This window comes from Furipterus horrens, unplaced genomic scaffold, assembly GCF_987537825.1.
Source record: "Furipterus horrens unplaced genomic scaffold, mFurHor1.1.pri manual_scaffold_10, whole genome shotgun sequence".
Classification (NCBI taxonomy): Eukaryota; Metazoa; Chordata; class Mammalia; order Chiroptera; family Furipteridae; genus Furipterus; species Furipterus horrens.
In genome coordinates this window covers 63,179,652-63,319,290 of record NW_028327180.1, presented here as the reverse complement: position 1 = coordinate 63,319,290, position 139,639 = coordinate 63,179,652, and the positions used below count along the sequence as shown (strand labels likewise).

At 52.3% G+C, this 139,639-nt stretch overlaps 6 protein-coding genes and 1 pseudogene across 10 annotated transcripts; 3 read left to right on the top strand and 4 right to left on the bottom strand.

Moving 5' to 3' along the window:
• Positions 1-16,336: 16,336 nt before the first annotated feature.
• On the bottom strand, positions 16,337-25,321 carry TSPAN17 (tetraspanin 17). Its single transcript, XM_090287933.1, is given in 8 exon segments — positions 16,337-16,949; positions 16,952-17,087; positions 17,633-17,680; positions 18,423-18,548; positions 20,187-20,357; positions 21,221-21,367; positions 21,457-21,507; positions 24,872-25,321. Coding segments are annotated over 8 exon segments (888 nt in total). The 5' UTR covers positions 24,959-25,321; the 3' UTR covers positions 16,337-16,827.
• Positions 25,322-26,528: 1,207 nt separating this feature from the next.
• On the bottom strand, positions 26,529-29,869 carry EIF4E1B (eukaryotic translation initiation factor 4E family member 1B). Its single transcript, XM_090289183.1, has 7 exons — positions 29,789-29,869; positions 29,481-29,677; positions 29,056-29,151; positions 28,309-28,372; positions 27,489-27,602; positions 27,200-27,339; positions 26,529-26,863 (listed from the first exon to the last, which is right to left on the bottom strand). Exons 1-7 carry the CDS (start codon positions 29,819-29,821, stop codon positions 26,749-26,751), a joined length of 759 nt encoding a protein of 252 aa, XP_090145309.1. The 5' UTR covers positions 29,822-29,869; the 3' UTR covers positions 26,529-26,748.
• A 10,961-nt stretch (positions 29,870-40,830) lies between these two features.
• SNCB (synuclein beta) lies at positions 40,831-49,544 on the top strand. The gene is made up of 6 exons (XM_090287932.1): positions 40,831-41,124; positions 41,704-41,833; positions 44,314-44,355; positions 44,571-44,689; positions 48,498-48,587; positions 48,929-49,544. Exons 2-6 carry the CDS (start codon positions 41,713-41,715, stop codon positions 48,959-48,961), a joined length of 405 nt encoding a protein of 134 aa, XP_090144058.1. The 5' UTR covers positions 40,831-41,124; positions 41,704-41,712; the 3' UTR covers positions 48,962-49,544.
• A 17,464-nt stretch (positions 49,545-67,008) lies between these two features.
• GPRIN1 (G protein regulated inducer of neurite outgrowth 1) lies at positions 67,009-70,117 on the top strand. The gene has a single exon (XM_090287930.1). It carries the CDS (start codon positions 67,126-67,128, stop codon positions 69,835-69,837), a length of 2,712 nt encoding a protein of 903 aa, XP_090144056.1. The 5' UTR covers positions 67,009-67,125; the 3' UTR covers positions 69,838-70,117.
• Positions 70,118-70,722: 605 nt separating this feature from the next.
• On the bottom strand, positions 70,723-104,990 carry CDHR2 (cadherin related family member 2). Its single transcript, XM_090287931.1, has 32 exons — positions 104,923-104,990; positions 98,176-98,242; positions 97,840-97,911; positions 93,454-93,593; positions 93,255-93,308; positions 91,533-91,622; positions 89,724-89,813; positions 89,121-89,246; positions 88,895-89,041; positions 88,733-88,808; positions 88,520-88,635; positions 88,166-88,399; positions 86,987-87,142; positions 86,744-86,905; positions 86,429-86,490; positions 85,959-86,202; positions 83,665-83,904; positions 79,651-79,720; positions 78,872-79,477; positions 78,002-78,073; positions 77,568-77,617; positions 76,072-76,223; positions 75,814-75,922; positions 75,635-75,723; positions 75,109-75,177; positions 74,926-75,003; positions 74,772-74,832; positions 74,565-74,689; positions 73,915-74,028; positions 73,752-73,832; positions 73,537-73,594; positions 70,723-71,033 (listed from the first exon to the last, which is right to left on the bottom strand). The coding sequence occupies exons 2-32, from the start codon at positions 98,225-98,227 to the stop codon at positions 70,896-70,898; spliced, it is 3,933 nt and encodes a 1,310-aa protein (XP_090144057.1). The 5' UTR covers positions 98,228-98,242; positions 104,923-104,990; the 3' UTR covers positions 70,723-70,895.
• A 12,057-nt stretch (positions 104,991-117,047) lies between these two features.
• On the bottom strand, positions 117,048-117,403 carry LOC150000476 (prefoldin subunit 1 pseudogene; annotated as a pseudogene).
• Positions 117,404-118,699: 1,296 nt separating this feature from the next.
• Positions 118,700-134,321, top strand: RNF44 (ring finger protein 44). 5 transcript variants are annotated; one of them, XM_090287925.1, is made up of 12 exons: positions 118,700-118,765; positions 119,498-119,678; positions 129,025-129,176; positions 129,384-129,564; positions 129,949-130,116; positions 130,435-130,608; positions 130,706-130,867; positions 130,939-131,063; positions 131,283-131,370; positions 131,459-131,580; positions 131,723-131,822; positions 132,035-134,321. In XM_090287925.1, the coding sequence occupies exons 3-12, from the start codon at positions 129,070-129,072 to the stop codon at positions 132,095-132,097; spliced, it is 1,290 nt and encodes a 429-aa protein (XP_090144051.1). In that variant the 5' UTR covers positions 118,700-118,765; positions 119,498-119,678; positions 129,025-129,069; the 3' UTR covers positions 132,098-134,321. The 5 variants fall into 5 exon arrangements, with proteins under 5 accessions (XP_090144051.1, XP_090144052.1, XP_090144054.1 ...); XM_090287926.1 differs by lacking the exon at positions 119,498-119,678 and having other exon boundaries at positions 118,709-118,765; XM_090287924.1 differs by lacking the exons at positions 118,700-118,765; positions 119,498-119,678 and adding an exon at positions 122,815-124,176.
• Positions 134,322-139,639: the final 5,318 nt, after the last annotated feature.

The window sequence follows — 139,639 nt, the reverse complement described above, 5'->3', positions numbered from 1 at the left end:
TAAAGTACTAATGGAATTAGTCAAGTATCTTTTGGTTTCAAGTGACCGAAGTGCCACTGTGACTATCTTAATCACAAGAGGAAATATGCTAACTCACAACTGAAAGTCAAGCGGTGGCTGAGCTGGCTACTGGGAGTCTCTGAGAAGGTTCACTCTGTGTATCAATTTGACTGGACTTGGGGGGCCCAGATATTTGGTCAAACGTTGTTCTGAATATGTTTGTGAGGGTATTTGTGGATGAGGTTTACATTTGAATCAGATAGCTGAGTGGGACAGATTGCTCTCCCTGGTGTGGTTGGGCCTCACCCAACCAGTTGCTGGCCTGAATAGAACAGAAAGGCAAGACAGAATCCCACCTACCTGGTTGCCTTTGAATGGGAACACTAGATACCAATTCCTCCCAGGTCTCCCACTGGCCAGCTTTCAGCTCTCCTGGCTCTACAGCTTGCCAGCACCCTGCAGAACTTGGGACTTCTCAGCCTCCATACTCACAGGAGCCAATTCATTATAATCACTCAATCCATCTCTCACTCTTTGTCATTACCCCCCTCCCCTCCCCGTCCCTTCTATTGGTTCTGTTTCTCTGGAGAACCCTGACTAATACAATCCCCTGGAGCCTTTGAGGGAAGGAGACTCCAAGTGCACATCAAGAAGTGGCTGAAGCTGCCTGACATGGCCAGGGTCTGATGGAGATGAAGCCTACCCAGCAGAGAGCAGAGCTGGGGGTGCAAGAAAGCCCACTTCTCTCCTGGATAAGCTTGTGCCACCAGCTTCTGAAGTTGCCTCAAAAAGCAATTCCCCCTACTAGGATGGCTGGAATCAAAAATCAGATGATAACAAGTGTTGGCAAGAAATGCAGAGAATTCAGAATCCTCACACACTGTTAGCAGAAACATAAAGTGGTGTGGCCGCTTTGGAAAAGTCTGGACGTTCCTCATACACGGAGTTCTCATGTGAAGCAGATGTTCCACTCTTAAGGAAATGAAAACATATATCCACACTGAAGTGTGTACGTGAATGTTTATAGAATTATTCATAATAGTCAAAAAAGTGGAAACAACCCAAGTGTCCATCACCTGATGAATGATAACCAAAATGTGGTCTATCCATGCACTGGCATGCATATTACTCAGCCATAACAGGAATAAAGTAGTGACAGGCTGCAGCATGGACGAACCTTAAAAACATGCTGCTGAATGAGTTAAGTCAGACACAAAGGCCACACGGTGTATGATCCATTCATGTGAAATGTCCAGAACAAGAGGTCTCCAGAAACAGCAGATTGGTGGTTGCCTAGGGTTGGGGGAATGTGAGAATGATGGCTAAAGGGTCTCTTTTGGATGTGATGAAAATGTTCTAAATTGACTGTGATGATGGGTGTATCTGTGAATACACTAAAAACCACTAAATTGTACACTTTAAATGGGTGAAGTGTATGGTGTAGAAATTTTATCTCAATAAAGCTGTTTTGGTTTTTTTTTAAAAAGCAACCCTCTCTTGTAATCTTTGCAATTTGGCTTCCCAGAGAGTTCTAGAACCTGAGTCTTTCTCCCAAGATGAACAGCCTGGTCCCCACTGAGCCACGGCCCCCATTTTCCTAGCTGCCCTCTCATATCCCTGAGGGGAGGGGGGCCAAATGCTGTCCCATTGGCAGGGCCTGGGCAGAGGGCCTCAGCCCACACCTGTGGGCTGAACTAAGTCTCCTGTGCTCGGCTGGACCCACAGGTCTCCATGCTGCCATCAGGGAGCTGGGCTCCTTGGAGTATCCTCCATGGCCAGGGCTCCACCCCCTGCCCTGGATTGCCACGGTCCACCAATTAAGCTTTGCCTCACCATCTCCTGGGTACTGCTGAGCTATCCTGCGAGCCACACAGGAGTCCCTGATTCCCACCCTCCAGCCCTTGCCTGTGGCTTCCCCATCATATCGAGGGCCATGCCTGTTGACATTTTGCCTGACTCACCAAATCCTACCTCCACCTGTGTGGTCACACCTGGAGCTCTTGGGGTCCTTCTAGCATGCCAGGTCTCCCCTTCCACTCTGGTGCCCTGTCCAGCCAGCTCTTTGCAGCTCCCCTCTCTTCTATCCTCTTGGGTAGGAACCCAAGAGTGAACCTTCATGTGCTTTCCTTTGCAGTCACCCAGGAGACAGGCAGTGGTGAGGGTTCCAGGGGCCACTAGCTGTAGCCCCACCATGGCGACACTTTGGGCAGCAATTGGGTAGTGACTTCCAGCTGAAAATGCATTCTACTCCCCACCAGTAAGTTCACTGCTCACCTGCCCTCGAGAAACTGGCCCAGGTGCCCAGGACAAGGACAAAGGTCCCTGTAGCATGGCTCGTAATTGTGAATAGCTGGAAGATGCCCAAGTGTTCATCAGGGGACACTGGGTGGCCAAACCACGGGCTTCTCCTGGAAGGAAGAACCGCATAGCAATTCCCAGAAGGAAGGAGACCCACACGGGTCTGTGCACACAAAGCTCAAAAACACTGAGAGCAAAAAAACAAGGAACTGGATGATACCATTTAAGAAAGCTGTGTATACTTGTGAAATCAAGAAGAAAAATATTTTAATAGCAGATACCTCTGGGGAAGGGGAAGAAGAGGTGGGGCTGGGGCTGGTGGTCACAGGGGGCATCACCTGAAATGTTCTCAGTTTTTCAAAAGGAGAACAGATCCCTGTATGACATATGTGATTTATCATAACTGAAGGAAGACAAAGAATTCCAAGGGCTGGGTCACATGCCCCCTGTGCCTACCTTGCTTCCGGCTCCCCGCCTACCCCCACTCCCACCGCCCTCTTCCCCCACCATGTCCCCCACCCCCCAGGTCTTCATTCAGTCCCATCTCTGGCTGATCCCAGAGCTAGAGCTAGCTGTTACATCTTCCATTTAAAACTCCTCATCTGCGCCTCACTGGGGAGTTTCTATTCCCTTTCAGATGTAACTGTCTGTCACCAATAATAGTCTTTTTTCGATTTCATTTCCTTCAGCTCCTGCCAACTGCTCTGAGTGCCTCCTTCCCAGCCCTGCTGCACCTCAGCCCCAAGTCAGGGGGAAAAAAATACATTTTTGCCTTTACTATGATGTATGTGATCCCATAAAATAGTGAAACAGATATGAGAGGTTGAGAGAAGGTAGATAAATGGCTCCTATTATTCTACCAATCAAATGAAATACCTCTCCACGTCCTCATTTGAATGATAATAAAACTCAGAGAGGCTGCTGGTTTGCCGCCGCTACTGTTGTAATCGCTGGCAGCAGCTTCAGCCCCGAGCCACAGGCCAAGGTAACCTTGCAGTGTCCTCCGCAGCTGGCAGGGGCCTGCAGCCCTCATCTCCTCGCCTTTCCCCCGTCCCTGCTCTTAACTCCCACCCCCGTCCTCAGTTCCCTACCTGCCAGCCTATGTGCCTGTCTACGCAGCCCCAGCTCCCTCTAAGGCCCCCGGAGGCAGAGCCAGGGCCCCTCTACCCAAACTCCCTCCCTCTCCACCCCAGCCTGTCACCCCTCCTCACCCTCTCTGACCAAGACCTCCTCTAAAAGCCCCACCCCCTGTCTGGGCTGCCCACCCTTCCCAGGCATTCCCATGGCACCGGCCACATGCCTTGGGGACAGGGCTATAGCCTGTGTCTTGTTCTGTCTGCAGGGCACGCCTGTCTGCACTGCTCGACCCAGGGCTCGGAAAGCAGGAGCCATGAGGGATGCACTTGGCAGCAGCCTCAGAGCCCACGCTTGGGCGCGAGCTGTGTTCACTCCACCTGCATTGACCAAACACGCCCGGAGCTGCATCAGCGAAAGAGCCGGTGGGAAGCCCTTCCTAACGGCAGCCGCTCTTAGGCACAGGGTGCAAGTGAGGCCACTCCCTCTGGGCCCCACAATACCAAAGCCGCCTGTGCTCACAGTTCGGGTTCCTGTGGCTTTGCTGGGGGCCTCCTGTGAGTCCTTGCCTGACAGCCAGGGGGACACCTGTGGCTTTTCCCTTCCCCGCATTCCCCCTATTTTTCAGGGCCCAGCAGTGGAGGACTCACCCCTCCCCTAGCACAGGCCCTGCTGACTAACTATCAATCACAGACCTCAAATGGGCTTTCGGATGCAGGCCTGAAGCCAGGCAGACCCGTCTGCAGTTTGACTCCAGCAGAATTTCCTGTCCTGTTGCCCAGCACTACAGGCTTCCCTTTGCTTTCTCCCTACCTGCAACCCCTGTGCTGCCCCAATTTCTGGCCTTTCCTTGTTCTGGGCCAGGGACAGGCGAAGGTCTGGACAAGCCCCCAGTTGGCCCCCAAGGCAGGGGCACTTGCTCTGTCATCATGCCCAGCTGTGACATCTTGTTGTCTGTCCCTCTCCAGTTGGATCCTACTCCATCTTTCCAGCACCAGGGAGAGCACCTGCCCAGAGTGGGCCATCCATGGCAGCGAATGCAGTAGGGCTCAGGGTGCCCACATCACAGACCAGTGAGGTGAGTCCCAGACAGCGAGTGACAACAGGACCCACATCTGGGTCTTCACTCCCTGAGCCTGGGACCCATCCCTCTGTGCCAGCTGCTCCTGAATATCAGGCTTTCCCTCTCCTGGTTTCCTCAAGCCAAGGCAAGTCCCCAGGATGCCTTTCTGAGAGAAAAGCCTAGGCTAAGGCATCCAATGGGTCATGTGGGGCAGTAGTGAGCATGGTATGCAGCTCCCAGAATGCACTGGAAGGCAGCTCTCTGGACTAACAGCAGGCAGAACACCCAGGCCAGCAAATGGCCAGGAGCACTTTGCATCCCTGGGCCCCTCCCTCTGCTTGGGCTCCAAGCCCTGGGACAAGAGAGGGGCCTAGGACCTGCCTACAGCCAGGGTAGGGCCATGGGTGACAGTTCCTGCTGGGCTGCATGTAATGCAGAAGAACAGTAACTGCACATCATGCAGCTGGGGAACCCGAGGCACATGGAGAGACGGTGACAGCGCCAAGTTCCTTCCTACACCAGTGTGGGGCCAGTCCTGCCTTGGGACCCTCAGGTCTCCACCAGGGAAGCAGCAGCATACTGCATTGGAAGCCAGGAGCCATGCAACCCTGTGCAGGCCACTGCAGCCCTGAGCCCCCACCTACTTATATAAAATGTGGCTGCTTTGCATGGCAATGGTAAGGATTAAACAAATATGAAATTTATTTGCTCATGTGAAAATACTTGGAGTGGAAATGAAAACATATGTCCACATAAAGATTTGTACATGACAGTTCGTGGCAGCTTTGTTCACATCACCAAACACTGGACACCATCCAAAGGCTCCATCCCCAGGTGAATGAGGACAGGCTCGGCGCCCACATGATGAGACACAGCTCAGCAGTGAGGGGGACAAACCAGGATGCAACCAGCGATTTGGGGGAACCTCAAAAGCATTATGCTAGGGGGCAGAGCCAGTCACATAGTCACTTCCCACTCTTGATGGTGGTGGGCTCTGAGTCCGCGGTGGTGGACACTGAGTCCGCGGTGACAGACACTGAATCAGTGGACGCTGGACCACTGTCCCTTGGGGGACAGGGGATGGCTTCCTGTGAGCCTCTGGCCACAGCATTTTCATCAAGCAATTGATACCTAACTTTATTGCATGTGTGTTTGTTTAAAGACATGCTATTGAATACATGTTATTGATTCATTAACATTGAACTCACAGCCAACAGCACTGTAAGCCACATTGGAAGGAAGGAAGTTCATCTGACACATGTGTTTTCTCCGTAAGGCACAGACAGCATGGCCTTCTCACACTAGACAGCACTTCAACACCATGCTTCGGGGCCAATTGAAACAGCACAACCACCCACAAAAAAACACACAAAAATGTGGAAAACATGGCATTAAATAGAATGCCGAAGAGACAGGAGTCCGGTGTAAGACCTGACCCAAGAAGATGGAGTGCCGCCTTGCGACCTCCGCTGGCAGCCTGTGCATCGGGCCCGTGACATTTTTTTTTTTTTTCATTCCTAGGTACTTTATTTTTCTTGTTGCTATGGTAAATGGGGTTTTTCTTTTAGTTCCTATCTCTGAGATTTCATCAGGGCCCATGACATTTTCACTGCTCTGCACATGTCCTCGAATGACCACCAAAGCACCCGAAACGTTGATTTGTGGGCTACAATAAATTTTAGTGAGTAAGCAAGTTCACAAATGTGGAATCTGTGAATACTGAAGAATGATTGTATATGAAACTAGAGAAAAAAAATCTAACTCATGGTGACAGGAAGCACCTCAGTGGTTGTGGAGAGTGGAGAGCAGAGACTGATGAGGAAGGACCACAAGGCACCTTCTGGGTGATAGAAAGTTTCTCTTTCTTTCTCTCTCTCTTTTTAAAGATTTAATTTATTTATTTTTAGGGAGGGGGGAAGGGTGGAAGAAAAGAGGGAGAGAAACATTAACGTGAGAAACATCCATCGGTTGGCTCTCTTGCGAGCACCGACTGGAAATGAACCTGCGGCCTTTGGCTTTGCGGAATGATTTCCAACCCACTGAGCCATGCCGGTCAGAGCAAAATGTTCTCATCTGGATTGTAGTGCGGTTATACAGGGGGACAAATTTGTAAGACTTATTTGTAACACTTAAAATGGGTACATTTTACTATTTGTAAATTATACCTCGATGAACTTGATGTGACAGAAATTACTTGGCATAGCGTCTGACCAATCCTCGGCATTCCTTGGGACCTTGGTGCAGCTCCCGTGGGGGGTTCATCACGGGACAGAGGAAGAGGCAAGAATGCCGACTTGGGCTCTATCTGGAAGCCGTTTGCTTCCCACTCCCGGCCCCATGAGACATCATGATGACTCAGATCTTCAGCTTCTCCCACCCAGACACACGCTCACTCCCCCTGCATCCATTAGAACTCTCTTGGTTGTAGCTAATAGAAACCTAATTTGAATAAGATTAGACAAAAAGGGGGGAATATTTTTGTTTGCATCACTGGAAAGAACGGGGGAGCTCTGCAGCTGACATGGCTAGATCTAGGGCTCAACTGTGGTCACCCAGCTGATGCTGGTCACCTTCTCCTGATCCTATGTCTCCGTGTCACCTATACTCTGGGACCCTGGGCAGGAATGTGGTCACCAGCAGCCCCAGAACTCCAAGGAGTGGGAGCTTTACTGTCTCAGCAAAGACTCGGAAGTAGCTGTCTTTGCCCAGTTCCCCATGGCCAATCAGGCCTGGGTCCATTCCCACTCCCCTTGATGAACATGGACTAAGGGTCGGGGAGATTTGTCCCCAAAAGTAAATCCAGGTGCCATTTCCAGAAGTTGGGGAAGAGATGGGGACCAGGGAGAGACAGTAGGTACCCAACACCCAGTTTGCCTTGAGCCAGAACTACTTTTCCTGGAGGTGTCAGACGCATGTAAGAACGTGAACCTAGCAGGGAATAACTAGATGGGAAGAGGAAATTAAACTCAATATTCTACAACTCTGTGGAAACCAGCAGGATATTACGACTCTAGGCATCCCAAGAGAAAGAGCAGAAAGATATCCCCTGGGCACACGTCTCTTATCCCTGCAGCTCCCACTGGTCCAAAGACACTGCCTGGCTCTGCTGCCCCCATGCAGAACCCAGGTGCCATCTACACTTCTTACCACCAAGATGCCACCAACCTAAACATCTTTCCCCTGTTTTTAGAGCAACACCAATTATTTTTAAAACTAAAGCTTTTTCCTGGCATCCCTACAGTTCTGGTCCTAGGGAGATATTGTGCTTCTATCTTTTTAACAGGACCGCAATCACAGAACCTCTTGAGTGCAAATGAATTTCCTCAGACTTTTGCTATTAGAGGATCAGCTCTGTCCTCACCCCCTTCAAGAACTTACAGACACACTGAATTGTTCTTCAATTTAATGAACATTTATTAAGTATCTGCTTAATTGGAAACAAGATAAAAGAAATGGTTCCTGCCCCTGTCTCTTCCTCCCTAAGCTTTATACTTCTCATTTATTATCTTGTGTTATTGCATTGGCTAGGGCTCAGATATAATGCTGAATGGCAGCACTGTTCATCAGCATCCTGGTCCTATTCCTGCTACTTAGGTTTCAACACTGAGTATAACATTTGTTCTATATGTCTTTACCAGGTTAAAGAAATTCCCCTTTATTTCTCATTGCTAAAAAATTGTGATTTTTTAAAATCATAAATTCATGTTGAAATTTATCAAATGCTCTTTCTAGGTCATATTTTACTGGGATTTGTGATCCAAAAGCTATACTACATTGAGCTACAGTAGAGGGGAGGCGGGAGCCTAGAGGAGGGCCAAGGAGGACCAGAGACAGGTAGGGAATGAAGGAACACTTAGTAGGTTCTTCAAGGTTGTAAATAAACTGACCAGTATGTATCAATAAGGGGGATGGTATTATGCATTGGAGGAACAATCCAAGCAAGGATATCGGGGTATGAACATGCCCTCAAAGATGGGGATGAGTCTGGTGTGGTCCTTTCATGTGAGACTCCCCCCTGGTTTGCAAACACCTGCCCACTGTGGGTTCAGGACACATCTTAGCCTGTAAGAATGGTCACTTGGGCATTTGACACTGAAGTCAGCATGTGGGGCAAAAATCAAGAATAGCTAAGATTACCCTTGGAAATTGCTTAAATTGCCCATAAATACACATGTAGGTTTTACATTTAAAACCCCGTAAGTATTCTGGCGTGCTCCTTGCTTACCAGGCTGACTCCAACCACTTCCATATTAAGCTTTCTCCTATAACACGCATTAATAGATTGTTAGTTGCTGGGAAGATTACCTGAGTTGTATCTCAAATCAGCCACAAGTTAGACAGTGCAAAATATCATTGTGTCATGCACGCAGCAGGGACTGAACACATTCTCCCAACACTGTGTCTCCTCTAAGTCAGGCTGAGGCTGACCCAGCCCCCTGGAAACACTCCCCTCCCAAACCTGCAGGCACAGTGACCAGGCAGTGACAAGGGTCTTCCCCAGCCTGGCTTCTCTGGGGTCCTCCCATCTAGCTGACCCAGGCAGGACCTTAGTCCCTGTCTGTAATATGGCCAACACCACCTCTGGAAAGGTGTCCTGTCCACCATGACCTCGCTGACCTGACAAAGTGGGCGTCTGGCCTAAACCATGACACTCCTGGCTTTATTGCCACTGAATTCTCAGCTTCTCTCCTCCTTATGGACCACCATCGAGCCACACAGGCCCCTTTTTTCCCCTCAAATGCCACAAGCTCATTCCCACCTCAGGGCCTTTGCACTGCCTGTTCCCTCTGCCTGAAATGCTTCCCCTTCTCACTGTTAAGGTCTCAGTTCATGTGCTGCCTCTGCAGAGAGGCCTCCTGAGGCCCTTTCCTAAAGCACCCCCTCCATTCAGGCACCCCTATCACATAACCCTGTTTATTTTGTTCTGAACAGTTATTCATCTATTACTATCTTATGTATTTGCTTTCCTAGCTACAGTCTATCTCCCTGCACCCATGGAAGAAGAGCTTCACTGTCTTGGTCACCTTGCAGCTACCTGGTGCCTGGCACATAGTGAAATTTGAATAGTTACTGACTGGCTATATGATGGAATCCTTGTTCTGACTGGCCCCATGACTGCTCAATCCAGCTTTGGAGTATCTCCCTCCCTCCCCCACTATGACAAATCAGGGACACTGCCTGCCTTATTTACATTGGGGCCCCAAAGCTCATAGCCTTCCTGGGATGCCATCCTTAAAAACCTCCTAGACTGGCCCTGCTGCTGCCTCAGTGAGCAGCTGAATTTCAGAGCCCCTCTGCCCACCTGCGTGCTTGTCCTGCCCCAGGGTCCAGGTTGGGGACCGATGACAGCCTGAGGGTGTGAAATGAGGTGGGCAGAGGCAGCTTCAGATTCCCCTTCTAGGTGAAATGCCATCTCCTGCCTACCTCTCTGCTCTGTGTGGGCCTTGGGGTGAGCATCCCTTGGCGGCAGCACCTCCCACCACATTCATCCCCATTAGCTGCTGTCCACACTGGGCCAGAGGGAGATCAATTACCAGTGCTGGCCACTGAACCGTGCTAATGAGGATGTACACTTGCCTGGCTGGTGGCAGGGATGGGTGGGAGGGACATGAGAGAGAGGGATGGAGAGGAGTGATGAGGGCTACCTCTCTAAAGGCTTTCGGGGCAGGCCCCCTCTGAGAACACTGAAAGGTGCCCCCTGGAGCGGGAAGAAATCCCCAAGAACCTAGATTTAGCTGAAGCTATGCTTGGAAGCAGAGAAAACAGCCTGGCTGGGGACCAGGGCCTCAGGGAGCAAGGGTAACACTGGAGAAGAGGAACACCCCCAGGCCTGGACACCCCCCCACCCCCCACCCCACCTCCCACAGGCCAAAATGCCCTCCCTGGTCTCTCTTACACCCCAAGAGCCTGCTTTCTTCACCTGCAATGCTCCTAGACCACCTCCACTCTCACCCAGACAGAAAACACCCCACCGCTGCCGCACCTGGCCCCAGGGGACCTCACTGTATGATTCTGATCATACCAAGTGGTGCTGATCTGCATGAAAAGATGTCTGACCGGTCCCGTAAGAGCAATGCAGAGGAAGCCACGTGGAGAAGTACCCTTTTCTGCTAGATTGGCAAAGATGGAAAGGGGGGCAAGGCAGTGCAAGCTCTGACTGCTGGGAGCTGGAGGGGCAGGTGCCTCTTACTAAGTGGACCTGACCTCTGGGAGGGGCAATTTGGTAATAGCTATGCACAGTTAAAATGCACATGTCCTTTAACCCAGCCATCCACTTCCAAGCATTTATTGTCCGAAGATAAAAGTACAAGGTTGTTGGCTGCCTGCAAAAATCCTGCACGTCCACCAGGAGCAGCTATGAAAGTGGGTCAGGCTGCATCACATAGTGTGGTGCTCCTGGCCCCCTCGCCTGCCACGTGAGAGAAGCAGAGCACCTACCTCCCAGCTGTTTGGGGGAGTAGATCAGTTAACATAAATAACATGCTTAGAGGAGCACCCTGTGCACAGTAAGTACAAGTTCTTATTATTATCCATTTGCTGTTGTTGAAAGGGATTGGGTGGATCTATACATACTGATATGTAATGATCGCCCAGAAGTGCTGGTCAGTGAAAAATGCAGACTGGAGAGCAGGAGAGGCTGGGCAGTGTGTGGGCTGAGCTTTGGCTTGCTTTGTCTCTTGAGGCAAGCTGCTTCTGAATGCACAGGCGGCCTCTGGGAGGGGAGGACAGGACGGGACTATCTGCGGGGAGGGGAGAAGGCAGGGTGAGAGGGGGATTTGCACATTTCTGCCATGTAGTTTAACGTTTGTAACTGCGTGCCTGCACCACCTATTCAAACAAATAAATCACTTGTAGAGACTAAGGACTCACCTGTTAGCGTCTCCCACCATACCATGAACCCCTGAGGACAGGAACCCTGTTGGAGCGCCTGCTAAACTCCCAGTGTCCAACACGGCCTGTCACACAGACAGGGCAAATATTGGCTGATGGGCAAGCCAGATGGGATCCCATGAGGCCCCTCTACTGGGACCCCCTCTCTCTAGGTACAATTCCCAGGAGACTCTCACCAGTTGGGGTTGGGCACACTGGGGCAGCCTGGGGAGGGCCTGGCCTTGGCAGGAGGCAGGCCTGGAGTGCTAGTCACCAGACATGACTGTCCTCGCAAGCAGGACCCAGGTGTCCAGGTGCGTCCAGGCCTCCAGGCGCCTCAGGCAGACTTCTTCAGTCAAGGGCTGGATGCTCGGGCCACGGCAGAGGCCCCTCTGTATACAGGGTGCTGACATCCCCAACTGCCTACGGGGCTACACAGGGGACCAGTAGGCATTACCATGGCAACAGCCTTGGCAATGCCAAGGGGCTAATTGGGCGGATTTCACACCTCTGATGGGCTGAGTTCCAAGCCTCTGATGGGCATGGGCATCGGACCAATGGCTGGGCTGAGGAGCACAATGAGGCCCATAGGCCCAGGAAGGGACCTGCTGGGGCCACATCTGCCATCAGCCCCAGCTTGAGGCCACCCTCCCCTGTAGCCCACATCCTTCTGCCCATCAGAGCAACGACTCTTCCAGTCAGAACCCCAGAAGAGGGCTTGGCTTTGCCTTTAACCAGAGTCTTGGGTGCCAAGATCCCCAAAGCGTGAATGGCTTGACTGTCCATCACCCATCAGATGAGGGACAGAGAGGTAGACACACCTTGTTCCAGCAGGGAAGCACCTCCACGGTCTCCTCAAATGAGCGGCTTTAATGCGCAGACATGACTAGGGGGGCGGAAAAGCAAGCCTCAGCAAGATGGGGACAGTAACCTGCCACTTAGAACACACAGAGGCAATACTGAATGCTTTCTGTGGATACATAACATGCATGCAAAAGTTGGAGAACAAAGAAGTTTCCTGAAGCTGGGGGAGGGGAGTGCAGGGGAGAGGAGCAGAATGGGGCCCTAAGGGGACCTGAGTATCTTTTATTTTTAATGTAGGTTGGGTTCCTATTTTACCTATGCTATCAAGATAATTTTCAATAAAAACAAAAAGTCTTTGCTCCATTTTTTTTCCTCAACGAGGCCCCCCTCTGAGCACCCCATTTGATACAGAGGCCTGATCTACCCCCACACTGCCAGGGCCTACACTCCCTCACACTCACACCCTTTCCCAAGTGAGTGACCCAGGACAAGATACACTGCATGTCACCTCCCTTCCTAGGCTGGGGGTCCCCAACTGCAGATCCTGAGGCAAATCCAGCCCACTGCCTGTTTTTTGGTAGCTCAAGGGCTAAGAATGGTTTAGTATTTTTAATGGCTGAAAATCAAAGGGGGAATAATATTTGGTGACATGTGAATATTACATGGAATTCTAATTTCAGTGTCCAGAGAATCTACTGGAAGACTTCCCTGCCCATCTGTCCTGTGGAGAGTGGCTTTCTGCTACAAGAGCAGAGCGGAGTGGCCTGAAAGCCTGCAATATTGACTCTTTGTCTTTTGCAGACAAAGGTTGCTGACCCAAGTCTGGACTGGGAGCACCAGTAGGTGGGTCCCACTTCATTCTCCTATGTATCTCAAGTGCCTACAACAGTGTCTGGCACACAGTAGGTGCTAAGTAAGTCTGGCTGAAGGAGTGGATGAAAGTGTATGCGGTGGTGCATGTCGTTTCAGCCTCCAAGAGAAAGTGACACCCACCTCCAGCTCAGTCTGGCAGACACCACTACCTGTGGGGGCTGGAAGGTGGGCTCAGGTCGCAGAAGCACTGGGAAAGGGAGGGAGGTGGAGAGCAGAGCTGTTTGTCCCTGGAGTAGACAAAGCAGAGGGTGGCAAAGCCTGGGCTTGGCAACAGGGTGGGCGGCAGGTCTCTGAAATGGTGGCATGGCCTTAACTCAGACTCAGGGGTTCCCCTCTGGGACCACCACACTCAGCCCCTCCTTGTCCTGGGGTCCCGCAAAGCCACGACGGTTGCACTTTGGTGCCCTCTGGTGGTCACCGGGAGTGGCTCCCGGCAAGGCATGTGCCCCGTTAGCCTGGCTGGCTATCCACTGAGAGGGGACCCCGTCCTGACCTCCTTAGACCATCTGACCAGATCCAAAGGTTTGCCTGTACGCGAGCTCTCTCTCTGTACCTTCTGGTTCCCTCTCTGGCCCTCTCTCTGAGGCAGCACAATGTCCCACGAAGCTGGAAGTACCTTCTGTGGTCAGACTAGGCAGGCCCAGGGTTCCTGGGGCGCTCCCAGGCTGCCAGACAATGACCACCTCTGTTACCTCCAGTGTGCAGCCCTCCCTGACGGAGGGTGGGGAAGTCACCCTGGTCCCCACGGCCCAGGGACCTGCCTCAAAGGATGGGCAGGGGGCAGCCTTACACACTTCCTTGTGTTTCCAACATACCTGGAAAGGTCGCCATCTGAGTAAGGGCCCCTTAGTACAAGGAAAAGAACTGCTTTAAGTTCTAGCTTGGGGACAGGAAATTTGTCTCTAAGCAACGTGACACACCACCTAGCAGTGATCAGGTGCTTGTCACCATGTACACATGGCATCACTAGCAGCTGCCCTCGGCTGCCTCTGCCAAGAGGCTCTGGGCTTGGGAAGGCAAGGGCAAGTGCAAGTTGCTTCAGTGACCTCAGCCTCCAGCCAGAAGCTACCTGTGTACAAGTGTGTGTGGGAGGGTGGCTATCCTATGGCAGAACTGAGCTTTGGAGAACTCTGGGTCACCAACCAGGGTCACGGCCAGTTCTACCAGTCATTCTTAACCCATTACACCAATCCTATTTCCAAACACCACCTGGCTCCACTGCCTCCCTCTGTGCCCTCTGCCCCTCAGCCACCTCCACTTCTCCAGCACCCAGGCTTCCTCCTGCCGAGCCCACTCCGCCTTCATGGCATCTAGAGCAGCTGGTACCAAAACCTGGAACAGTTCTCCTGGAGCTTCCCAGAGATGGCACCCTCTCCTTCAGCCATGCCCATTAAAGGGGTCCCTTCTCCCAGACATCCCAACTTTCACTGTCTAGCCTATCACTCTTACTTTTTCATGCACATATTAACACAAATGCTTACTTGCCTACCTAGCTCTGTGTCCCCCCCAACAGGAATGCAGCATGAGGGCCGGGACTCCACCCTGGTCTCCCCTACATCCCCAGCACTTATGCAGATGCTCAGCTCATGCTTGCAGGTAACACCTTACTGCCTGTTGCTGGTGGGCACTGAGGTGCGCATGTTCCGCCCTGATGTGTCAGACAGGCAGGACAGGCTGGGGCAATGCTCCAAACACGGGGTCAGCACTGGGTGCCTCTTTCAGCTGTGTGCTGGGCAACTCCCTCCCCTCTCTGAGCTGAAGTTTCACGAGGGACAGAGCCCCCACCTCACACAGGGATTATGAGGTTTGGAAATGGGGAATGAAAGCAAAAGCATTTGAAAGTAGAAAACACAAGACAAATGCACAAGACTGTGAACTCAATTTATAGTAGCACCTATAAGCCACTTGCAACTGGCACCTATCAGGGCCCCCAGGACATGGCGCTGGGTGCGTGCTCCCCCCTGCCCCCCACTCACCTGGCAGCAGTTCCAGCATCCTGAATGGCAGGGCAGCCAGGGCCTTTGGGGGTGACTGTCCCAGAAGGATCTACAGTGGCACAGGGGCCAAAGCTGGCCCCACACCTTTTGTTTGGCTTGCAGGTTTTTAAGTTTTTTTCATTAGTTGCCAACAACTTAAAATCTAAATATTTTACATAAAAACCTAGATTTCTGGCTTCTCCAGATGACTAACATTAGACCTACATTCTTACTTTAAAGCAATGAGCTTCAACTTAATGACAGCCACCCATTCCAGATGGGTATCTGTGCTTTGCTGCCATCCCCACCACACCCTACTGTCTCTTGGGTCAGTTGCCATTATCAACTTCTTGGTGCAAATATTTCTTGTCACAAAGCAATGTCTCTCTGTGTCCCGTCTTCAGTGACAATGGGAAAGCCACAGTCACACTAGAAAAGCCTCACTACTCAAAGGCCCCCTTCATTCATCCATAACATGACCTACCAGGCCATCAGGACATCTGAGTTTGGGATCTGGGGACTAGCCACACAGGCAGCCCAGGAGGGCTATGGCAGTCACTCCACACACACGCCTTCACGCAGCGGATAAAAGGCAGAGCTGAGAAGAGCATCCAAACTTCCCCACGTCTGAGCCACTTTGCTCCTTTTGAAGTTTTCAAGTTTGCTGAACCCCGAAGCACCAGTAAGCAGGGTGGACACACAAGGCCGTTGACTGTCCCTGGTGAGGTTGCCAGAGAAATGCCAGATTCAGGGAACACTGTGCCAGCACACCCTCTGGTGGCAACGAGGAAGCTCTGCAAGTCACTGGGAAGATCCTGAACTTGATTCCAAGTAGTGAGCCCAGGAGTCAGTCATTGATGACCCCCTACCCTAGATGGGCTCCCCACCCCAATGGGTGCCCAGCTCTGGGATTCCAGCTACTTCTTTCCCCAGACCTTCCTGATCTCCACCCCACTCCCCAGCCACCTTCTTGGGCCCAGTGGTACCCATTTCAGTCCCCAGCAGGGTCAGCTCCGTCCCTGGCCTCTTCAGAGTAGGGTCCAGCCTCCATTCTTCACATCCCCGTGGTTCCCTCCAGTCTTGATCACAGCAGCCTCCTGGTGTTGGCAGGGAATAGCCCTACAGAGGTGGGGCAGACCAGCTCCCTGCCTACAGGGCCAGGTAGGGCAGAATGGAGCAGGCAGAGCCTCCAAACGTGAGGAGTGAGCGTGTGCCCAAGGAGAGGCTGCTGAAGCCACACCTGGACTTTTATGTGAAATATACCAAGTTTTAAAGTTTGGCTTAAATGTAGACATGACCCAGGCTGAAGAAAACAGGGAAGGGTGGGTGAGGCCAGGGTCCCCACAATGGACAGAACCAGATGTGGGTGTAAGCCAGCGGTTTTCAAGGTTTTGTTTATTTGAGTGGTTTGTAGCCATCATCATGTTTGATCCTGAGAGGCAAGCAAGGGAGAGAAAATTCTTGGACTTGTTTTAGAGTCTGAGACATTGAGGCTGAAGTGGGCTCCTGGAAAGGTCAAGGTCATGGCGAGTAGAGAACTCTGAAACTGCATGAGGCTGTGCCTCAGACACCAGCAGGCCCCAACACCTGCCCCATACCACCACGCAGAGGTGGGTCCCCCAGCCTGCGCTCTTCCTAGTCCCCTGGAGAGCCTGCCACACAACCCCAGCAGAGACAGTGACTCCTTGTGCACACCCTCCGTGCACACAGGTCCAGGACAGACAGCCCAGGCACAGCTGTACAGCTTTCTCTGTGGGCCCCGTGTGGGGCTAGATCCGAGCAGAAACGCCTCCTGCAGCCTTGCCCATCACGGCATGGCGGCGGGTCCCTGGGAAGGCCAGGCGAGCAGCCATGGCCAGCTTGGCAGCCTCACCAGTTGGCCTTCACTGCCTTGATGTCACTTACGAGGTTCTGGGCCAAGCAGATGCCAAAGATCTGTAAGAGGGAGAGTACCATCGGTGGGGGCAGCCCAGGGCAAGGGCGTGGGGCAGCATGCGGAGTCCCCAGACTACCTGGAGGAGGGCGATACCCACGAAGACCCCGGCCACGACGACCAGGTTGTCCTGCAGCCATTTCTCAAACTGCCCCACGCAGCCTTTCGTGTGGATAGAGCCCTGCTGCTCCAGCTCCTGGGGGCACACAGGAGTGAGGCTCAGCCCCGCCGCACCCCGGCGTGCCCGCTGCCTGCAGGCCTCTGTGTGGCTGGCTGCTTCCCACAGCAGGTCTCTGCACAGATGCCTGCTCCTCCGAGGGGCCTCTTCTCGCTGCCCAGCCCCCATCCCATCACCTCCTCTACTTTGTTTTCTTCCCAGGTCTGAGCTGAAAGCGTCCCATTACTGTTCACATTTATTTATCAATGAGCTTCCTGTCTCCTTCCACTGGAGGGGGAGCTCCTTGAGAGCCAAGCTTTATCTGTCTCAGGAGCATGCAACCTGCGTCTAGGGCAACGCTGGGCACCCAGTGAGTGCTCAGTAAAGAGTTGGAGTGAGCATACACAGCTGTGCCCATGCCCACTGGCCCACCACCTCATGTCTGAAAGTACCAAGGCCTGGGTGCCGGGATGGTTCTCGGGACCCAGCACCACCTCCCCTACAGATCCCTGAGGCCTTTCAGAAGAGCTTATGGGGGCCCCTTCCTCTCCCAGTGCCCCCCACCCTAACCCCACCCCTCTTACCAGTTTGAGCCGCACATCGTAGCCACACTGGGTGTTGAGAACATCTTCCTAAGGAGAAACAGGTCCATGAGCCATGCGTGAGCGGGCACCCCGGGGCCCATGGCTCCCAGCACTTCTCGGGGAAGCAGACGGGATGATTCCCCGCGCCCACCGCTCCTGAGTAAGGCTCACTGAGGCCGTGTGCCTCTGCCTGATGCCAGGGCACATGGCTGCACACTGGCTTAAGTGCTCCTGCTTAGGAACCCTGCCTGCTCCTGGCCCTGTGGCTGCAGGCATGCTGCTGTGAGTAGCTTCTGCTCTGAAAGAAGCCATACAGGGATTGGGGCCCCCATACCCTGCCATGCCAGCATGGTGGCCCAGGGGTATGGTGGTTGGTCGTGGCCTGGGGTCCCCTGCCACATACACCCATGACTGAGGGAGTACCCCAACCTTCAAGCTGGCCAGGAGCAGACACTACCTGGGCTGTATTTAGCTGGGAACACAGGGTGCCCAGATCCCAGTGGGCAGGCCCTGTGCCCGGGGTCTGCCACTTCCATCCTGCTACAATCAAAGAGACAGGATTTGCTGAAGGGACGCAACTCCTGCCCCAGCAGGCCTCAGCACTGCCCTGGACATGAACTCCCAGGCTGGTAGGGGAGCCTCATATAAAATGACTCCTCCCGATAGCCACAGACCTGGGGGCGGTGGGGGTTACGGCAAGTGCTGAGTGAGCCCTGTGGACTTTTTCCCAGACAGGGTCTGCACTCAGCAATGTCATCCGCCCCACACACACATACCGGGCCCCACTCACCGCGGGATCCCTGACGCAGCAGGAGAAGGGCACCCCACAGCGCTCCCGACTCGGGTTCAAGTCAGTGCAGTTGAAATAGATATTAAGGTTCCAGTCGTTGGGCCCTCGGGCTCCACAGCAAGACCACTGGAGGGGGTGGTGAGGGAGGGGGGAGTCCCAGGTAAGCCAGGCCCACCCTGTTTGGTGACAGGCTGAGGCTGTAGGGACAGGATCAGAGTGGGAAGGGGTGTAGAGGCAGCCAGGAGGGTGGGTACCTCTCTGCTGCCCCCCACCAGGCAGGCCAGGCTCCTGCCCAGGCTGGTAGCAGCAGGGGGTAGTGGAAAGGGGCTCCTGAGCTTGTCCCCCTAACCCAAGAGAGGCTGAAAAAGGAAGGGATGGGGCAAGGATGTTGGCCCAAGAACTGTTGACTTCCTGCAGGACACCCTGAGGGGTGGGTATCAGGCCAAGCCCCGTGGGGAGAGGATCCATAACTACGTCCATGTCACATCTCCCATGCTCACCCAGAGACCTTAAGAAGATCTCTCTTCCTTTCTGCAGGAGCAGGAGGGCAGTTCTGCCCCCCTCATAACCCTCCCACCGCACTTCATAAATGCTGTCATTAGCCCCTGTCCCCGTCTTCCCTACACAGAACATCACGGGCTACCCCGCTAGGTGGGTCAATGGCAAGGGTGAGGCTGTGATGAAGCAAGGAGCTCATGACCTGGTAGTGGAGGCAGGAGCGTACGGCCTTAACTCACTGAAGCAGCACCAGCTCTGGAAAGCCAGTCCCTGAGGGACCCAGCTCAGCAGCAGACAGCAGGCCCTATGGGCCAAGGCCAGGGAGGGAGGGAGGTACAGCCATGTGGCTCTGTGTGCACAGCCTGGCCTCTGCCTGACTGCTCTCCTCTGCCTGGCTGGCACCTGCTGCTCCTACTGGGGAACTCACCCTCTCTTTACCCAGACTGCCATTCCCATCAGAATACATCCCCACTTTCTTCACCATGGAATCCCCAGCACCTAGCCCAGGGCCAGCACAAAATAAACCTATAGCGATTCTATGTTGAATGAACAAACCACATCTTAACCACCTGGCCATATGTCTGCCCAGCCCTGGGTTGAGAGCACCTTAAAGCAGATACTAGCTCTTGTGGTTCACCTTTGGATCCCAGAGCAGACTTTGTGGATGGCGCCAAAGGAGTGTGACTGTGTAAGTGGCTGTGAATGGGTGTCATGTGTGAGTGGGAGAGAACTTGCAGGTGTGAGGTGTCTAGAATTTTGTGAACTGTTCACTGACTGCTTCTTCATCAAGGTGGGTACTTAAGCTTGAGGTCAGAGCTCTATCAGGAGTCTCAAACTCTAATATGTTCAGAGGCCAAACAAATAATAAAATACAGAGTGGCGGGGACAGTGACAGAGAGCACCAGTACTAACAAAGGTGGTAGCAACGAAGTAGCCCCGGCCAACACTGTGGGCCCAGGGGTTTGCAGAAGGTGAATCTATGTTTTTATTCCCACTCTAAGTGTGGTGTAAGCCCTGGCCTAGGCGTTGCCAGTTTGGCATCTCTGGCCTCTATTCCCCAATACTGTTTCTCCGCAGGACTAGGCTCATGGGGACCCAGAGAGCTGGCTTCGCCTCAGACAGCAGAACACCTGGCTCTCTTCCTAGGGCCTGTCTGGCCAGATGGGGGAGGGAATGGTCCCTGCACACAGTGAACTTGCTCCCTCACTCATCTGCCCAGCAGGTGCCTCCTGCAGGTGGTGGGCCAGTGCTGGATGCTGGACTCACATATTCCTGAGCAAAGTCAATGAGGTTCTGGAGGTCAATGTCATCCCGATAGGCTTTGACGTTGTTATTGATGAAGAGGTTGAGCTGGTCTCGTATCCAGTCTTTGAAGACAAAAGCCAGGATCCCTGTTGCCAGCTCCAGGAAAAAGATGAGGCCAAGGAACACTGAGAACTGAGGGTAGGGACACACAGATGGTGGGGGGTCACAGATGTAGGGCCCGGGGGTGCCACCAGGCAGAGCTTCACCCCCACCCAGATCCAAGACATCCCAGAGTCTCTACCTTCTATCATGTTAGTGTTGTTTTATATTGAAAAAGACAGCACTGTCCTTACCTACACATTCATTCTGCTTCCCCTGGTAATCGCCCATTTTTTTGTTTGTTTGTTTGTTTGGTTGGTTGGTTTTGTTTTGTTTTGTTTTAAGAAACTCCCCTTCACATACCCTTCTGTTTCTGTGGCTCAACTGGAGCCATCACCTCTTTCTCCATTCCCAGAGAGAGAAGTAGGCATTCGCCAGGAGCTCACCAATCAGAGCACTACCTCCCCTGGGGCCCCAGGGATTGGCCCAGACACGGCCAATCAGAATCAAGGAGATGCAATTAGAGGACTTGGACAAAATGACTGAGAGGAGCCTCAGCCTTCAGTATGAGTTCCTAAGAACAGCAGGAAACCGGCACCCACTGTTGCTGGGCATCCTTCGATCCCATGGGGAATGGAGCTAACTGAGAGGGAAAGAGCTGAGAAACAGAGAGACCAGGACAATTGACACTGTGGTGGTCCCTGGACCCGAATGTGCTGGCAGCTATAATACCCATGGGATTTTCTTAGTGAGTCAATAAATAAATGCCCTATTATGCTCAGGTCACTAGTTTCCAGTCATTTACAAAAGAAAGGATCCTATAAATATAGATGATATGATTCTGATATTTATTGCTATAACATAATAAAACTACCTGTTACTAAGCATAAACTATATGCAAGAAGTGGGTGGGAGGAGGCTGGGGTCCCCCGTGGATCTAAGTGGGGGGCACTCACAAATTTGAGCAGGAAGGTGTTCTCCCGGAGGGCCCCGATGCAGCCAGCAAAACCCAGCATCGACATGACGCCTCCAACCACAACGAACAGCCACACAGGGTCAAGGCCTCCTAGATCTGTCAGCGCCGAGATATTGGAGAGAACACCCTGCTCCGGGAGAGCAGAGGCAAGTGGGGGTACTGATCCTCCCACCATTTTGACCTGCAGCAGCCCCACGCCCTAACCCCCTACCTTACCTTCTCACCCCAGGCCCAGATGCCGATGGCCAGGAACAGGGCTCCCAGAACCTGCAAGAGCAGAAGCAAAGAATTGAGAGCTGGGGCACCAGCATCCTGCTTCACCCTGGCCCAGCAAAGCCTCTTTCCCCCAGTACTCAGGGTCTTCAGGGAGACAGAAAGGAAGAGGGCAAAGGGCTGTAAATAGGATTCAGGATCTTTTCCACCTGCCCCCAAAACACATCTCAGTGGTTTTTCCTCACAGCACACAGCCTGGAAGATTAAACACCCCCTAGCCCTAGGATGGATATCAGGGCCTCTTCCTGGAACTCAGAACTGGAACAGAGGGCAATGAAGACACTCCCATCAAGAGTTCTAAGCCTCAGCTCCGGCCCCAGCCCATGCTGGGCTTCAAGGCTCCTGGCCTCTGTCCCCTCCCAATTCCAGCCCTCCAGCTGCCCTCCAACTCTGTGAGCCCCAGCCCACCCCCATTTCACCATTTCTACTTCTGTCTGCCAGAGGTCATTTTCTGTCAAGTTACATTCTCAGAGCTCAAAACCAAAGTTTCCTGCATGAAAACAAATCCTGATGCAGAACAGGACCCAGCTGAGGGGCCTCAGCCTAGGCCAGTGGCTATACCCTAGAAAACACATGACCATAGCTCTGCCTGTGCCTTCTAAATGCCACCTGCCATCTTGCCTCAAGTCCTTAACTGGGAAAAGACCTGGATGTCAAGGCCACTGCCTGACCCTGAGCAGATCCCTGACCATCCATCACCTCCTGCTCACCGTGCCCAGGGTCATGAGCCCACTTCTTCAGACCTCCTGCTACTCCCACCCTCTTCTATACAAGCTCCTTCTCAGCACCTAGCCTCAGTTGGCTCCACCCCACCTTTAAGGCCTTCCCTGCTCTAACCAGAGGCTCCTCCCACTGCTGTACTCTCTAGAAATGTCTTTCCTTCCCTCCTCCACACTGGATCTGGGATGTGAAACCAAACATTACTTCCCCTGCCTCATCCCACTTGACCCACCCATGGCCTTTAAACAGTCTCCCACCACACTTTCTCCTTCCTGAACACCCCAGTGACTAACTCAATGACATTCTTAGACCTGCACCTTCTCAGTCTCCCTCCCAGCACCTCTGCTTCACCCATACCATGTAAGTGACCACGCCCACTGGTTTCAACCTCAGCCTTCAGCCCTTCCTCCTCTTCATACTCATTTTCCACGCCTTCATGATACTGACATCGCCAGGATCACCAGTCAAGCCTCTCCCTGGCTCCTGACACTTCACTGCAGACACTTCCACATCCCAAGTTATGTTCCAGATGCTGGGGACACATCAGTGAATAGGACAGATGGCTCTCAGCCCTCATGGAGTTTATACTCCGGTGTGGAAATCCACAGTGAGCAAACAAGGTAATTTCAGTGACCAACAGATCCTTTAAATCAAACAGGGCGACGCAATGCGGAGTGATTATGGGTGACTAAGGGTGGGCTTTAGTCAGGGAAAGTGGTGACATTTTATCTGTGCTTTAAATAATTAAAAGGTACAGGGATGAGACAAGAATTCCAGGGGGAGAAAATGGCAAAGGCCCTGAGGTTAGGTCAGTTTTGGTTGTGCAAGGGACAAACTGAAGGAAGCAGGGCCAGACCCCAAAGGGTGCTGAAGGCCATGGAAAGGAGTCTGGGCTGTATCCTAGTGAGAAACCACTGGAAGATTATGAGCAGGGTAATACCAGGATCTAATTTCCATTGAAACAAAAAAAATCTCTGGACCTGTTTCATGGACACCTCCCTTAGGCCACCTTGACCCAAACCTGAAACACTCCCTCTACTCCCCACCCCAAGTGGCCTGGACCTATCAATCCAGCCTTATAACTTCCCCTGGAGCTTTCCTCCCCCCATGCCCACCACCAACCCAACTTTGCCCCAGCCCTCCTCCCTGGTATCCTTACTCCAGCCCCTGCCCCTCACCCACCCTCCCCTAGGCAGCCAGATATTTCTGCCTCAAATAAAACAGCCAGAACAGACCCATCACCAGCATTGAAGCCCTCGCTGCTCCACACTGCCCTCTACATAAAACAAACTCTGCCTCAGCCCCAGGGCCCTGGAATGAGCCTGGGTCATTCATGCCCATCTCCCCTTGGCATTCGAGGGCTCCCGCTGCTCAATGCTCTGCCCCACCTCCCCATTGCCCACTGGGCTGTCACCTTGGCTCTGCACTTAGTGGCTGTGTGTCTCTAGATGAAATGACTTTAACTTCTCTGTGCTTGTTCCCTTACATGTAAAATATAGATAGTAATAACATAGCTTCAAGAATATAGTAAATTATAATTCATTTGCTATGCTAACCCTGGGTGCAGGCTTCATGATCACCCTCTCCCAGGGAGGGAAGCAGAGGCCCACAGAAAAGTGACACCCCCCTCTGCCCTGGGGTCTCACAGATAGGCGTGTACCCACAGGCCTCCAGACCTCCCCACCAGGAAAGTCTGCACGCAGCCCACACCCTCCAGAGCTGAGCACCACTGGAGACAAAGGACACGGCGTGCGGGTGACTGCACGGGCAGCATGTGGGTGGAGGGCAGCGTCGCGGGGTCCTGCTGAACAAAACTGAATGGGCCTGGCATTTTGACCAAGGCAGCAGAAACAGAGACTGCAGGGGCACCCAGCAGCCTTGGTGAGATGAGATGGGGGAGGGAGAAGGGGAAGGTGACTTGGCAGGGCCCAGGGGCACAGATGCCACCCTGGGAGGGGCACCAGCAGCTCCCTTCTTAGGACAGGGGCAGCCCTGCCCTGAAACCTCGGTTTGGTCAGCTGTGGAATGTAGAATTCTGTTCCCCAGGGTCAGCTCCCAGCCTCCCAATCAGAGGTCCTCCCCCGGGATTCTCACTATTGGCACTTCCTGGCGGAAAGCCTCCCAGTACCGGCTGGTGGTGGAAGGGCTGCGACCCCAGCCCCCTTTGCCAGAGCTCAAGGCAAGGCGCCAAGGCTCAGGTGCTGGAGGGGCAAAAGGAACCGGCCCTTCCCTTCTCAGTAGACTCTCCTCCCTAAACCAGGGCTGGGGCTCAGCGTGCACCCCACACCCCAGGGTACCAAAGTGAGTTGGGCAGGAGAGAGGGCCAATCGCACCATGCTTGCCCCTGAGGTCTTCAAGAAAACACTCCCCCTTCTCCTCCTCGCCTTAGCCTTCGGAAGACCTGGAGACTCCCCTTCCCCGCGCCACGCCTGCGATGGCTGGGACCCGCTCCCCCTTTAATCTGTGCTCCCCAATAGTTCCCTCCAGTGGTTCTGGGGGTTGGGCGGGCAGGTGGGAGTGGCAGGAAGTAGTGGAGACCTCCTAAGCCCTTGTGGCAGGGAGTGGTCTCCCCTTAGTAGGAGACTGAACCTCCTCCCATCACCCCCAGCACAGGGCCCGGAACCCACCCCACGCTCACCCAGAAGACAATGTTGAAGCCAAACAGGAAGTATTTCCCGCAGCAGCCGACCTCGGGTTCTTCGAAGTGCTGGTGCTTGCCGGGCATGGTGAGTGGCCGACCACCGGCCGGGTACCCGAAGCTGGGGGCTGGACCCAGCCCTCCGCAGGCCGCCCCTGGGCTACAGCCGCCCAGGGCCTAGCCCGGCGGCTGTGGCTTCATGGCCAAGGCCATACAGAAAGCCCGTTGGGCCCCGCCCACCCTGCAGGGACCGCCCCCCGGCGCCAGGGCCGCCCAGCTCTGAGACTGCTGAGTACCCTCAGAGAACCTCCGCCCCCCTAGGCCGAACGCTGCCATCGCCCGGGGCCCCGCCCCCCAGCGCGACTCAATAGCCTCCGAGCCCCACCCCTGGGCCTGGGCCTGGCCCCGCCTCCAGCTTCAAGGCCCCTGCAGGCCCGCAGCCGCAGGGAGCCGCAGGGCTTCCTTACAGTCCTTGCTGAGACGCTAGCTCATGGGAGCGCAAGCCGTGGGTGGGAAGGACTCGCCGTCCACCCACCCTGCAAGACTCAATCCCTGCGCCACCCCAATCCCTGACCTTGCTGTGGGACCTCATCTCTGGAGAGGAGTAACTACTGCGCCGCTGTGATGGGGATGGTGATTCACTCATGTTTTATTACAGTAGAGTCCAATCAGACACGCAGTTCACGCCCCAGAAATTCAGCCCTACCTCTTACTGGCTCAGACTCCCGGGCCAGACGACTCCCGGGTCTTGTGAATGCCCTACCAGCTGCTCCCTGACCCTTCAGTTTTCCTGGCTCAAATCCTTTTGGCGTTTGGAACCCCCCCAGCCTTATTCTTCTTCCGCCATCCTTTCTTGTGCCTGATTGGGCTCCTTGGTCCCTGGGAGTCACACACGAGACTCTTCCAGGGAGCACTAGGGCAGATCCAGGTTTTAGAGGAACTGAATCATACTCAATGTTAAAGCCCTCCCTAAAAATCATTCCAGTTTTGTTCAAAAGGGAGTATTTATTTAGAACAGGAATGGTAAGGGGCTTGAGCTTCACAAATTAATTCACCCCTAGCAGAACCACATGGTGAGGCCTGACCACCACTCACTCCTCTCCTGGGCGGGGCCTCATCCACCCACCTCCACTTAAACCCCCACCCCATCCCCACCCCCCACGCAGGCCAGGAAGGCCCAGACTGCCTGGCCACAGCTGGGGAACGGAGGAAGAGACCACAGGGTGCTGTCTCTCTCCTCAGTTCCCCTCATATCCCTCTGTGAGGTGATGTGGCTCTGCCCTCAGCAGTTGGGGGTGGAGAGAGGGGCGCAGCCCTACTCCCAGAAGGTACACGATTCAGGGTGGGCTCCAAGTCTACCACTCTGATGAGAGGCAATCCACAAAGGTTTTTCAGCAGTGATCACCAAGAGGAGGGGCCCCTACTTCTATCCCTGAACTCCAGCTCTCAGAGTGACAGTGGCCTTGAGCCCCACTCCCCTAGAATAGAAGGGTTTGGACCTCAGAACCCTTAGCTAGCCCCCCTCCCAGGTAGATACAGAGTAAGTACTGGATTATAGACTTCGCTCCTGTCATCTTTCTACCTGCTTGCCATTGAGCCGTCCCTCCCCCAGTGACTCACCCCACCCCACCCTGGATGAAACAAGGAAAGCCAGGGGTTCCCTCCACCTTCCCGCTGCCCTGGGTCCTCAGCCTGCATCCCAAACACGGAACAGCCCCTGGGCCTGAGCCCTACCTCTTATTAAAGAATAGTCATGTTTACTCCAGAACAGGTGAGGAGTAGGCCCCCTGCGCTCACCCCCAGGCCTGCCCAGGACACCCACACAGCAGTGAAGGGCGGGGGTGAGGGGCACTGACTGGACAGTGGCACCAAGGCCCTCACACCACAAACTTGTTCTTGGCCAGGGTGTTGCTCTTGGTAGCTGTGTCTGCATGGGCCTGGTACCCAATGATGGTCTTTGTAGAGAGTCCCAAACGCTCTTTGTAGACACGCCTGTGGGGAGGGGGTGTGAGTGGGGGAGGAAGTGAGACAGGCAGTCAGCTGCTGGTCTTGGAGATAATTTGGGACCCTGGGTCCTCTGCCCAGAGCCCCTGCCCTGATTCCAGCCAGTCCCTCTAGGGTTGTGTTTGAATCATGTGGAAACCCAAAATAGGACTAATGCCAAAAAAAAAAAAAAATCTGAAATCTAGACCCCAAACCATTTATACATGTGGGTAAGGCAGAAGGGAGAGTTCTAGAGATTTCCCTTGCAGACCAAACCATCCCCCACATTTTGCCTTCTCCCCTAGAAGAGACACAGCCCGCACCCCATGCCAGAGACACCCTCACCCAATGTGGAGCACGCCTGTCTGGTTCTCTGCCTCTCGCGTCCACACAGCAATCTTGTCGCCCTTGGCTCTGATGTTGATAACAGCCCCACACACTTCCCGGCTGTACTCCTCAAAGCTCTCCCCAATGAGACACAGCAACTGGGGCCAAAAAGGGAGGCATTGAGGCTGCCAGCTTTGGCCCAGGGACTGTATGCCCCATCCTCGAGACCACTGCCACCACAAGTCCCATACCAGCCCAGCCCCGCCCCTTCCTTTGGAGGACCTTCCCTCCTAGCCTCCCCACTCACTGTCTCCAGCCACAGGCGGTCCAGCTCAATGTGGCGCTGCTGTTTGGCAAGGCTGACCAGCCAGCGGCCACCCCGCTTATTCCTGGTGTCTTCCCACATAGGCTGGATGCCGTCCTGAGAGTCCAGATGGCAAATCAACTGCCTTTGTTCACAGAGAATTGGGGGCCCAGCTACCTTCACAGGTCATGCTCCTGCCCCTCAGTAGGCCCCACAGGCCAGGTTCTCTCTCACCTCCATCCCCTCTGTACAGGCAAGTGCCACCGTCAGCCATTCAGCCCCATTGCCTCAATATTTGTCACCTATTATAGCCTTGTATGTGTGTGCTTGTCTCTTACTGAACAGAGTTCCTTAAGACACGAGTTCAAATGAGGGGCATTAACGAAGCCTCTGGGGTAGCCCCAGTGTGGACCATGCCAGACATCCCAAGCTCAGCTGGGCACAAGTTCACCTGGCAAATCTTTAAACACTAATGTCAGGGTTCTGCCACACACGTCTGCTGGGCCAGCCCTCTAGCAGCTGGCCTGGACCTTAATGAGCAGTGTCCATGGGCAGTTCTGACACCTGTTCCTAGTTAAGGACCCAGGCCACAAACCAGGACTCCTCCTTTGTTCCCCCACTTTTCAGGCTCTTCAATGGTCCTTCAAGGCGCAGCTCCGGTCTGACACTTTGCTTGAGCTTCTCTACAGCAGTTCCTGCTCTTGGCTCTGAGGGAGGCTGTCCTTGGCCCCCCACCCCTAAGCCCCTGTGAGGAAGTAATGCAGCAGATATGGGGAGAATCAGCCCCCTCCCCGTGCCCTGGGAGGTTGGAAGCAGAGCTTACCTTGAACAGGGCGTAGTCACAGCCTGAAGAGAGCTTACTGGCCAGCTGGATGTGATTGTACATCCTGGAGAGAGTCCCCGACCCAAGCTCAAAGTCCAAGCTTTCAGGACCTGTTTCTAACTGGCCTCAGCCCCACAATTTTCTACCAGACCCCACTGCTTTCCACCCACCTTCTGGCCTCTGAGCCTTTGCTCACACTGGTGCCTCCACCTGGAATCCCATCCTTATTTACTCAAACCCTCAAATCCCACCTCCTCCCTGGAGCCTTCCCTGACCATCCAAGCCCAGAGGGGAGGTTTTTAGACCCGACCCGCCCTAGTGCAGGGGTTTGTTTCTGATGCCCCCTCCAGCTGGAGCGTCAGGCCTTCTCACGTACCCCTGGGGGTTTGCACAGAACCTTTTTGGTCCCCCCACTTGATCCCCCATGGACACTCTGAGGCACTTTTATCCTCACATTGTGATTGAGACAAGCTCAGAGAGGGAAAGGAACTTGCCCAGGGTCTCAAAGCATGAAGTAGCAGAGTCAACTCCTTGCTTATCAGCCTTCACAGGTTTTCTCCCTAAGCCCCAAGAAGGCTTCACAGGGCCTGTACCTCAGCCCCAACACCCCCGGCAGAATCCACTGAGCCCCAGGGAGTGCTGGGAACTCTGTGTAGGAAGCAGCCCTTCAAAGGGGTGGGGTCTGGGAATGATCCTGAGCTCAGAGACCCCTGGCCCCAGCCTCTCCCACAAGGGGTAGACACTCACGCCCAGAAGTCCTCCACTGTGTCAAACTTGGTGACCAGATGCAAGTTATCCTGCCAGGCCCGGTTCCGGTCATTCTTGAAGAACCACAGAGCCCACCTGGGGGGAGGGGTGGCCAAGAGGAAGTAGAGAACCCCAGTGTCCACCCCACCAGGCAACACCTGGGCTGGCAGGAGGTCTTACCCTGTAAGGACAAACTGAGGGCATGATTTGGGGTACAGTCCTCCCAAGGTGACTGCAGTCAGTTACCCTGAAGGGCCAGGGTACTGGAGGAGAAGTGAAAGCATTTAACCCAGGATCCCAGTTATGTTAAGGCTGGGAAGGACAACAAGGCCCAAGTCTTAGGCCAGCTCCGCCTCCCCCAAGGAGGAACTGGGGCCCAGAGATGAAGGGGTTGTCCAAGGATCCAGAGAAGGGGCCTTCCCTACCTGCTCTGCAGAAGGTGCAACTGCACCTTGACCTCTGTGGGGCCTTCATCCTGGGCCTTCCTCCTAAGGGACTGCAGACCTGTGGGAGAGTTCAGAGCCTCTTCTCTCATCGATGCTCCTGCTGCTGCTGCCTCCTCTTCCTCTTCCTCTTTCTCCTCCTTCTCCCACTTTAGGATCTCACCCTCAGCCTCTCTGACCTGACAAAGAAAGGGGTCAGGGTGAAGTGGGAGCCCTCGCCCTGGCTGCCTAGGCTGCCCAGGCCACCCCAGTTCCATCCCTGCTGCAGGAAGACACACAGGTGGGCTTACAGGGCTTGCGGTAGCCATGCTGTAGCAGAACATCCAAGGGGCCCCAGCTGCTGGCTCTTAACCCACCCGCGCCCCACTGGCGCCCCGCCCCCGCCTGCCCAGGGCAGGGAAGAGGGAGGAGCCTGCATGGAGGTGCTCAGAGAGAGAAGGGCTCACACTATTCCTTCTGTCAGCAAGCCTTCATAGAGCACCCTCTATGCAGGTTCAGGGCTGGGGACAGGTGTGACAAGGCAGACTCAGTCCCGCCCACATCATGCTGGCCTCAGGGTAGGAGGGAGCATCTGAGACAGGAAGGAAAGGGTCAGTGCTAGGGGTCTGCACTTCGTGAAACTGCATCCCGTAGTGGGTGGGGCCTGAATTTAAAGCAGTCTGTCCCAGAGCTGGCAGAAGCAGTGACTCTGACATAGCTGGGCCAAGGACAGGTGTCCCCTTGTTTGTCTCTGCTGCCATTCACCTCCCCAATCTGGCCACCAATGTCATCTAACGCAAGCATTCATCTGGTCTCTGGAAGCACCTGAGTTTATTTTAAAAGTAATCATCCAGAAACAGGGAGATTGTATTAAAAATACACACTTTTGGTTTCTCTGGCAAATTTGGAAAAATCTGGCAACTCGGGGGCCTTCCCCAACAGGCCCGCAATGTGCTGCTGCTGAGGCTGCACTTTGGAAGAGCAAATGAGATTCCATGAGGCCCCGCTGGCCGACCGCACTTTTGGCTTATCTGAGTATCCCCCATCCAGGCGTGAATGGTGAGGGGCAGTGCCACAGAGTTGGGGTTTGGATCCTCCCAGCCCTGACCTCAGCCAAGTTACTGAACTTCATTGAGTCTATTTCCTCTTCTGTAAAATGGGAAGGTTAATGATACACAACTCAGAAGCTTATCATATTAAATGATATAAAACACAAAAACCCCATAGAAGGCCTGACTCACGAGTCAATAGAAATCACCTGAGGATGGCCCTAGTTGGGCAGCTTAGTTGGCTAGAGCATTGTCCTGATAGACCAGGGTTGTGGGTTTGATTCCCCTTCTGGGCTAAATAGAGCAACAAATTGATGCCCTCTTTCTCTCTCACTCCCCCTGCCCCCCGCCTTCCTCTCTAAACTCAACAAATAAAATTTTTAAAGAAATACAGAAATCACCAATGGCTACCCCCGGTGAGAACTGATAAGGGAGGGGGAAAGGGAAAGCTCTGGCTCTGAGTAAGCACCCTTTCCCAGACTTCTGAACAGCACACTTTCTACAGGGGCTGATGCCTCCACAAGTTTCTTAAGGTTTCTCTCCCTCCCCCTGGCCACTTTTAGGGGCCTAGCTCTAAGGGGACCAGTCCCTTCCCCTCCCCTACACCCAGGGAAGCCCATGACCGCCTGGAGGCTGACAGTCAATATGTATCTAACCCCCATCCCCTAGGTGCTAGATACGTGCTAGGAGGCAGAGAGGAGTAAGAACTGGGTGGGCCCCTGAGCTCTGGTCTGCCAGGGAGCCAGACCTCAGATAATCTCACCGAGATGAAAGAAAGGAATTCACAGGTGGAAAAGATAAAACCCACCACCTGAGCTGGAGCATGGTGTCCCAGCTACCTGCTGCTGCACAACAACCCACCCAAACTCAGAGGCTTAAAACAATAATCATTTCTCTCACTCACAGATCTGCCGTTTTGGTAGGGGACGGTTGGGACAGTTTGTCTCTGTTCCAGAGCACTACAGGTTGGAGCGGCTCGCAGGCAGGGGCTTCGATCATCTGCTCTCTCCCGGTGGGACAGTTGATGTCTCTCAGCTGGGGGTGTTGGCTAGGACAGCTCTATGGGCCTCTCCACATGACCGATCACTTCCTCATGGTGGCTGGGTTCCCAGAGCAAGAGTCCCAAGAGACAGGAAGCAGAAGCTGCTAGTTTCTTTCTTTCTTTCCTTTTATAAAGATTGTATTTATTTATTTTTTAGAGAAAGGAGAAGGGAGAGAGAAAGAGAGGGAGAGAAGCATTTGTTGCCTCTCACACACCCCCAGCTGGGGACCTGGCTGCAACCCAGGCATGTGCCCTGACTGGTAATCAAACCAGCTAACTTTAGGTTTGTGGGACGACACCCAATCCACTGAGCCACACCAGTCAGGGCAGAAGCTGCTAGTTTCTTAAGGCCTGGGCCCCAAACCTGGCACAGCATCATGTCTACTGTTGAGTCCCAGGACCCACATTCAAGGATGGGGAAATGAAAGCAGCCCCCAAGAGGAGGAGAGTCAAAGGATTTTGGACAGAGGAAGCACCGGAAGAAGGCCAGCCTTGAGAAAAGATTGTAAATCTAGATTTGATGAAGGAAAATAGAGAAGGTGAGGCAGGATAGTTAGATGTTAGAATTTTTGACAAGTGGGGAAAGGGAAACTGAGGCAGATGGTTAGACAAATGGGGCCAAACAATGTGAGCCATTTACAGCCAGCTAGTAAATCGCAAGATCTTATCTTCTTTAACCAGGGACACTTGAGAGCAGATGGTTTACTCCTCTCTTCCTCAACCAGAGAGTAAATAGCTTAAATCACCCTGGTCCCGGAGAGAGATAACAGAGACCCAACTAGTGTCATTAGTGCCACCCAGACCCAAGGACAGATGAAGTCAGGGGAACAAATGACAAAAACCCAATAAGAACCAAACAAGTCCAAGACAGAAAGTAAGGCTGACCAGAAAATTACCCTGGTCCCTCTTTCCATTCATTTCGGCACATCAGTATATTAAAGAACACACCTGGAAAGCTGATGAATATTCAGCTGAGACCTCCCCTAGGATTTCGTCGGCAGAAGAGAGATAAAAAACCCTCAAAATAAAGGATGCCAGTGCGGGCTTTCTCTCTGGCACACATCCATGCCTTCTCTTTCTTGGAAGCTAACTTTCTCCTAAACTCTAAGGGACCCCATGAGACTTGCAACCTTGGGAGCAGTGGGCAGTGGCAGCTCATCCTGGGCTTCCCCTGAACCTGCCTCCAAGGCCTCCTTTCCTCTGACTTTTCGGTGGGCTCACAGCAGCCCCACCTTGGCCCACTTCTGTCACTGTGACTTATACTTCTCAGTGAGTCCACACGGCCCCGTGTGGCTCACTCCTTTCCTATAGCATTTCTAGGGAGCCAAAGCAGCCCTGCCTCGGCTCTCCTCTTTCTTCTCGTATCTTAAGTCCTTCCTTTGTCTACTGTCCCCAGCTTTAATAATTATACTCCTAAAATCACCTGGGCTTGTGTTGTGAACTCTTTCCTGCACAAAGTTAAGGACCCATACACTACTGGCCCGAGGCAGACCTGCTCCAGGCCCCTGTCCCTTTCCCGTGAAAAGGGGACCCTCCCAAAGTGCCGGGCATGGTCTTAGCTGCCATACAGGCCTGGCCCAGAGCCTGACATGGGATGGCCCTGACAGTCACAATATCCCTTCCCACCATCTCCTCGTCTTCCAGCCTGGGTGACTAAGGAGATGCCCTAGCCTGACTGGAGTCTTGGCCCCTACCCAAGGCCCTTTCAAGTCAACCTCTGAGGGACATCTTTGCAGTGGAGTTGAACGAGCAGGAGCTCCTAATCCTGCTTTTCTGTCCCTAAAATATCTTGAATCTGCCCACTCCTCTCCTTCTGCATTGCCTCCACACCAGGCAAGCCCTGCCACCTCTGGCCTGGACCACTGCCAGGTCTCTCCTAACACTCTCCTTGCCTCTACCCCTGCCTTCCTATGGAATATTTTCTATGTGCCTCAGAGATATCATTTAAAATATTAATCCGATCACTTAACTCCTCTGTTTAAAACCCTCTAGGACATCCAGGATGTGATTCAAAGTCCAGGTTCTGGGCCTGCACATTCCTGCATGATTCAGCCTCACAGCACCCCATGAACACTAATCTTTCAACAGGCCAGATTTACTCCTGCCTCAGGGCCTTTGCACCTGCTGTTTCCCTGCAACTCTTTTCATGACTGCTTTCTCCTCTTTGTCCTTCAGGGCTTAGCTCAAATGTCACCTTCTTAAAAAGGCCCCTCCCTGACCACCTGTCTAAAACAGACCACTCTCCATCATGCACTCTTTAAGTCATCACCTCATTTTATTTTCTTCTTAGCACCATTCATTCATGTATTCATTCAGTTATTCATTCAACAAGTACTGGCCTAGCAGCTACATTATACCAGGCACTGCTTTATGCTCTGGGGAACACAGGTGTGAACAAAATCAATGGTTCCTCCTTTTCGCTTTGGAAGGCCCCAGGACTAAACCCTTGGTCCTCTTCTCTGCTGTGGTAACATTTGCTGTTTCATGACCTCATCCAGTCCTGGAAATTAAATGTCACATTCACAGTATATCTTGGACTCCAACAACCTGAAATCTAGAACACATCCAACTGCCTGCTCACAGCTCCACCTGGGTGGGTATCTAACATGTCTCTACCTCAGGCTTATTGCATCCAAACTGAATTCCTGACCTTCCCTGATTCCCAGACCTGCTCCTCCCATAATCTCCTCTATGCTCCCAACTGCTCAGCCAAAAATTTTGGAATTGTCATGGACTTTTCTCTTTCTAACCCATCAGCACATTCTGTCTTCAGCTCTACCTTCCTAATAGATCAGGTCCAACCACGTCTCTCCATTGCTGTGCCACCACCCTATAGCCCAAGCTGCTGCCACCCTGCCCATGTTGTGGCCATGGCATCCGATCTTGTCCCCAGCTTCCACCCTCGCCCATGGGTGATCTATTCCCTACACAGCGGCTGTTAGAAAGGCAAGTCAGAGCCCACAGCTCCTCTACTCAGAGAGTACAGGGGTCTACAGGATGCAGCAGTTCTCTGCCCTCCTCTCCTACTTGTTCTGCTCCAGCCACACTAGCTCCTTCAGACAAGCCCAGCCCACTCCTGCCTCAACGACTGTCACTGGCTGCTACCTGTACTCTTAACTCAAGCGAGGCCTTCCCTGCCCATTGTGGTGAACTGTCCAGGCCCGCAGTCCACTCCAGCACCATAAACTTTACTTATTTATTTCAGCTATCATCTTCCTTCCTCTAGAGAATATAAAGCCCCCAAGGCCTCTTTGGCTCACACTGTGTTCTCCAGTGCCTAGAATGGGGCCTGGCACACAACAAGTACTCAGAGGTCAGAGTGAGGAGGGAGAGTGGACCATGAGATGAGCAAGACAAACATCGCTGATGTAGACAAAGAAGCACCATCTAAAGCATCTTATTTGGTTACTAGTTCCCTTATTAATCACCTGATGTTTCCTGCTGGCAGGACCTAAAGAGCAAGCACTTTACTGGTCATGTTTTCCGCTGAATCTCTGGTACCTAGAATGGGGCCTGGCATGCAGGAGGCACTCAGGGGAGACTGACTGAATATGGATGTCACTGAGCAGGTACCAGGGACTTCCTCTCTCCGAGTGTTCATTTCCTCATCTGTAAAGTTGGAAGGAAAATGCCTGCTTTAAAGAAGTGGTTTTAGGGCTTGGTGATATAATAAATGTAGTGCCTGGCACACAGTTAGGTGGTCAGTAAATGTCACCCATTTCTCTCTCTGTTCTCAGCCCCCCATCCTGCCTGCCTATCTCCCCACCCAGAGGCCTCTGAACTGCAGGAATGTTGGTAAGGTGCATCTGGGTTTATGCAGGACCAGGCAGGGCTGACATCCCCAGGAGCCTCCTAAGAGAATGCTTTCTGCTCCAGCTGCCTCCACTGGACTCTCCTCCCACCCCCTTCCCCATGTACTCCGAACTCCCCTTCTATAGCCATTCTCCTTAGTACATTCTCTCTCTTTTTTTTTGAAAATCAATTGACCATATACACTTGGATGTGTTTCTTTTCTTTTTTAATAATTTATTTGTTTGTTTGTTTATTTTTAGAGAGAGGAGAAAGGAGAAAGAGAGGGAGAGAAACATCACTGTGTGGTTGACTCTCACTCACGCCCCCAACTGGGGACCTGTCGTACAACCTAGTCATGTGCCCTGACTGGGAATCGAACCAGCGACACTTGGCTCGCAGGCTGACACTCAATTCACTGAGCCACAGCAACCAGGGTCCTTAGTACATTCTTAAGGAGGGGAGAGAGAAGAGAGGAATGGGGAGGCCCATTTTCCAGGGGCAGAGAGAACAGAAGCAAGGAGAGCCCCTAACCTCACCCCCCGGGACTCACAGGTTTAGGGTGTAGCCAGAAAAAGACCAGGGGGCCTAAGCTGTGCTGTCCTATGCCCTAAAGGGGGACTGGCATTGTGGCTTGGGGTAGAGGATCCACTGTGCAAGTGGCAGCCCAGTGACCACACCCTCTTCTTCTGAGGAAAGTGCATGTGGAGAGAGAGCAAGAAAACTGCAGCCAATGCCAACCACTGGTGAACCTAGGTGAAGGACATTCGAGTATCATTGTGCTAATATGACAGCTCTTCTGGAGGTTTTGTTCATTGTACTATGCTTGCAACTTTCCTCTAGGTTTGACATTGTTCAAAACAGAAAAAATTGAAGGCAACCTTCTCTTACTTCGCTTCTGAAAAGCCACACGCCCAATTAAATGACCACACTTTCCCAGTCTTGCTACACCTAGGCATAGCCAATGAGAGAGAAGCCAATGAGAGAAGCAGAAGTTGCTGGATTGGATTCTGGGAAAACTCCTTGTGAAAGATAGATAACTGGAAGGTGCTCTTTTTACTCTACTTCCCCTCCTCCTGCTTTTTGTGTAGACTTGATGGCTGGAGCTGCAGCCATCGTTTTGGACCATGAAGTAGCCTTGAAAGTGAAATCCATGTACTAAGAATAATGGAGCAGGAAGAAAGGAGTCATTACACAAACTGTGGACTGGCTCTCATTGGACTTGTTCTTTTTTAGATAATTCTTTTTTCCTTATTTATTGCTATATTTGAGAGAGAGAGAGAGAGAGAGAGAGAGAGAAACATTGATTTGTTGTTCTACTTATTTATGCATTTATTGGCTGATTCTTGTGTATGTCCTGACCATGAATTGAACCCACAACCATGGTGTATTTGGGATGATACTCTAACCAATGAAGCTACCCAACCAGGGCCCATTGGGCTTCTTTAAGTGAAAGACTAAAAACACTCTCTTTGCCTAAGCGTCTGTACTAGCAGCCAAATGAACTTCTCACCTGATTCAGAATGTAACTTGTTTTCTGTACCCTATACTCTGAACTTCCCACCTGCCAGATCCTCTGCCAGAATGCTCACCACCACTTGTAAGATACTTCTCATCTTTCAAAACCCAGCTCAAATGTCACTTTCTCCTGGCCTCTTTCCCTGGACTCTCCTTCCCTCCTGGGCTCCCCAGCCCTATCCCCCACTGTGCAGCTCCCCAACAGCCCATTTGCTGCCAGTCCTAGGGCTTCCCAATTCCTGGCTTTGGCCCCTCTGTTGCATTCATCAGTTGTCCTCTCATGCCCTTGGTTTCCCTGCTTCCACTCTCCAGCTTCTCCTCCCTACACTGCTCCCTCTCAGTCTTTTCGCCAGGCTTCTCTGCCTCTGAAGGTTGCAGTGCCCCTGGATTCTGGACTTGAGTTTTAAGTTCTGAATCCTCTCTTCTCACTCTCCACACTCCTCTGGGCAATGGTCTCCCGCAGCTCTAGCCACCACCTCCATGCTAATGACTCCAAATCCAGTGGTGTGCAGACGAGGACAGCTCCCCGTGCTCCGGCTGGGCATGGGCAGTGCAGCTTGTCCTGTCATGCTGAATGCTCCCAGAAGTAGTGACACTGCTGCATGTGGTCCCTGGCAGAAGCTGCCACCACCATCACCACCTGTCCTCACCAGAGCAGACTCCTTCCTCCCCTGCAGCTCTGACACTAGCTGTAGGTTCTGAGCCTCCTAAGAGAATGCTTTCTGCTCCAGCTGCCTCCACTGGTCTCTCCTCCCACCCACTTCCCCATGTTCTCCCACCTCCTCTTCTATAGCCATTCTCTTTAGTACATTCTTTTTTTGAGGGGGGGGGGATTTCTGGGGCTGAGGTCACAGGTCCTGGCTACAAGGAAGCTTGGGAAAGCCCTGGGAGCTCCTAGAGGAGGAGGCAGGCTCTGCCTCAGAGTGTGAGGCATCTCTCAAACATAGGTTTTATTGGAAGTCCTTGCAGATGTGTTCTCTATATATCCAAGTTTAAGTAATTCTGTATATATTTGTATATATATATAATGTGTCTATGTAACAAATATAGTATATGATCAGTTTATACAGGGGTGAGCAAAACTAGGTTTACAGTTGTAATACAAATAAATAATACAATAATTAATAAATAATAATATAAGAATAATCTGTTTCATGTATTAACAACTGTAAGCCTACTTTTACTACTCCTGTATCGTCGGCAGCCGTTCGTCTCGAGAGACGATGCTGTAGCTTCTTAAGAGTCTATCTGCACCGCCGAGAATGGTTGTGCAGTCCGACTCGGGAGTGACACGGTATCTGTCTCCTTCCGTGTTGAATCGACATCTTGCGATGACGCTGGAGTGTCCTCTCCAGTGAAGCTGAAGCTACAGAGCCTCGAGAGACGATGGTGTAGCTTCTTAAGAGTCTATCTGCACCGCCGAGAATGGCTGTGCAGTCCGACTCGGGAGTGACACGGTATCTGTCTCCTCCCGTGTTGAATCGACATCTTGCGATGACGCTGGAGTATCCTCTCCAGTGAAGCTGAAGCTACAGAGCCTGGGCAGGGTGATATGGAGGGTCTGCTGTTGCCCATGCAGCAGACCCCCCCTCTCTTCGCAGCTGAAGGATCCAAGGGAAAGACGGAGTCAATACAGCTTGGCTTCAGGTGCGCCGCAGGAGTTGCCGGTGTTGACTACAACGTCAAACCGCCTTAGGGACTCCGGCTCCGGATTTTCTGTCGGGGTTTACTCCCTTAGCCTTTCCCCTGAAGAGGTATGCCGCAAGGCAGCGGAGGTTTTTTGGAATCAGAGTTTTCCTTCTCTGATGTGCCCTGACTGGAAGATCGAACCAGCGACACTTAGCTCGCAGGCCGACGCTCAATCCACTGAGCCAAACCAGCCAGGGTATTCTATCCAGAAAAAGTCCAACCATTGTTCATATAATGAGAACAGTTTGAGCGACATCAATGTAACCTGGCAGCCAAGGAGAGTGAACTGGAATGTGCATGTGTGAACAATGATGACTTCACTGTACTTGTCAGTGGGGGCAGTAGATGCCGTTGAGTGAGCAAGTGTACTGTGTGGCTGTCGCATTAAAAATAACAGAACAAGTAGAGCAACGAATCTTCATCAGATTTTGCACTAAGCTTGAACATTCCTCCATGGAAACTATTTGGATAATTCAGAAGGCTGCAACTATGGGCAACCGGTGATAGGCAGCTCCATCACAACAATGCTCCCACTCATGTGTCATGTCTCATATAGAGTTCTTTTGGTGAAACATCAAATCATCCAGGTGAAATCAGCTCCCTACAGCCCAGATTTGGCAACCTGTGACTTCTGCCTTTCCCAAAACTAAAATCACCTTTGAAAGGAAAGAGATTTCAAACCATCAGTGAGATTCAGGAAAATATGATGGAGACTGGAAGAGCTGTGTGAGGTCCCAAGGTGCCTACTTTGAAGGGGACTGAGGCGTCATTGTCTTATGTACAATGTTTCCTGTATCCTGTATCTTATTCAATAAATGTTTCTGTTTTTCTTAGTACATTGCTGGATACTTTCTGGACAGACCTCTCATATATGATTTTCTATGAATCAAAATTGGCTTGTCCTACACCTTCCAGTTTGGTGCCCGTGTCAGTACACATGGGCCTGGATAATCCTTTCTAGGCAACATAGCATTTCACCAAGCTGATGTACCACAATTGACTAGCCAATTCTTTACAGATGGACATTTAGATTCCTCTCAGTTTTTTGCTACAAGAAAGCCTGCTGCAGTGAACATCCTTGCACAAATGTCTCTACTTGCACAAGGGATAAATTGCTGGAAGGGGGAACTGCTGCCTCAAAAGGAGCATGATTTCTGTCTTTGGTAAATGTTGCCAAGTTGTCTTCCAAAAAGCATGTGCCAATTTGCAGCTCTAGCAGCAACCTGTGAACATTTTTCCCCAGGCCCTGCACACTCTGGCTGCTGGCTGCTCACCTTGTTACCTGTCACTTACACACCCTGCGTTTCCAGCCATAGTGTTTCTGCCCAGGCTGTATCCACAGACTAGCACTCTCTTCCTCCCTTGTCCACCAGATGAAATCTTTCCTCCCCCACGAGGCCCAGCTTACATGTCACCTCCTTTGTTACAGCCTTCACTGGTTCCTCTAAGCTGTCAGAGTCCCCTTCCTCTGGGGTCCCAGCTTCTTGGGCATAATTCTGTCATAGTACTAAGGGCCTATGTGTGCCTGGAATTTTATGACCATTTTGACAATCCCCACATAACCATGCAAAATTGGTCTTGCCCCTCTCCTTCTCCCTCTCTCCTGACTCTCCAGCTGCACTGCTTTTTATCTGTTCTGAAGTACAGTCCTGTCTGAGGGCCTTTGCACTTGCAGTTCCCTCTCTATGGATCCTGCCTTCACCCATCCTGGCCCTGGAGCCTTCTCTGACCACTCTGTCTCAAGCACCCCTCCGCTAGTCACTCTGTAACATTGCCATTTTATTATCTTCATAACACTTCTCACAAGTTGAAATAATCTTATTTGGTTTAAATTTTCTCTCCTGTGTCCCATCTCTACACACACACACACACACACACACACACACCATTGTAAGTTCCTCGAGAGCAGGAACCTTGTTTTCCTTTTCCACTGTCTCATCCTGGCATCGGTCTAAGCGCTCAAAAAACGTTCCTCCAATGAATCGTCTGTATTTTACAGAAGAGGAAACATTCAGAAAGGAAAACTGAGTAGCCCAAGGTTCCACAGACTCAAACCCATCTGAACTCCAAGTGGGGTCTATTTCTTCCCCGATCTTAGCATACTGCATTGTCTCCCCCTCCACACTGGTCTCTGGGGGCCAGTCCTGAGTCTGACTCCCGGTGTCTCCAGCGGCAAGCCCCAGGCCGGCTCGGGAGGCTAGCAGGCTCTGCGGAGATGTCACCCTCCCCGCCCCCTTGTCAGTCAGGCCGACGGGGCGGGGCGGCCGCCAGAGGCAGCGCTGAGCTCAGAGCTGCCGCAGCGCCGGAGAGAAAGCAGGAGACCCAGCGCACAAGAGAGCAGCGCTCTAGGCGCGAGCGGTGGAAGGCGACGCACCCAAGGCCAGAGCACTGCTGCGCCCGGCTCAGGGTCCGCGCTCCGCCTGCTATAGGCCAGCCTAAGCGCCTGACCACGACCGGATCCCCCCACCTGCCCCGAGACCCCCCTAGCCCGGCCTAGTTGAGCGCCTGCGTCTTCCCGCCGCAGCCGCAGCTCCATCCCCAGCTCGGGCCCCGCATCCAGGTGAGGTGGCCGCGCTCCGGTAGCCGAGACCCGGCAAGGACTGGGGATAGAGAGTGGACTGGGTGAAATGGAGAAGGGGCTGGAGAACGGAGAGAGAGGGAGCCGGTGGGTGCGTGTCAGTGTGCGCCCCGAGGTACGTGTGTCTGCAACTGCTTGGGTGGCCGTGTGGACGTCCGTGTCGGAGTGTCAGTGCGCGCTTGAACCTCTGCGTGTCCTGTGTGCACGTGAGCGTGTCCATGGAGTATGTTAGTGTGCATGGGCGTGTGGCACTGCCGTGTGGTCTAGTTAGGCTCCGGGGCTTCGCGCTGAGTCCCTCACTCCGGTTCCGCGGGGCTGCAGGTTGTGGGGCCCTGGATAACCGAGGCAGTTGGCCCCTCCCGCGTCCCCGGGTTTCAAGGACGCTAGGACTCGCAGCGGCCCTGTGGCCTCGCGCTGGGGACCAGGAAAGGCGGGAGGGGGCTCCGGGCCGGAAGGGCGCCACGGTCTCAAGAGGGAGGGGAGTTCCCCAAGCCCCGTCCCTCGGGAAGCACTGGGGTGAGGGTGGACAAGCGCACCATGCCCGTGTATTCGCCCTCCTAGGCCGCCAGGATGGACGTGTTCATGAAGGGCCTGTCCATGGCCAAGGAGGGCGTCGTGGCAGCCGCGGAGAAAACCAAGCAGGGGGTCACGGAGGCGGCAGAGAAGACCAAGGAGGGCGTCCTCTACGTCGGTGGGCGAGGGGCGGGGCTAGCAGGTCGCCTGGTTCGGGCGCCCTCGGGGAGTGGGGGGGGGGAGTGGGGCGGGGTACTTAGAGGGACGGCGCGGGGGATTGAGGGGGGGCGTCAGGGCAGGAGAGTATGAGTCAGTAGGTGGGGCAGGTTGGGCAGAGGTCACTGGGGACACAGCCGGGAATGGGAGATAGGACTAGGAGGTAGGACTGGTGAGGGTAGGATTCAGCTGAAAGGGCAGGGACTGGGGAAGTGATCAAAGCAGGTACTCTTCCTTTTCTCTGAACCCTTACTCTGCCAAGTACTATGTGAAATGCCCTAACACGAATTACCTCACTTGTGCTCCTATCCATGCCATAGGCCAGGGCTGGGGTTCGCAGAGCTTTGCCTCTCTTGCTCAAGGTCACACAGCTGATACACCTGAAGCTGGACTCCAGAGCCTCACTCCCTCCCCTTGCTGCCTCCCTTCTGTATTTTGGGGGCTCTTTGTGTCTCCCAGTGCATCCCAGTGCCTGTGGTTCCACCACTGCCATCTCTCCTCTGGGTCCCCTCCTTGCAGCGCCAGCAGGCATCAGGACAAATGTCAGGGGTTAAATCTCTCACCCTAACTATGAAAGGAGAGGGAGCCTGCAGGGTCATTTGCATGAAGAGAGGCAAAGCCCAGAAATGACATTTTGCTGAATCCATTCCGTGATTCTGGCTTTTCTTTTGTGCAGTGGGTAAAATTGTCCCCAATGCAGACTGAAGAGGGCTGCATTTGGCTTTGGGGTCATCTGAAAAATATTTATTGACCACCTACTATGTGCCAGCTATTGCATGGCTCCTGGGGATGTAATATAGAGCATTCCAATAGTGGGATCTGACATCAAGAGGCTAGGGCAGGGGCCACTTTGGTAGGGTGGTTGACGAGGGTGACAGTCACGCTGAGCTCCGAGAATAAGGAGCCAAAAGAGGGTGGGGGAGGCTGGAGAGCAACGAAAGGGTGGATGAGTGGGCAAGAGAGGGTTCGTGATGGGTCCTTGTAGGCCAGGACAAAGTATCATTATAACTGTCACAAGAAGTTAGAAGGTTTGGAAAGGTCTCTGACCCCTGGGACAGAACAAATTGCAGGGAGGCCCCCTGGAAGGTAGTGTAGCCACCAGACCAGGGTGACTAGAGCCAGGGCAGAGGTGATGGAGTTGGGGAGAAGGCTTGAGCCCACACCTGCTGAGCCCCACTCTGGCCTCCCTCCCTGCCCAGGAGCCCCTAGTGGCCCCCACTTCCTACCCTGTTAAGCCTCAGCTCTCTGTAGCCTGGCATGGTCCTGCCTCAGTCTCTGCTCCCAGCTTTGTTTCTCACCATTCCCATCCCTGCGGGCACACAGACTGCCCTGATGTGCTTTGTGTAGGCCCCAATGTACACCTCTCTGTGCCCTACCTGCATGGTTCCTTGTGCCTAGAGTACCCTCTCCAGTCTCCTTTCTGCATATCTACCTGCTTCTCACCTGTCCAGGCCCAGGCGATGCCTCCTCCCTTGCCACATGCCCCTGGATGCTGGAGGTCCTCTCCCCACAGCTTAAGGTCCTGAGCACCAAGTCTTCTCTTCTCGTGCCCACACCTGACAGTGAGGGATTGGCTTGGGGCCTGGCACAGAGCCGGTGCCAGCAAATGTTTGTGGGAGGAAGGAATGAGCACATACAGATGTCCCCTGTCCCTGGGTCTTGCTGGCCTTAGATGTGAGAACGCTGTCTTCCCACACGGGCCTCTCCTCCTCCTCCCAGGAAGGTCAGCCCGCCCACACACCCATTTCTGCATCTACCAGCTGTTGTCTGACTTGCCAAGTCCTCAGGATAGGAGATTCCCATCTCCCTTGAGGGCTCCCCTCACCTCAGATAAGGCCCCCTTGTCTTCCCCAGCAGCCCCACATCTTGCTGTGACCAAGTCAATACCCTCTTGGGACAGCCCTGCCAATGGTGTGGGGTCAGCTACAACCTGCCCATCACCTGTAGACCCTTCAAGAACCCAAGACTCTCCACTCTGGTCAGAAGAAGGAATTCGCATCCTTGTTAGGGAAGAAATGGGGGGGGGGGGTAGATGGCGCTGCCCATAGGTGGGATGTGGGCAGTCATGCACCAGGAGCACCTTTCCAAATACATAGCCTATTTGACGCCCAGGCCCTCCCTAGCTGCTCCCACCTGGGCAATTAAATGGACTAGTATCGCACAGTGCTGGTGTTTCAGCGACAGCCTTGAGAGGTGCAGGTATCACATCAGGTAGGGGTGGGAGGGACAGACAGTGGGGAGAACTGGAAGTCCTGCAGAAGTGTGGGAGGCTTCGTGCTATGATGGGGGGCTTATGGGATTTTGAGGCCCAAGGAGGCAGTGATGGGGCCAGGATGCCCACCGCTAACTGGCTCCCTTTACTCATTTGTGTAACCACTGTGCTTGCCAGTCTCCATTCCCGCAGCTCAAAACCATTAAATGTGCCCCTTTGTCTTCCTGCAGGAAGCAAGACCCGAGAGGGGGTGGTGCAAGGAGTGGCCTCAGGTACCAGCCCAGCCCTGGCACAGCCCCTTTCCCTCCCCCAGCCTGAGACTTGGCTGGTTCCAGAGGGTGGGGTAGGGGTGGTGGAAAAGGTCACCCCAAGGCTTAGGGGGTGCCTCACCAGAAAGGCAGGCCCTATGTCACTAGAGTTGAGGATGCACCTATGCCTCCTTCACCCTGTCCCCCAACCCCCTTCCCCAACCCTCTGCCTGCTCTAGTGGCTGAGAAAACCAAGGAGCAGGCGTCCCACCTGGGAGGAGCTGTGTTCTCTGGGGCTGGGAACATCGCAGCGGCCACAGGCCTGGTGAAGAGGGAGGAATTCCCCACCGACCTGAAGGTGAGCGGTCCTCCCACCACACAGGCATGAATGCAAAGGCACACACGTGTGGGCACACCCATAAACCTGCCACCACACTCCCTGCTTCCCCAGCTGGCCTTGGGCACAAGCCACCTTGCCTCACCTTCTACAGGACCCTGTCAGACTCAGCTCAGAATGAGTCTGTGTGAGGGTGTGTGTGGCTGTGGCGCTGCCTGTGTCATGACCCAGGGCTGGCTGAGTACATGCATCCTGCTGGCAGGTGTGACCTGGACCACTTCTGGCCAGCCTGCTCGTCCATTCATTTCTTTTTATTCAACCAGTACTCACACCAGAGAGGAAGTGTTCTAGGGGTTACTGCAATGAACAGTTACCTGCATTCATGCAGCTGACATTTCAGTGGGAAAAGGTAAAAAGCCAACCAATAAGCAAAATCATTTCAGACAGGGATAGGTGCCATGAAGAAAAGACAACAGGGTGATGGGATAGAGAGTCAAGGGATGAGGGGGCTACTTCAGCTGAGAGAGCCTTCCTGAGGGGGTGACATTTGAGCTGACACCCAAGGGAAGAGGTAAGCCAAGTGGGAAATGTACTTCAGGCAGTAGGAGCAGCTCATGCAAAGGCCCTGAGACAGGCATGAGCAGGTGTGGGTCATGGGGGAGGGGTGAGTCGTGTGTCAGCTGCTTGTGCAGGCCTGTCCCCTGGGGAGTGGTGGTGGCTATCCCTGGGTGCATCAAGACAGATGCCTCCATTTGGACAGGCTGCAGAGGAAGGGCTGTGAGCTGTGGAGCCTCAGAGAGTGGGATCTGAGTCCCAGCTCCACTACTTTCTGATTGTGTGACCCTGAGAAGGTCCCATCATGTCTCTTGAACCTGAATCTTTGCCTGTAAGATAGACAGTGAACACAATAGGGCTCTTATGTAGATGGAAGATAATACAGATCAGAGGTTCTCAAAACTTGTGTGCATCAGAATCACCAGGAGGCCAAGTTAAAATACAACAGACTATTGGCCCCATCCCTAGAATTTCTGATTCAGTAGGACTGAGGTGGGGCCTGAGAATTTGCATTTCTAACAAGTACCCAGGTGATGCCGATGCTGCAGATACAGGGATCCCATTGGGAGAACCACTGATAAAGAGCCAGGAAGAGACAGTGGACCCATGACCATGTGAGTGGTCTGTGCCTGCACTTGTGACCACAGGTGTGACCACAGGTGTACCAGCGTGACAGTGCATTCTGTGGGCCCGTCTGTCTGCACAGACATCCCTCCTCCTGTGGGATGCTGCATGTCTGTCCACGCACACGTGCAGACGCTGCCTCTGCGGTGGTGGGGCTCCTTCTCCCGCATCTGCTTTGGGAGAACAGGGTGCATTCCACAGGAGTGTATGCATGAGGCTGTGGAAGAGGCACCGCCCCACCCTCCTCTCCAGACATTTTACACAGTTGCTTCCTTCCCCATCAGAATTCTGGAAGTTGAGAAGTTCTGGTTCAAGTCCTACCTACGCATTTTACCAGCTGTGACTTCCAGTTCTTATCATTATGTTTCCAGTGATTGCTCCCATTCCTTGACCTATTATATGGGCAGGCACTGCTCTAGACATGTTACCTGGAGTAACTCACTGACATGTCACAATGTCCCTATGTAGAAAGCACCACAATTTGCCCATGTTATAGATGCAGGAACTAAGGCTCAGAGAGGTGAAGTGACTTGCCCAAGATCACATTCCTGCCTGCCTCTCTGAGAAGGTGGTTGAGATGATAAGCACAGGTCCATAGCATTAGAGTCTCTTGGTGCCAATAGGGTGCCAGGTCCTGTGCTGGGGGCTATGGTGCAGAGAGAGGCAGGTCTGGGCTATTCATGAGGGGCATTTGCCCGGAACCAACTTTCTCCAGCCACCTTCCTCCTAACAGCATTTCTTGACACCTCAAGCTTCCTTTCTCAAGGAAGCTCAGGGTCATAGATTTACCATCCAAACCCCAGCCCTTTGGCGTGACCAGACCAGTGTGCGTGTTCCTGAGTGTCTCTCCCTCCCTGCCTGCTCACATATGTTATGACGGAAGTCTCCTGCACTCCTACAAAGCAGAGACACCATCCCACTTCCCACCCAAGGCCACGGGGATCAACGGTGAAGTGACTTCCTTGACGCCAGACAGCTAGTGAGTGGCCAGGCTGGGAAATGCCCCGCGCTACGAGCACCCAGATCAAGACACAGAACATCAGCCTGTCGGAAGCTCCCCTTTCTACCCCCTTCCAGTCCTTACCCCCAGGGCCAAGACTAGGGTGAGTCGAGGGAGGTGCCTGGGGCACAGAACTTAAGGGCTGCGTTCACCCTGGGGTCTCATTCACATGGACCTGAGAGCGGGTGCCTTCACAACACTTGCCGTCTCAGTGCCTGACTCTCCTCACCTTCAGCCTGGCCCTGCTTCCCCCTCCATGGATAACTAACCACTCCCTGACTTCTGCCACCACAAATTAGTTGGGTGTTTTTTAACTTCATATAAATGCTATCCTAAAGCACATGCTCTTCTGCACCCTGGCTTCATCCACACAACAGGAAGCCGTGCTATGTACTGTGGTCTCCATGGTTCTTGTGCAGCATCCGTGGGGGATGATGCCACAGCACACACATCCTTCTACTTCTGTTGGATCTCTGAGTTGTTTCCAAATGATGTGCTTAAGCTGGGATTTTTAATACTATGTTTCTCCCCTGGGTTCTGGTCATAGCTGGGTGACTTTGAGCAAACTAACATTTCTCCACCTCCTGGGCCTTGGTATACCCGTCTGGACACTGGGCAGAATAAGCCAGGGCAGGAGCTGTAGATTCCTGTGCAGAGGGCCCACCTAGACAGGTAATTCAAAAGAGCTGAAGCTGCTTGGATGGGCTGGCGCAATGGGAGTGCACAGTGGTCTGGGCCGGCTGCCTCAGTGCCAGCCCTCCAGGGTCCCAAGAGTCTCATCTCCACCCAGTAGGGAGGGACAGTTGTACCTGTGGAAGTGAAGGAGGTGGTATGCTCTCCTGCCTACTGGTTCCCCAAGGGGTTCAGGCATGTACCAGCCCATGTGTCCTTGTGCAGCCATGCATGGGAGCCAGGTTATTATGTGTGTCTGTGCATGCAGCTGCTCCATCCCATGTTTGTGCAAATACATGTGCTCCCTGCAGGTGGCTGGCCATGCGTCTGGCAGCCCCCCACTTGTGTGCCTGCTGGTCAACACCAGGCTGGGCAGCAGATGTAGGGGGAAGGGAGAGTCTTAGCTCACACATCCAAGCAACACCACTGAGCTGTTGTTTCCAGCTTATCCTAAAATAGCAACAGCTGAAGAAATCAGGCCACAAAGGACCCTGGGGGAGGGATGGGTGGAAGGTGGCAGGGGATGGCTCAGAGCCCCTGCCTGCACAGCCCAGCCCTGAGCCTCCATCTCCCTCCAGCCCAGAGGAGCCTCCAGAGTTATCTCTGGGATCCCAGTGCCCTACACACAGAGCCTGACGCAAGGGGTTGGGGATAAATAGGTGACTGTATATGCTATCTCCCCATCCCATTCAGTCCAAATGATGGAAGTGCAGGAGGCATCCGGGTGATGGAGAGAAGGGTATGGAGAGCCCTGCTCCACTCCCCACCCCCAGCTTCAAGCAGGATTTGGAGCGATTTCATTCCTCATGCATTCATCCAGCTTCCAAAGCACTACAAATAAACAATTTAATTAGAAACTCTGGTTGTACTGCCAACAAAGCTTAGCCTTCCCCTAATCAGCCAAGAGCTTCCTAGGGTAGGAATTTGTGGGGCATCCCCGGCTGCCTTCACAGGCCCTGTCCCTTTCTCTGTCTGCAGCCTGAGGAAGTGGCCCAGGAAGCTGCCGAGGAACCACTGATTGAGCCCCTGATGGAGCCAGAAGGAGAAAGCTATGAGGAACCGCCTCAGGTGAGGTGGGGTGCAGGGCTGGGCAGGGCTTTGGGCATCCGGGAGGATTGCTGCCACCGCTACCTGGGGTGGGAGGTCCCTGGCAGGGTAGGGTTGGGCCAGGGAGCTTGGGCTCCCTCTTTCTAGAACCAAGGGCCCAGGAGGTGTCAGCATGGAAGGAGGCCAGTTGGTGTGCAACACTGGGCCCCAGGCACCCCTGCCCAGGACTGGAACAGTTGTCCCCAACTTCCAGGTTCTTGCCTGCCCAGGGGGAGGGGTCTCAAGCCCAGAGCCTGGCCATTTGGTTTCCAACCCCTTCCTCTTTTGCTCTTCTCCACTCCACCCCCATCCCTCTGATGCAGGAGGAGTATCAGGAGTATGAGCCAGAGGCGTAAGGGCCCGTGAGGCCCCACCCCCACCAGCAGCACAATCCCTTCCCAGTCCCTGCCCCGCCCCCCCCCCAGAGCCAGGGCTGACCTTCCCCCAAACACGAGATCTTCCTTCACTCCGAGACACCCCTCTCGGAGCCTGTGTTAGTGTCTGACCATCTGTCTGTTCTACCCACTGGCGTCCAACCATGGGGCGTGGACAAGGCCACTGGGAGCCCCGCCCCGCCTGTGTTGCCTCCTCCCCGCCCCATCCTGTCCAGTGTCTGCGCGGATGTAGCATGTTCTATGTGTTTTTAAACTTAGAACTGAGAGCGACGGCTCCCTACCCCACCCTGACAGAAGCTCTCCGAGCAACGCCGGCAGCCCCAGAGCCCCCCACCCGACTCCCACATTGACCCCAAGAACCTTTTTTTAACCAGACCAGGAGCCAGGCTATGCCATGCCCCTTTCCCCAGCCTGCCCGGTCCAAGCGCGGGCGTTGTGTGTCGTGACTGTGGCATGGAGAGTCCCCCAACCCCTGTGTGGGCGTGTCCCGGGCGGGCGGCACAGCCGCCCCTGCGTGTCCATGAATAAAGTCAATCTGTCTGGAGCCGGCCAGGGCTGGGCGCCGGATGGGGGTGGCCGACGGGCTTCCAAGTTCCAACCTGCCCCACTCCCCTCTTTGGGGCCCGGCACACTCGGCCCAGGTACGAGACTGACAACTTCGGACCTCAGCTTCTCCACCTCCCACGGTCTCCGTGGGACGACCTGGGGGGAAGGGGTTTACCCCAGGCTGGGCCAGGCAGTTAGTTGGCTGGGAGGCGGGTGGGCAGCCCCGGGAGCCACCTGCTGGACGGTTAAGCCCCTGCTCCCGGCTCAGGGAGGAGAGGAGTCCCGCGCCGCCGCAGCTCAGGGTGGACAGGCTCACACCTCACCGCACACGCAGCGCAGGCGCGCGGACATGCGCGCACGTACGCTGGTCCCTGCGCGCCAGCGGGACTGTACGCACTCGGGCAGGCGCTCACGTGCAGACCCGCGTGCACGCACGCTAGCCGATTAGTGCGGACACGTGCTCACTCACAGTGGGTCGCGCGCCGCGAAATCCTCGGAAACCAGCAGGGCGGGCACTGTAAGGCGCTGTTACGCGCAGACCTCTGGCCTCCCGGAACGTTTACACGCATACACACCTGCGCACACCTGCCCAACGCAGACAAACCCATCCGAGGGCGGGGGGGGGATGGGCGCCTGCCTCAGAAGGAGTCACGGCTTGGGCAACCGGTGCTTCATCCCTCGCAGAAAGGCGCCCAAAGGCTTACGGCCTGGGCTTACGAGGGCAAGGGTCTGCAGAAATCCGGATGCTGGCCAAGCGCCTCGAGCAGACCAGGACCGACACTAGAGGGACCCCAACACAGCCTTAATGTGGGAAAGAAGGGGTGGAGCTACCACGGTGCTGCGCAGAAGCCCCGCCTCCGACAAGCGAAGGTGCTGCTCTCATTGGTCCCGCCCCCATCAATGCGACGATCCCGCCCTCTTTGCCGCAGAGTCCTTCTAACTTCACTCCCACAGAGGCCGACCCCGCCCAGAAGGAATCCCCATCTTGCTTTGACGCTGGATGCCCCCAACCTCACCAGTGAAAGATCCCACCCTCTTCTCTGCCTCCCCAGGGCTTGAAGGAGCTTACACTATTCACTCAGCCCCAAGTGTTAGTGCTTCCTCTTTCCCTGAGGGGTTGGAGCTGGTGATGGTGCCAATTTCTGGAAGGCCTTGAACACTGCGGGGGACCGGTCCACATTGGTCACCTTGGCCTGCAGCCTACCGAGCCTTTACCTCCGGATGTCGCAGACATTTGGCAGATATGTGTGTGTGTGTAGGGAGAACACATCTGTGGGCTTGGATTCTCTGACTCCACATGAGGGTGCCAGGATCTCCAGATCCCTATCCCTTTGACTGAATCAGGACACTGTTTACAACTCATGGTCTGCAGGGATTGCAAATTCCTGGCCCTCAGGTTGCATGTGGCCTATAGGCATGTTTAATTTGCTAGCACAGGTTTAATTGTTTTTTTCCTTTTATTCCATTTGGCAACAGTCCATTTCTCTCCCTATTCACTTATTTTCATGAACTGCCTGGTCTCTAAAGAATTTGAGTTTGCCACCTCCTCTCTCAATTTTAGATGCTAAAACAAGGTTCACCATCTGGCTTGGGGTGGGGGTAGTCTTTCTTTGCGGGTTCCAAGCCACACACCTGGTTTTCTGAGCTTGATTTCTGCTCAGAGACCAATGTTCTCTTCTGCCAGGGCCATTTTAAATGCATTCTAGGCACAGGGCCAGAAGCATCAGTGGAAGATGCCAGCCCTGTGTCAGATGGCAGCCCTGACTGTGGGTGCATGTGTGAGAACACACAACTCACGGGCCCCTCCCTCGTGACAGGGATGGAGCTATTTACCAAGTGCCCAGTATGTCCCATGCATCTGACACTTGTCTCCATTAACTTCACTTGAAACTGCACTCAAGGATTCCTTGTTATTAGTCCCAATTTACAGATGAGAGAATGGAGGCCAGAGAAGCAGTTACTTGCCCTGGGGAATGCTGTTGAAAAGTGACAAAGGCCACAAGCCTGACCCCCAAGCCCAATTTTCCAAAAGGAATTTGCTCTTGGGGGGGAGACAAACACAAAACCACCAACAAAGAAAAACAGGGCAGCTGAGTGGACATAACAGATGCTTGTGCAATTTCATGAAGATTGCAAGTGAGTGTGTGTGTATGTATTGGGGGTATGTGAGCTGTGCGTGCACATGTATATGTGTGATGTGGTGTGTGTGATGGATGGTCAGCTCAGGCCTCTGAGGAGCTGAGGTTGTAGCTGAAACCTGCATGAAAAGGAGGTGGCCTGGAAGATCTGGAAGGACAGCCTTGCAACAGAGGGGAGTCCCACCTTGCTGTCTGCATGGACTTGGGGTGTGGTCAGCACCGATGAGCCCAGCCAGGCCTCCTGAAATCTGTGGGCCCAGCCCCACCTCTCCTGACCTATGCCTTCCCTTTCCCTGTGTACTTTCCTCAACCACTGCCCTCAGCTCTGCCTGATGAAATCTTTCCCTCCTCTAAGCTTTCCCTTGTCCTCCAACCAGAAGTGATTTCTCCTCATCATCCCCATCCTGGCTCAGCTGTGCACACAGAGACCCCTCCCACCCATGTCAGCACTCTGTGGACCTTTGCTGGCTGACTAACCTGAAAACTGCCCTCTCCCCCTGATGAAGGACTGGGGGCTGTCCCTGTGTCCTCACCATTCCCTGTCTCCCTCTCAGTTCCCCACTCCCACCCCATCCCCTGGTAATGTGGCTCCCCAGCTTTCTCTGGAACTTTATTTTTGTTTTCTCCCTTCCCTATTTATAGCTCTCTCCCCTCCAGAACCATCCCTGCATCCATCCTGTTGCCTAGAAACCAGCTCTGGGCTGAGGGTGGGGGAAGGCCAGGCCAGCCAAGGCAGAGGGAAAGAAAAGCTGTCACCCCCTCTCAGCACTGCTCCCAGGCTCCCAGAAACCCACCCCACCCTCTGCCCAGCACCTACGGGTGATTTTTAAAAGATAAAATGTGGAAAACAGCAGCCTTTGTGATTTGTGAAGTCCTTCACGGTTTCTAAAGGGCAATATACATGCAATTCACTCACGCCTCTCAGTAGCCTACCCTGTGGGAGGCCTGGACCCATTTTTTCAGATGAGAAAACTGAGGCTTCAGGAAGCAAAGATCCCATAGCTCAAGTCTTCTTGGTAGAAATTCCATGGCTTTGGATGAGGTAGCCTTGAGATATTGGCCTGAAACACTGAAAGGAAGTTTTAAAAGCTTAAATAATCCCATGATCTATTAATTTCAGAAAGATGAAGAGAAATCCTACCTGTCATACCCCCCGACATACCCTCTGCAGCTCAACATAGTCTCAACAGGTCCCTGCAGTGCCCCCACCATGCCCAACTGCAGCTCAACTCCTGCCTTAATCCTTACCTTCCACAGATTGACCAGCGAGCCTGAGCTTGCTTCCTGGTTCTGTTACTTCAACTGTGTGACCTTGGACAGCTCAAAACTAATGCTAATTTCCACCCCAGAAGACTAGTATCTCTTACTAGATACTGATGAGAAAGTGTTTGAAAACCGTATGGGCCATGGGCTCACCAGGCAGAAAGGCACCTTTCCCTGGAATAAGGAGAGGCATGGCTGTGGATGGTTTGGGAGCACAGGCAGACCACTGAGGGGTGGGGAAGGGCCTGACTCCTCCTGTTCTCAAGTACCCTATCCCCTACTGCCCCACTCCCTGTCTCCCACCCAAAAGACCCACCTCTGCCTTCGGAATAGGCTCTCTAGGCAGAATGGGTGAGAGGGCTGTCAAGGAGCAGGTGGGCCATGATTCAGCCTGAGTCACTCATCCAAATCCTGGGGCCGCCCCCTGCTGAGCCAGGGCCTGCAGCTGCTGTGGGGTGGGGATGTGGAGAGGAAGGGAGGGGCCTGTGTGGGCAGCAGGTTGTGCTTACAAGTGCCCAGGCCAGGGCTCTCATGCATATCAGAGCAGCTGGAGAGAGGGGTTGGGAGAAGTGCTCAGGAAGAGGTCCGAGTTGGGAAACTGGGTCAATGGACGCCAGTTATCTGGGTTGATGAAGGGGGAGCAGGGTTTTCATGCGTGTGTGCGCGCGCACATGCATGGGGTATTGCAGGTACATCTGAGTAAATGAAGAACTAATAGTGTGGGCTAGAGTTTGGCTCCCAGCATTGTCACTTTCCAGCTGTATGACCTTGGCAAGTTATCTCACCTCTCTGAACTTTTGTTTCCTCACCTATGAAATGAAAATAACAATACTATCAATATCAGATGACTTTCCTTAAGGAGTAAATGTAATGAGATGATGATGGACTGTAAAACAATTAGGCAAGCTGTAAATGGTTCCTCACTGTCATTGTCATCATGTAGGGTGTATTGGGTTATACGCTGCCCCCTGAGGGTTTGTGTGCAAGGGTATGTCCATAAAAGTGTCATGGGATGCAGGGTCTGGGTGAGTATTTCTTGAAGGAGCTGGTGATTGTGTGTTGTGTGTGCATCTCTGAAGCAAACACAAGCACTTTCCGGAAAGTTGGGTTAATGTGGCACTGCCTGCTATATGCTCCCATGCCCCACATGCACACACACCACCACCACCCCTTCCTTAGAGGCTGTGATTTGCTGAAATTGAGTCTAGACATGGACCACTGTCCAAGCAAACAGGTCAGGAACTGTGGACGCTGTCTTATTGGGACTCTCAAACCTTCTCAGAAACCTTCAGCCTCAAGCGAAGCTGGAATGGGAGTAATTGGCTCGACCTCAAGGGTGGGTGTACCTGGGTGTGAAAGGGCAACTGTGTTTGATAGAGTGGATATGAACATGAGAGAGCACGAGATGCATGTGTGCGTGCATGTGTGTGTGTGTGTGTGTGTGTGCAGGGGTGGCATGGGGGGTGGCTCCTGGCTCTGCTCTGGTGCAGTCTGCTTGTCTCCATGGTGCCTGTTGCCACACATGCTTGCTTTTCAGAAAGTCACCGGGATTGTTTTTTTCCACCCCCGGCCTGGGTGCTGGCCAAGGAGCTGCAGGCGCGTGTTTATCTTGTGGTGTATATGAGTGTGTATGGCTTCCCAGTGGCAGACCAACTGAGATACATACACACGCACACTCACACAGGTGTGGGTGACCATGTTGGTTGTCACAGAATGAGCCTGAACCCCAGGATGAGCCAGAAACCTGGACCCAGTCATGCTCACTCCACATGGGGACAGAGAGGACCCTTCAACAGCCCTGGGGACACCGTGGATTTAGCAGTCCCCAAAGCTCCAGGAAAGTGTGAGAGCCAGTTGCCCTCACAGGCCTAGGTTCTGTGCTGCACCCCCACCCCCCAGAGCTAGTCACTGCACAGCGATCGGCCTGGCCTGGGTCACTGCCCGCCCCTAAAGCTGGCAGTCAGTTAAGTCCTACCCTACCACTTGGACTGGAGTGGGGAGGTGGTTCCCCGAGGAAAACAGAGGTGCTGTGGTCAGAAAAGGGTGCACCATATCAGGCTCGCCATTCCCCTGGTGTCCACCATGAGTGCTACACTATGCGTGTGATTGGTGTGGTTTATTTTGTTCTTTGTTGTTTGGGTTTTTTTTCTCCCTACCTCCTCCTTAGAGCTCTGAGAACTGTTATATACAATGAAGGTGAGGCTCAGAAAGACCTCAGTCAAAGCCACACAGCTAGTAACTGGAAAGGCCAGGACCTGGACCCACCTTCCTGCCTCCATGCCCTTTCTGAGCTACCACTCTGCCTTAGCATTGGGTTTCAGTGTCCGAAATTTTTCATTTTTAAACGCGTTTTTATCAACAAGTCCCCATGGAACAAGAATGGTTGGAGTGTGGCAAAGGGCACAGATGGAAAGAGGCCCTGACTGTGCCCACATAGCAGGCATGGCCAGAGCTCTGACCACATCTCCTCAGATGACTTGACGATTTCTGTGCCCACCAGCAGGACTCCCCACAACCAGGACCTGCATCTTCATCAAAGAGCTTCCTCTGGCTGTGGAAGCCACTTTGTCTCCATGCACTATGAGCCAGAGCACCTGGAAAGTAACACACAGCCCCAGTGTCTGCCAGGCACTCAGATATAAATACACCAGCTCTCTCATTCTTGGCCAGGGGAATCCTGAGATGCGCCTTTATCCCATTTCCTAAGACTTTCTGCGGGATTAAGCTTCACTCACCCACTTGTGGTAGCTGGCTTAAAACCACCTCTTATTGGATGCTTTCCTCTCCTGGGTCACCTTCCCACACCGCTGCTGGTGTCCCTGCACTTCCCAAGTAAACCACATTCGCTCCTCGATCTTCGTTTCAGGGTCTGTGAACTGTCCCATGGTGCTGGGTCCCATCTTACCCTTCCACCCTAAGCTTCTGGGCCCAGTCACCATGCTCTCCTTTCCTGGCCTCTCCCCTTTCCCTTTCTACTGCCCCCTCCCATCAGGATTTAAATGCCTCCAGTCTCCTCCTAGCCCCATGTAGAGACCATCTCACCTCTTCTTCTTACAAGCCCAAACTTGTTGAGAGAGTCATCTGCTTGCCTTCTCCAGTAGTTTCTTACTCCTCTTTACTCATCAATGGCCCTCCTCCCCCACCCCACCCCAATGCCACCAAGTCTGGCTTCCATCCCCACCATTCCATGGATGTGCTTTCATCAAATTTCATTATCTTCTTTTCAAGTCCAGAGGATATCTCCTGGGCCATATCTTGTCTTCCAGATGCAGTTGGCCCTGCCCTCCTTCTGGAAAGTTCTCTTCCCTTGGCTTCTGAGACATCACACTCTCCCGGGTTTCTTCTGGTTTCTCAGACAACTGTTTCTCATGTTTCATGGCAGCCTCTTCCCAGCTGGTCCCTTATGTTGGTGCTTACAGGATGGACCTGTGATCTTTGTCTCACCCTGTTTGTTCCCCTCATGCACTGACCCACCCTCCTGACATCAATCACCAGCTCCCTGGTCTGTTTGCCTTGGCCACTCCAGAGCTCAGTTTTGCACTTGTATGTGTCAGCACAGATGTCCCACAAGCCCCTGCTTCCCCAGGGCTCATTGGGTATCTCTCCTCCATCCACTTGATTCCCCTGCAGACCTCAGAGAAACAGCAGAGTCCCTTCTCCCCTCAAACCCATATCCAGCCCATGACCAAGGCCTAAATGGGTATCAAATCTGGCCCCTCCTTTCCATCCCAACAAACACTTCCATGGTCCAGGCAGCGTCATCTCTCACTTGGACAACTGCCATGACCTCCTCACTCAAGTCCAGATCTGGCTCAGATCCACCCTCACCCTGTCCCAGTGGGGCTTTTAATTTTTTTAATTTTTGTTAAATTTTCACTCAAGGATATATTTATTGATTTGAGGGTCGGGGGGGGGGGCATTGATGTGAGAGTCATCGTTGGCTGCCTCCTGTACTCACCCCGGCAGGGATTGAGCCCACAACATTTTGGTGTGGGGGATGACGCTCCAGCCAACTGAACCACCCTGTCAAGGCTCAGTGGGGCTATTTTATTTTATTATTTTCCTGTGGGGCTTTTTAGATTATAGGCTGATCTCACCACTTTTCACATCTTGTGAACTTTCCCAAGCCTCCATGTATTCATCTGTATCACGGGGCCAATAATGTTTACGTTGAAGGACTGTAGGGGGAATAAAATGAAATGGCGAATGTAGAACAGGGTTTGTAAACTATGAAGCGAAGTGCCCTTGTGAGCAATTTTCAGGGCTGGTATGGATGCTGTCCGTGGTTCTGAAAACTTGTCCGGGACTTCGCTATTTTCTGCTTCCCTGGGATGCTGGCTGAAGACGCCGGACCGATGGGTTTTCTTCATTTGCCATCAAGATTTTTTAAATTAAAAAATATTTAAGGATCCCGGTGACAAGGTTCACCAGATAAGTGAGAGGAAGAGAAAGCAAGGGTTAAGCATGAGGTTTCAGGAGTTAGCGCCACTACTAACAAGCTGGGTGAGCAGAAACAAGTGATTTATCAGTATCTCGATTTTCTTATCTAAAAAATGGGTCTATAATACATTAATATTAACTTTCTCCTAAGTGATTGGAAATTAAAATATAGATGAAACCAGTAAACAAAACTTAGCACAGTACCTGCCCCTACATTAGCTGTTACCATTTTTAGAAGGTGGTTTCACAGGACGGGCGAGAAGGTTTTATCGCCTCTCGGCAATTACAGAATTATTTTTTTCTCCTCTGGAAAGCCAAAGGGGAGGGGACTATTTCCCGACAGAGAAACGTCGAGGCGGAGTGGGCTGCAAGTCCTGATGTCCTTGGCAATTCGCATCCAACTGGGAGCCCCTGAGTATCTACTTCAGTCTCCATCCTTCCAAGACCACTGCGAGGTGATTAATGTTAGTCCCATTTTATAGATCGGGGAATTGAGGCTCAGAGAGATGAAGTAATTTTCTCGAGGGTACCCAGGGGGAGGAGAAGTGGACTTGCACAAGCTAGACGGTAGGCGGGCGGTCACCTGGCTGGGGAGGCGGGCGGCAGGGGAATCCAAGGCGCTTCCCCTCAGTCTCCACCACCACTCTCATCTGCTCCACTCGCCAGGGCGTGGGCAGCGGCAAGACAAAGGGCGGGGGCGGGGGCAGGGAAGGGAAAGGCCGGAAATGCGTGCGACCAAGGGGGAGGCGGGTAATTTCCGCACGGTGAGAACTCGAAGATCTCACCGACCTAGGTCCCCATCCAGGCGCTAAGTGTCCTCAGACAAGTGGCTTCCCCTCTCTGAGTCCCAATTTCCTTCTCGGTGAAACGTGGAGAGGGTGTTCCTGGGGCTGGATTGAGTGAGATCTGAGACAGCGCGCCCCGCTCTCAATAGGCACACAGCAAAAGGGCAGCCTCTCCGCCAGTCTGTGAAATGGGAACCGGGGGGAGTAGAGCAGGGACCCCAGGAGCCCAGAGGCCGTGGTGAGGGGCGTTCCTTCTTCCCCCTGCTCTGCTGCCCAGCGGCCCCGCCAGCACCGCCCCTCCCGGTTCCGAAGCCGGAGTCGACCAGCGCGCATGCCCGGGGCGGGGCGCGGGGCGGGAGCGTGGAGCCGGCGCGGGGGACAGCGGTGCAGAGTCCGCGGGTCCTCCCGCCACCCCGGCCGGAGGCAGCCGAGGCCGCTCGGGCGGCGGCCGCGGGATCCCGAGCGGAGCGTGCAGAGGAGACGGATCGGCGGCACGACTGGGTAAGCGCTGCGCCTGCACCTGCTGCCCCTCGGGCGGACGGCTTAGAACCCCTTCTTCTCTCCTGCGGGCCCCGAAGCCGCTGTCCATGGTCCTCGAACCCCATGAGTGGCGAGACTTCGGCCCCGTGCGCAGCATGTGTCTGTTATGAGCTCGGGTCCGTGTGCACACGCTCGGCCGAGGGTGGTGGGTGTCCCTCTGTCCAGGCTCCTGAACTAAGCGGGGCGGGGGCGGATCCCACTGTGCGGGCCGAGTCCCCGAGGGGCCCCCGCTGGTCAGCCCGCGTGTGTGTAGAATCCCGGCCTGCTTCTGGCTTCGCTGCGGGCAGCCCCTTTGTTCGGCATGGCCGTTCTGGAGGGGGCACTTCCCTCCATGGTGGGGAGGGGGTCCGATCGAGTTGATTCATTTCTCCCCTAGAGCAAGCAAAGCGCTCCCGTGGCTCTACTGTCTACAAGACACTGAGCACGCTTGCCGTCCCACACTTAGTGTGGCACACACTCTGGGATCCCACCACACATTGCCACAATGAATGGGGCCACGGGTCCACACACATACACTGTGGCCCTTGGTCATTCCATCAGACTCATACACTCGGCTGCCTGTGTACAATACACCTAGTTGCATACACACCCAGGCGTAGCTACGCATTCAGACCAGCCATCACCTATCACAGCACACTCAACTCGGCAATACTCCCTGACTGTAACATACTCGCAGCCACCCTGCTCTGGCCTACTTGTGCCTGTTCACACCTGCTCAGCTGCTCATCATAGTGTCCCTCGTGTATCCCAGGCCCTGGAGTAGACTGTCACACTTGTGTACACTCTCCCTATCACACAGTCTCCGTCTCTTAGCTTGCTATCCACCCTCCCCAAGTGTGCACACACTCTTAGCCTCTTGGAAATGGATGGATGGATGGGTGATCTGTGGGCCATTTTTGGAAGAAGGTTTGGCTATCACCTTTTGCTAGGCTCTTTCTCATCTCCAGCCCCAGGCAGACAACTTTGCTGCTCTGAGGGTACTAGGTAAGGGGCAGCAGGCCAATATCGCCAGACATAAACAGGGACACACTCACACCTGCCAAAGTCCCACAAGCCTTTGTAGGTCTTGTCATTGTGGGAGGTGTTCACAGCCCTGGCTCCACGTTGGGAAGAAATCCTAGAGGGAGAGGGATGGGATGGCCAGGTCTCTGAGCCCGAATGGGCATTTATAGGGTCTGCTCTGCCTGGGAGCAGAGCACAAGTGCCTGTACACACCTCCAGGCCAGCTCTCCCATTGAGTGCAACTCTGAGGTCATGTGGCCACACATGTGCACACCCACAGGGTCCAAGTGGCCCCCAGTGACACAAACAACAGGCCATTCTGCACATACAGGTTGCCTGGGTGCACACCAAGCCCCTCTTCAGAAGAATGCAGGAGTCAAACCCTGGCTCCCCAGGCTGGCCTGTGCCGGCACAGACATCCAAAGCAGTCCACACGCCTCTGCACACCAGGGCAGCTGGCCCACACACCTAGGGGCTCATCTGCTCATGGGATATGTGTGTTCCCACAGGTGGGTGTGTACACGGGGGACACGCTTGCTCCCTTTCCTGAATGCTCCCTGGTGCTGTTGTCTGTTAGGCCCAGGGGACAGGGAGGTCCATTGGCCTGACCCCAAAGAGCAGAAATGGGTTTTAAAAGTCAAGCGTTAGTGTCCAAGATCTCTGGTATGAGTAGGAAGAACCTAGGCTTTGGATTCAGACACAATAGGCTTTGAACCACAATCCCCTGCCCCAGCTGTGTGCCCTTGGTGTCAAGTCTTTTCTCCCTCTGGCCTGTGTCCTCATCTCTGAAATGGAATGATAATGCCCCCTCGTGAGAGTGTTGTGGAGTCCAGATGCTAAAGGAGCCCAGGATGCTGGGCCCGGGCTGCGCACACACTGGGGGAGTGAGGGAACTGGGCTCTAGAGAGAGGGTAGGGTAAGGAGGTGGTGCCCTGGGCCCAGGCTGCCTCTCAGGGAAGTGGCTGGAAGACACCAAGGCTTCCACAAGAGCCAGGAAGGGTACAGCAGAACTAGAACTGTGGGCAGCAGGGCCCATGATCTTCAACCCTGGGCTGGGCCAGCTCTTCTAAATATAACTGCATCCCTTCTGCCATTCCACAGAGTGGGAAAGACTCACCCAAAGTCATGGAACAGGTTAACAACTAAGCTTAGCCTTGACTCCACATCTTTCTTAACCCCTTGCCAGGCTCTGTCTCTACCCCAAACCTGATCCCAATTTGGAGAACCTAGAGCTAGGAACTGAGAAGCTGGACTCTCCCAGGAGGAAACTTTCAGAAGAGGCGTGTTACCAGCTGGGCTGTGCCTGCCTCTCTGGATCTCAGCTTCCTCCTCTGGATAATACGAGCACAACATCTGCCTGGCAGGTGTACAGGGTCTGCACAGATACACAGTAAGGGCCTGTGTGTGAGGTCACTTCCCACCTTTCTTGGGATCTAGGTCAAGGGTCAGAACTCAGGTGGCTACAGGCCAGGCAGATAACAAGCATGAGGGCTGGCTATGAGAAAAAAGATGGTACAAATTCAGTGGCTGATGGGAACAGACAGTTGACCTCAGTGTGCAGGACACCGTAGGGAGGGGTGGAGATTGTGGCTAATTGGAGAGTACCCCCCCATCTAACGCCTGGGTCCAGCTGACAGTTGCCATGCAGGAAACACGCTCAGATTGCCAAATTTTAGTTTTCCAAAAAGAGCTGGAAATCTGATTTTCACTGAAATCTTCTAATTTTTGGAAGTTAATTCCTTAAAAAAAATTTTTTTTTAGCATGCTGCGTCAAACAAGCATACCTGAGGCCTGGGTTTGCCAGTTTTTGTCTCTGCTACAGGCCCGGCCTCCCCTGCCCCTGCCCTTACCCACTCCCCTGACCCCTCTCTCGAGCACAGCTGCCCTCTGACAGTCTGTGTGTATAAACACAGGCCTTCCACATACGCAGCCCAGCCCTGAAGTGCTGAGCTGTGTACACCCCTCATCTTCAATTCTCACAGCAGCCCCATGGGAGCAGGGTGTGGGTTTGCCAAGGTCCCCAGTGAGGGACTTACCTGAGGTCACAGAGCTGGTTAGGGGGGAGCTGTCCAGACCTCTTGCACAGGCCATACCCCGGAGGAGGGAGCTTGTTGGAGGGGCTGGTGTGAGGGGACCCAGGGCTGGGCTACTGGGGTTGGAAGGAAGGGTACTGAGGACTCAGAGCACCCGTCCTCCAGCCCTGGCTGACTCCTTCCTGCTCCATCCCAAGTTTTCCCTACATCTTCCAGGTAGCTGGTAAATTCCTATTTTCCAGAAGAGGAAACTGAGGTTGCCAGAGGCAGGCATGGCAGGCAGACCAGAACCTGGGCTCTCTCTCTCTCTCGGCCATCTAGCCAGTTGATCAGGGTCACAGCATCCTTTTCTACAGCCAAGGAATGGATAGATCAGGGGTCTTAAGCAAGGGAGCTGGGGGTCAGAGCTGGCCCACAAAAGTGAGTTCTTTGGCCTATGCAGTATTTTAAAAATTAACCAACATTTAAAATACAGAAAAATCCAAGTTGATGACTTTGCTCAAAAAATGAGAACTGGCCGTGCAGGACCCACATTCACTTTCCTGCTTAACACACCCCAGGGGTGCCCTGGCCAGTGTGGCTCAGTTGGTTGGAGCATCATCCCGTAACCAAAGGGACGCAGGTTCAATTTTGAATCAGGGCCCATGCCTGGGTTTTGGGTTCAATCTCTGGTCCTGCATTTACCATACCGGGTCCGGGCACATGCGGAAGGCAACCTGTCGATGTTTCTCTCTCACATTAATGTTTCTCTCTCTCCCTTCCTCTCTAAAAGCAATGGAAAAATGTCCTTGGGTAAGAATCAAAAAAAAAAAAAAAAAAAAAAAAAGACACCCCAGGGCTTTTCCAGCACCCTAGGATACACCCCCACTCCTCCCCAAAGGCCTGAATGATGGGCCTGACCTGCCTCCTCTCCTTCCTCTTCCAACTGCAGTCCAGCCACACAGGCCTTTCCGTGGCTGCCTCAGCTGTTACCTCCTCGGAGGAGCCTCCCCAACCTTATGTTAAACAAGCTGCCCACCCCTTTATCTTCATAGCATCTATTAGTATTTGAAATTACATGATTTATTTGCTTACTTGTGAATTGCTCTCCCCCAATCTTTCCACACCTGGAAGGCAGGGACCATGTATTTGTTATTCACTGCTATATTCTCAGTACCAAGAACAGTGTTTAGAACATTGCGTATGTGCTAAATACGGGTTGAATTAATAAACGAATTCCTAATTAGCTAGTAGGACTTAGTGCTGGAAGGGGCCAGTGCTCTCTAGTTTACCACAGTCCCCACCACTCTCTCTTGCCTCCCTCACCCTAAGGATATAAGGAGTCTTTAATCATCTCACTTACTCTGCTGTTTTTCTTACGGGATAAAAATGCTTAGCTGTGACCACATCACCATCTAGAGGCAAAAAAATGAAAATGGACACAGTTCATACCACTCAAATCTGATGCCTGCCCAACCCCTGTAGGCCAGTGACCTTCCAACTCATTTTTATGCTGCTGAAAATCAGATCCAACGAATTCTAGCCAGACCTCTTGCAGCTAGCTGCTCCTGGACATTCCCCCTTAAGTCCTACAGGCACCTGGTTCACCTTCCCAAAACCCAGTGCTCACCATTCTCTGCAAAACTGCCCCTCCCTTATGTCCCCAATTTGGTGATGACCCACACCCCCCAAGTCCCATAAGCCCAAAGCCTGAGGACCCAGTGGTGAACAGGAGGAGCTAAGTCCCTATCCAGGAACCTGAGAGCTAGGCAGGGGACCCAGAGATCTAAAGGGCTAAGTTCAGTCCTGGCTAGTGTGGCTCAGTGGATTGAGTACCGGCCTGTGAACCAAAGGGTCACCAGTTAGATTCCCAGTCAGGGTACATACCTGGGTTGTGGGCCAGGTCCCTAGTCGGGGGTGTGTGAGAGGCAAACCAGTAGATGTTTCTCTCACACATTGATGTTTCTCTCCCTCTCTTTCTCCCTCTCTTCCCCTATCTCTGAAAAATAAATAAAAATTTTTTAATAAAAAAAAAGGGGGGCTAAGTGCAGAATGACGTGAGTCTGGTTAGGGGAAAACAAGAGGCTGTAAGAACCTGAGGGAGCTGGTGGGCAAAGAGGGCTCACAGGGGAGGAGAAGGCGTTTAACCTGAGACCTAAAGCCTGAATAACAACCAGGCAGGAGGGAGTGTAGAGGCCACAATGGGAGAGATGTGAGGCCATGGAGGACCCCAAAGAGGCGGTACGTGTGTGCATGTATGAGTGAATATGGGTGCACACGTGTGTGTAAGTGAATATGGGTGTGCATGTGTATGAGTGAATATGGTGTGTGAGTGTATGTACATGTATATAGGGGTGAGTGCATGAGTGTAGGTGAATATGGGTGTGTGCATGTGTGAATGAGTGAATATGGGTGTGTGTACATGAGCATATATGTGTATAGAGGTGTGTGTATGTGTGAGTGAATAGGGGTGTGTGTGTGTAAGTGAATATGGGTGTGTGCATGTCTGTGTGAGTGAATATGGGTGTATGTATGTGTAGGTGAATATGAGTGTGTGTGTGAGTGAATATGAGTGTGAGTGTATGTGTGTGTGAATAGAGGTGTGTGTATGAGTATGTGTAGGTGAATATGGGTGTGCACATGTGAGAGTGAATATAAGTGTGGGTGTACTTGAATATAGGTGTGTGTATGCATGTGTGTTCATGTTGCATTTGTATTCTTTGGAGGAGGGAGTGCATACTGAACAATATAGCCCAGCAGGTCAGTAAGTTCATGGGGGCTTGAAAGCACATTTTGGAGTCGGACTTGACCCTAAAGGTACTAGGGAGTCATTAAAGGTTTCTTTCTTGTTTTGTTTTTTAAATCAGTCATAACCTCAATTCAGACTTCACAAAGGGGCATACAAAAAAGTCTCTTCCACTTCTAAATCCTTGGTCTCACTTCCCAGAGGCAATCACTACTAAAAGTTTCACAGGTTTCCTTCTAGAAACATTCCCTCAGTAACTAAACCATAGATGTGTACCTGTCCTTTCCTTGGCTTTTTCCACTTATTTTATTATGGGCGTCTTTCCTCGTCGCTCCGCAAATCTGACAGCTATGAGGGGTCCCAGTGGTTGTCCTAAATTTCCTGAACCCAGTTCTTGGTTTTCTCCTCATCACCAGCCATGTTCTTGTGCACCTCCATGCACAGTGGTCCCAGAGGTGGACCTGCTGGCCCAAATGCTATGTGTCATGGAAACTTTGATAGGCATTGATAAATGTCCTTCCAAAAAGATTATGGCCAATTCCTCAGCAAGAGCCAGGAGAAGCAAATTGCATGGAATGCCATGATTGGACCAACATCTTAAAAAATCTTTCAGTCATTCATTCAACAAATACTTACTGGGAGCTACTAACTTACTACCTGCCAGTCATTGTTCTCAAGGCTGAGGATGCATCAGTAAACACAACAAAATTCCCCCTCCTGGAGCTGACATTCTAATGGGAGGACAAATCATAAGCAGCAAACCAATGGCATAGGTCATATGATGACAGGCACTGTGAAGCAAATGTAAGCAGGGTGAGGGAGATGCAAAGTGCCAGGCTGTGCTGGAGAGGAGACTGTTTTATACAGGATGGGTCAGGGAGCAGACCACGCAGATGTCAGGCAGGAAGGCAGCCAGTGCAAAGGTCCCAGGGCAAGCAGGTGTTTGAGGATCAGCCAGATAGCCGGTATGGCCAAAGCAGCAAAATTGAGGCAGAGGTACTGGGGCCAGAAAATGCAGTCTCATGGGCCATTGTAAGGGGATTACTTTACTTTGCATGAGATGGGGAGACACTTGCACAGGAGAGATATCATCTGCCTTGGATTCTATTAAGATCCCTCTGGCTGCCTTGTTGAGAATGAGCTGTTTGGGGTGAAGGGAAAGGAGGGATGGTGGATCCAGGTGGCAGATGGTATGGGTTAAGCTCAGGGTGGTGGCCAGGTTCTGGATATACTGTGAAGGTCGAGCCATTATGATTTGCTGATGGATGGGATGTAGGCTGTGAGAGAAAGTCAAGGGTGACTCTAGGGACTTTGGCCTGAACACTAGTGAGGTGACTTTGGGGACGAGGGCAGAAAGAGCAGGTTTTGGGCTCGCTTGGGCTGCTGACTGTGCAATGGAACAGAGTTGCTTGCACACCCAGCTGCCTGCCAGACCCTCTCCCTGGCTGTCGCCCAGGTACCACACACTTGGCTTGTCCAAAACACAACTCCCCATTTCCCCACATCTCCTGCCCAGCACCGTTGCCTGGCAACGCACCCACCCCAGTGAGAACCCTGCAGTCCACCCCCACCATCACCCTCTCCAGCCAACTGGTTCCTGTTGGCTCTCCCTCAGAGCTCTCAATGCTTCTGAACCCCATTCTCTCTCCTAGACCATCACAGCTCCCCGGGTCCACTGCAGGGAAGGGACTGGGTAACTGAATGAAGCACTGGATGGAGGAGAGATTGAATGAATGATTGACCAGCTCCCTCGCAGGTCTTGGCCAGCGCCTCCTCAACCCAGCCTGCACACCATTCCAGAGCAATCTCTGAAAATACACGTATCGGACTATGTCACTTCTTTGACCATAAACTATTCCCCGCTCCCCAGAGCCTACACAGATACATTTTGTTTGGCCACCACAGTGCTGTGTGTGTTTTTTTAATCTTGAATTAATTAGGGTATTTTACATTAAAGAGCTGGATTCCCTACTTCTCACTGGTACTGCCAGGATGCACTTCTCCAGAGCAGTCTTGGCTGGTGGAGTAGTGGCCCCCCCAGGCAGGGCATTCCCTCTCCAGTTTGTTGTAGTCCTCACCACTCCCTACTGCTCTACACTTAGCCTACTTCCCTCACTTAAATTACCTACCTGGCCCCAATGGCGTCAGAGTTTGTGACCCATGAGCTGGAGGTCAGAAGCATAATTTTAGGTAGCATGTTGCATAGGGTGGGCTGACAAGAGAGAGATGACAGCAGACAAAGTTGAAAAGTTAGACTGCAGCTAGTAGTGAAGGGCCTTGAATGTCATGTTAGGAAATCAGGTTTCCTGAGAGCAGTGAAGCAGGGGAGTGATGTGCATGGGTTCATGTTTTTAGGCCAGGCCCTCTGGACATGAGGGGACCAAACAAGAGCAGAGAACCTAGAAGGAGGGAGAGAGAGAGGAGGCCCAGATGGAGGCTCCTCCCTCTGGGTCTCCCCCGAGTCTGAGTCTGCTCTCTCTGTTTCAGAACCAGACCACAGCCTTGGGCTGCAGCACCGTCATGAGGGCTGTTGGGCAGTGCTGAAGAACCAGCCTGGCTCCAGTGGCTTCGAAAGGACTCCAGTCCCCCAGAACCTCAGCCCTCAGCCTTCTGCTGCCTGCAGGATGGGAGCCTGGAGGCTGGGAGCCCGGCCATGAGGGATTACTGCCCCTCTCTGCTAAAGGCCAGTGCTGTACCGCCCAGACACACCCCCACCCAAAGCCCAGGCATGGATTCCAGATGCAGCAGCCCCAGTGAGGCTGGGGAAGGGGCCTCCTGCTTTGAGGGTCCTAAAGGGAGCTTGGCCTGCTCATCCCTGACCTGCGTCCCTCCCCAAGAGGCAGCCACCAAGGAGACAGTGGGGACACATGGAGCCTCGATCTCAGGGACACCAGAAGTCACCTTCTCTGGAAAGCCAGAGCCTGTGTTCTCAGTGAAAACTGATCCCTCATCCTTGGAGAACATAAATCCTATATTCCTGAAGAAGATGGACTCCAAGTCTTCAAAGCAGGCAGATTCCACTTCCATAGGAAAGGAAGATGTCGGGTCCTTGAGAAAGGCAAATTCCATGTTCATAGAAAAGGCACAGCCCGCAGTCTTGGGAAAGGGGGATCCTGTGGCTTCTGGAAGGATGGATCCTAGGGCCCCAAGAAAGGAGGATCCTGGATCCTTAGGAAAGGTAGATCCTGCATGCTTGAGCAAAGTAGATACAGTGTCCCCAAGGAAGGAGGGTCCTGTATCCTCAGCCAAAGTGGATCCTGCATGCCCGAGAAAGGGGGAGTCCAGGTATTCACGACAAACACTTCCTCTGTCCTCAGAAGAGGTGGATTCTGCATCTGCAGGCAAGACAGATCTTGTATCCTTGGGAAAGAGCAATTCTGGACCCTCAGGAAAGGCAGATCCCAGGTCCCTGGAAACCACCAATTCTGCATCTGCAACAAAGACAGGTCCTGGGTCAGCTGGGATGCTAACTCCAGGTCCAGCGGGCAAAATCCAGTCTATATCCCATGGAACAGTGGCTCTGGGGTTGACAGGAGGCGATCGACTCCTGGAGACAACAGATCCTTTATCGATGGGAAACGCAGAAACTGTACCCTCTGCCAAAGAGGACCCTTGGTTTCTGGGAATGATGGGTCCCGCCACCTCAGGAAAAGGAGATCCTGTGTCTGTGAGAATGACAAAAACCGGGTCTGCTGGACAGGTGGCTGCTGTGTCCTTAAGTGAGGTGGGCCCAGCTCCTTTGGGAGAGGTGGGCCCCATGTCCTCAGGAAAGCCAGAGCCCCTGTCTCCTGGGCAAGCTGAACTGATATCTGTGGGGAAGACAGAAACTATCTCTGCAGGGAAGGAGGACCCAGTGTCCCCCAGGAGGGTGGATCCCATTATTCCTGTGGGAAATACAAATACATCATCTTCTGGGAAAGTGAGCCCTGAATCTTCAGGGAAGATAGCCCCTGTGCCCTCACTTCCAGGGGAACCCAAGTTCTTAGGAACAGTGGGACCCCCATCCTCTGTAAAAGGGGAGGCAGTGGCTGGGGGGAAAGCAGCTTCACTGTCCTCAGAGAAGGCAGGTCCTGTGACCTCTGGAGAGAGGTCCCCCACGACTCTAGGAAAAACAGTCCTGGCACCCTCGGGGAAACCAGATGCTGTCCCAGCCAAAAAGGTGAATCCTCTGTCTCCAGAGAAGGAGAATCCTGTGAACTCCACGAAGGTGGACCGCCCGGCCTCGGAGAAAGCAGAACCCAAGTCCCAGGGCAAAGCAGTGACAAAGCCCCCTGAGCAGGAGGATCCCACTTCATCAGGAAAAGCAAAATCTCCACAAGAGAAGCCCCTGGCCTTGGAGAAGGGTGATCCTGGATCCTCAGGAGAAGCAGACCCTGTAGCCCTGGGGAAGGCCGACCCCGCACCACCTCCAGGAAAAGCAGAGCCCCCATCCTTGGGGGATGTGGCCCCCTTGCCTCTGGGGCAGGCGGAGCCCTCTTTCCCTAGACAGTCAGATAGTAAAGCCTGTGGTTCAGCCTCTTCTCCCTCCGGTGCTGGGGGCGGTGGGGACCTTATGGAACGAGCGCCAATGTCCAGCACAGAGGCCTGCACCCTGGACCAGAAAGACGCAGTGGCCACTGGGGCCCAGGGAATCCCTAGCTGGGAGGCTGAAGCGCCCCCGCCTGGGCCGCGAACTCGTGACAACTTTACTAAGGCGCCGTCATGGGACGCGAGCGCCCCGCCGCCGCGCGAGGACGCGGGCACGCAGGCGGGCGCTCAGGCCTGCGTATCGGTGGCCGTGAGCCCAATGTCTCCGCAGGATGGCTCGGGCCGCCCGGCTTTTAGCTTCCAGGCGTCGCCGCCCACGCCCAGCCCCGTGCCCAGGCCGCCCTCGCGCCGGGACGCGAGCCTGCAGGTGTCGATGGGGTCCGCCGAGACGCGCTCTGTGGCCACTGGGCCCATGACACCGCAGGCGGCCGCGCCGCCCACCGCGCCACCCGTCTTCCCCGAGGTGCGGGTGAGGCCGGGCTCGGTACTGGCTGCCGCCGTGGCGCCCCCAGAGGCGGCCGAGCCCGTCCGAGATGTGAGCTGGGACGAAAAGGGCATGACGTGGGAGGTGTACGGGGCCGCCATGGAGGTGGAGGTGCTGGGCATGGCCATCCAGAAACATCTGGAGCGACAGATCGAGGAGCACGGCCGCCAAGGGGCACCCGCGCCTCCCCCCTCTGCCCGCCCCGGTCCCGGCCCCGGCCCCGGCCGTGCGGGTTCGGTACGCACCGCGCCCCCCGAGGGCAACGCCAAGCGCCCGCCTGGCCTCTTCCGAGCGCTGCTGCAGAGCATGCGCCGGCCACGGTGCTGCTCGCGGACGGGACCCACGGCCGAGTGATTTGCCCCGACCCCCGCCCACCCTGTTTGTACTCTCGGGTTTCCAGCCTCCTCAGGCTCTCGTCTTGACCCCAAGCCCCTAGAAGGGATCCCCTTGACATGCGACAGGCTTCCAAGGTATGGGCAGCCTCTAGGGCCTTCTCATCCCCTTCTTTCCACCCGTCCTCTCCCTTCCCCTCCTAAACAAGTGAACCCACTCTACCCTTCTCCCTCCCCACCATGAGTCCACAAGCCCAGCCCTGACACCCTACTGTCCCTTCACAGCTCTCAGCTCCGCTCCCAGTCAGACCTGAGAGCTGAGGCAGGCTCCTGAGATTTCCAGGCTGGTGGCAGCCAGGTCCCCAGAATGGGAGAAACTGTGTGCAAAACCTCCAAGTGTGCAAGGAATGATGTGTGAGGCCCCAGAGTGTGCAAGCCTCAGAGTGTGAGGCCCTGGGCGAATGTGAGTGCACGTCCTCACTGCGGGCTGGCCCGCAGGGCCCAGGCGTCTCTTGCATGCTGGTAGTCATCCCTAATTCCTGTCTGCCTCTCACCGGGCCCAACCTCAGCCCTGTGTCCAACCTCACAGGACAGGTTCCCAGTTCCCAGAGGGGGCTGGCAGCTGCAGGAGTGCCTGGCACTGCCGTGGAAAGGAGAGTCACAGGAAGGCCAGAGGGTCTCAGACAGGTCTGGGGAAAACGTCCAAGGTGATGGAAGGTCTTGGGTACGGGGGGCAGAATGGAGAGCTCATTCTACAACCATAATTGTCCACTAAAGGTCTCCCTCTCCAGCCCCCATACCCTCTGTGCTGTGAGCCCCACAAGCCCCTGAAGACCACTCGGAACGCCTGTCCCCACCCCTCCAGCCATGGTTTTTGGCTACAAATTATCACAAGATACATTAGTAATAAAATTTTTCCCCAACATTCATCAGCTGTGATTGGCTACAAACAGAAGGAGGCAGAGCAACATGATATATTACTATGTTCAAGGTGGGTAGGTGTAGTATGGGAGAGACAGGGTCTCTTCAGAGGTAGACCAGAAGAGTGGGGGCCCTGCAGGGTTTTGTGGCAGGGCCCCATCACAGGTCTGTGGTATCCAGGCCACTGTTGGTGAAGGACAGCTCCTTCTGCCGTCCCCCTGTGCCCGCCTGCCTTCCGGACAGCACCATGCTCAGGGGCTCTGCCTCCAGCCCCGTCGGGCTGCACAGGGGCTCCTTCTGCAGGGGGACAGAAGAGAGGTGTGAAGGCAGGGCAGAGTGGGGTGATTTCACCAGGCCCTACAACCAGATGGTTCCTTAACTGGAGTCCCACCTTGTTCCTCTAGGTGGTCGTGGCCACTGGAGGTACAGATGGGCTCAAGTGAAGTGCTGGGCATGGGGTGGGGGGCTACTCTGGCCTTTGCCCCATTCACAGACACAGTTGTGCTTTGGTGTTCTGGCCAGTCCTGCATAACACCAGGCCCAGAGTGCTGTGTTGAGGAGCCAATCCAGCACGTTCCCGCCACCGGCATCCACAGCGGGCATGTGCTGGGTGCATTCTATCCATTACCTGAAGCACCCATGGGAATCCCCTGAGGGAGGATCTGTGTGCCCCATTTTCCAGATGTGGAGACAGAAGCCTGGAGGGCTCTCATGACAGGGAGGGGCAGAGCTGGGTTTGAGTTGCTGGTCTTGTGGGCTCTAATGTTTGTGCATGGCACATTTTTGCCCCTGCTCCAGGCTGGCATCACTCTCTACCAGCCCCAGAGGGACATGGCACACCAGGGTCCCACCCTGCTTGTTGTGGTGCCCTCTCACACATCTCCCTGCCTTTGTTTCTCCCTCCCCACGTGACATGCTGCACACACACACACAGCCAGTCACAGACACCTCACAAGTGTACTCTCCAAGGGACAGGACAGCCCCCAGGCTCAGCTGCTCTAGAGCAGAGACCCCACAGGGCAGAGCCCTCCACCACCACCACCCTCTGTACGGCGCTCCAAGGGCTTTTTTAGGCCAGCCCTGTTCCAGTCCCTGGTAAACAGAGGGGCATCTAAGGAGCCCTAGAACTCTGGCCACTGATCCCCAGCACACACAGAAGCTATTGGCGCTGTGCACTCCAGGAAAATGCGACCTGGCCTGGGAGACAGAAGACCTGGGCTCTTGTCTGCCCTTGCCTGGCAAGCTTTCCGACCTTGAGCAAGCCAGCACCCTTCCCTGGCCTCGGTTGCTTAAAAAGGTAGGATTGAATGACCCCTCAGGTTTCTCATAATTTCCACACAAACACAGAGGTCTTGGATGAATCAGGGTAACAGGGATCCAAGGAAAAATGCTCCCTACTGTGTTCCCCACTCAGCCAAGGGAGAAGAGGGAGGGGCAACCAGATCCTGAGAAGGCTGGGGGCCTCCTGGGCCTGCCCACCGCTACAGGAGAGGGGGTGGAGCCTCAGGCAGCTTCTGGAATATAAGGACCCTCTGCCATCACAGGACAGTGGGGCTCTCCTGGCTTTGAAGGCTCTCAGTGGGCTGGCCCCCTCCCTCTCCAGACTCCAGAGCTCTCAATCCTCCCCAGCCCCCTTGCTGGGGCCTGCTTTGGCCTCTCCAGGAGCCACCTGTGCAGCCGTCAGCTCAGGCAGGCAAGACTTGCCTTCTGCCTCAGTTACCCCCAAATATGTTCACTGGAGTTTTTGCCTCAAACCATCTTCAACCAGAGACGAGGTGTTCACCCAGAGATCCCCACCACCGCCTGATGGCCTGGATTACCACCAATGACCCCTGTCCTGGGGGCCTGTTTGGAGGCCTCTTTGTTGCAGCAGGTCCCTGTGCAGCATTCTGGTATTTTAAGGCCCATGAGAGGCCTTGGTTGGCCAGGTCCCCCATGTAAGGCATCCGCAAGGGAAATTCGATACTGAGGAGAGCGGGGCACAGCTGAGGGTGGGATCCAGATGGCAGCAGGTACCTCACCCTCTCCTCACGCATGCAGAACCACAGACTCATAAGGCTCAGTAGGCCTTAGAGCTTCTACTCCAGTGACAGTTTTCAAAGTGAGAAGGAGAGATGGTAGTTCCTTCGGTTCTGGTGCTGCACCCCTCCAGGGAGAGGGCCCACCACCTGCCCTGCCATGGCTCTACTCTCGGGCTGCACCTGCAAACCCCAGGAGCTTTAATAACATGCTCATGCCAGGCCCACCTCAGCCATCAGATCCAAGTCCCCGGGCTGTGACCCAGTAAGAGCTCCCCACGTGTGTCCATTCAGCAGCCCTGGCTGTGTGAACTCTTGAGCTAATAGAACCCACTAACCTATTGAACAAATGATGGTACTGTTGTTTACCTTCTCTCCCTTGCTAGGTTATTGTCACCTCCAGCTCTCTCCCTCTCACCCCACCAGCTTTTCTATAAGGGATATAAAGGCAGGGAACCAGATATTTTGGCACTTGCTTTGTGCCGGGTGGTTTTTATACCCACTCTTAGTGCACCCTTACAACAGCCCTGCATAGTTGGTGTTCTAACCCCCATTTGCAGGTGATAGAACAGAACACAAGGGAGAAGTTGCCCACCCAGGGTCACAGTGAATAGTAGAGGAGCAAGGATTGGACCCCATTCCAAAGCCATAAGTGTCCGAGGGCCTGGAGCAGAGACATGCCCAAGTCAGTAGCAGGTCCTTCAGCTCTGTCCTGAACCCGACTGCTTCAGAGAAGGACCCTAAGTCAGAATCCCCAGACAACAACTCATCCCCCCTCTTGCCTTGATTTCCTGTTTGTTCTTTTCCAGATCCACAGAGTTGTCATCCAGGGAGTTGAGGCTGTGAGGGAGATGATGGAATTCAGATAGTTGGCAGGCCTGGTCCACCCTGTCTGTGGTGAAGAACCACCACTACCTCTACTACCTCCTCTACCATACCATCGCTATCACCACCATCACCACTACCAACCAGCATGGCTGTGAGGGGCATTGCTCACCTGAGATTATCCATGTCACTGGAGGAAGTTTGGGACTCAAAGCCCAGATCCTTGGTGGAGAGGTTCAGCATGGGATTGGCCCTGGAGAGAAGGCCTGATCAAGCGGCCATGGGCCTCAGCCACCCAGTGAGGCCTCTCAACCCACCCTTCGAGCCCCACTCACCGTTCAGTGGTATACATATTAGTCCCGGGGATGGTGGAGGTTAGGGGCATCACCCCTGCTGCTGTTTTCCGGGCCTCTTTGGCAGCCTTTATAGCCCGAAGCTTCCGGTGGTAGCTGTGGGGAGCCAGAAAGGGGTCCCTACTTTCCCTGCACTCACTGCTGTGTGCCCAGTGCAGGCCCTGGGAGTGTGGCTTCACAGTGACTCTGGCAGGTGGGAGCATTGTCTGCATTGTGCAGAGAGTACAAGTAACAGCCAGAGAAGAGGAAGGATTTGCCAAAGGCCACACAGCTAACCAGTGGCAAGGCATAGAATCAAACCCAGATGGGGCTGCTAACTGCAAATACATTGGAAAAAGGAAAAGAAATAGCATTTATTCAATGCATTGTATGTGCCAGACAGCTTGCTGGGAATGAGATGCACATGCCTTCCTCAAGGACTTTGAGGAATCTGGTGTCTTGCCCATTCTGCAGACAGGAAAACTGAGGCTTGAGGAGGGGAGATCACCTGCCCAAGATGTCACAACAGGTCACTAGGGACTGAATACAGATATACCTGCTGCCTAAACCCAAGCTCTTTTTCCCCTTCCCCTGATTTGTTTTTTGGGAGTGGGAGAGGTGGGGCTGGGGACACAGGGCGATGGGAACAGCACCTCTTTCGGGCACACACGAGGGCCATGGTCATGATCATGATGACCAGCACCAAAGCCACTCCCAGTCCTATGATGACACTACGGAGCAGCGTTGGCTCGTCGGACTGCTGTCTCTCCTGCGAGCCCTGCAGCAGAGGAGTGTGAGGGAGGCTCAGGGGTGGACGGACCCCGTTCTGCCCCCACTACTTCCACTTCACTGTCACTCACCAGCACCACCAGTCCCAGCTGCAGCAGCCGCGTCAGCGAGTCCTGATCGTCCCGGATCACCCTGCCCACAGAGCCCCGCTCAGGCCTCAGGCACATGGGCATCCCTCAGGTTTCCTGGTCACCCTCCCGCCTACCCCCAGGGCAACCCACTCACACACTCAGCTTGTCAAGTGTCAGGGCCGACCCATTCGAGAAGACAAAGTAGGCATCGAGGTAGGAACGGCCCCGGGCCCTGGCATGGGCAGGGGTGGAGCATTAACAGCAGCCTAGAATCAGCCAGCAGGCCCTCCTGCCACTTCTCTTCCCCATCCCAACCGCTGAGCCTGTGGGCACTCACCGAGCCATGGAGTCTATGTCCTTGATGTCCACAATGTAGACAGTTGTCCTGGTCGCCTGAGCGAGAGCCCTACAAAGTCGGCAGGTGTCACAGAGGCCTGGGGTAGGGGCCTTAAACCAGGCCTGTGGCCAGGGCTCCACCAGCGGAATTGTGAAATGTGTGATTTTGAAAGGGGCACTTCCATTGACAGTGCCATTGGCTGAGCAGGTAGCACCCCTGGGCACATAGACGAGGAAGCCCCTTCCCCTGGGGTTGGGTTTACAGCTTAGCAAGCAGAGCGCCTGGTGCAACACACGGCCTTAGCAACTGCACGTGGTAGCCCTGTTTAGGTTTCTCCCCTCCCAGCTAACCACAGGCTCCTGGGAGCGTGCAGGAAGGAAGTGCAGGTACAGGGTCAAAGACAGGCACGAGATACAATGTGAGTGTGGGACAGGGCTGAGAGACATTCCATCCAGGTCTTATCAGGGGGTTCAGGCCCCCAGGCCCTGTTCTTCCCCACAGCCCCCTCCCAGGCTCCCAGACCTACGCCTTAATCTCATTTGTGTTGGCGCCCACTTCCTCCTTGCTCGTGGAGAACTGCAACCTCACACGGTAACTCTGATCCACAGTGAAGAGCTGTGGGCAGAGGGCATGGGGGGAGGTGAGGCACAGGGACCGGGGGCTGGCAGGGGGCCCCCAGGGCTGGAGGCAGGGTCCAGTGCTCACGTTCAGAGTGGTTTTGGCTTTCAAGGCAGGACCCGCTGACGGTCTGTCCTGGGCCTGGACTGTCACTTGGTAGGTGCCTTGGAGAGTGGAATCAAGGCTGGTCACCAGCCTACAGAGGTAAAAGAGCACAGCTCTGCCTTGGGGTCCAAGCTGGAGTCCTCTGGAATCTACTCGTTCACTTCCAAACATGGGGAACTCACTGCCTTTACGTCCCCTTTGGGCTCCCCCTACCCCCATCCAAGAGCTGCCCGCAGTTACTCAATGTTGCCAATGAACACATCAGCCTCTGAAGAGGTGGAGACCCGAAAGAAACCCTGGAAAGAGGTCGTCGCCCCATCCTTAGTGACGAAATCCACTTGGAGGATGGAGAATAGGATGGCCCCGTTGTTTCCTGAGTCATCGTCTCTGGCCTGGGAGCAAAAGCAGACAACATCTGTGGGACAGGCCAGGGACCCCTCCCCGCCAGCAGGAATCAGAGGCTGAGGTGGCCTGGGACACTGATCCACATGATCTCTCTCAGCCACCACAACTGAGAAAGTGCTTTACACAAATCCAGGTTTGGGCAAGTCCCTGCCTCTGGGCTCCTAACCCAGCAGGTTACCATCCAAAGTCCTTTTCATGTGGAAATCCCTGTCCCCACAACCCACTGCCACACACATACAAGCACAAGACTCTCCAATTTCCAGAACATCTACTGTGTTCCAGCCTCCTTCCCTTGGAGCCTTCATTTCAGTGCTTACTGATGTGAGTACGAATTCCCCTAATGGGCCATGAAATAATTGGGGGAAAGGGCACTAACATTTTTATTCATTCTAGTGCCTTTTAGAGAAAAATACAACCAGCACACAGAACCATGAGTCCACTGATGTCACTATTCAGGATGAGGCCAAAGCTGGTGTTTACATTTCAAAAAAATAAGTTAAAGAAAATCGTTCAAAGCCATGGCCAGACTGATGACATTGGGAGGTCATTGGCTAAAGACTGGAAAACTGTTGAAGGCTTGAAGGAACCTGGAGAGGAAGACTTACTATTTCCATTTTCTGGGAGGAAACTGAGGCTCCAAGAGGGACCCTGTCCTACCACAGACCGAGTTCTAAGTGGGGCAGGCCAGGCCAACCGTCTCCTATACCACGTCCTTCCCACAGCACAGCATGTGGCCCCCAGACACCACCACCTCTGGGTCAGAGCTTACTGCCAGGAGCAGACACCTTCCTCTCTAAGAGGGAAACTGAGTTCCAGAGAGGTGTAGAGGCTCTGCAGGTCAGTGAGAGGCCCGCGGGCCCAAGCCCCAGGCTGTGTGGGCATCCTCGTGGGCTCGGCAGAGCCACCACCCTCTGACCAATGCACCCACATCTGACACCGTGAAGAATTGAAAGTCTTTTTATGATGCTGCTCTGGAAATGATCTAACTACAAGGAACTTGTTTAATGTACAGTTGATTTCTCTATAATACTCAAGAATCATGGTGTAGTGAGACAAATCTAGCCTGCATGTGGTTTTTATGGTCGTGAAAGTTTTATGAACACTAAATTTAACAATGAATGAAGTTTAATTGTATCAGTTAGGCAGGAGTTCATTTCCATTCTTTTTTGTTGTTGTTGTTGTTGGTTTTTTTAAAATATGGTGAAGCCAATAAATTTCCTTTCCAGTATTAAAACATTTGGGCGAGGGTAGTGGAGCTCAAAAGCCTGAGGGCCTTGGCCTTCTGTCTCCTGGGTTAATATGACTGACAAAAGCTAGAACCAGGAACTTACCTGGACGGAAGCCACCTGCTGGTTGGGTATCACAAGCTCTGGGATGATCACTACAGGTGTGGATTGGAAGTGGGCAGTGTGGTCAGGGCCAGGGTCCACCTGGCCTGGTGCTGATCACGAGTGCAGCTCACCCTCAAACTGCCCCCAAGCGCTCTGTCAGCAGAGACTACCATAACCACCACCCGAGCCATTAGTTAGCGGGTCAGCCACCTCCCGTTGTGCAGATGGGGAGACTGAGGCCCAGTGAGGGAGGGCCTGGTCCCAGGTCAGATACGAGTTGGGGCAAAGGTCTCCTGTCCTGTTGAAACCTAGGGGGAGAGGCAGGACTGGAGGCCCTCCCCCCTTTCTAATGGCCCACCTGGGGCCTGAGGAGGGTCCATGGGGGTTGCCCAAAGGTAGTCCTGGTGGTGGGGAGGGAGAGAGTAGCTGCTTACCAAAAGTCTTATCCTCAGGCAGAAAATAAGGTGCATTATCATTTATGTCCTCGATAGTGATGGAGAGGCTTCCTAGAAACAAGGTTGGCTGGCTCTGGTATCTGGGCAGAAGTCTAGCCCAGAAAGCAAGGGCCTCAGCCAGAGTCCCAGTAGCCTCCCTCCCATGCCTCATCAGTGCTCAGTCCTCTCCCCTGCTCCTGACCTGGGTGCCCAATCAGTCTCCTCTGGCCTTTATGGGAGGGAGTATCATTCCCAGACTTCAGAGAGGGTAAGCAATTCATCTATGGTCACACAGCCAGAGCAGTGGGCCAGGATTGAGACCAACGCAGGTCTGTCTCACCCAACCACAACATAACACTAACACTTACTACCTATGCAAGCTAGGTTATTGAATGGCCCATTCCATGCTTTAGTTTACTCATCTGTTAAATCGTATAGGGGTCACCTACCTCCTGGGTTCTATGGGAGTGAAATTTAGAAGTGCCTACCTGGTGGCTGGCATGGCTCTTGGCTGTAGTAAGGACTCAGTATCTGCTAACTATTAGTTAGCATGGTTATTTCACTACTGGGTCAAAGGGGAGACACACCTCACAAAATGATAGTATGAGTGAAACGCTTGCTGTGTGCCAAACACTGTGCTAAATGCTTCACATGCATGTTCTCATTTGCTCTGCAAGCCAACCTCCTGCCCACCTCCACCTGACAGATGGGGACAGTGGAGCTTAAGAAGGTGTCATGACTTTCCCAATGGCACAGCTGGCAAGAGCTAGAGCCAGGCTTTGAACCCAGACTTTGCATGTTCCAGCCCAGGGCTCTCCCCAGCAACCCCTGTGTTCAACCTGCCAAGCTCTTCATGCCAGGCTGCCTCACCATTGTCACTGTAGGCCTGGAAGCGGGGGTCTGTCATGAGGTCATGGGCCCGCACGACCAGCGTGACCAAGTCACAGGTCTCGTAGTTGATGGCCTCACTCTGATTCACGAGCACAGAGCCGTTGGCCAGCACAGAGAACCAGCCATGGCACACGCTGCCCACGTCAGCCCCAGCCTTGGAGCAGATGACATTCACCAGCTGCACCTCCAGCTGGGCATCCGTGTCCACGTCATGGGCCAGCACCTCTGCCACCAAGCCATGCTGTGAGCCATTCTCAGCCACATGGATGCCCTGGAGTGAGGCTAGGTTCAGGGTGGGTGGCTCGTCGTTCACATCCTCCACACGCACGAAGATTCCGGCTGTGGCCTTGGCCCCCTGGGGGTCTGGGTTCTCAGCACTCACTGTCAGATTGAAGGAGGCCTGGGTCTCGTAGTCCAGGCTTACATCAGAGGGTAGCCTGAGGTGGCCCTCAGCCCACCCAGAATCCAGCACCCAGCCTCGGAGCAGGAAGTTGTTGGCACCACTCCCAGACAGGCTGAAGCTGATGCGGTTGTTAGCTTCTGTCTGGTCAGCGTCCCAGGCCTTCATCACGCCCACAAGCACACCTATGAATGAGGGCCAGAGCTCGGGGCAACCCCTAGCCTGCATCCCTCCCAAGGCACCCCCTACTCTCACCTCCCACAGGTGCTTCAGGTCTTCCCTGGAAGGGGTCATATGCCACCCTGGGTACCCCACCCCCACCCCCGTCAAAGCCCAGCCTGGCCCAGAGAGGACTTACCTGGATCCCTCTCCCTCACCAAGAAGATGTAGTTGGACTGGTTGCAGATGGGCAGATTATCATTGATGTCCTGCAGATGGGCAGTTCTGAGTCTTGGGACCTCAAGAGCCCCAAGGCTCAGCCTTCCCAGAGCCCAACTGAGAAACCAACACTTCCTCCAGCCTGAGGCCCAGATTGTGATCTCAGACGGTGCTGCCCACATCATAGCGGAGGAAACAGCCTCTGAGAGGATGGAACTAGACCGGGTCTCACACCTGGGACTCCAGGGCCTGTGGTGGGGCCTCTGAAGTTCACTAACATGTCCAGGGTGCCCCACCTCCTACCTACCTCTCTGACCACAGCTCCGAACTGTCTTAGCCCCTGTCTTCTGGAGGAATGGTTCCAAGTCCCCATCTGTGTCTCTGTCTGGCCCAGCTTGAGTCCCATCTCTCAGATGTATTGTGTTGACACCAATACCACTGTGTTTCCACAAAGGCCCTGCAGCCTAAGCTTTCCCCTGTCCCCTCCTGCCCCTCTGCCCACCCCACAACACCCAACACCCCTTTGTGCTGGGCACAGGCCAGGGTGGAGACCTGGTCCTGCCCTCAGTCCCCACTGTTTTCTGTTCTCGGCTTCCCCCTCCACCCCCCCGCCCCGGAATGTTGCCACTGTTGTTAGAGCATCCAGCAGGCCCCACCACCACTTTGGGCCCTGAGGCTGGGGTGTGCAGGGGTTGCCCTTGGCTTTTCCATCCCACCCCCATGCAGTCTGCAGGCACCTGCTTTTGCTTTCAGCCATTTCTAAATAATGGTAGAATGGACATCTCTAGAAACAAAGCACCCTCCCTCTTAACGGGACCCATTCTCTCTTTTTTTTAAAAGTATATTTTATTGATTATGTTGTTACAGTAGTCCCAATTTTTTCTTCCCTTTGCTCCCCTCTGCCCAGTACACTTCTTCCCTTAGCAATACCACCCCTCTTAGTTCATGTCCATGGGTCATGCATATAACTTCTTTGGCTTCACCCTTTCCTATATTATTCTTAATTTCCCCCTGTCTATTTTATACCAAACAATTATGCTTCTTAATCCCTGTACCATTTCCCCATTACTCCCCCTTCCCCCTCACAGCTGATAACACTCCAAATGATCCCCATATCTATGATTCTGTTGCTATTCTGGTTTGCTTAGTTGGATTTTGTTTTTATTTTTTAGATTCAGTTGTTGGTAGTTTTGAGTTTGTTGTCATTTTAATGTTTATAGATTTGATCTTTTTCTTAAGTAAATCCCTTGGACATTTCATATACGTAATAATAGCTTGGTGATGATGAACTTCTTTAGCTTTACCTTGTTTGGGAAGCACTTCATCTACCCTTCGATTCTAAATTATAGCTTTGCTGGATAGAGTAATCTTGGTTTTAAGTCCTTGCTTTTCATCACCTTGAATACTTCTTGCCAGTCCCCTCTTGCCTGCAAAGTTCCTTTTTTGAAATCAGCTGATAGTCTTATAAGCATCCCTTTGTAGGAAACGCTCTGCTTTTCTCTTGCTGCTTTTAAGATTCTCTCTTTATCTTTCACCTTTGGCATTTTAATTATGACGTGTCTTGGTGTGGTCCTTTTGGGTCTAACTTGTTTAGGACTCTATGTGCTTCCTGGACTTGTATGTCTATTTCCTTCGCCAGATTTGGAGAGTTTTCCTTCATTTTTTTCTCACATAAGTTTTTAATTTCTTGCTCTTCCTCTTCTCCTTCTGGCACCCCTATGGTTTGGATGATGGTATGTTTAAAGTTGTCCCAGAGGTTCCTAAGCCTCTCCTCATTTTTTTCAATTCTTCTTTCCTCATTCTGTACTGGGTGACTGTTTTTTTATTCCTTATGTTCCAAATCATTGATTTGAACCCCAGTTTCCTTCCCTCCACCATTGGTTTTGCATGGATTTTCCTTCATTTCATTTAGCATAGCCTTCACTTCTTCCCTTATGCATTTGCCATACTTAAGCATATGTGTCAAGCCTGTGAGCATCTTTATCACCAGTGTTTTGAACTCTGCATCTGTTAGGCTGGCTATCTCCTCGTTCGTTAGGTTGGCTATATATCTCCTCATCTATTAGGTTGGCTATCTCCTCGTCGCTTATTTCTCCCACTGGAACCTTGATCTGTTCCCTCTTTTGGGCCATACTTCTCTGTCTCCTCATCTTAACAGGCTCCTGTGTTTGTTTGTCTCTGTGTCTTAGGTAGAGCTGTTGCTCCTGTTACGTTGTAAGGGGTGGAGCCTTAGTATTCGTCAGTACAGGGTGACCCATTTACCGCATTGTGGCACTGTTTGTGGGGGAGGGGTCTGAGAGGAAACAATGCCGCTTGCTCAGCACTCTCCCCTTTTCCAGGCACCTCTCCCACTTCTGTAAGGGACTGGTGTCTCTCTAGCTGTTGCCCTGGCCATCATTCCCAGAGTGGATGGGTCTGTGGACATTCTAGGACTGTGGGGGCCCTTTAAACAGGCAGACTCTACTGAGAGACCAGTAGTTTTTTCCTCCACCCCAATCCCCACTGGTTTGCACAGTCAGAAGCAATAAGGCTCTATTTCCCCTGGCACTGGGGCTGTGAGCTTTGTGGTCTGGGGCTGAGAATGCTCCCCAGGTGTCTCTCCTGACTTTTTTAAATGTGTGGCTGTGTTTTCCACCAGCCTTCCACTGCCACTGCCACTGCCACTGCTGCCACATCTGCTGCTGCCACCACACCCTGTCCTCTCTGCCCTGGCTCCACCCCTCCTATCTGTCTGGATGAATATTTCTTCTTTATATCTTTGTTTGTTGGACTTCCATGCAGCTCGATTTTCTGGAACTTCCGGTTGTCTCTAGTTTTGAGGTAGTTGCATTCCTTCTTCATTGTGGAGGGAGACCCAGTGTGTCTGTCTAGGTCTCCATCTTGACCGGACGTCTGACTGGACCTGTTTTCTGATGGTGCTTTCCCAGAAATGTGGTGACTGGCTCAGCACATATCGCCAGCTGCCTTCTCAAGGCCTTCCTGACTCACGGCATAGCTAAGAGCACAGTCATGGGTCAAATCTGGCTCTACCTCTGCCCCACATGTGCCTTTGACCCTTGTGGATCTCATTGTCTTCATCTGTAAAATGGGCTTGTAGTCTCCACTTGCAGGGCCATGGTGAGGACTAGCTCACGGCCATGAAAGATCTGCATGCTCACAAAATACAGTGCTGCTTTCTTCCTTCTCTGTGGCTCACTCCTGTTCCAAGAACAGTGGACAAGTCCTAATGCAGCTTCTGTTCCTCCATTTTCCCTGAGGTGTCCCTCTGATCCTTGTAGGAAAGCAGCCCTTCCCAACCCAATGGGCCACAGGGCTGCCTTGTGCACTGCACACCCCAGGGTGCTCCACCCACATCACAGACACAGCAGAGACACACTTTGTCACAATGCTTATGTAGGGGAAGGGGACTTGTGGACTGGTAGCAGCTGCAACACCAGACAGACTGGGCTCGACACCCTGTTCTGAGGCCCTAGGCAAGCTGCTCCACCTCTCTGGACCTCAGTTTCTCTATCAGTCAATGGTAATAACCATGACAACCTTGCAGGGCCAGGTGTGTGGCAGACACTGTAAATGCTGATTTTCACCTCTTCTCTTTGCCCTTGAGCGATGGGGGGCGAGGGGAGGAGGGATTCAGGCAGCTTTGTGAATGATAATTGGACCTAATATTTATTTAGTGCTTTCTATGGGCCAGGCACTCTTCAAAACACTTTCCATCTGCTAACTCACTTTATGTTGTTTTCACCCCCATTTTACAGCTGAGGAACTTCAGGGCACAGAGAGGTTGAGCAAGTGCTTAGAGACACAACATCAGGAGCCGATTCTCACCCATCAGCCTGTCTCTAGAACGCTCTTACCCACCATACCACAAAGGGCAGAAATGTAACTTGACGTGGGGGGAGGTGGGGAACTGGCCCTCTGCTCAGGAGCCCCCGCCCCCAGCGCCCCCCGATACAGAGCGCATCCTGCCCCCTACCCCAGCTGAGCCAGGTCTTACCTCCACAGTGATGGTGATGTTGACCTCAGTGCTGAGGACAGGCATGCCGCAGTCAGCTACACGCACCGTCAGCACAATCCGGCCCCCCAGGGAGGGGTCAATGGCCTCTCTGTCTAGGGGCCCCAGGTTTCTGAGGAGCCCTGTGTCGGGGTCCACAGAGAAGTTGTGGCTGTAGGGACCGGACAGCAGGCTGAAGTACAGGCGGCTGTTGTTGGTGCCTGGCTGGTCATTGTCCTGAGCCTGTACAGAGAAGCAGGGGTGGGCACCAGCCATCAGGGGCAACCTGGCCCCCAGCCACACCCCTGCCACCCGGTCTACCCCTCCAGTGCTGGCCCACGAGGACAGGGATTGGGCCTGAAGCCAATGGGATGCTGGCCAACCTCTCAGCCTCAGTTTCCCATCTAAGGGAGTCATATTGGTAGCTCACAAGAGCTTCTGCAATGGTCACTCATTCATCCCACAAGTGTTCACTGTGTACCCACAATGCGCCAGCCCTGTTCTAGGCACAAGGAATAGAGTTGGGATCAAGACAGGTCCTTAGGAAGCTGATATCCTAGTGGGGAGGGGGTCATGGGGGCAGTGTATTAAAGACATCCAAAGTTTAAACAATGTAAGTGTGAAGTCCAGCAAGATTCTGATTCTCCCATGATGACTGTGTGTTCCTATCCTGAACACATGCTTGATTTGCCTTGGGGGTGATCGAGCACAGAAAATGCAGCAGGTTCTTCCCTGCCACCGGACCTTTGCACATGCTATCACCTCACCCTGAATACCCTTTACACCTTCTCTGCCCGACTCCAGGACAGGCTGGCCCCTCTCCTGGACCTCCATGATTCCTGGGTTACCTTCAACATAGCACAAGTGACACCTTTGAGTTACTGTCCAGGGGCTGGATTAAAGTAGATTCATCTCAGAAAACCTGAGGTCTAGCAAAGGGCCTGGTGTATAGTAAGTGCTCAACAAATGTGATTTTGAATCCAAAGCTGGGCTACTCTGACTTGGAACCAACTCTGTCCTCGTCCTCCCTTCCCAGCCCCGACCTTCAGCTCTTTCATTTCACTTCTGTTGGAATCTTGTTTATGAAATACCTCCTGCCTAGGCAGCCAGAAATGGGTTTTCCAAAAGCCTGACCCCATCTGTTCATCCCTCGGCACCCTGAACTGAGGCCAGCTACTTTACCCAGTGCTTCTCAGACACAGCTACAGCAGCAGGTCTGGCATGCCACCCTGGGAGCTCACGGGCCAGGCTGAGGGGCAGCGAGGGGCAGCGGGAGGAGCAAGCCTCAGGGCAAGGATGTCTGACCTCCAGCCCAGCACTGCTTTCACTGGCTACGCAACAACAGGGAAGTCTCCTCCTTGAGCCTCAGTTTTCTTCTTCTGGGAAGTAGACACGATGGCAGCATCTGCCTCACAAGCCAGTCAGGTCAAGGATGGGAGAAAAAGCCCTGGAAACCACTCAGCCCCAGAGAGATGCGAGGGCTCTGTGGCCATGGTATGACCTGGTTCCCTGCTTCTCACAAGCTCCTTTTCAGGTCACTCAGGGGAGAAGCTTCCCTCCGGTGGGCTTCATCTCATAGACTTGGTGAATCCAGCCATTGATCTCATTTCCTTTCTTGCTTTGGCCATTAGGAAGCTCAGAACTGAATTTTCAGCCCACATCTAGTAATTGTCTAGCTTTGGGTTCCAGAGCTATCTTTGTGCCCTTTAACAATACAGCCCTTATTTTCTCTCTTTCTCTATTTCTTCCATACTTTTATCTTACTTTTTAAGATTTCATTTATTTATTTTTAGAGGGAAGAAAGAGAGGGAGAGAAACATCAATGTGTGGCTGCCTCTTGCACGCGCGCCAGCCAGGGACCAGGCCCGTAACCCAGGCACGTGTCCTGAACGGGAATTGAACCTGCAACCTTTCACATTGTTGTGGGATGACACCCAACCCACTGAGCCACACCAGTCAGGGCTATCATCCTTTTAAATCTAAGCCACCTCAAATGCTTTTGGAGTAAGGGAGGACCCTGAATTAAAACGAGCAATATGTTTAAGAGGGCTTGCTCTGTGCTAGGCTCTGTGCCAAGCACTTTACATATATTATCTCATTATTCGCCAGTGACCTTGGGAATAAGTAGTATGATTGCCTTCATTTTCCAAAGGGGAAACAAGCCCAGAGAGGCTGAGTGACTTTCTCAAGGCCACACAGCAAAGCCCAGATGCCAGCTCAAAGCCAACGTGACTACTGCAGAGCCAGGCTTAGTGTCCTTCCTCCATCCCTCCCACCAGGTCCAGACTGGCTTGTACCTGGATGGTCACAGAGACGTTGTCTTTCTCCTCCTGGACAAAGATGTTGTAGGAGCCGATGACCACCGGCTCATTGTCATTGATGTCCAGCAGATCGATCTTCAGCATGGTGGAGGATGACAGGTTCCCGCCGTCAGTGGCCTGCAGCGTGAGGTAGTACACGGCCTGCTTCTCCCGGTCCAGCAGCTCGCAGTTTCTCACTGTCACTGTCCCTGAGACTGGATCCACCTCAAATATATCTGCCCTGTGCAGAGTGCCCAGATTGAGCAAATAAAAAGACAGGATGCCCACTTAAATCTGAAGTTCAACTAAGTAACGAAAAATATTGTACCATGTCCCAGCAAATATCTGCAACCTACTTATACTAAGAAAAAGTATTCATTGTTTATCTGAAATTGTAATGTGACTGACTGAGTGTCCTATATTTCGTCTGGCTGCCCCGCACAGCCCCGCCCACCCTGAGACCTTACCCATTCCCTGGAAGCAGGCTGTAGGTAATGAGGCCCCCCTCACCCGTGTCTGGGTCAAAAGCCTGGGGGATAGAGAAACAGATAATGGCACACCATTCAGAAGTGTTGGTGCCCATTGCCAACCACACGATTGATGGGGACTGGACTGGTCTACTTCCCAACACAAACACACACCCAGCCACACTCACACATGCACTCGCACTTGCTGAGACCCAGAGGCACCCGATGATACAGAGGCTCAGGTAAGGCCACAGTTCCCAGTCTGCCCTTCTCAGTGTCTCCCAGCCTGGCCCAACCCTCTCCCTGGTCACTCACATGGATGCTTTTGGCAACCACACTGTCGATTGCACAGTGCTCGAAGACACTGAGGTTGTACAGGCTGTGAGGGAATGCGGGCCTGTGGTCATTAATGTCTCTAAGGTGGATGGTCACCAAGGCGACAGAAGAGTTCCCACTGACAGAGTCAATGGCCACGACCTGAGGACAGGGAAAGGGCAGCAGCCTTGGGACCAGATCGCCCCAGGGCCCAAGCTCCCCAGGGTCCCGGACGCCCCGAACCTGCACCAGCATCACTGTCTGCTGCTCGTAGTCCACCAGCGCCGGCACCCGCACTAACACCTGCACGTCCGCTGAGCCTGACGCCCTCTCGGGGGAGACGCTGAAGGCCGTGGCATCAGGGCCCCTCAGGGACAGCAGGAAGGTGCCGTTGCTTCCCTGTAGAAGACGGCTGTGTAGTATAGAGACTCCACCCATCAACACAACCCACACACACACCTTTGCCCAAGTTCCTGGCCTCAGGTTCCTGCCTTAGGAAACCCTGCGCATTGAAGACCATGAAAGGGGGGCTCTCCAAAAACTGAGGCACAAGGGCCCTGGGAGATTGGGCTGGTCACTAGTCCCTGAAAACGTGGGCTTGTGAGACTTCTCTGGGTCCTATGGGTCCCAGGTCTGGGTTGCAGAGGTGGAGCCTTGATAAACGCACACCATTCCCATGAAGCATTGCAGTGAGCCTTCCTTTCCAGCCACCACTCCCCACCCTCCACCCTGCACCCCAACACCAGCACCACCAACACCCAGTATCACCACATTGCTCATACCCCCTCCACTCCACTAAACAACAGCCACCAACTCACCACACTCACCCAGCTACCACCACCCAAGAACACCCTCCACTCCACATCTTGTACCAACTCAATATCACCAAATACAACCAAACAGCATCCAGAGCTAGTCATCATTCAGTACCACCAAGTCACCCACTGCTCAATATCACCCTCCACTTAAGAACACCCTGCAAGTTAACACTCACTCAGACCACTCTGTGCTCACACTACCCACATCCCAACACCCAGTTCTATCCCAACACCCCTCAGCTTCACCAGCCCCCTTCACCATCCTCCCCCCAGCACCACCAAATGCTGCCTTCCACTCAGTACTACCAGCATCCAGTACCAACCTCCATTCAACCCCCTTTCTGTTCACTGCCTCCTCACATCACCCGAGCGCAAGACTACCCACCAGCGCAACATCCCCCAACATTTCCAAATAGCACCCAACAACTGAATTTCGCCACCACTTGTGACTGACACCAGCGTCACCCTCCACTCACCTCCATCGCACACTGAGCCAACTCCACTCCAGCAGTCTCCCACTGCCCCCCCAGCCATCTCCCACTTTCTCCCAGCCATCTCCCACTGTCCTGCCTGTCCCTGCTGCCCTTGGTCAGGGTGCACCTGCCTTGTCTGGATCATACACCACCATGGTGAGGTCATCGATGGGGATGCGGGTGGAGGAGTGCTCGTCCACAGAGCCAGTGAAGTTGACTTGGATTTCTTGGGGGGTGAAGATGCAGGTCGGGAGACTGCAGTTGAAAAACTCAGGTTTGTGGTCATTGACGTCCATCACCCTCAGCGTGACCCACATGCTCACCTTGGCATCCTGCCCATAGATGTTGGGGTGCACCTCTGTGGCCTGAGAGCAAGGCACAGGCCAGAGGGCAGAGGTCAGGAAACCAGTGCTCAAAGAAAGCTAGGGTCAAAGGTCAGAGGTTAGAGAGTGAGGTGGGAAGGTGGTGATGGGCCTCTCACTCACCGTGACCTGCACCTGCACCTCCTCATCCTCCTCCAGCAGCTGCTCCCGGTCTAGGGCACTGCTGACGCTGATCACCCCATCTGGCCCAATGTCAAACCACCCAGGCCTTGTGGAGTCTGACAAGAGGCAGCAAGAACAGCTGCTTGCAGTGGCTCTGAGAGAGCCCCTACCCTTCTGCAACCTATCCCCAGCCTGGGCCACCCTTGTTCTCACTGGAGATGATATAAGTTATGTCGTCGTTGATGCCTCTGTCTTCGTCCACAGCCTCCACCTTCAGCACAGAGGTTCCCTGTCAAAGAGGTGTGGTCAGTGGCCTAGACCCTTTCTCTGTCTCTCATCTCCACCCACAACCCCCACCTCAGGGCCCCAGCGCACCTGGGGTGCGTTCTCAGCCACAGAGGCTGAGTATGACTCCCTGATGAACTGGGGGTCCAGGTCTGGCTGGTCAACCACAGAGATGGACATGAAGACAGGGGAGGAACACCGGATGATGAAGCTGTTGTTGTACATGCCACCTGAGTCCTGTGGGGAGACAGGCCTACCTGAGCGAGGCACAGTTCCGGATGGCCCCCAGTTGCACCTGCACCCCTCCCCCACTCACACAGGCCTCCAGTTTCAGCTGGTAGAAGGCACTCTTGTTGTTGTAGCTGAGACTACCATTGAGAATGATGGAGCCATTGGACAGGATCCGAAAGAGGTACTTGTTGTCTCCAGTGCTTGGGATGACCTGAGGCAGAGCACAGTCAGGCCAAGCTCCCCGACTCCTGCCCTGAGAGGCCTGCGGTCGGACCTACCAGGGCACTTAACCTCTCAGAACCTTGGTTTCCTCTAGGAAATGGGCTTAGATGTTTGCCTCCGTGGGCTGAAAGAAGGATGCCAAGCAGGGAGTGGGCACTCCTAGATGGGAACTTCAGCTAGCAAACCTACTTCATGAGAACTGGGGTCACACCCGTATGGCCTGTGTGACCTTGGACAAGACCCTGGACCTTTTGGGGCCTTGATTTCCTCTGCCAGGTGGTTTGACACGGACAAGGCCCAGGGCAAGAGGGTGGGAAGAGGAGCCCTGTTCTCAGCAGGGACCCTCCTTATGCCTCTGGGACAAGTGAGGTCCAGAGGGGGCCAGCCCTCAAGGTCCCTGCCAGCTGTGTGGGAGGTGCTGCCCCCTGATTGTCCTAAGGGGTGGTGGGGCCCACGCTGCACTCACCTCCTTTATAAAGTATTGCACCACCCCTGCAGACGCCGTGTCTTTGTCCGTGGCCAGCACTGAAAACACCAGGGAGCCCACCGGCAGGGTCTGTAACAAGGGACTTGTCATCTACAAGCACCAATCCATCTCCTTCATCCCTGAGTGCGTCACACCCCCACCCTGAGCTTCAGTGTCCCCAACTGTCCCATGCGGATAATGATAGCATTTCCAAGGCCTGAAACCCAGCATCCCACAGATGTTCCCTTTTCTTTCCCAACTGGGCTGGGCTGGACCTCTGGAGGCAGCTGGGGGCACAGGGAACAACCCTCCTCTCCCCACTCAGCCTCTCTACCACTTGAGCTGGCTTCTCATTTGCCATGATCATTCCAGAACCAAGGATGTGCCCCTCTGTTGATCAGACATCCCTGTGGGCTCCCTATCGCCTGCAGCCATAGGTCCCAGGCAGCACCCCGCCAAACTGAAAGGTTCTTTCAGGAGGCCTTTGCTGCCTGGGACCTGGCACTGCAATTCCTGTCCACACCCTCACTGTTTCCACGTGGTGGCTGAAGAGATCCTTGAAAATCACAAATCAGACTACATCATTCCTGTGCTACAAACACAACGGTTCCTCATTCTGCTCAGAACACGGACCATGATGCCTCCATAGACCTCCACTGCCCACCTCCCTGGCCTCCCTTCCCCCTCGCTCTCCACCCTCCATCCACACTGGCTTCCTGGCTCATCCCCATCTTAGAGCCTTTGCATCTGCTGTTCCTCTGCCTGGAACAGCCTTTTCTGGAGCATCCTGTAGCCAGCTTCTTCTTGCCGTATAGGTCTCTGCTAAGATGTCACTTATTCAGAGAAGCAGCCCCCTCCCCAGTCACTTTCTCTAACTTTGCCCTGTTTTATGAGCTCCATGGAGCTTCACACCATCTGAAATAATGCTGCTTATTTAAAGTTTCCTTGATTAGTGTCTTCTCTGGACTAGAATATGAGCTACTGAGGAGGGTAACGAAGTCTGTCTTGTTCACCAGATATCCTCAGCACCGAAGACAGTGCCTGGCACATAGTAGGGCTCCATCCCAGCCTGGCATCTGGCATTGAGTAGAGACCTAACCTCATGGATCTTCAAAGCCACTTGGTAATAAAGATTCAGGAATGGCACTGTTTGCTGCTCAGAGACCCTTGGGGAACCTCTACCCATCCATGCAGCTCAAGTGAGGCTGCCTTCCCTTACTAGAGGGGAAGACCAATGATGCAGACCTAACCAACCACAGCATTCCATATCCACATGACTCAAAATGCGCCAATGAGAGTCAGCCCTGAGGTTTTGGCTGGGACCACTGAAAAAGAGACAGTCTGTGTTGACGTTGCACAGCTGGTGAGATGTGTGCCTGGAGTTGCTGGGAACACTTTTGTCACATCAAGGAAGAACTGCCCGCCTACCCCAGGATGGAGGAAAGGAGACACAGAGCTGAGAGGTGGAGAGAAATCTCTTCTTGATGACTTGGTTTGAATAATCTGGATCCAGCCATGCCAGAATCTAAATGCACCTCTAAATTTTTCGGATACATAAAAAAATTAATTCCTTTTTTTCCCTGTTATAATTGAAAGAATTCCAAAGCAGTCTGCTTGACTGTCAAATGTTGCTGTACCTATTGTTCATGGGGTTACATCCCCTGGACTTGGTGCCTGCAGCTGCCCTTTCTGGCAGTTCCCTTTTCTTAACCCAGCTCCCCTGCCAGCTGTGTCTGGTGGTTCCCACTCTTAGAAGAGCTTCTAGGACTGTCTTCCCCACCAACACACACCCCAAAAGGCAGGTGTTACCTCGTTGATACTGGTGGAGAAATCAGTGTTCTGGAAAACAGGTGCATTGTCATTTCTGTCCTCCACGATCACCTGAAATTCCTTCTGCACCTGTGGGGAGAAAGCCCAGTAAGCCTGGAAAATATGGGCTCCTGAGAAAACAAGGTATGAAGCATCTGGCCAGGAGAGCAAGTGGATATACTTTCTCAGGTAGACAGTTAGGCAATGTTTGGGGTAACCTTTTACCTGATACAATTTCAGATGCCAGAAAAATTTTAAGTATAGTACAAAGAATTCACCATACCCTTCATCCAGGTTTCTCTCCCTCTCTCTTCATGTTTACTGAACCATTTGAGTGTAAATTACATACATCAATAGGTCACTTTTTATAAGATTTTATTTATTTATTTATTTATTTATTTAATCATTTATTCATTCATTTTTAGAGAGAGGAAAGGAAGGGAGAGAAAAAGGGAGAGAAAAATCAATGTATGGTTGCCTCTCGTGTGTCCCCAACTGGCGACCTGGCCCACAACTTAGGCATGTGTCCTGACTGGGAATCGAATGAGCGACCTTTGGGTTCACAGGCCGGCACTCAATCCACTGAGCCACACCAGCCAGGACCGTTACTAGGTCACTTTTAAAAATCTAAAATATGCCTGTCCTATTACTAGAATATTCATTTCAGCTTTGTTTGCCATCATATGAAGATGTGGACAACCTAAATGTCCATTAGAAGAGACTGGCACCATGTTTGGTCCCAACACTGGAATGGAGACAGTAAAGAGATGGAGACTCAAGCACAGACACAGAATGAGCTTCAAAGCTGAGAGCTAGGTGGACAAGGCAGTTCAAGACAATATATGCAACCTGGCCAGGTAACTCAGTTGGTTAGAGCGTAGTCCCGATAAACCAAGTTGTGGGTTCAATCCGCAGGCAGGACACATACAAGAATCAATGAATGCATGAATAAGTGGAACAAAAATCTCTCTCTCCCTCTCTCTCTCTCTCAAATCAATAAATAATAAAACTTTTTTAAAAAACATAATATGTACAGTAGGACCCCATGTGGATTTCAGAAAATGCACAAACACACGACCTTTCTGCTGTGAGTGTGTAGATGTACATGAACACTCAGGAGAGCTCTGAGAGAGCACAGTGGAGGTGGACACCAGGAATGGGTGGACTGAGAGGCTTCTCTGAGAGGACTTGATCTTCATCTGCAGTTTTTGAGATGTTTACGAAGAAAATGCATTCATAGATACCTAAGTCATTGAAGTGATTTTTTTTAATGGATGGGGTTTGGAGAATATGTTACAAAGACAAAACCCTCAACTTTCACAGACACAAGGCACAGTGGTCCTTGGAAACACGAGCACTGATAGCAACACATTCAGCTGAAGATGTGGAACTTTGCCATCTCAGAGGAGCTGGGTAGGGAGGTACTGGGCATTTGTTTTTTTATTAATACATATATTAATTAATAATATAATTTGCCTTTTTTATAATACAAACAATATAGTTATATAATTAAAATAAATTAATAATTAACATTAAGGTCTTGGTAATATTGTATAACAAAAAGTGGACAAGTATAATTTTAATAAAACTAAACATTCAATTCTTTTTGTTGTTGTCCTTGTTAACTGGGCCTCTCTCTGCTTGTTTGAGGCAGGGGACACAGTCAGAAATGGGCCTATCGTCCCTGGACCACCCTCCCTTCCACACCCCATGCCAACTCACTGGGCTGTTGTAACTGTCATTCACAGCAATGGTGACTGAGAACCAGTAGTGTGTCTGCAATGGGAGGAGAGAGGAGTCCCAGTGAGCATTACTCGGGGTGACCATGCAGCCAGGCTGCCCACCAAGGAGACATGGACTCCCAGGGTCCCCCTCTTCTCCCCATTCCCCTCACGTGCCTTCCCAAGTCACTGCCCTTTACCTCATAGTCCAGCAAGCTGGCCAGCTTCACTTCCCCAGTGTCTGGGTTGACAGAGAAGAAGTAGGCATTGGGGCCACTAATCCAATAGGTCAGAGGGTCCTGGTCCATGTCCTTTGCTACCAACCAGAAGGCCTCAGCACCTGAAGACGGGACAGGGAATGCCCAGGGTCCACAGCCACCTCCTTCACTACTGCCTTGCCTGAGCTGCCCACGAGGCTAAGCTCAGCGGCCTAACTTCTCGGAGCCCAGAAATCTGGGACCTTCCAGCCCTCACAGCTCCAGTCCCTATGGTCATGGGTGTCAGGTTTGGTGGTTGTTCCTCAGCACCCAACCAAAGGCCTTTTGATTACAGCACCCTCCTCTCCTTTGGAGGAATGACCCGAACTTCAGGTGAACTCAGTGCAGTGGGCTGTTACCCAGGTGTCACCCCCTCCCCTGGCCCGGCCCCAGGACATGCCCTCCTGGAATTCCTTGAGAGAAGACCAAAGATGGTTGGAGTTACGGTATCTAGCTGCAGCAGTGGTGTGCCTCCTAGAGTGAGGGCTGCTGAAGACCCTCTGGAGGGGCCTGGGCCCCTTCTAAGTCTTCCCTCCACCCTGGAGCTGGCCCAGAACATGCAGAACACTCTGCCCAAGAGAGCAGCTGCTGCTGGCCTCCCAGGCCAGCTCTCCCACCGTCCCCTGGAAAACACACCCCTGGGCAGGGCAGCGGTGGCAGTGCTGAGGGAAGGGGCTAGAAAAGCCCAAGGTCATTTTCTCTCCAGCCTGAAAGGGAGGTTTTACAGATTCATCAAGCCCGCACCTCCACCCCAAGCCTCACCTCCTATATCACATCCAACCACCTCCAGCGCCAGAGCTTCCTCTCTCTTCAGTCTCCCCCCTTCCATTCTTGGACAGCTGTTTATTAGCCAGAGCTTTCTCCATTTTCTCAGAATGTGTTTCCCTGGAGCTCCCGCCCATGGGTCTCCAAGGTGTGGTGCCCAGGGCCCATGATACTTTTAAGGGCCCACAAGAGAGTTTAATTTCTTTGAAAATGAGAAGGAAGAAATTATTATAGGCGGCAAGCATTTTGGCAAGGATGACTCCATGTGAGTTGGAAAGGAAAGAAAGAATTCCATGCGGCTTTGAAGGGGCAAAGAGAGAACCATGCATGATCCAGTGCAACATGGCATTTGTTTTCCTGGACTGTTACATGGAGGCTAATGACATTGTACCCCAGAAGACAGCTGACAGATAAGGGATGGGGAACTTCTGGGCATGTTTTTGGCTTCTAGCCTTTTGGGGAGCAAGGGAAGTGCTGGGTCCCGTGGGAGAATAGAGCTCTGAGCTGAAGTGCTCACTGCCCTCCCCAGGTTGGAATATTGTAAATAAAGACCTGTTTTCCTCAGCACTAGTTGTTGGGTTTTACACCAAGGCGCCACGTGAAAGAACCCCCTTTCACTCTGTAACAGGTTGGGAGTCATCTCACAAAGCAGAAGTCACCAGTTCGATTCCTAGTCAGGGCACAGGCCTGGGCTGTGTTTGGGTCCCCAGTTCTGACTGGATGTGCGGGAGGTAACTGATTGATGTTTCTCTCCCTCTCTTTCTGCCTCCCTTCCCCTCACTCTGGAATCTTTTTTTTTTTTTTTTTTTTTTTTTAAGTCTGCTTGAGGACTCTACAGATTGCCCAGCCTTAGTGTTAGGAACACAGGTCTTGTGCAGGAAGGAGTGGCTGAGAGGCCTGGGGGTGCTGGCAGCATCCAGTGTCCTGCTCCCATTAGTGGCTATGTGTGATTCTAGTGCGCTTCCCTGTACATAAGTCATACAGGTGTCCCCACTTTTCCAAAGTTTGCCCTAGGCCACTTTGCTTTTACGAAAGACCTACATTAGTACCTGTTTTTGCCAACTGAAAGAAATCCGAGGAGGGTTTTCTATGAAAATAGGTGAAAAGCAAAAATAGGGTTCATCATCTGTTCTACAGCCGGCCTTCCAGAGGCAGCAGCGCCCTGTAGGGAGAGGGGCCCCGCCCACTGAGCTCCACCCCTGGGAACCACATCACAGCATCAGGCCCTAGCTTTGAACTGGGTCTGGGAGCATCTGTGCTCCATCTCGGTTCATCTTGTGCATCTGCTAGCAAGATGTGTCCTAAAGTATCAGAAAAGCCTAAGAGAGCTCGTAAGGGCATTACGCTCGTATAAAACTGGACATAATTAAGAGTTTTGATTGTGATAATAAAATTAAGACACTGCGTGCATTGAATTTTGGGACTGGGAATGCTCAAGAAATGTTCCATTTACTCGATAATTGCTTCTCTGCTAAATGCCATTCGGCTTAGGAAAGGTTTCACAGGAATACTCTACATTAGGATAGTGGGAAAAATCTGTACTTCAAAATAAAAAGACTAAGTAACATACTCTTTTAAATCTGATTGGGAATGCTTTCCCATTGCATGAGAACTGTAGACGTTGTCTCAGGGAAGAAAACATTGCTCTTGGTTCAGAGGGGTCATGTGGTTATAAAAGAGCCAAAGACCCTCCTTTGGTCTGGCTGAGAAGGAGGGGGGTGCCTTGCTCTGAACAATAAAATAATTAGCTTTTCCAGAGGCTGCAGAGGGCAGAGTATTTGGGAGGAGCCCTGGGAGAGGAGGGACAGGCAGGCGCCAGAGAACCTGACCTAGAGGGACACTCCCTTGATGACAACAAGTGCCGTCATCTCTTCTCTTCTCCCCAGACTGGCCTCAAAGGTTGGGGCTGCCAGGGAGGGGGAGGCAGGAACAATGGTTAAGCTACAACCCCCAACAAGAACAGACCCCAGAGCGGCCTCTAAACTGAGATGGGGACTCCTGCTGTTTAATTTAGATATGAAACATGAAAGGATTGCCCTGGAGAATGGAGATTGTGAAGGCATTTGGGTTATATATATTTGTAACATTTGTTTGAAGGACTGTGTGTGTGTGTGTGTGTTTATATATGACCAAACAGCTATGAAAATATATGTAAATATCATTAACATGTATGTGTTACTTCTCTGTTCTACAAAGAACATTCATGAATATCAGTTTAACCTCCACCCAGTCCTCCAGGGCAGGCTATGTCTTCCCAGAGTGTAAAGAATGAGACTGTCACGTCTCTCACCCTGGCTCTAAACCTTTACTAATATAGCCCTCGGTAGACTTTGCTGCTTTGGCAACCATGTGCAAATGGATGTGGCCTTTGTGGCTGCAATGCCCACCCCCATCCTCTCCTCCTGGTTCCATACCTAAACTTTTGAGTCCCGGAATCCCAGGGTGGAGTCTGGGGAGACTTCTTTGGTGCGCAGCCTCTTGCTTCACTGGTAGCTTCAGCTGACAGTAAAAGAGCTCTTCATACCCACATCCCCTTTCTCTCAGACTAATAGAGCCCAGGATTTTAGGAGCAGAGAGAGTACACAGCCAATCAGAAGAAAGTCCACATTTCTCAGGTTTCCAGGCAACTAGGTGTGGCATGTGGCTAAGGTGTGGCCATTGATGTGTGAACAGAAGTCAGAAGTATAAAACATGAAGCCTGTCCTATGAGTCAGGGAGGAGCTCGCTGGGCCCTTTCTCTCCAGGTGGCTGGGGTGGGGTGTGGCCTGTGCCCCGGAGACCATGATGGGGAGGGCCGCATGCTGGAAAGGCCTAGCAGGGAACCTGAGGATGGAACAGAGCCTCCAACAGCCCCAAACTTGCAGCTCCACACCTCTATGTCAGAGAACACTAAACCCTGACCTCACTTACACCTCTGTCTGGGGGGGTCTCCTACGCACAGCTGACCCTCCATCCCATGAATACAGTCACCTACCGCTTCTGCTTCCTCAGCCCGTTCCTACCTGCTGGGACCGTGGCATCCAGCCCTTTGGCTTCTCCTGAACTGATGTTTCCCAAACGTCACTCACTCCTGCGCACTGCTGTGATCACTACCATAGACACATCTCATTATTTACATCTCTTCTTTTAATCAACTTGTGACTTCATAAAAATGAACTTATTTTAAAAACAAGCATTAGATCACTACCATCAACGGAAAACCCATCCCACTTGCTATAGATACAAGGTAATTTGATAAAGGCAGTAAGAACGAAGTGAAGGTCTTCACTTCTGGAGTGCTGTTGGGAGGGGCAGGCCAGAGGGACACCACCAGTGTGAGGGGTGTTTGTGAGAGAAACATGGGCCCAGTGGATGCCCTCTCCTTGGGGAGCCAAAGGACAGCAGGAGCTGGGAAACCAGAGGAGCTCTCGTGAGAGTCTGGATGCCTAGGCCTTGATCCAAATGCCGAAGAGCCTAAAGCAAACCTCTGAAACAGTCTCCCTTCAGACGGCCTTTGCCCCATGACCTGCCCTGGAGCTGTGGTGCAGGGCTTGGCATAGTCTGGGCACGGGGATGGTTACTCACCCACGGGTAGGTCCTCGGGCAGGGTCACTGACGTCATGTTGGGCAGGAACTCAGGGGCTACATTGGCTGCCACTGTAGGGACACAGAGCCCTGGGATATCAAACACCCCTGTGAAACCTGAGCCCTCACCAGTCCCATGGGAGCCCACGCCCATCCGACTGGCCAACTTCCATCCAGCTCACCAGCCTGGGTCTGATTTCCTCCCCAGGGCTGCCAACCAGAAGACTGGGTTGTAAAAGCTGGGTGTTTGCTGATGAGGGAGCTGCCCCCCTTCTGGAAGTTTCTACCTATGGTCTCCAGATTAGTGCTACTTGGTCGGGGAGGAGAGGCACCCACCAGACACAACAAGGGCAGGAAGAAGCAAGCAGGACAGCCACAGCAGCGCCATCACGTCTGGAGAGACCTGGAGAAAGAGGCACAGAGGAAGGAGCACTTGTTCCCAGGCCTTCCTCTTCAGGCAGACCCCCATCGGCATGGGTCGGACCCAGGCCCGCCCATCACCACCACTCAACTGTCCTCCCTCGGTTGCTGTCATCCTCCACCCATTTTCCAGGTATTCTAGGGTGAGGGGGTGTTGGAGGGAACGAAGGGGGTGAGCAGGGTAGCTGAGCCTGGTCCAGAGCCCAAACCTGACACTGGCCTTGAATTTGACCTCAGAGTTCAGAGCTCACTGGGTAGCAGGCACTGACCCACGCACATTAGAAGCACACAGCAATGAGGTGGCTGCTGAGAAACCAAGACGGAGAGAGTAAGGGGCTTGACTGAGGCCACACAGAATCGATGATAAGACCATGCTCTGACACAGGTCCTCTGGACACAGAATTCACTCCCTCAGCCACTGCACTATTCTCCCTGTTTGAAGTGCATGTATTCAGAGAGCTGAGGAGTGACAGAGCCTCACTGGGTACTGCCTGCCCTTCTCTGACCTGCTTTTTCTAATAGGCATTGGGGGGAACATAGAATAAAAGGTGCCAGCTCAGTGTCTGGCACATAGTAAGCGCTTCTGCATCCTGCAGGGTCATCTTCACTTTATCACTGGTACAGCCAGCACAGTCACCATGGAAACTGATCCGGTCTCACCCCGATGCCCATCACCATGCTCACACGCTGAGAAGGCTCCAGAGATCGTGGACAGGGCGGGATGTGTGTGGATGAAGCCAAGGACTGTATTTCTGATCACTCCCTGCAGTGTGACTCTAACCAGTACCTCCTGAGAAGTGACTGTGAAAACTACTGGCCTGCCAAGGTCCCCAGAGATGATAGTTGGGGACAGCCCACATGCTGAACAGTAGGGCTATGTCCAGCCAGGTTGGAAAACGTAGATGACCCAGCTGCTCAGGTGGAAGTAGCAGGTCGTCAATCCTCATAACAGTGTGTGCTGAGCCACAGTCTTCAGTGAGAGAGATGATACTGTGGCAGGTGCTGACATCATGCAGCTGGGTCAAGTGCAGTGACTGAGTCGGCCCTTGAGCTAGGTGTGGAGGCAGGGCTGGGGACACAGGCAGCAGTCCACATCTGGGATGGCATTAGGGATGGAAGCAGTGACCGTGGTGGTGATGAGGTAAGGAGGGACACGTTGGAGATGTTTGTGATGACAAGAGTGGAGTGGCAGACAGAGCTGGAGGTGGTGATGGCTGTGGCAATGGGGGGGCTGGCAGCAGAGATGCAGGGGAGCTGGCAGTGGTGGTGGTGCAGGGTGCTGGCATCCACCATGTGAGCAAAATCCAAGACCTGAAACGCTGGCTGAGTGCAGTGAGTACTGGCATCCCATGTTGTGTGATCTTGGGCCTGACTGTCCGCCTCTTTTGTTCTCCTTTCCTCTCCTTTAGAGGTGAGTCAGCAGCCACAGGACAGCTAGTTACAAAGTGTGCAGCCTCAGGAATGCAAGGCGTGCTACTCGCCATGACAAAGGTCACCCCAGTGTAGTCAGAACGACAGGAATCTCCTGACTTGGGGCCCAGTCCAGAGGGCCACAAGCTATGACTAGGACTTTGTCCCACATCATTTAGTCTTCAGCCCACCAAGGTCCAGGAGGGGAAGGGACAGGACTCAGCAGTAATGGGATCAGAGCCCAAAGCAGAAAGTCTGTGCTGGATCCCTGAGGCCTTCACTTCCAGGTCCCCTTCTTACCTGCAGCTCATCAAGTTTTCTTCCAACTACCTCCCTACCTTTCCCACAGGGACTAATGAAGCCTTACTCTGAGCGGCATGGTGACCCTGTACATTTGCATAAGGGTCTTGACACAATCTTTTTCTGCATCTGGTCCTCACCATCACCCTGTAAGGAAGAAGTTGATGTCACTCCCTCCCCCTTTGGCCTGAGTCCCAGGGAAGCTAACACTCCTGCCCGAAGCCCCCGAGCCAGTGAGAGACTGAGCTGGGCCACCAGTCCTGACTCCCAGCCCAGTGCTCCTGTGCACCCCTCCTTTCTGAACTGCACACACTCTCCTCCTTCTCACAGACACTTTTACAAACACAGGCTCATCTGATCATAATGAGGCCAAAGTCCTACGGTTCAGAGTGTCACCATCTGCATGTGGCCACCAAAAGAAATAGTATGGAGTCTGTGAGCTGGGGAAAGCCTGGGAGGAACCCGCCCCCCAGCAAGCGTCCCCACCTCACTGAGCACAGCCACCCTCAGGCTCAAACCTCCACCATGGCTGCCATGGCTGCTGGACACAATTCCTGCTCCTCGGCCTGACAGGCTAGTTCCTCACAGGTCCTGGGTCCCTCTTCCCACAGAAGGCACTCTAGCTGGTGGCCTTGAATGCTCCTGGCCTTGGTTGTCCTTCCTCCTGGCAGTTGTGCATGCGTTCCATCTGCCCAGGATGCCTTCCCTTCCCTTCTGGTTCATGCAGACTTTGCATCCTCTAAAAGCAGGTCCAGTGCAGAGGCCTGTTAAGGCACCAGTGACCTTTCCTCTGGCCCCTGAGCTCCTGATACCCCAGCAGGGGCAGTGGGCAGAGCGGGTGCAATGGGCAGGAAGTGAATGGTGTGGACAAAAAAGGGGCCACGCACTACACCTGACAAGCTCAGGGAGGCCTGAATGGTGGCCTTACAAACTCAGAGACCAAAGTAGCCTAACTAAAGTTGAGTCATGGCAGGTAGTCACATCTTAGACCGATAGCTTCCCTGACAAAGGTCAATCTTTAATTTACCTTAACTGAGCCTGTCTATTGTTTATTCGAATCTGTGATAACAGACGTTTGGAATGTCAGACCCCTCCAGAGCACAATCTCCCACTAGAGCTTGAGACCCATTATTATCTTGTTCCCTGCATACCATCTCTATGCGCTGCAAATGTTAACTATCCTGTACTACCCCGCCAATGTAAAAGAGGTATGTGTCTATCCGTTTTACTTTTTATCCAATCCCAGTGGTTTCCTCACTTTGCTTTCTCCTGCCTTCCTAACCTATGACCAATGGATTTCATGTAACCCCCTACGTCTTCCCCCTTGATTCTGATGTACACAATCTGTCCAGAAAAAGCTCAGCCATTGTTAATATAATGAGAATTGTTTGCACAACATCGACATAACCTGGCAGCCAAGGAGAGGGAACTGGAATGTGCATGCGTGAACAATGATGACTTCACTGTACTAGTTGGCAGGGGCGGCAGGCTCTGTTGAGTGAGCGTGTGTACTGTGTGGCCATCGCATTAAAAATGAGTGAGTGAGGCCCTGGTTGCTGTGGCTCAGTGGATTGAGTGTTGGCCTGTGAGCCAAGTGTCGCTGGTTCAATTCCCAGTCAGGGCACATGACTAGGTTGCACGTCGGGTCCCCAGTTGGGGGCGTGAGTGAAAGGCAACGACACAGTGATGTTTCTCTCCCTCTCTTTCTCCTTTCCCCTCTAAATAAATAAATAAACAAACAAAAAAAAAAAATGAGTGAGCGAGTGGAACAATGAATCTGCATCAAATTATCGCTAAGTTTAAACATTCCTCCGTGGGAACTATTTGGATGATCCAGAAAGCTTTCAGGGATGGTGCAATCAGTGCAGCACAAATAAAAGTGTGACACAAACATTTCAAGATGATCAAGAATCTGTTGAAAGTGGCCCATGTTCTGGAAGGCCGGCAACAAGCAGACACCTGAGAATGTGGGACGTGTACGGGCTGCAATTAACAAAGATCGGTGAATGACAGTGCGAGAACCAGAAGCTGATCTCAGGATTCCAAAAACTACTGTCTGAGATTTTGACAAGGGATCTTGGCATGAAACGTGATGTGGCAAAATTTGTTCTATGGCTTCTGCTACCAGAGCAGAAGGAACATGGTGCTGCAATAGCTAATGACTTGATTCAAACCACTACCAATGAACTAGATTTCTTCAAGAAGATCATAACTGGAGATGAATCGTGCATCTACAGCTATAATCCGGAAACAAAGGCCCACTCACCCCAAAGGAAGTTGCCTGGTTCTCCCACCTGAAGAAGGCGCAACAAAGTCGCAGCAAGATCAAGATCATGTTAACTGTCTTTTTGGATTGAGTACGCCCCTCCAGGCCAAACAATTAATAAAGAGTACTATCTCAGCGTACTTTGTCAGTTGAGAGATTCAATATGACGAAAACGGCCGCAGCCATGGGCAAGTGGTGACTGGCAGCTTTATCATCACGACAACGCGCCCACTCATGCACCACATCTTGTGCAGAATTTTTCGGCGAAACATCAAATCACCCTGGTGACTCAGCCCCCTTACAGCCCAGATTTGGCGCCCTGCAACTTATGCCTTTTCCCAAAACTAAAATCACCTTTGAAAGGGAAGATTTTTCAGACCGTCGATAAGATTCAGGAAAATACAACAGGGAAGCTGACAGCAATTGGGAGAACTGTGTGAGGTCCCAAGGTGCCTACTTTGAAGGGGACAGAGGCATCATTGTCCTGTGTACAATGTTTCTCGTGTCTTGTATCTTCTTCAATAAATGTCTCTATTTTTCATAGTGTGTGGCTGGACAGACCTCACATAAAATAAGTGGTAAAACTGCCATTTTCCAGAGCATTTTCTTAATCTCTTGAGCTTTTATTTCCTGGCAATTGTCATCCAGTTTGACTCAAATAAACTAAAAAATTCTCTACAGAAAAAAAAATTCTGTAGAGTAGGACAATGGACAGGCCCTGGATAGTGCCCAGGCCGGTGCATCCCCAGGCCCCGCTGTGTGGGCCGCCCCAGCAGGGAGTGAGGGTCATGTTGTCCTGTAGGCCGGTCACTACGCAGCCTGCCCAGGGCTCTTGACTCCTCCTCTCTGTCTCTCAGTTTGCCTTCTAAAAAATGGGACTACCTACATTCTAGAAATTACGACTTCCCCCCCACTCCCTCTTTCCCCACTCTCAAAAAGGGCTGCGGGGCCCTGACCAGTGTGGCTTGAGCACTGGCCTGCAAACCAAAGGGTCGCTGGTTTAATTCCCAGTCAGAGCACATGCCTGGGTTGCAAGCCAGGTCCCTGGTTAGGGGCCTGCAAGAGGCAACCAATCGATATTTCTCTCCTCTCTCTCCCTCCTTTCTCCTGTCTCTCTCTCTCTCTCTCTCTCTCTCTCTCTATATATATATATATATATATATATATATTTTTTTTTTTTTCTTTTAATTGCTTGAAGAAGGATCAGAAAGGACACAGAGGTGACTCAGCCTCTCAGCCTCCACGGGAGGAGGCATCCCCACAGCTCTCAGCAGTCAATGGCTCCAGGACTTTCTAGAGTTTGGAGGCACAGAGAGTGGGGAACCCGGGCCTTCACAAGGCTCTCTGAAGGGCTAGAGAGGGAGGTGGTCCTCCTCACACATAGGTCCCCAGCAGGCCGGCTCAGCCTCCATTGCCACCAATGCCTATAGCTCACAGCAAACTTTCACTTTCACTTTCTTGTGTACTTCTCACAGTTGTTCCTCAGCTGAAGGAATGGTCATCCCAGGGTCCAAGTGAGGAAACTGAGGCTCAGAAAAGCTCAGAGAGCATTGTCCAGAGTAAGGGCAGAGGGTTAGACCCAGACTGGCTCCAAAACCAGGAGTCCCTGTGCCACCCTGGGCCAGCCTTCATCTGGGCTCCACTGGACTCCACAGGGGCCATACCTGGGCCCACAGGGCAGACACCAGCCCAGCTGGCATGGTGCCAGAATGTGAACCATGGGGCACTGGGCTCCCTGCCAGGGGCCCCCTCTAGTGCCCACCCCCTAGGCTGCTTCACCAAGTGGTCCCAGGTTCAGATTCCAGCATTGCACTTACTGTGCCACGTTAGGCAAGCCCAGACTCTGTGTCCCTGCTGAGAAATGGGGCTAGGACAAGAACCACAGAGCCCACACATTGTCTCCGTCAGCCAGATCCCAATGTGCCCTGAGCTTCGGGCCTAGTGTCCAACCCAGCAGACCCCACCTCATGGAAGAGCTCCAGGCCTGGACCAGGCTCTCAGCTGAGTCTCACTAGATACACCAGGAAGAAGACACATGTCAGGGCCTGGGAATGAGCCAGTGCCTGGGGCCAGCCTGCTACAGTCCCGGACAGGCACTCCCTAGTGCCAGCTGAGGTGACACTGGAGCCGGTCACCCACCATAGGGCCAGCTCTGCGTTGGGGGCTCTCTATACTCCTTCCTGCACTATCACCATCTCCATTCCACAGATGAGGAAACCAAGGCTCAGGAAAGTTACAGAGCTGACCCACAGTCAGGATAGAATTAGGATCTGAATCCAAACTGATGGGGTGGAGCCCAGGCTCAGCCACTATGACTTCATCCCCTTGAGTGTCCTGGGAAAGAGGTCCACTCATTTTCCTGGGGCACCTGCCTTCCCCCCATCCTGTGAAGAATTCTCAGTAGGTCCAAATAACCCAAGGCCTTGGAAGGGCAGAAAGAGAGCCCTCTGAACCCTGGGAAGAGGTATTATTGACCCCACACTGCCAAGGACACAGGCCTGATGGCTGGGCTGGGACTCTCTCCCAGGCCGCCCCTCCCAGGACCTGTGGTCTCCCCTTGTGCCCAGCACTCTCATTCAGCTGTGCTGGGACTCCCAAAGCTCGCCTTGGCCTCAACGACCCTCCTGGGTCCCCACACCTACCAGGACCCCCCACACCCTGCTGCAGTGAAGCTGGGTGCTCCCTACCTGTGCCCCAAAGGGGCCACGGAAGCGATCGATGGGCACTGGCAGGCACAAGTGGGCACCTCTGAAGCCTTCAGTGCACAGCTTGAAGACTTTGTCACCATCTCCGCCTCCCTGAGCAATCATTAACCCTGCCAGAGACCGCACCTACCAGGATGAGATGGCTTCACCTTGGGAGTGGGCAGGAGGCTCAACCTCGGCAACAGTCCCCAGTGTTCCCAGGAGGGAGGCCCAGGCCACAGCAGAGAGGGCCTGCAGAGCCCCAGCGCAGGGCACCAGCAAGCCAGGCCCAGTCCTGGGTCAGGCAGGAGGAGGGAAGGGCAACAGTGGACGTCCAGGGCGACACTCCGGCCCTTGGTCCCCTCCCCAGGACAAAAGTCCCCCGTGACAGGGGTCTGTGGAGCAGGGAGGTCAAGAACCAGTGAAAGAGTGGAGCAGTCCAGTGTGAGCTTTTCGCAGAGGATGGAGGCCAGCCTTGAGCATGGATATTGTTGCTGTTGTTGCTGCTGAGGCCCTCTGGGGTGTGACCCTCCTGGCAGGGCTTCATCTACTCTCTCTGTGGCTCAATATGGGACATTGGCATCCGTAACTTGGAAAAACTATTAGTACATCACGGGATTCTTGTAAGGTTAAAACCAGGTCATGGAGATACCGTCCCAGGCACGGGCCTGGCATGCAGCAGGGAACCCAGCCCCGCTGTCAGCCGGGGCTCCTGGGACACTGAACCTGCAGCTTCTCAGGGCACAGGCCCACTGTCCTGCCGTAACCCTAAGCGACCCTCTCCTCCTGGACAGGGGCCACGGCCGACACAGCCTCAGTAGATATGGATCAAGTAGTTACTATGTGCCAGTCACCAGCTCTAAGAAGGATGTTTGTTTCCCAATTCCCAAATGTAAAACAGATTATCAACTACACATGCAAGTACATCCATGTTCACAGCAGTGCTATTCACAGCAGCTAAAATGTGGAAGCATCCCAAGTCTCCATCGACAGATAATGGATTAACAAAATATGGTACATACGCACAATGGAATATTATTCAACCTTAAAAGGGCAGGAAATTCTGCCCTGGCCAGGTGACTCAATTGGTTGGAGTGTTGTCCCATACACCAAGGAGTTGTGGGTTCGATCCCCGGTCGGGGTGGGTTCAAGAAGCAACTGATCAATGTTTCTCTTTCATATCGATGTTTCTCTGTGTGTGTGTGTGTGTGTGTTTGTATTTCTCTCTGTCTCTCTCCCTTTCCCTTCCTCTCTGTCTAAAATCAATACATGCTACAATATGGATAAACCTTGAGGACATGATGCTAAGTGAACTAAGCCAGTCATAAAAAGGACTGTGTGAGTCTCCTTACATGAGGTTTCTAGAGTGGTCAGATTCACAGACACAAAGTCGAATGGTAGTCAACAAGGGCTGAGGGGTGAGGGAGGGGGAGTTATTGTTTCCCGGGCAGAGTTGCAGATTTGCAAGATGAAATGAGTTCTGAGGATAGATGGGGGTGATGGTTGTACAACAGTATGAATGTATTTAATGCCACTGAACTATATACACGAAGTGGTTAAGATAGTACATTTTGTGTTATGTGTATTGTATCACAATAAAAACAATTAAAAAAAATGTTACAAGCTTAAAAAGGTAAAGAAACCTTGATGAAAGGAAAACGAGTGAGAAAAATGAGGAGAATCTAGGCCTGAATAGTGTACACAAAATATTTAAATATTTGCCATTAAGTTTTGGGTAATTATCAGAGGTGGGTCATGAATTGAATTCCAAGCTTCCTGGCAGGCGAGGTAAAAAGGGAAACAGGGTCCATTAAGTCCAGCATTCATCCATTACAAAGAAGATGTGAGAGAGTGAGGGGGAGACAACAGGCTGGGACCTGGGAGCTATGGTGCAATTCTGAGTCTGATCCTGAGTGTCTTCTGTGCATCTCCAAGGCAACCACGCGGCAGGAGGTGGACAGCACTGGATATGACTCTTACAAGGCAGTTTGTTCTAAGATCAGGCTCAGAGGTCAGGGCCTGCATTCAACTGTGGTGGGACAAGTTGCAGAACCTCTCTAAGCCTCAGTTTCCACAATCTGTGGGTAATGTGTGAAACCAACCTCTGCAGGTGGTGGTGAGGATGAAATGAAGTCATACATTTACAATCCCAAGCACAGTGCCCAACCCAGAGTAAAATCTCAGCAAATGTGAGTGTTTGGAGTAGTAATGGGATAGCTGGTGGGCCAATTGGTAACAAGGACAGGCAGGTGACCCCACTCTAGGCTCCAGGTTGACCCCATACCAAGGGAATCAGCCTGTCTGCAGCCACCCACCTGCTCTCCCTCCCTCCCCCAGGGCTGACTGCTGGAGCCAACTCCTCTGGCCCTCAAGAGGTGTGTCGTGGCCTGTCCAGCCCTTTGGTCAGCATCTGGATGAGCCAGGGGTGGCCAAATGGTGTCTTGTCCATCTCAAGGGGTACATGTCTGCCTGCCATTAGGCATCTGAGAAGCTCAGGCCCAGGTCCGGGGGCAACTTCAGGGAGTGGCAAGTGGCCAGGCAGAAAGTGGAGCTAAGAGGCCAGGATGTAGATTCAGATGACCTGGGTCCTAATTTCCTCCCCACTACTTACCAGCTAGTGGCTTTGGGTAAGGAAACTCATCTCTCTGAGCCTCAAGTTTCTCATCTGTAGAATGGGCCTAACAGCAGAACGCAACTCAATTAACAAAGATTAATCAGGACTTCCGGCCAAGATGGAGGTTTAGACTGACACACTCGGTCTCCCTCTACAACTAGAAAGGAATACAACTACCTCAAAACAAAAGATAACTAGAAATTCCAGAAAATAAAACTACGCGGAAGCCCAACATACGAAGTTATAAACCAGCGGTGCTCGTCGGACAGGTAGGAAGAGCGAAATCAGGCGGTGCTGTTTGCGATAGCACCAGGGACAGCGGCAGGGAGAGCAATCCAGGCTGCAGTCAAGCCCCGGCAGTTCGCGACCCCAACGCTGGGAAAGGCAGCCCCTGCATTGCCTCGGATGACGAGGCCCAGAGGGCGGGAGGACGGATCCCGATCTCCCAGCAGAGAATAACGGCAGGAATCCATCTTGGACCCCCGCCCCCACACAAAGCGCCACAGCACCGTGAAAAAGGTTGTGGATTGCCGCAGGTTGCTGGGTTGTGACGAGTACACAGGCTCCACCCCCTAGAGCTGGCCCAAAAAGCAAAGCAAAACGCAAATCTGTCAAAATGAGGCAGACAACTATAGAAATCCCAGTGACACAGCTCACCAGGCAACAGATGAAGAATCTGACAGATGAACAAATAAGAAACCTGTCGGAGGCTCAGTTCAGAGCTATTGTTATAAGGTGGCTTACAGAATTAACAAAAGTTTTGGAAAAAGACGAGAAAGGATTGAAAACCACTCATACTGAAAGAACAAAAACACATACAAAGCAACTGGTGAGGAAATAAAATCCAGAGATCAAATCAACAAACTGGAACATAGGGAAGGAGCAAACAGTCAACCAGTGCAGAAAGAGGAAACAGAAAGCAAGGAAAGTGAGAAGAGGATCAGAAACCTCTGGGACAGCTATAAGAGATCGAACATATGAATTATAGGATTGCCAGCGGGCGAAGAAGAAGAACTAGAAATTGAAAAATTAAGTGAAAACATAATAAAGCAGAACTTCCCAAACTTGGGGAAGGAAATAGACTTAGGTCCAGGAAGTACAGAGAGTTCCAGAAAAACTGGACCCAGGGAGAACCACTCCAAGACACATTATAATCAAATTGTCAAAAATTAAACATAAAGAGAGAATCTTAAAAGCAGCAAGACAAAAGAAAAGAATCATGTACAAAGGGGTCCCAATTAGACTATCAGCTGACTTCTCAAGAGAGACCGTGCAGGCAAGAAGGGACTGGCAAGAAATATTCAAAGTAATGAAAATCCAAAACCTACAGCCACAAATACTCTATCCAGCGAAATTGGCATTCAGAATAGAAGGGCAGAAAAAGTGCTTCCAGGACAAAATAAAACTGAAAGAGTTCATTAGATCCAAACCACTGTTATATGAGATGTTAAAGGAACTGGTTTAGAAAAAGGAAGATCAAAATTTTGAACATTAAAATGAAAACTGCATCACAAGAACCAACAACAGAAGCTAGGGAATTGAAACAAAGGCAAACTAAATAGGCAACGAGAGTGGAAAAAGAACTATAGATATGGGGAACATATTGGGGGGAGGTGAGCACGGAGGGGGAAGGGGGGAATAGAGGGAGATGGTACAGGAATTAAGAAGCATAGTAGGAGGGAGTGGAGTAGACAGGAAGAGGTTGAGAAGAACTATATGCACAACCAATGGACATGGACTAAAAGGGGGGCGGACAACTGGAGGGAGGGGGCCCACCGGGTGGAGGGGAGCAGAGTGAAGGGAAATTGGGACAACTGGAACAGCATAATCAATAAAACATATTAAAAATAAACAAACAAACAAAGATTAATCAGGTAATGCAATCAGGCACTTAGCACAGGGCAAATGATAGAAAGACGTGCAAATGAGGAAGCGATTCAGATATACATTAGCCATGATTTGTACGCACTGTCTTAGGTGTCTGGTTCTTTTTTTTTTTCTTTTTGTAATTATGTTTTATTGATTATGCTATTACAGTGGTTCTGATTTTTCTCCCTTTGCCCCCTTCTGCACGGCACCCCCACTCCTGCAGGCAATCCCCTCCACCATTGTTCACTTTCATGGGTCATGCATATAAGTTCTCTGGCTACTCCGTTTCCTATAAAGTACTTTACACCCCCATGGTTATTCTGTAACTATCTATTTGTACTTCTTAATCCCCTCACCTCTTCACCAATTCTCCCCCAACCCCCTCCCATCTGGCAACCATCAAAACACTCTCTGTATCCACAATTCTATCTCTGTTCTTCTTGTTTGCTTAGTTTGTTTTTTTAGATTCAATTGTTGATAGATACATATTTACTGCCATTTTATTGTTCATAGTTTTGATCTTCTTTTTCTTAAATAAGTCCCTTTAACATTTCATATAATAATGGTTTGGTGGTGATGAACTCCTTTAGTATTTTCTCGTCTGAGAAGCACTTTATCTGCCCTCTGGTTCTAAATGATACCTTTGCTGGGTAGAATAATCTTGGCTGTTGGACCCTGCTTTTCATGACTTGGAATATTTCTTGCTAATCCTTCTAGCCTACAAAGTTTCTTTTGAGAAATCAGTTGACAGTCTTATGGGAACTCCCCTGTAGACAACTAACTTCTTATCTCTTGCTGCTTTTAAGACTCTCTCTTTATCTTTAACCTTTGACGTTTTCATTACGATGTGTCTTGGAGTGGGCCTCTTTGCATCCATCTTGTTTGTGACTCTCTGTGCCTTCCAGACTTGCATGTCAAGTTCCTTCACCAAATTAGGGAAGTTTTCTTTCCTTATTTGTTTTCAAATAGATTTCCAATTTCTTGCTCTTTCTCTTCTCCTTCTGGCAGCCCTATGATGGGAATGTTGGAATGCTTGGAGTTGTCCCAGAGGCTGCCTACATTATCCTCATTTTTTTTTTTTCATTCTTTCTTCTTATTATTGTTCTGATTGGTTGTTTTTGCTTCCTTATGTTCCAAATTATTGATTTGATTCTTGGCTTCATCCACTCTAATCTTCTTTCCTTGTAAATTGTTCTTTATTTCAATTAGTGTATCTTTCATTTCTGACTGGATCTTTTTTATGGTGTTGAGGTGCTCACTAAGTTTCTTGAGCATCCTTATAACCAGTCTTTTGAATTCTGCATCTGCTTATCTCCATTTTGTTCTTTTTCTGGAGTTTTGATCTCTTCTTTCATTTGGGTCATGTTTCTTTGTCTCCTCATTTTGGCAGCCTCCCTGCATTTGTTTCTATGTGTTAGATAGAGCTGCTTTGACTTCCTGTCTTGGTATTGTGGCTTAATGTAGGAGGTGTCCTGTAGGGTCTGGTGGCACAACCTCCCCTATCAACCAAGCTGGGTACTCGAGGTGTGCCCTTCATATGGGCTGAGTATATCCTCCTCTTGTAGTTGAACCTTGGTTGCTGTTGGCAGATCGATGGGAGGGATATAACAAGGCCAGTCAGCTGCAAGGAATGGGTGGTGGTGCTCCAATGTGGTCTGTAGCTGCCCACTGGGTGTGTGGGCTCTGGGGTTTCCCAGGCAGTACAGGCCAAGGTCAGCCCTGACCTGTGTTTTGCCTAGGGCCACCCTACCTGAGTTATTAAGCAATCTGAGATGGCTGCTACTTATGCTTGGCTTGGAGATTCCCAGGTGAAGTCAATCTCTGAATCTAGGCTGGCTGCTGCTCGAGCTGAGCCTGGGACCACTTAGCAAGAGGTACAGGTGCTGGGGCTCTCACTGAGGCTGACTGTCAGTTGCTTGAGAGGATTTAGGAAGTTATGAAGCATATGGAAAAGCCACTGTTAACAGCTTGTCAGGCCCATAAGTTAGGTGGGACAGAATGTCAGGGGACTTCCAGGGTGGGACTAATAGTGTTAGCCAGGTTGATGGAGTTTCAGATACGGCACCAGCTTGCTGGCTCTGTGGCTCCGTGGCTCTGTCAAGGGAGGGTTCAGAAAAGGGACAATGGCCTCTGCCCACCTTTCTGTCTGAGAGAAAGCTGTCCTCAAGTTCTTGCCTTGATGCCAGACACTTCAGTTTTTCCCAGTATGCCACTGGTGCCTTTCAAGCTGCTATTCCAGTGCTGGAGCTCAGAGAGAGTGCGTCTGGGTAGGTGAGTCCATGTGTGGGTTCTTTAAGAGGAAATGCTTGGGGATCCACCAGTTTTTTTCACTGACTCAATCCATGCTGGTTTTTTCAGCCAGAAGTTGTGGGGACTTATCTTCCTGGCATTGAACCCTGGGCTGGGGGCCTGGTGTGGGGCTGGAACTCCTCACTCCTCAGATATCTCTCCTGGATTTTTATCCCCCACATGTGGATGTGGGACCAGCCCATTCTGCATCTGCATCCCTCCTACCAGTCCGGATGGATGTGGTTTCTTTAATTCTGTAATTGTCAGACTTCCATTCAACTCAATTTCTGAAGGTTATCAGTGATGGTTGTTCTATAATTTAGTTGTAATTTTGATGTGATTGTGCCAGGAGAGCTGTGTTTACCTATGCTGCCATCTTAGGTGTGTGTATTGGGGGGTGGTTTGCATTTTTCATAGTTTATTCTTTCACAGTTGTACCAATTTTTTCCCCTTTTTCCAACCCCCACAGTCAACCCTCACTCTGTTGTCCATGTCCCTGAGTCATTCACACATGTTCTTTGACTAATCTCTTTCCCTTCCTTTCACCATCCCCCTCCTCCCTAGGTGTGTGGTTTTTAAAATTTTGAACAGCAAAACTTTTCATTTCCTGTCTTTGCTGGCAACCTACTATGTTGGACTCACTGTGTTCAGAAACTGATCAAGTTGAAATTAAGTCCTCAATTGTCCCTAGCTGCATGACACATTGAGCTAAGCCATTCCTCTCTGAGCCACCACTTCTTCATCGGCAACCTAAAGATCTCCCCCCTACCCCCCACAACACACACACACACACACAGTTCATGGCTTCAGAGGAGAGCCTGCACCGACAGGGGCTCTGCTGCAAACGTGTCTAGTACCTCCTCAGCTTCCCAGTCATCCCTCCGTGTTGCACAGAGCTTTGCAGAATACAAACTTTCTCCACTGCTCTGTTCTGCAGTCAAGGGGCCAGCCCAAGAGATTCACGACCTCCCACCTAGAAAGAATTTGGGAACCCAAGAGACCAACCCATCCCCACCACTCAGACCCCTGAGCCCCTTTCCAAGACACACATTCTCTCTAAAGCACCCCCTTCCTAGTGGCCGTTCTGGCACAGCTTGCACACTTCCAGTGAAGGGGAGTTCACCTCCTCCCATGGCCATCATGCCACAGCCCCAAGTGTGCATGTTTCATTGAGTTGAGAGCTGACTTGGCCTATTCCACTGTGCTTGCATGCTGGGAGCACCAGTCCCACTTCCTGTCTCTTGCTGTGACAGCCCCTGCCTCAAGTCTTCCCTCAGGCTCCTACAATCACTCCCTACAGCCATGACAAGCAGACCTGGGTTCACATTCCTGCTCTGTCCCTTCCTGGCTGTGTGACATAGATGGGCAAGCCACGCTTCACCTCCAAGTCTCAACTTTCACATCAGGGAAATATGGGGAAGGACAAGGATCATGTGGCTGTTTTCTTTAGGCACAGTTAGTGAAGCTCTGAGATGGAACGTGTCGTCCTGAGCCCCCTGCCACTTCTGTGTTCTTTGACAGACTGCGCATTCACTCTGTGCCAAGTACTGGGCTGGGAACTGTGCTCTGGGTCCTGGTGGGCGGTGTGGCGTGTGCATCCCTGCCTCCACACAGGGAGACTCTGTGAGAGAGCAGAGCAGGCCAGGCCAAGAGGAAGGAAAGGGAAGACCAGTCAAAAGGTGTCCAAAACCAGATTCTGGAAAAAGCCTGGCCCTTGGGAGACCTGAAAGACCAAGGTGGCTGGAACTCAGAAGTCATTTGTTCAGAGGATCAGATTTCAAAAACTACTGTACATTCGTACAACAGAATTCTATTTAGTAATTTCTTTAAAAGACACACCCAGTGGGTTGGCCATTATCCCAAAAACTGAAAGGTCCACAGTTCAATTCCTGGTCAGGACACATGCCTGGGTTGTGTGTTTGGTCCCTAGTCAGGGTGCGTACGAGAGGCAACAGATCAATGTTTCTGTCTCGCATAGATGTTTCTCTCACCCTCTTTTTCTCTCCTTTCTCCTCTCTCTAAAAATAAATAAACAAAATCTTTTTTAAAAAAAGAGCCTTGGCTGGTGTGGCTCAGTGGACTGAGTGCCAGCCTGGGAACCAAAATGTCCTTGGTTCGATTCCCAGTCAGGGCACATGCCTGGGTTGCAGGCCAGGTCCCCAGTTGGGAGCATGTGAGAGGCAACTGATAGATATATCTTTCTCAAATCAATGTTTCTCTGCCTCTCTTTCTCCCTCCCTCCCCCTCCCTCTAAAAATAAATAAATAAAATCTTTAGAAAAAACACACACACAAAAGAAACACCCCAATGTTCATTGCAGCATTATTTACAGTAGGCAAGGCATGGAAACAATCTAAGTGTCCATCAGCAAATGAATGTATAAAGAAAAGGTGATACATAGTGCGATATTATTCAGTCATAAAAAATAAGGAAATCCTGTCGTTACAAAGAATTTTTACACTGAGATTTAATTAGTCCCTCAGGGTGGAGAAGCCAAGCCACACAGCTGCTATCAGGCTGTGCCTACAATACCTGCAGATTTGGGTGGATTCCTCAAGTTCTCAAGGTCCCCAAAATGTCTTGAGGTTCTTTCCTTGCCATCTCCCAGGAAAATAACCTTTGTTCCTTACCTGGAAATATAACAGTGGAAAACTGTTAACGGTGGGAAATTGTAACCACTCCACTGTTCTTTCGACATTGTTTCTGTAAGTGCTGACTCTGAAGAATATGTAGCTTGTAGATAGATGAGCAGCGTGTTTGTGTAAGAATCCTAGGAACTAACTTGAAAAGATACAGACTCTGACCTTCAGGCATCCCAGCTCCAGGAGATTTGCTGACCTTCATCCATGGGGCCAGGATGACGCATACCAGACCATCACTTGTCTTATCGGAATGGACTGTGTTCATCTGCATGTAGAGAATTTTCAACCCTCTCCCTTGGTCTCTTTGTTCTGTTTCCCTCTCCCCCCTTATAAAAACTGCTGCCTGCACTGAGGTGAGGAGATGGACTTAGAAACATGAGTTCCCCATCTATCCAGGAGATGGACTTTGTGACATGGGTCCCCCATCTTCCAGGTGGCCAGCACCTGAATTTAAACCACTTTCCTTTACACTTGCCTCTTGAGTACTGGCTTTCATAGTGGCAAGCAGCTGGTCCTGCCTACACTGTCATTTGTGACAACATGGATGGACCTGGAGGGCATCCTGCTAAGTGAAATGAACCACACAGAGAAAGACAAATGTTTCATGATCTTACTTGTGTATGTAATCTTTAAAAAATAAAATTAAAGAGTCAAATAACATATTGTAGAAACAAATTGTAGAATCATGGTTGCCAGGGGCTGGAGTTTGGGGGAAATAGGAGGATGTTGGTCAAAGGGTACAAACTTTCAGTTGTAAGATGAATAAGTTCAGCCCTGACCAGAGTGACTCAGTGGGTTGGGCATCATCCCACAAAGTGAAAGGTCAGTGGTTTGATTTCCGGTCAAGGCACATGCCTGGGTTGTGGGTTCAGTCCCAGTTGGGACTGCAAGAGACAGCCAATCGATGTTTCTTTCTCACATCGATGTTTCTCTTCCACTCTTACTTTAAAAAAAATTTTTTTATGTATTGATTTTTGGAGAGAGAGAAAGAAGGAAACAACTATTTGTTGTTCCCTTTACTTATGCATTCATTGGTTCTTTTTTGTATGTGCCCTGACTGGGGATCAAACATGCAACCCTGGCATATTGGTTTGATGCTCTAACCAACTGAGCTACTTGGCCAGGGCCTTTTTCCCTCTCTTTCTCCCTCCCTTCCCCTCTGTCTACAAATAAATAAATAAAATCCTTAAAAATGTTTTTAAAAAGATGAATAAGTTCAGGAGACTAATGTACAACAAGGTAATTTAGTTAACAATATTGCTCCTATCTCATACTTGAAAGTTGCTATGAGAACAGTTTCAACGTTCTCACCATAACAACAAATGGTAATTATGTAGGTTAAGGATGTGTTAACTGTAAACATTTTGCAATATATACATGTATCAAATCATTATATTGTACAGCTTAAACTTACACAATGTTATATGTCAATTATACATCAATAAGTTGGGAGAGGGCAGGGAGACAGACTACTAATACAACAGGTTGGATCTCAAAAACGTGATGCTGTGCAAAAGAAGGCAGCATTCACACAGCCAGCCATTCCACTGCCACAAAGTTCTAAATAGTGACAGGAACCAGATCAATAGTCACGTCTGAAGGGGACTGACTTGGAGGGGGTGAGGGGGAACTTTCTGAAGTGATGAAGACAGTCCAGATCTTGATCAGGATTTTAGTTGTGCAGAGGCATACATTTATGAAAAACTCAGTAAGCTATACACATACGGTTTGTGCATTTTACTGTATGTCTGTAAAGTATACCCTAAATTAGGTCTTCATGTAATTCTTTTCTCTTTTTATTATTAGGAAGGGATATGTTTTGAATATTTATTACCCTTGGTCTTTAATAATTTAATTACAAAGTTACATAATTTATTTTTTAATAACGACTGTGTTTAACAAATGGCTTGCAACAAAATTCCTAAAAATGGAATAATTCCCCCGAGCTGATGTAAGCCAGCTCCAGGACACCACTGCTCCCAAGACTCCAGGTAGCCTCAGGATTGTCGCATCCACTTTATGACATTGATCAAAGGGAGACAGTCTTGGAGGTGCTGCCAGTTTATTACTATATTTCCTTTTCGGATGTTTGAGGAAGCGGGAAAGGAATCTCCAGCAGGCTGCCACCAAGGAACCGCGGTCCTGCTCACTTAAATTCAGCTATGCTCTGGTCCCCTTCTTTTCTTATCTACACATTCCATGGGGACTGTGAGCTTGAGGGGTTTACTCGAATGATCAGAAAGGGGAAAAAGAAGCGGGGAAGGCTTTGATGTGGAAGAATTAGGGCTGCAGCTCCAGGGAGCGACAGGGAGGAGCTGGGAGACAGGTAGCCTCTCTGTTCTCACCCTTCAGCTCCAGAAAAGCAGACTTAGCAGAGTGGCACAGATGCCTTTCATTGGTCTGACCAGCATGACTAGTAGGGGGTGTGGGCAGAGCTCCCTTATTTGTCCTGGCTCTGTCTTCTCTCTCCTGGGAGCTCGTGACTCACCCCTAGGGGAGAGGAGTGTCCTTAGGCAGGGGTAGCAGGCAGAGCTAAGATAAAACATATGGGTTGGGATTTGAAAGGGGCGCAGAGTGATGTAGAAAACATGGGGTTACTAGACCATCCAGATAAACCGTCCATGGGGTGAAGCAGAGGCCATTTCCCTGCAGGAGCCCCTTGTTCTTGCCAGGAATGGGAGGGGTCAGCAGAAGAGGTTTCCCCTAGAGGCTTCCTACTGTGCCCTTCATGCCATCAGCAATTCCCAAATGTTGTCCTCACCTTCCTTCATACTGTGCTCCCAGTAGGATTTTTTCTGCTTCAATTCTTTAATTCTTTATGCCGCTATTTTCTGTTTTTCTAACAGCTGATTGTAAATTACCTCCTTGGCTTGAAGAATAAACATTCTTCCTATACCCCATACATGTTAGTCTCGTCTACCAAAGTAACAATCTCTGTATCTGTAAGATGGGCATGCTTTTTCATTCTGTTCAGCTGTTCAATCTGTATGTCTGTAAGCTTCATCTTTTGTTATGTGTCAATAACTTTGGTCTGAAGCTCTGAGAAGGGGTTCTTCAACTCCAGATCCATGCCCTTCATGTAGTTCTAATCACAAAAAAAGAAAAAGAAAAATACATGTTTGTTGAAGAATGAACCAGAGGTAGAAAGCAGGCACTACTTCATCTACAAAATGGGCATTACAGCAGCTCAGATGTTTGTTATAAAGATCAGTCAACGCTTAGCCCAGGGAAAGCAATAGAGACCTGTACTTGAAGTAGCAATTCAGATACAGGTCAGGCTTCTTTCACAGCATTGAAAAGAACTCCTGGGCCCTGTCACTTTCTAGTAAAATTCCTTCACCTCGCCATGTGTCAGTTTTCAAATCTGTAAAACAGGGATAATAATAATATTCCCACATTGGTTAGATTTTAGGAATAACTAACTTAATTCATGTTAAGCACTTAGAATATTGTTTGTCCTGTGGTAAAAGCTCAACAAATGAAAGCTTTCAAAAAGAAGCTGGCTTCGCTAAAAAAAAAAAAAAAAAAAGAATGAATGAAATTGGCCTCAAGGTAGCGGGCCTAACCACCAGAAGGGGGCCAAGTCCTGGGCTGAGAAAAGGAGGCCTCATGGGGCAGCCTCTGGGAGGGCAAGGCCTACAGAGGCCCCAGCTCCGCGCCTGACTTGGCCAGAGCAGGACACACTGGGAGCTGTACTCCTCGCTGCGCGGCTTAATACACCCAAGGATGCAAGGCACCCGGATGCCCGCGGGGGTTTGGGGTGGCTGGCCTGAGCAGGTGTCCACCATCCTCTGTCCAGGCTGGCTTTAGAGATGGGCATATGTCTCCTCTTGTCATTGCAGTGTCCCAGCCTCCCCAAGGAGGTATTATTGCTCCCATTTCGCAGATGAGGAAACTGAGTCTCAGAAGAGAGCCCAAACAGGGGAACCAGAGTGCTCTTTGTATACGGATCTTTGCCTCTCATCGAGGTGGGGAGAGACAAATCTCCGTGAAACAAAGGCTCTTTGAACGCTCACAGAATTGTATTAATTTTACAAACGAGAGAAGGTGTTAGTCACTAGCTAAAGGTTATGCGGACAGTAGCCACCAGCTGGAAAATAGGTCTAGGGGCTTCGCCTTTGCCCGCCCTTTCCCGCCGGAAGCTGAGTGGGGCGGTCGAACCATGCCACGCCCGTCTCCCCTCTGGCTCCCGCGCGCTTGGTGTAGTCCAGGTAGTTCCACATGCGCGCGGGAGCCAGGGGTGAAAGCTGCGCAGCCGGCCTGGGCCCTGCGCTTGCGCCCAGTGGTGAGGTCTGCGGACGGTCCACTGAGTGGGGCCAGAGGGGGGGCCGCGGCTGGTGGCGCTGGGGCCGCAGCAGGACGGAGACCCGGGGCTGCAGCGGGAGCGACACACTGGCCGCCCGGTGCGGGTAGAGCCCCGCCGCGGCCCCAGGTAACGCCCGGCCAGCCCCCTGCGCCGTGCGCCCCAGCCTCAGGGACAGCGAGGACAGAACAATTGGGGGCGACTACGGGCTGGCAGAGTAGCGCAGGGACCTTCAGCGAGACCCGGAGCCGGAGCCGATCCGCTCAGCTGTCCGCCCACTAGGTTCAAGTGCCCCATTCGGGGAGCCCCTGGGAACTACAAGTCTCAGCGTACCCTGCGTACTGCGCATGCCCCAATTGTAACCCCTGGCGGGTCTCAGTTTCACCTGGGACCCAGGCGTCTGGGATGGAGACCTGCAGTCCTTTGGCCTCGTGGGGTCCGTTCCATTTTACCGGCGGGCCTTGTGCCAACCCCTGGGGAGCCAGAATGGCCTGGCCCATGCCCTGGAGTGGCTGCGGGTCCGGGAACAGATTACTGCACCCCAGTGCTGTCATTAACTGCTTTCAGGATGTTGGATCGCAAGGGTGTCCAGAGAGGGTCTTGTCTTGTCCAAGGTCACACACTTCCGTTGCCTGAGAGCCACTAAGCTTGAGTCGAGCTGGTGCTGGTGGTTGGGAAGGCGGTGTCGGCAGGAAGAGAGTGGTGGGAAGCTGGCTTTCGAGTAAAAGAGACCCTTAAGATGGAAAGAAAAGGGGAATTTGGTTGGACTTAGCTCCCTGGATCTGCTAGACGCCACAGTGCTGTAGTCCCAGTTTTCAGCTGTAGATGATGTGGTGACACTACCTGCTAACTGTTCTGCAGACCCTGGGGGTTCCGGTGGTGAGAGCTGCAGGAAAGAGGAAGTCAGAAGGGAGAGCCCCTCCCAGCACCATACCCACCCACAAAGCTCCCACATCCAAGCACAGTCCCAGACCTGGAAAGTCGGGCAGGTACCCCTAAAGATGCACACATAGTGAGAGCAAACCACTGTTGACTCTCTAAGGTATGTACTGTCACCCTATTTTATACCTGGCCAAACAGCCTTCAAGGGGATGACTTCTCAAGGTCACACAGGCTGGCTTCAGCGGCTCTGTATTTAATCATCAGTGTATTCCTGCCTTCTTGGCCCATACTAAGTACTCAGTAAATGTCATCTGTCACTAGTGTTGTTAGTGTTGTTATCAATGTTCTGATTTTACCAATGAGAGACTGAGGCAGAGAGAGGCCAAATAATCAACCCACAGTTCCAAAGCTGGAGACAGAGTGCTGCAGACCTGGGCCCAAACCCGGCAACATCTAGGTTACCCTACCCTACCCTTTGCATAAACAAAGGTGCTCCTTTTTAGGGGAGTCAAAGCTTGGGGCTCCCACTTGAGGACGGTTTGTTCAGGCCTGTCCTGAGCTGACTCTTCTAGGCTGGGCTGTGTGGCCTGGGTGGTTCCTCAGTCTCTGTTCTGCCTAGAAGGCTGTGGGGGCCCTGCTTCTTTGGAGGGTTTGAGGAGTCTTAGGAGAAAGGAGTGGGGTACTTTCTGACCCTGAGGAAGAGAGGGTAGCAGCCAGCTGCTCAGGCTTTTGCATAGGCCAGTGGAGCAGGGCAGAGCCCCTGCCGGAAAAGACGACCCTGCCTTCTTCCAGTTAAGAGAATCCCATCTCTTTGCACAGGAGACCTGGGGGTGGAAACTGGAGTGTAGCATTCATTGTTTTGCACTTGGACCCATCAGGATTCAAACCCCTCTACTGCATATTTACCGTGTGATCTGGAGGCACCCACTAGTTTCTGATCCTCTGGTCTCCCTCCTCCTGTCCCAGGACATCTGTGCTTTTGCTAAACAGCGCTTGGGTACCCTTTGTTGACATTTGCATGGCAAGAACAAAACAATGTGAGATTAGAATGTGATCCCAGGTTTACCCCTTGATGGCTGTATGATGATGGGTAAGTTATATCCCTTCTCCCCTGAGTTACATCTATAAAATGAGGTGATGCTGGTGCCTAGCTCATAGTTCATTGGAAGAACCAGTGAGCCAATGATCAGGATGGGACTTGCCCAGACCATGCAGGAGACCCTGGGACCCCAATTTCTCCACAGAACCTCATGGCAGATGCCTGGGCCAAGGTGAGCCACCTCTACCTGCAGTTTCCGGAACCCAATGGACCACACTTCCGGGATTTTGGCAAGGGGTATTACTTCCTGAGCCACCTTCCTCAACTGTATGATGAAATTAGCAAACTGACCTTCCACAGAATGGGATGAGCTGGCGAGAATGAGGCTTGCAAGAGGTGTGCAGGCCGCATCCCCACAGTGGGGCTCCAAAGCATAAGACTTGGCAGTGAACCTGAGAGGGGATTTCACGGGGAAGTCCAATTTCTGGCTTCTCTGGACAATCTGGTAAAACTGAGCCTCCTCCTCATTTGCTCCAGAGTGATTCTGCATGTACTCAGGAAGGTTATTCAGGTTAGAGGGAGATGTGCTATTGGCCTTGGCAAGAACCCAGAGGTGCTGTGAGGGTCCACTGAGGGCCCCAGGGAGTTGTGCATGAGAGGAGGCAGGGCAGGGATCTCCTGGCCTTGTAGGACAGGGTGAGAGTCATACTCAGAGCCCCTTCCTTGGGCGTCCACCACCATGTGAGCCAGGGTCAGGGGAGTCCCTGCCTGACTTGATGTGATGACAGTCGTGCTGTGTGTGGAGGAAGTCAGAGCAGTGGACAGACTGCCAGAAGAGGGGTTAGGAGGCCCCAGGCGGCAGTCTTTGAGCTGAGTCCCAAAGGTTAAGCAGGGTTTTGCCTGAGGTGAGGAGAGGCTGTTGAGGGTGTACTAGGCAGAGTGAATTGTATATAGTCAGAGGCTTAATGGCTTCAAAGTACAGAACTGGATTGTGACCAAGGGTCACTTTCTGAGGGTGGAGAATGGGAAGGTTTCTTAGTGTGTGGCCTGGAGCAAGTCAGTTCACCTCCTGGAGCCTCAGATCTTCACCCATAAAATGAGGCTGGTGGTGTCTGCCTCCCAGGGAAGGCTGGATGTTAGTGCCCTTAAAAATTCTGAATCCCCTCAGGCCAGAGGAGCATAGAGTGATGGATTGTGACAGGGATATGTGCAAATTAAATGGCATGAAGGGAAGGTCATGGTGCATTGAGCTCTTGAGTTCAGAGATGGGAGACTTCAGTACCAGCTAGAAACTTTGGAGCTTCCTGTATGAGGTGAGATGGGAGCCAAGCTTCAAACGGCAGAGAAGAGGGATGGATTATAGAAAGGCAGAGAGAGGGCAACCCCTACAGGAAAGTGGCAGGCAGGGAAGGCCAGAGGGAGCACCAGCCTGGTTATGGGGGAGAGCAGGGTAGAGATGAGCCTGAAAAGTTTCATGGGAGGAAGCTTGGTAGGAGCATATACCTGAAAGCCAAGCAGTACGTTCTATCCCTACACAGGCAAGCAGCGGGTTGTCTTGGAATATGGGAAGAATTTTCTAATTGCTTTTGCATGGTGGGAAAAATAAAAGATTGTAAGGGTTGTAGAAGAAGAGAGTTGAGAAGATGATTAGAAAAAACTATCCATGACACTGTACATCCCCATCTATTCTTATACACACATAGTGTTAACTATGATGGAGAGAGAGTTTGGCTTCCAGGTACCATTTGTAGTAATGCATCCTGAACTTGACCTGTGCCTGCATATCTGCAGCCGATACCATCTTCAGCCATTGTGTTGCTGGCTGCACATACATGGTGCTAAACAACACTTAAGTAAGCATGTCTGTTCCCCAAACTTCTAGGTTTTTCCATTGATACTTTTCCTGAAGAGGGATTTCTGACTCTAGGAGATTAGAAGTTTTTATGGCTTAAAAAACTAAAAACATACTCTTTGACAGTAATTTTCTTTAGATTTTTCAGCAGGTTATACTGTATAGGGTTTTTTTTTTTAAAGAGCAAATGTACAAAAGCATATACAATTAAAAGTCTGTCCTCCTGACCCAGTGGTCTCTTCCAGTTCTCCCTGAGGACAATTGTCAATATCCTCTATATCTTTCCAGAAATATTCAGCAGATATTGTATATATCTAATTTTTAAAAATAGATACATATTGTTATACTCTGCTCAGTATCTTGCTTTCAATATTTTAAAATTTAGGATTATGAAATATACCAAAGAAGCATGGAAAATGACACCTCCTTTGTAGCCTCACCACACGTTAACTTTAAAAAAGATTTTATTTATTTATTTTAGAGAGAAGGGAAGGGAGAAAGAAAGAGAGGGAGAGAAACATCAGGGTGTGGTTGCCTCTCACACGCCCCCAACTGGGGACCTGGCCTGCAACACAGGCATGTGCCCTGACTGAGAATCAAACTGGGAACACTTTGGTTCACAGACTGGGCTCAATCCACTGAGCCACACCAGCCAGTGCTATAATTTATTTTTAGAGAGAAAAAGAAGGGAGAAAGTAGGGAGAGAAACATCTGTCAGTTGCCTCTTGTGTGCCCCCCACCGGGGACCTGGCCCCAAACCCCGGGATGGATTCTGATAGGAATCAAACCAGCAACATTTTTGGTTTGCGGGTGGACACCCAACCCACTGAGCCACACCAATCAGGGCCAAGTTAACATTCTTCTCTGGCATCTCTTAGGGCTGTCTCGGAGGTAGCCCTATGTCGGTATATCTCCATACTGAGGAATGAGTTATTTATTGTATACATACACCATTTTTTTGTTTCTGCTACTGTTTTTTCATACAGTATTCTTTATTGGGCCAGTTCCCAGCTCTTGGATATTTCGGGTATTACTGATCTTTTTGCTTAAATAATCAATATGTAGGTAATATTTCACTTTGTATCTGCCCAGGGAAGGCATTGAGACAAAGGGAGGACCTCCGCTTTGGCTTAGGTTCAAATATGTTGATCAGCCACACTTCTGAGGCTGTGTGACCTAGGGTCAGTGACACCCCTCCTTATCCTCTTTACCCAAGTGTAAAATGGACAGGTTGTAATAATCCCTCCATCTCATAGCTAACTGCTGGGAATACAGTAGAAAACTAAAAATTTCGCTGGGCTTACTTCCCCAATCCTCCTAGTTAAGGAGCAACTGAAGTGCCAGACAACAGCTGCTCAAGCTTCAGATTGTTATCCGCCCTTTCTCCAGGCCACGTTGGGGGCGGGGCAGTTAAACTATCTCTGTGACGTTAGCGTGCGCAGGACCAATCCCCCTGCCGGTTAGGCGTTAATTTATTTACATGGGTTGCCCGCTATTGGTCCGTTAAGCAGTGCGGGCCGTCCCAGTTTTTTAAAGCCGCAGCGCAGTATAAACAAGGAGATGCGGAGCAGCCAGACCATGATGTCATCGAGCACAGTAGCTTTGGGGGATGACGTCATCTCTGGAGAGGCTGCCGGCACAGAGCTGTTAGAGCTTTCCTAACCACTCGAGCTGGCCTAAGAGGACTTCCTATCCTGATCGAAGATCGGCCCCATTGCAATTCAGTGTCCCAGTGGTGCCCTGCCTCGAGGAGGGAACCATGACACAGTAAGTCCGGGCTTCGGTTCTCTTGCTGGGACCCATTTCTCCAACAGGGAAACTGAGCCTCAGAGGCGCAAATGGCTCGCCAATTTGCTTAGCAACTTCGAATTGCAGCTGATTGGTCTTGCCCACCTGCGAGTCTCCCAGGTTTAGGTCAGGCCATGGGGCCCCGCCCCTTGCCTGTGACGGTTGCGGTCACTTTAAGTGCGAAGATGGGGGACTTTTTGTTTTTTTTAAATCTGCCTCCCAAAATGGCGGCCCGCTAATCACGTGCTTAGTCGCAGTGAGTGATTGGCTCTCTGGGCCCCAGCGGGGCGGGGCTGCCACGGGCAGCTGCCTGCTACTGTTTGTCGGATCCTCCCGGCGCGCCCCCGCGAGGCCCCCTCCCGTCCGGCGCGCGACCCCGTCGCTTCCAATGTTGTGAATCAAATGTCGGGTTTGTTACATTCCGCTGGCTCCGCGGACAGTTCTTAAAGGGCCAGCCGCGGGCAACTGCGCAAACCCGTCCGCGTCCTGTGCCGCCTCCGGCTCCCGGAGGGCCTGGGCCGAGAGAGGCTGAGCGCGCGTGGGCCTCGGGAGACAGACGCCAGCGGACGGACAACAAAGAGAGGGCCCCAGAAGGAGCCAGACTGCCCCCGGACCGGGGGTGGGGGTGGGGAGGAGAGCACATTGTTCCGCAGGGCGGGGGCCCTTAAAGGGTCCGGGCAGCCCCCACCACCACCGCCCCCTTGCCCAGCTTGGCCGCCCTAGATCGGGAACAAAGGAATCAACGTGTGTCCAGGCACCTGAAGGTGAGTCAGGGCCAGAGCCCCCAACTCTCGATTTCTGCATCCCTGGAAACTGCTGTCCCCTCCCTTGGGACTGGGGTCTGTGATGTAGCTGGCTCCGCAGGGGTTAATCACAGGAGGTCCGGCGGGGGGCGGTGAGACCTCTAGGATTAGAGACACTCCACCCCACACCCCAGCAACTCCCAAGGCCTGGATGAGTCTCCCTTCGGAGTCTGAGCGCTGCGGTTGGAGAGGAAGGGGCTGCCCCTCCCCCTGCCACTTCCTTTGTTGTTGCTTTTGTCTCACGCCGAGCACATGGTCCAGGATCCTCGACTCTTAAAGTCACAGCGCTCGTGCTTTGGCCTCCCTCCCCGCGTGTCTCCAAGCGCGGCACAAAGGAGTGAGATGGGGACGAGAGAGGCTCCTCTCCTGGCGGGTGTCCATACCCTGGCATCCCATTCCCTGGGAGGGATAGCTGAGGAAGCTTCCCAGAGCCCCGCAACTTGTACCTGGCCCGCGTTGAGGAGGGGCCTGCCCCTCAGGGACACTGGTTTCCTGCCCCATGAATGTGACCACCTGGATTCTTGCATCTTGTGTGCTCTGATTTAATTGGGTTGCTCCGGGAGGGAGAGATTTCCAGCCCCACTTTACAGTTGTGACAACTGAGACTCACAGAACTGAAGAGATTTCCTTGAGCAAGGTCACCCATGGAGTCTGAGCTGGCCAAGCAAGGACTCCTAGTTCTAAGTCTGGTGGTCCCGGACTGCCTTTTGGGGGGGTTGGGGGGGTTAGTGAGGAGAGAAGAAAGGGGATTTCTCATCCTGCTTGGTCTTCTCATGCTTTCAGGCTGACATTGCTTATCTGCAAAACAGCATCTGGGCCCAACTGCCATGATGTGGGAGGGGTTCCCTAGACCCAGATAGGAGTACCTGCTGGGGCACTGGAGGTGGGTAGGGCATGGATGCAAGGGGCAGTGCCTGTGGCCAGGCAAGACTGGATTTAGGGATGGACTTAAGTGAGAGCGCAGCACAGAGGACTGTGCAAAGCCGAGCAGTTAGGGGATGGCCACCCTTGCTGTTTGACCTTGAGCAAGTTGTTAGCTCTAACTCTGAGCCTCCCTTGCTTCTCCTTCTCTGCACAGTAGGGCAAATCCCAGGCACCTTCAGGAGAGCTCTCCTGATCTCCTTTAGGGCCTTGAATAGGGAATTGGGGTTCGGTGGTTCTTAGGCTTATGATGCTAGTGAAGAGTCAGGAGTTGGGGAATCTGGGCCCAGGGGGTCCCAGTCAGGACTGGTTTTGTCCCTCTCTGGCTTTGTGGTCTAGAGAAAGTTAATTCCTTTCTTTGGGTCTCAGTTTTCTCCACTGTGAAGTGGGTGTGTCCCCTCTTTGCTGTCTGTTCCTAGTAGGATTTCAGGAACCAGGACCCCCTTCCTTGCCAGCTTGGAATTTTCCCTAGGAAGGCATAGTTCCCAGTCACTACCTGTGGAGCTTGAAGCAGCCCCTGATTTCTGCTTGGAGGGTGGGAATGGAGGTGAGCCTCTCTTATTTTCCAACAGTAATTGTTCACACGTGAGTTTTATATACCACTCTATCCAGAGCTTGGGAGCAGCCCTTGCCAGTCCACTGGGAGGTGGTCATTGGACTGTTACCACTTTACAGTGAAGAAGCTGAGGTTCAGAGAGGGGAAGTGATGTGCCAAAGACTCTCGCAGAAGTCAGGGTGTGCTGTGTAAGAATGCAAGGATCAACACTGTCTTCTGTGGCACCGTTGCCCACAGCTGGAGCCCCTTCTGTCTGTTGGTTTGGGTTCTCAGCTCCTTGCTACTTCCCTTTCCTGAGGAGTGGGTATCTGAGGGACTGGCCACAGAGCAGATTACCATGGGTCTGGGCCTCTGGGGGGTCTGGACCCCTGAGTCTTAACACTGCCCAGACTTCAGCAAGACAGCCTGGCACAAGAGGAGCAGTTGAGGCCACTGCCGGGTCTTGTCCCAGTGCACTTAGAACTCTAGCCACCTGGCCTTGGACCTTGCTGCTGTGAGCCTTACTGTCCCTATTCCCTCGGGTTACTGTGAGGACTCATCAAGACGTGCATGGGAAGTATCATAGTTACTGTTCATGTTCCTCATCACTAGGACACTGGGTTCCCAGAAGCTCTGAGGTCAGTTAGAGGTTCCCACACCTGGCTATGCTGTAGAACCTGTTGGAGGATTTGGAAAAAAATCTAGGTGCCCTTGTTCCCTGTAAAGATTCTCATCCAGGAGGTCTGGGTTTGGTCAGGGGCCTCCTGTTTCAGTTCCTTGAAGGTTTCCTCGGAGTCTCTTGGCCTTTGTTTGCTAGGCTGACTTGTCAGTGGGGATCAGGGAGGCTGTGTGTTCACATGCGCGTGTAAGGTTGTGCACTTGGCCCACTCCAGGGACCACAAACCCAGTCACCTGTGGTGAGCAGGTGGAGAGTGGTCTTGGGGTGGCTCACGCTCCAAGCAGGATGGGGGTGGGGGGCAAGCAGAAATGGGGGCCCAGTGGAACCAGATTTTCTGCCCCACTCCCCACCCCAAAGACCAGATCTGCATGTAGTCTCTCAGGTTTGAGTCACTGACACTATTTCACTCCGCCAGGTTGGCCTCATCTCTCGGGTGCATTACGGCACCAGGCCAGCCTTGCCTGGCCCTGCCCAAGCCTCTGACAGGCGAGGTGGGCGGGAGAGGTGTAATTTCCAGCTTCGACCTCCTGGCTATGGCCTTCGCAGGACACTGACCTGACAGCTGGAGGAGAGCCTTCTGTGCAGGCTCGTTTTGAGAGGCCCAGGCTTTAAAAGCCCAGCACAAAGAAAGTGTCTTTGCCACTAGGGGCAGGAAGGAACAAGGTGCTGAGGGGACAGTACAGCTGCTCCCAGCTGTATCAGCAGGGAGGCACACTTAAAGCTGTAGGTCAAGGCTGCAGAGGAGTTTTGCCAGATGGAGAAGGGACGGTGGAGGCTGCCCTGTGGCAGAAAAAGCAAAGGCCTTCAGCTTTGCAGGGCCAGGCAGGTTCTAGAACTCCCTGCCAGGGCCTCATCCCAGCCTTTTAAGGTAATAAGTGGTACTTCCAACTTGCCCCCTTGAACCCCAGCTCCCAGGCAGGGAGGAAAGCTGCCACACCCCATTCCCACTCAACTTCCTCCCTTAGGTCCTGGCCTCCCTTCTCAACAAGTTCCACCTCCCACTTGGAGGCTGTGTGTGGCCCTCAGAGCAAGGGCCTGGCTGCATTCTAGACCTACCTGACCAACAGGGTGCTGGCTTCCTTGTCACCTCCTAGGACCCCTCCTGTCAGTGGCAGGGTGCAGCGAGAGGCTTGTGGTCATCCCACCTCCCCAGTTTTGAAACTTGGGCAAGTCCCTACCTCGCTCTGAGCCTCCATTTCTCATCTGTAAAATGGAGGCAACAATACCTTCTTTGAAGACCAAAGGAAGTCACACATGGATAGGCACTGTGGGGATGGGTTATAGAAAGAAACAAAGGTACAGCCAGGTTTGTACCTAGGTAAGCCCCCAGCTAGAGGAGGGAGGGAGGGGCCCAGCAGGACTTTCTCACTGGGGGCACCCTTCCTTGCCTTGGACTGGGAGTTCCCAAGGGCAGGAACTGGGTTAGAGCCTCTTTCCCGGCAATAGAGGAAGGAAAACTAGGCCCCAAGCCTGATTGGAATTCCCCCTGAGCCCACCAGATGGAACGGAGGAAGCTGGAGTTGCCCCCCCCCCCCGCCCCCCGCCCCAGGAACCCTACCTACCTGGAGGCCAGAGCTATAGACCCCTGTCCCTGAGTGTGGCCTGGGGTCCCCACACTGAGGGAGCCTAAGTAGAGCCCCTGGCCCAGAAGTGTGCTGGCCAGTGTGAACTCCCTGCAGGCCAAACTTGTCCCTGGTCTCAGCCCCGAGCCCCAGTGCCCAGCAGAGGGCCAGGCCCAGAGCGCATGTGCGTGGGGAGCACGGAGGTGGGGTGGACATCAGTGGCCCAAGATTCAGACTGCAGAGGTTTGATTCTGTCTTCCAGACCCCTGATGGAGCAAGTGACTGGACTTATCTGTGCCTCAGTTTCTTTGTCATTTTGACTCCTAGGGTTGTGAGCCCCAGTCCAGCCCCTCCCTCTCGCGGCCACCCCTGATGCGACCATGGGCTCTGGCAGTGACTAGGTGGCCACCCTCGACCCCTGTGGGTCAGCGGCGATTATCTGCAGGCCCCAGCAGCACCCCAGCCCAGCTCCAGGGAAGGTAGGAAGGAACCTTCCAGTCATGCAGACCCTGGAGCCCCTGGAGCTAGGGCGTCCACTGGGGCTGGGCAGGGGCTGGGGCGGCGGGGCGCGGGCCCTGAACCTTCTTCCTTCCCCCATGGGTGGCGGTCTTGGCTGCTTTCCATGCTCTGTGAATGAGTGGCCCCTCAGTCCTACCCGAGCCTCCTCTCTGTGGTCTGTGGTGCAGCCCTGGACGTGAGGCCCACCTGCTCTCCCAGGATGAGCACTTACCCTCCCAGCAGCCGCTGCCCCGACCATCACACCTCCCCGTAGAGGAGCGCCGAGCCTCTGCTCCTGCCGGCGGGAGCCCCCGAATGCTGCACCCAGCCTCCCAGCAGAGCCCATTCATGGTTGATGTCCACGAGCAGGTAGACAGCACCCCCCCCCCCCATTGCCCCCGGGCTCTGGTGAGCCGGTCTGTGAAGCAGAGGTTGCAGAGCCCTGATTTCGCCTTGCTTAACTCATCGCATGTTTGGGGAACTGTTGTTAGCCCTGCATTACAGGTTGGTAAGTTGAGGCCCAGAAAAGGGAATGCCTGGGGCCACACAGTGGGTGAATGGTAGAGCTGGAAGCCCCTCTCAGGTTCCTGAGCGTTCTCTGCCCTTTGGGGCATGGGGCAGAGGGACAGCCAGATCTGTCCTGGTAGGACCCAGCTAGAGAAGGGAGGGAGGTGGCCCATCAGGACTTTCACCTGGGGGCAGCCTCATGTCCATGCTTCCTGCCTGCAATTCCCTGTCTTTCTCCGCCCACAGGTACACCAGGGAGCCATCCCTCTGTCTTACACAGTCACCACAGTGACAACCCAAGGCTTCCCCTTGCCTTCTGGCCATCACATCCCTGGCTGCAGCTCCCAGCAGCTCCCAGCATGCTCCGTGATGTTCAGTGGGCAGCACTACCCGCTCTGCTGCCTCCCACCCCCGGTGAGTGAGGGCCTCCACCCCCATCCCCACCAGAAGGCCCAGCATAGGCCAGTGGCAGAATCACCAAACTTACCACGTCCATCCAGGCTGTCGACGCCTACAGGCTGCACCCAGCCTCCCAACAGAGCCCATTTGGAGTGGTAACCATGGGCCTTAAGAGTGGACTGTCCTGCCTGGGTGGCCTAGTCTAGTGATGGGGCGATCAGTCCAGAGGGCTTCAGTGGAGGCCTTTGCTGAATGGGATGGCCCCTGGCCCTTGTCACAAGCATACATCCAGCCCAGAAGGCCATTCTCCAGCTCTGCCCCCTCTCTTGGCAGCTGATCCAGGCATGTGCCATGCAGCAGCTGCCCATGCCCTATCAGGCCTACCCCCACCTCATCTCCAGCGACCACTACATCCTGCACCCCCCGCCGCCAGCCCCACACCCCCAGCCCACCCACATGGCGCCCCTGGGGCAGTTCATATCGCTACAGACCCAGCACCCGCGGATGGTGAGTGTGGGCGATGGGGCTGAGGCAGGAGGAGGCAGCGTTGGGGTCAGGGTTTCCCTATTACTGACTCCAGCTGACCCACTCCTGCCTCTTCCAGCCCCTGCAGCGGCTGGACAATGACATGGACCTCCGGGGGGATCAGTACCCCCTGGGGAGCTTCACCTACTCCACCTCTGCCCCAGGCCCGGCCCTGTCCCCGTCTGTGCCCCTGCACTACCTGCCCCATGACCCACTGCACCAAGAGCTGTCCTTCGGCGTGGTGAGTGCCACCCCTCCCAGGCTCTGGGGCGACGGGCCGGACCCTCGTGCTGACCCCTCCCCCTATCACAGCCCTATTCTCACATGGTGCCGCGGAGACTGAGCACCCAGAGATACCGCCTGCAACAGCCGCTGCCTCCGCCGCCCCCGCCGCCGCCCCCACCATCGTATTACCCCAGCTTCCTGCCCTACTTCCTGTAAGTACCGACACATCTGCCCCAGAGCCGTGTTCTCCAGAGGCCTCCAGTGGTTCAACCCAAACCCAGATGGTAGTGTCCGGGACCTCTCAGGCCATCTGGCACCCTGGCAGACCGCACGCGCACACACAGCTGGGCTCTCCGCTTCTCCAGCATCCTGAGGCAAACCCTGGGCCCCCAGTGCCTCCTGACCCTGACCACTCTGCTTGTCTCCCCTAGGTCGATGCTGCCAATGTCACCAACAGCAGTGGGACCCACCATCAGCTTGGATCTTGATGTGGACGATGTGGAGATGGAAAACTATGAGGTCCCATGGAACCCCGTCCTGGGAGGTGGTGGCTTAGGGACCTCCAGCCCAGGTCACTGCTGACCCTCCCCCTCCTGCCCGCATGCAGGCCCTCCTGAGCCTGGCGGAGCGGCTGGGAGACGCCAAGCCTCGAGGCCTCACCAAAGCCGACATTGAGCAGCTCCCGGCCTACCGCTTTAACCCAGACAGCCACCAGTCTGAGCAGACGCTGTGAGTTCCAGCCCCACCTCCTGCCTCTGTGAGCACAGATGGGTTGCCAGGGAACCCTGTCCTGGGGAGCAGGGGCCTCACGCTCAGCAGTGAGCCTTCCCTCACATCAGCGTGGGGGTGACGTGCCTGGCCCTCCTCCCAGGTGTGTTGTCTGCTTCAGCGACTTCGAGGCGCGGCAGCTACTCCGTGTTCTCCCCTGCAACCATGAGTTCCACACCAAGTGTGTTGACAAGTGGCTGAAGGTAACGCAGCCCAGGCCACTCCCGGGTACTCCTCTGGTGGGGGAGGAGGGTGGGCTCATGGGCTTCCTTTCCCTCCTCATCCTTGTCATTGTCACCCAGAAGTTCTGGCTAGACTCGGGGCTGCGTCCCCATCAGGCCACAGAACACACCCGGATGGGATGGGGGACAGGTGAGAGTGGGGTCTGATGTGCAGCTGCTTGTCCCCCACCCAGGCCAACCGGACATGTCCCATTTGTCGGGCCGACGCCTCTGAAGTGTCCAGGGAGGCCGAGTGAGGCCCACCACTGCCCATGAGAACCCTACTCGAAGCTCTGGAAGCTCGGGGGGACCCAGGGAGGGCGAGGAGGGAGTGGCCCAGGCCTGTCCCATTGTTCCCGCCTGCATCTCCAGAGCTGGTGCTGGGGTCAGTTCTGCAATAAGCCCCTGCATTTGCCAAGCTCCAAAGACTCCATCCCCAGTCCTCTCACCACTCTGCCCACCACAGAGCTGCCTGAGGGTCCCTAACTCAGTCTCCCTCCTATTTGCCCTCAGTCTGTCTCTCTTTCCTGACAGCTCTGGAAGCCAGGGGTTTGTTCCTCCAGTGCATCTGGTGGAGACCCTTTGGCCGCATCCTGGGTCCCTTGGTCTCTTGCACTGAAGTAGCATGCCCTCTTCCCAGGTGACAATAACAGGCACAGACAGAGAATGGCACAAGGCCATCTCCAGGCCTTGGTCCTCTGGCCTTGACCACAGACAGACAGTCCTGCGCAGCCTGCGGTGAGGGTTGGGTCTGGCTCCCTAGAGGCACCTCCCCCTAGGCTAGAGGTCCCTGAGCCTGGGCAGCTGTATCCATAGGGCCCTGAGCCACACCAGGGAAAGTGACCTGTGTCCTGGTGGCCACACCTTGGCGGTGACAGGGCCAAGACCCACACCTGCTCTCCCTTCTCTGTCATTTTGCATGAATGTGAGGAGTAGCAGCTTTCCTTTATTCATTTGGCCCAAAATCTCATGTAGGATTTGGGGGTGTGGATTTTTAAACAATTTCGTTTATTTTAGTTAAATCAGGAGGTAGGTATAGGGACCACCCAAGACTGAGTGCCCAGGGGTGGGGAATGGTCCGTCTGGTGGTGCCGCCCGGTCCAAATGCATGTGTGCGGCTGGGGCTTGGCCGGGTGGCTGGCAGTCACGGGGAATTTGGGGGTGTGCTCAGCTGTTAACTGCCATGCACTGTACTGCACACGTCCCCAGAGCCTACCGGGACCGTATGCTTTTCAGGGCATTTCTCCCTCCAGCCAGGGCCCATCTGCCACCTGCCTGGGCATGTCTCCTCCACAGAAGTCGCAGGAGGAAAGGGACCAGGGAGGGCGTGGGCCTCACCTCCAGGAGCCCCGTCCCAGCCTGAACCCTGCCCTCCAAGGTCTGGAGGGGACCCTGTGTCAGGGTCTGGCTGAGCTCTCCTCCCTTGCCCTCCTGGTCCCTTCCCTGTCCTCCCAGCTGGGGTTGCTGCCCTGAATGAACGAACTGCGTGTGGGGCCGGCACATCCTAGCAGGCGGCCCCTGGCGCCTGCTGCCTCAGGGATGCTCCAACCACCCTCGTTCCCCGCAGTGCCCTGGCTCCCACTTCCCCCAGCCTGCCACGGGCCGTCTGCCTGGCCCCACCCTCGTGGAGAACCCAAAGTCTTACTGTATATAACTCCAGGTGATGTTTCTATATTTATAGCAGTGTTGAAACTCCATGTGTTTTACACAGAAAACTATCCTCCAACCCTCCCTTCCTCACCCCCACAAAAGGTCTTCAAGCCCCTCCGGTTCTGGGGGCAGGCGGAACAGGCTCTGGGATTTGTGTTGGCTGCAGCAGTGGCTCCCATGAGCAGCCACAGAGGGGGCGGGGGGAGACAACATTTTAAAAAATCATTTAAAAAAAAGATTTATAAAACAATTATTTAGGATGTTTGTGATTTGCCGACCTTGCTATAGATGCCATGTTACCAATGATTTCCTATGGTGGGGGCTTGTTGATGTTTACTCTTATTTACCAGCTTCTGGCCTGGGCATGGCAGTGGGCAGCATCCCAGCCTGGCTGGGCCCAGCACCTGTGTTCTGTGTTAGGAAGGTGTTACATATATATATAATATATATATTATATATATATGTACCTACATATATATATAAATATTTGTAATTTGGGGGCCCTGGTCCTTGCACATTTTACAGTTACCTCATTTTTCCCATGTATGTATTTGAGAAAAATGCTAATATATAGAGAAAAAAATGGTTCTTAAAGCTTAAATGTGTGGTTTTCTCCATTCCATTGGATTCACATTGGTTTGTAGCATTTAACATAACTAGTATGTTGTATTATATATGTGTGTATACTGATTGAAATTTTTAACAGATTTGTACTTTTTTAAAATGAAAGTTGCTAGTTCTGCTTGACCAAGTAGTGCAATCATTATTTTTTTTTAATATTGTTGCTGATTTCAGAGGGATATTCACTAATAAATGTATGATGTATATCGAGTATTGCCCAAGCTGCCTTTGGCCACCTGTGTGCTCTCTGTGTGGGGAGTGGGGCCAGGGTGTCCATCTGAGAGTGGTGGGGGCAGGGGTGAGGCAGGAGAGTGTGAACAAGTGACAGGATTTCTTTTCACGGGTTTGAGGGAAGCGTCACTGTGGGTCTCCTGGTATTTAAATTCTGGAAGTAGGTTCTTTGAACATGACAGGGTCAAGGGTCCTTTCACCTGACAGCTTGGTTTCAACGGAGTTCTTTCTGTGTGGTGCTTATTGGTAGCTCCAGCTCAGTTTTCTGTAGTTGAGCATAGTCTCCATGGGAAACCCATTTACCCTGGGAATTCTAACAATTTTCAGGGTGGAGTCTGATTACACCAACTTGGGTTGTGTGCCCGTCCAGGGACCCTTTACTGCCGGCAGGGAGCTGCAGCAGCAGCGTGATTGGCCCAGCCTGCATGTGCACCCACCCACCCTAACCTGCCCCCACTGAGGCCACATGGGCTGGAGCCACCACCCTACGCTCAGTGGGGACGAAGGGCCTGAGAGCCACCAAGGGGCCCAGATGACCATGTTGCATTCCTCCTACTCAACGTGGCCTGAAGTGCTGCAAGAAGCAGCTTGGGTTGGGGTCCGGACACCTGGGCCCTGGTGTCTGTGATGCCACTCAGCCCTGGTCAGGGCACTTTTTCAGGTTTTGGGAACAGAATCCATTGTGTAATTCCCTAAGTGGGTTTCAAAGAAAGTCCTGTGGGAGCATGACAGGGTTTATGCAAATAAAAGGATTATGATCAACTAAATTCGGAGCCCCACATGGAAGGTAACAGGAGCCTGAGTGGCCTTTCTGAGCTTTGGCTATGCAGATGTAATGTGAATCTCAGAGTGAATACATACTGTGGGCAGCATTTCCATTTGGTCACATGGAGCACTCCAGTCACACACTCCGTAGCACACTGGGACATGGGGACCAAGCCAGTGGAAACAACTGACTTTTTGGGCCCTGGTCTGAGAAAATTGTCAGGGGAGGTAGTCTCTAAACTTTTTACAGTGTTTAAAGAAATACTGAAAAGAGTACTGGGAAAGAAAAATCACAGTATCATATCAATGGATGCAAAATAAAATTGCCTAAATACACGCATCATAAAAACTCAGCAAGCTAGTGATGGAGGCTAACTTCCTCAACTTGATAAAGAGCATCTGCAAAAAACCCAAGAGCTAACAGTATACGTCATGGTGTGAAAGACAATGCTTCCCCCAAGATGGAGACAGCCAAGGATGTCTGCTCTCCCCAGTCCTCTTCAACATCATACTGGAAGTCCTAGCCAGCACAATGAAGCAAGAAAAGGGAAATAAACTTAGGCATACAGATAGGAAAAGGAAGAAATAAACTACCTGTTTGTAGATGGTGTGATGAAAACCTACGTAGAAAATTCCGAGAAATCTAAAAAAAAATTAAAAATTCTAGAACTACATGAGTTCATCAGATCATAGGATAAAAGATCAATATACCAAAATTAATTGTATTCCTATATACTGACAATGAACACAAGGAAATTGAAGTTAAAAAAAAATACCATTTGGAATCACTTAAAAGAAATAAAGCATGTATAAACCTAACAAAACGTTATAAGACTTGTACAGTAGTAGCTCCCTCTTGTGTACAGGGGATACACCCCAAGACTTCCCAGTGGATGACTGAAATGGCAAATAGTACTGAACCTTATATACACTGTGATTTTTTTTTATACATACATACACTTTATGGCTTCTCTTTGGCACATCCAAATAGCCAGCATCACTACTCTTGTGCTTTGGGGCCATTATTAAGTAAAATTAGGGGGACTTGACCACAAGCACTGTGATACCACAATAGTCCAACAACAACTGAAAAGGATACTGAGTGAGACTAAGAGGTGGGGGCATCTACAACAGCATGCAGACGATGGAAAAAGGATGAGTCACGTCCCAGGGACGACTGAGGTTGGATGGAGCAGGGTGGTAAGAGATTTTATCATGCTACTCAGAGCGTCTAGTAACTTAAAACTTTTAAGTAGTGTATTTCTGAACTTTCCATTTACTGTGTTTGGACTGCAGTTGATCACTAGGTAACGGAAACCACAGAAATTGAACTCATCGGTAAGGGGGACTATCATATGTTGAAAACAACAAAACACTGATGAAAGAAATCAAACACATAAATGAAGAAACACATCATGCTCTTTGACAGGAGTCTCAGCATAGTAAAGATGTCATTTCTTTGCAAATTGATCTGTAGGTTTAATGCAATTCCTATAAAAATTCCAGCAAAGTGGGGTTTTTGTTGAGATACAGACATACCTATTTTTAAATTATATAAAAAGTCAGCCCTGGCTGGTGTGGCTCAGTGAATTGAGCGCCAGCCGGCGAAGCAAGGGGTCACCAGTTTGATTCCCAGTCAGGGCACATGCCTGGGTTTCAGGCTGTGTCCCCAGTCGGGGGTACATGAGATGCAACCACACATTGATGTTTCTCTCCGTCTCTTCCTCCCTTCCCCTCTCTAAAAATAAATAAGTAAACTCTTCAAAAGAGAAAAAAAAAAGACATAGAACCCAAAGTACCTAAGACAATTTAGAAAAACAAGAATAGGACTTCCAGCCAAGATGGAGGCATAGGTAGACACACTTTCACCTCCTTCCACAACCATAAGAAGGATTACATCTACCTCAAAACAAAAAACAACCAGAACTACCAGAAAATCAAACTGCATGGAAGTCCAACAAACAAAGATATAAAGAAGCAATACTCATCCAGACAGGTGGGAGGGGCGGAGCTGGGGAGCCAGGGCAGAGAGGACTCGGTGTGGTGGTGGCCACAAGGCAGTGGCTGTGGCTGGCCCCCTCCCTCACATACAGTGCCACAAAGCGGTGAAACCCATCACCCCACACAGACAAATACCTAAGACTCTGCCCCTTACAATGTAACAAGTGTGACAGCACTACCTAATACACAGAGGCAAACACAGGAGACTGTGAAGTTGAGAAGACATAGAAGTACGGCCCCAAAGAGGGAGCAGATGAAGGCTCCAGAGAGAGAACTAAGTGAGGAAGAGATAGCCAACCTAACAGATGCAGAGTTCAAAATGCTGATGATAAAGATGCTCACAGACATGACTGAGTACAGCAAATGGGTAAGGGAAGAAGTGAAAACTACACTAAGTGAAATAAAGAAAAATACACACAAAACCAATGGGGAAGGGAAGGAAGCTGGGGTTTAAATAAACTATTTGGAACATAAGGAAGAAATAAATAGTCACCCAGTACAGAATGAAGAAACAAGAACTGAAAAAATGAGGAGAGGCTTAGGAACCTCTGGCACAACTTTAAACATACTAACATCCAAATCATAGGGGTGCCAGAAGGAGAAAAGAAAGAGCAAAACATTGAAAACTTATGTGAAAAAATAATGAAGGAAAACTTCCCTAATTTGCCAAAGGAAATAGACATACAAGTCCAGGAAGCACAGTCTCAAACTAGCTAGACCCAAAGAGGACCACACCAAGACACATTATAATTAAAATGCTAAAGGTTAAAATTAGAGAATCTTTTTTTAAAAATACGCTTTATTGATTATGCTGTCAGTTGTCCCAATTTCTTTTCCCTTTGTTCCCCTCCACCCAGTGACCCCCACTCGCTCCAGTTGTTCCACCCCCCCTTAGTCCATGTCCATTGGTTGTGCATATAGTTCTTCTCAACATCTTCCTGTTTATTCCACTCCCTCCTACTATGCTTCTTAATTCCTGTACCATCTCCCTCCCTTTCCCCCCTTCCCCCTCCTTTCTGACCACCCCCACCAAATGTTCCCCACACCTATAATTCTTTTTCCACTCTCGTTGCCTACTTAGTTTGCCTTTGTTTCGATTCCCTAGCTTCTGTTGTTGGCTGTTGTGATACAGTTTTCGTCTTAATGTTCATAGTTTTGATACTCTTTCTCCTAAACAAGTCCCTTTCACATTTCATATAACAGTGGTTTGGATCTGATGAACTCCTTCAGTTTTACTTTGTCCCGGAAGCACTTTCTCTGCCCTTCTATTCTGAATGAAAGCTTCGCTGGATAGAGTAATCATGATTGTAGGTTTTTTATTTTCATTACTTTTAATATTTTTTGCCAGTCCCTTCTTGCCTGTAGAGTTTCTTTTGAGAAATCAGCTGACAGTCTTATTGGGACCCCTTTGTATGTAATTATCTTTTTCTCTCTTGCTGTTTTTAAGCATCTCTCTTTATCCTTAATTTTTGACATTTTGATTATAATGCATCTTGGTGTGGTTCTCCCTGGGTCCAGTTTATTTGGAACTCTCTGTGCTTCCTGGACCTATAAGTCTGTTTCCTCCCCCAAGTTAGGGAAGTTCTGCTTCATTATTTTTTTACATAAATTTTCAATTTCTAGTTCTTCTTTTTCGCCTTCTTGCAACCGTATGATTTGGATGTTGGCCCGCTTATAGCTCTCCCATAGGTTTCTGAGCCTCTCCTCATTTTCCTCACTTTTTGTTTCCTCTTTCTGCACTGGTTGACAGTTTGTTCCTTCCCTATGTTTCCATTTGTTGATTTGACCCCTGGTTTCCTTTCTTTCATCACTAGTCTTATATGTGTTTTTGTTCATTTCAGCAGGACTAGCCTTTATTCCTTCCCTGTCTTGTTTAAGAACTGCTGTCAGGTCTGTAAGCATTCTTATAATCAAAGCTCTGAACTGTGCCTCAGAAAGATTTCCTATTTGCTGAGCTGTTAGATCAGATATTTATTGGCTGGACAGCTACGTCACTGGAACAGGATGATCTGTGGCATCTTGACAGTTTTGTGTTTACCTTTGCTTCCTGGGCAGGGCTGTCATACTTCCTCTGCTATAGGAGGCGGAGCCCTGTGCACTTGTCACTACCGGGTGACCCTTCTCACCATGCTGTGACATTTTGTGAGGGGGCAGGGGTCCAAGATGGATTTTTGCCATTTATTCTCCGCTGAGAGACTGGGAGCTTCTTACTCTGTTCCCACCCCCTCCAGCCTTCACAGTCCAAGGCAATGGGGGTCTGCCTTCCCCAGTATTGCAATTGCGAGCTGATGGGTCTGTTCTGCAGCTGGGGGTGCTCCCCAGGTGTTTCTCGCCTCTTTTTAAATACGTGTGTCTGTGCTTACTGCCATCTCGTCGCCATCGCCACAACTCCTGCCACCAGCACAGCTTGACCTCTCCGCCCCAGCTTCATTCCTCCTACCCATCCAGATGAGCACCACTTGTTTATAACTTCATACATTGGACTTCCATGTAGCTTTATTTTCTGGAATTTGTAGTTATTTCTGGTTTTG

Bases quoted from the DNA above. Each gene is read 5' to 3' on its own strand.
- EIF4E1B (XM_090289183.1), bottom strand. From the start codon at position 29,821: ATGTTCTGCTACAGCATGGCTACCGCAAGCCCT. The intron at 28,373-29,055 runs GTGAGTGTCTAC...GACTCTCTCCAG, and splicing joins ACAGTGGAGGACTTCTGGGC to GATGTACAATCACATCCAGC. The intron at 27,603-28,308 runs GTAAGCTCTGCT...CTGGACTCTCAG, and splicing joins GTGACTACGCCCTGTTCAAG to GACGGCATCCAGCCTATGTG.
- CDHR2 (XM_090287931.1), bottom strand. From the start codon at position 98,227: ATGGCGCTGCTGTGGCTGTCCTGCTTGCTTCTTCCTGCCCTTGTTGTG. The intron at 93,309-93,453 runs GTAAAGGGCAGT...CTCCCATTGCAG, and splicing joins CCAGCTTGCTGGACTATGAG to ACACACTACTGGTTCTCAGT. The intron at 79,478-79,650 runs GTAAGTCCTCTC...CCTCATTCATAG, and splicing joins GGTGAGGGAGAGGGATCCAG to GTGTGCTTGTGGGCGTGATG.
- GPRIN1 (XM_090287930.1), top strand. From the start codon at position 67,126: ATGAGGGATTACTGCCCCTCTCTGCTAAAGGCCAGTGCTGTACCGCCC.
- SNCB (XM_090287932.1), top strand. From the start codon at position 41,713: ATGGACGTGTTCATGAAGGGCCTGTCCATGGCCAAGGAGGGCGTCGTG. The intron at 44,690-48,497 runs GTGAGCGGTCCT...CTCTGTCTGCAG, and splicing joins AATTCCCCACCGACCTGAAG to CCTGAGGAAGTGGCCCAGGA. The intron at 48,588-48,928 runs GTGAGGTGGGGT...CCTCTGATGCAG, and splicing joins GCTATGAGGAACCGCCTCAG to GAGGAGTATCAGGAGTATGA.
- RNF44 (XM_090287925.1), top strand. From the start codon at position 129,070: ATGCGACCATGGGCTCTGGCAGTGACTAGGTGGCCACCCTCGACCCCT. The intron at 130,609-130,705 runs GTGAGTGTGGGC...TGCCTCTTCCAG, and splicing joins AGACCCAGCACCCGCGGATG to CCCCTGCAGCGGCTGGACAA. The intron at 131,581-131,722 runs GTGAGTTCCAGC...CCCTCCTCCCAG, and splicing joins CACCAGTCTGAGCAGACGCT to GTGTGTTGTCTGCTTCAGCG.